The following is a 144179-nucleotide window of genomic DNA, read 5'->3' on the forward strand; positions in this document are numbered from 1 at the left end:
GTTTCTCATCTTCATCTGAGACCACCTCAGCCTGGACTTCATTGTCCATATTACTATCAGCATTTTGGTCAAAACCATTCCACAAGTCTCTGGGACTTTCTAGACTTCCACACATCTTCCTATGTTTTTCAGAGGCTTCCAAACTGTTCCAACCTCTGCGTGTTACCCAGTTCCAAAGCCACTTGCACATTTTCACGTTATCTTTATAAAAATGCCCCACTCTCTGCAGTGTGCATTTCCCGTATTAGTCACTTTCACACTGCTATAAAGAATACCTGAGACTGGGTAATTTATGAAGGAAAGAGGTTTAATTGACTCACAGTTCTGCATGGCTGGCGGGGGGGCCTCAGGAAACTTACAATCATGGTGGGAGGCAAAGGAGAAGCAAGGCACATTTTACATGGTGGCAGGAGAGAGAGAGTGTGTGCAGGGGAAACTGCCAGACACTTATGAAACAACCAGATCTCATGAGTCTCATGAGAACGCCCTCATTATCATGAGAACAGCATGGGGGAAACTGTCCCCATGATCCAATCACCTGCCTCGACACATGGGAATTACAATTGGAGATGAGATTTGGGTAGGGACACAGCCAAACCATGACAGATATATTTCCTTTAATTCTCTTTTTTATGCATATTGTATTAAACATATCTTAAATAAAAATTGACAAGGGACTTATATGTAGTTTTCAGTTCTGCTCTTTTCACCTGATTTTTTTTTTTTTTTTTTTTGATACGGAGTCTCACTCTGTCGCCCAGGATGGAGTGCAGTGGCACAATCTCGGCTCACTGCAACCTCCGTCTCCTGGGTTCAAGTGATTCTTCTGCCTCAGCCTCTTAAGTAGCTGGGATTACAGGCTCCCGCCACCATGGCTGGTAATTTTTGTATTTTTATTAAAGACAGGATTTCACCATGCTGGTGGCGAACTTCTGACCTCAAGTGATCTGCCCACCTCGGCCTTCCAAAGTGCTAGGATTACAGGTGTAAGCCACCATGACTGGCCTCACCTGATGTTTTATCCAGAGCAACAAATACTACTTTTTCATTAATGTCCCAACAATCCCTATAGTCTATTTCTGCTTTATTTTCTATTATGTGGCATTTAATAGCTAATGTTTACTAACACTTATCACCACCTACATGCTGCACTTTTTAAAATCTTTGTTTGTCTATCTCCTCTCCCACTCCTCTGTACACATACAAGAAAATAATATCCATGAAGACAAGAATATATTTTGTTCTCTACTGTATCCCCAGTGCCTAAAATAGTGCAGGGCACATGGCGGGTACTCTATTTGTTGCATGAACAATCTCACAGGGGAAGGTATAATGGCACCATCACAGTAGATACCTTAATTTAAAAGTTGATTAGATAATGTTAAGTCCTACGTTGAATGAATATGAATAATATTCATTACATAGTCAATCATTCTCATGTCTTATATCAAGTACCCATTCCTAGTTATGTAAGCTAACATGTACAGGTAATGAAATGGATAATTCCTCATGAATAATGAATTAGAGGATTGCAGCTTATACATAGTTTTGTTCTTAAAATTCTCTTTTTTCCAGATGTTTCTCTTATCTCATCCTCTTTGTCCTGTCTTTTCCTTGTGCTTCATGTATTCCCTATAATCCTATGTTCCAGTTTCACTGTTTTCTAAAAATTTGCGGTTTGTCATACATATATACTTACTCTTTGAACTTGATTTAACCTTTTTTTCTTCCAGACAGAGTCTCGCTTTGTCACCCAGGCTGGAGTGCAGTGGCACAATCTTGGCTCACTGCAGTCTCCACCTCCTGGGCTTGAGGGATCCTCCTGCCTCAGCCTCTTGAGTAGCTGGGACCACAGGTGTGTGCCACCATGCCTGGCTAATTTTTTTTGTATTTTTGTAGATGTGGGGTTTCACCATGTTGTCCAAGCTGGTCTCGAAGTCCTGAGCTCAAGCAATCTGTTCTCCTTGACCTCCTAAAGTGCTGGGATTACAGGCATGAGCCATTGTGCCTGGCCTAAACTTGATTTCACTTTGATTGATGTTTTGTTCATTTGTTCAGCTACATCTTACAATACATACCTTCAATGAAATTAAGCAATTCCCTACCTTACCTAGATGTTAGGTGATAGGGAATGTACCTATATGAACTCCCATCTTCTATATAATTAAAACCTGGATCATTGGAAATATTTGTATTCAATAATCCTGTCTCTTATCTTTATCAATAATGTTTGTATTTTCCCTATTCATAACAAGATGCATATAAAAGTTACATTTTTAACTCCACTCGATGCTACAAAATTATTTAAATAAGATAATGCATATGAAAGTGCTTGGTTGTGAACCAACTGGTATAGGTCAGGAAAAAGAAACTTAAAAACTAGAAAAATTTAAAAAGAAAGTGCTTGGTAAGCTTTCAAGCACTGTGCATACATTATCCCAATGCAAGCATCTCAAACTAGTATAGTACATCACTTATACACACCATTCCATGTGTGAAAATCCTTCATATGCTAGAAGGCCATCCTCAAATCCTCATTCCAATTTTCAGTCTAAATAAACCTAGTTTGTTTAAAATTTCCTCCTACAGTCTCCTTCTCAATCTCTTTTTTTAATCCCTTAATGATTTTTGTATTTTATGACTTTTCTCTGATCTATTATTTAGCTATCTTTGTTACTAGGATGATCTCACAAGTGACCCTCACTTTATCAAATAAAGCTATGTGGAAATAGAATCTGTATAAATTGTGTCATATTACAAATCCACTAAGAGTGCTACAGTTCCTTTTTTTTTCTTGAGACAGGGTCTCACTCTGTCACCTAGGCTGGAATGCCATGATGTGATCACAGCTCACTGCAGCCTCGACCTCCCCAGCTCAAAGAATTCTCCCACCTTAGTCTCCTGAGTAGCTGAGACCACAGGCATGCACCACCATGCCTGGTTAATTTTTAAATTTTGTTATAGGGACGAGTTCTCCTTATGTTACCCAGGCTTGTCTCAAACACCTGGCTCAAGTGATCCTCCTGCCTCAGCCTCCCAAAGTGCTAGGAGTACAGGTGTGAGCCACTGTGGCCAGTCCCTAGTGTTTCTTAAAGATCCTGTGTAGAGAGGAAAAGGGCATTAGAAAATAACTTATGTTTATGAGTTCGTGCTCTACTGCTGATCTGTAATATGACCTTGTTACTAAGCTTCTAAGCTCTAGTGTCCCATCTGTAAAGTAGAGGCTGTCAACCCCTCCTGCAGTGGCTCCCAATAGTTGGGGTCATGAGGCACACTTAAAAATGTGCAGGAGTGTTTTCAGTCCTCACAATAACTGCGAATGGTTGTTGCTATTTAATGAGGAGACTGAGTGTAAGGGGAGTGAAGGGCAGGGACATAAATACCCTGCAATGCCTGGGGCAGTCCCTCTTAACTAGAAATTGTCCTGCCACAAAATATTGGTAGTGATGTTATTGATAAACAGATAAAGCAATTCCTTGAAAATTTCTCCTGATAAACTAGTGAGCACTAGATAGCAGAATGGGAGCACTTTATGATTTAAAAACCAAAAAAAAGCTGGGCATGGTGGCTCACACTTGTAATTCCAGCACTTTGGAAGGCTGAAATGGGAGGACTGCTTGAACCCAGGTGTTCAAGACCAGCTGTCTCTATAACAAAATGGAAAAAAAATAGCTGGACATGGTGACGTGTGCCTGTATGTACCAGCTACTTGGGAGGCCAAGGCAGGAGGATCGCTTGAGCCCAAGAAGTCAAGGCTGCAGTGAGCTGCTGGGATTGCACAACTGCACTCCAGCCTTGGTGACCCTGTCTAAAAAAAAAAGGAAAAAAAGAAAGAAAGAAAAACAAAAAACCATTCAGAATCCCTGAGACTTTTCTGCCCTGCTAAGATGATAATTTTAAAGTTGTTTCCTGCATGTCTGTCCAAATAAAATCTGAAATTCTCCTGCTATGTAGAAAACATCTTTAAAATCTCTGATCAGCTCACCAGCCAGATAAGGAGACATGTGTTAATTACTTCAGAAGTAGATGAGCTGATTTTCATTTTGTCTGTGTTTCTAAAGTTATTACTTGGCTTTAGTCAAATCAGGTAAGCCATATACCTAGTTGTAAATTGTATCAGATGTTTCTTCGGATGTAGACGTTCTTTGTCTCTTTGAAGGCCTAAGTCAAAAGAACTTTTCTGCTGGCTCTTCCTTACACCTGTCTCCTCCCATCTCAGGGCTTCCTTTGCCTTGCAGCCCCTTCTAGGCACTACTAGGGGCGGGCATCCAGACATGGGCAACCTGGAAGCCCAACAGGTGAACTTATGATCTTAGAGATCACAGCTAATGGATAACATCTTCCTCTTTTCTACTGCCTCCCCCACTAAGTGAGCAGTCCTGAGATACAGTGTATTCTGATTCTTAGGAGCACAGCACTTGGCAGCAACTCACACATGACATCCTCACTTTGACTCTTCCTCCTTCCTTGTTTCACTGTCTTTGTCCTTAACTCTTCATCCTCGGGATTGTACTCCCTAATAAAATAAAAGAACATAAACTCACTGCTTCAGACTCTGCTTTTGGAAGATCTCAGCTAAGACATAAGTGAAGTGGGGAACTGAAGCCATCATTTGGTTATTTCAGACTAATCTCTTGCAGAGATCAATTTGGATTAATTTACAACACAGGATGTTAAGTACACAAGAGCAATCACATTGCAATTGGCAAGTAAAATGAGCTGTCAGCACTGTCCAACCATCATACTACATTTCTCCTATAAGCTCACTTTCCTATTCATTGAGATATCTGTTTCATAGAATTTCTATCTCCATGCCTATTACATTCAACTGACAACCTCTCTTCAAATTAAATTGAGAAAGTAGAAACCATCAGATGGGCACAGTCTCATAATCTTATCATTAGATGTATGAACCCATCTGTATCTGCCCTCACCTCTTCCTTCTCTCCTGTTTCATCTGATGATGTGTTCTTTCTCCTACAGTTGGCCAGTTCTTCAATATAGATCTAATTCCCTTTGCTCTCCTCAGGGGGTTGGTTCCTTGTTGTTTTCCACTTTTTCTTCCACCCTCTCACTTCACTGAATTATTCCCATCTGTATTCAAAATATTCTCTCATTTTTAAAAGACCTCCCTTCATCTCACATTCTCCTCCACCTATTTCTACACTTCTGTATTTCCTATCCTAGTTAAGCTTCTCTGAAGGAAAAGCTGTAATCCATGTTCTCCCCTTCTATTTACTCTTCAACCCACTTTAATTAGGCTTCTGCCTCCATCACTTCACTGAAACTGCCCTTATTGAAGTTACTAATGACATCTCTGTTGCTCAATCTAATGATCATCTTTTATGGCTTCATTTTAACTCAGCCTCAAGCAGCGATCAACACAATGAAGCATTCTTTCCTTTGTATACGCCCTTTCCATGGCTTCCTTTTAACCCCGCTCACGTGCTGTTATTTCTCCATCTCCTTTGTATGCTCCTCCTTTTCTTTCTGTTGCTCCTGTCGTCAGTCCTTGAGGCTTGGTCTAGACCTCTCCTGTCCTCATTGCACACTTAGGCATTCTCATATACACCCATGACTTCAAATTACACCATTTGCTGATGACTCACAAATGTATAGCAACAACTGAGACCTCTCCCCTCAACTTTATTTCCATCTAGTGCTTACCAGCTTATCTTTGAATATCAAATGCATCTCAGTCTCAGCATGTCTAAAAAGCCAGCTCAGCCCAGGCAACATAGGGGGACCCTGTCTCTACAAAAATTTAAAAAATTAGCTGGGTGTGGTGGCACGTGCCTGTAATCCTAGCTACACCAGAGGCTGAGGTGGGAAGATCGCTTGAGCCTGGGAAGTCAGGGCTGCAGTGAGCCGTGATCGCACCACTGCACTCCAGCCTGGGTGACAGAGTGAGACCCTATCTCAAAAGATTTAAAAAAACAAAACAACAAAACATTAAAAAGCCAACTCGGCCAGCCATGGTGGCTCATGCCTATAATCCCGGCACTTTGGGAGGCCAAGGTGGCCACATGACCTGAGGTTAGGAGTTCTAGACCAGCCTAGCCAACATGGTGAAACCCCATCTCTTTTTTTAAATTTTTATTTATTTATTTATTTATTTATTTATCTATTTATTTATTGAAACAGAGTTTTGCTCTTGTTGCCTAGGCTGGAGTGCAATGGCACGTTCTCAGCTCACTGCAACCTCCGCCTCCCGGGTTCAAGTGATTCTCCTGCCTCAGCCTACCAAGTAGCTGGGATTACAGGCATGCACCACTACTCCCGGCTAATTTTGTACTTTTAGTAGAGACAGGGTTTCTCCATGTTGGTCAGGCTGGTCTCGAACTCCTGAACTCAGGTGATCCGCCTGCCTTGGCCTCCCAAAGTGCTGGGATTACAGGCGTGAGCCACCGTGCCCAGCCCGTGAAACCCCATCTCTACTAAAAATACAAAAATTAGCAAGGCATGGTGGTGCACACCTGTAATCCCAACTAATTGGGAGGCTGAGGCAGGAGAATCACTTGAACTTGGGAGGCAGAGGTTGTAGTGAGCCAAGATAGTGCCATTGCACACCAGCCTGGGCAACACAGTGAGACTCCATCTCAGAAAATAAATAAATAAAAATAATAAAAAGCCAACTACTATTTCCACCCCTGCCCCACACCAACTCTGCCCCAACCTGGCTGTCTTTCAGTTTTTCCTGTTTCAGTGATTGGAATCACTGTCCATCAGCTCATATAAGAAAAAATGTGATTAAGGGAAACACTCCCTTAAACAATCCATCACTAGGTTCTATCTATTTTTACATATATTAAATCTATTAAAAATATTTATTCAGTCTTTCGACTTTGCCACAACCACTGCCACCAGAGTATATCAGTATCTCTTGCCCGGACTACTCCAATTTTTGTTCATCCAGCAGCTAGAATGATGTTTCCAGTCCCCAAATCTCATTGTTTCACCCAGTTGCTTAAACTCCTTAAATGGTTTCTATATATTTTAGAATAAAATAAGAAATCCTTAACATAGCCTATAAACCCTGCCTGTTTTGCTACCCACTGATTTTTGCCCTCCAACTGATTTTCTTTTGCTCTTTGTGTTTTCAACACTTTGGCTTTCTTTTATTTCCTTTCCATGCACATTCGTACCACAGTATCTTAGGAAATGCCTTTTCCTCTGCCTAGAATGCCTTTTCTCTGGTTAGTGCCTCTTCAATCTTCCAATTTGTATTATATATTCTTTCCTATGTTTTTTGTTTTGTTTTGTTTTGTTCTGGGTTTTTCTGTTTGTTTTTGAGACAGAGTTTTTCTCCTGTTGCCCAGGCTGGAGTGCAATGGCACAACTTCGGCTCACTGCAAATTCTGCCTCCTGGGTTCAAGCAATTCTCCTGCCTCAACCTCCCAAGTAGCTGGGATTATAGGTATGCACCAGCATGCCCAGCTAATTTGGTATTTTTAGTAGAGATGGGGTTTCACCATGTTGATCAGGCTGGTCTCTAACTCCTGACCTTAAGTGACCCACCTGCGTTGGCCTCCCAAAGCGCTGGGATTACAGGTGTGAGCCACTGTGCCTGGCCTCTCCTATATTCTAAGGTACAAATAATGTGTGTAAGAGCATGTCCAAAGAGTTCACAAGGCTTTGAATTAAAGCAGCGGCTTCAGGGATTAAAAGTCAGAACTCAATTTGAAACATCCCTAGAAGGTAAAAATTATTTTAATTGTATGTCTATTTTGATGTGGCAGGGAATAAGAGGGAGGTTGGTGGTAATCTCCAAATGTTTGAGTTGTTTGACTTAATATCTAGAGGTTCCTTGAAGGAAGATGACAAATTAAAGAGAAGAAATGGGTTTACAAGAATGACTACCAGTTAATATCTAGCAAAATTATACATACACATTTGTTCTTTGACACTTCTAAGGCTCTGATATGGCTTGGCTGTGTCCTCACCAAAATCTCCTCTTGAATTCCCATATGTTGTAAGAGGGACCTGGTGGTAGGTAATTGAATCATAGGGGCAGGTCTTTCCCATGCTGTTCTCATGATAGTGAGTAAGTGTTATAAGATCTGATGGTTCTATAAGGGGGAGTTTCCCTGCCCAAGCTCACTCTTTGCCTGCTGCCATCCATGTAAGATGTGACTTCCTCCTCCTTGCCTTCTGCTGTGATTGTGAGGCTTCCCCAGCCACGTGGAACTGTGAGTTCTCCGTTAAAAGTCTTTCCTTTGTAAATTGCCCAGTGTTGGGTATGACTTTATCAGCAGCACGAAAATGGACTAATATAGTAAATTGGTACCAGTAGAGTGAGGCACTGCTGAAAAGATACTCAAAAATGTGGCAGCAACTTTGGAGCTGGGTAACAGGCAGAGACTGGGACAGTTTGGAGGGCTCAGAAAAAGACAGGAAAATGTGGGACAGTCTGAAACTTTCTATAGAATTATTGAATGGCTTTGACCAAAATGCTGATAATGATATGGACAATAAAGTCCAGGCTGAGGTGGTCTCAGATGGAGATGAGGAACTTGTTGGGAACTGGAGCAAAGGTGACTCTTGTTATGTTTTAGCAGAGACTTGCGGCATTTTGCCTCTGCCCTAGAGATTTGTGGAACTTTGAACTTGAGAGAGATAATTTAGGGTATCTTGCAGAAGAAATTTCTTTTTTAAAATTTTTTGTTATGTTTTAAGTTCTGGGGTACGTGTGCACAACATGCAGGTTTGTTACATATGTATACATGTGCCATGTTGGTTTGCTGCACCCATTAACTCATCATTTACATTAGGTATTTCTCCTAATGCTATCCCTCCCCCATTCTGCCACCCCACCACAGGCCCTGGTGTGCGATGCTCCCCGCCCTGTGTCCAAGTGTTCTCATTGTTCAATTCCCACCTATGAGTGAGAACACGTGGTGTTCGGTTTTCTGTCCTTGCGATAGTTTGCTGAGAACAATGGTTTCCAGCTTCATCCATGTCCTACGAAGGACATGAACTCATCCTTTTTTATGGCTGCATAGTATTCCATGGTGTATATGTGCCACATATTCTTAATCCAGTCTGTCATTGATGGATATTTGGGTTGGTTCCAAGTCTTTGCTATTGTGAGTAGAGCTGCAATAAACATATGTGTGCATGTGTCTTTATAGTAGCGTGATTTATAATACCCAGTAATGGGATCACTGGGTCAAATGGTATTTCTAGTTCTAGATCCCTGAGGAATCGCCACACTGTCTTCCACAATGGTTGAACTAGTTTACACTCCCACCAACAATGTAAAAGCATTCCTATTTCTCCACATCCTCTCCAGCACCTGTTGTTTGTTGACTTTAATGATTGTCCTACTAACTGGTGTGAGATGGTATCTCAATGTGGTTTTGATTTGCATTTCTCTGATGACCAGTGATGATGAGCATTTTTTCATGTGTCTGTTGGCTGCGTAAATGTCTTCTTTTGAAAAGTGTCTGTTCATATCCTTTGCCCACTTTCTGATGAGGTTGTTTGATTTTTTCTTGTTTAAGTTCTTTGTAGATTCTGGATATTACCCTTTGCCAGATGGGCAAATTGCAAAAATTTTCTCCCATTCCATAGGTTGCCTGTTCACTCTTATGGTAGTTTCTTTTGCTGTGCAGAAGCTCTTTAGTTTAATTAGATCCCATTTGTCTATTTTGGCTTCTGTTTCCATTGCTTTTGGTGTTTTAGTCATGAAGTCCTTGCCCATGTCTATGTCCTGAATGGTATTGCCTAGGTTTTCTTCTAGGGTTTTTATAGTTTTAGGTTTAACATTTAAGTCTTTAATCCACCTTGAATTAATTTTGTATAAGGTGTAAGGAAGGGATCCAGTTTCAGCTTTCTACCTATGGCTAGCCAGTTTTCCCAGCACCATTTATTAAATAGGGAATCCTTTCCCCATTTCTTGTTTTTGTCAGGTTTGTCAAAGATCAGATGGTTGTAGATGTGTGTTATTTCTGAGGCCTCTGTTCTGTTCCATTGGTCTATATCTCTGTTTTGGTACAAGTACCATACTGTTTTGGTTACTGTAGCCTTGTAGTATAGTTTGAAGTCAGCTAGTGTGATGCCTCCAGCTTTGTTCTTTTTGGTTAGGATTGTCTTGGCAATGCAGGCTCTTTTTTGCTTCCGTTTGAACATTAAAGTAGTTTTTTCCGATTCTGTGAAGAAAGTCATTGGTAGCTTGATGGGGATAGCATTGAATCTATAAATTACCTTGGGCAGTATGGCCATTTTCAGGATATTGACTCTTCCTATCCATAAGGATGGAATGTTCTTCTATTTGTTTGTGTCCTCTTTTATTTCCTTGAGCAGTGGTTTGTAGTTCTCCTTGAAGCAGTCCTTCACATCTCTTGTAAGTTGGATTCCTAGGTATTTTATTCTCTTTGAAGCAATTGTAAACGGGAGTTTACTCATGATTTGGCTCTCTGTTTGTTTGTTATTGGTGTATAGGAATGCTTGTGATTTTTGCACATTGATTTTGTATCCTGAGACTTTGCTGAAGTTGCTTATCAGCTTAAGGAGATTTTGGGCTGAGACAATGGAGTTTTCTAAATATATAATCATGTCATCTGCAAACAGGGACAATTTGACTTCCTCTTTTCCTAATTGAATACCCTTTATTTCTTTCTCTTGCCTGATAGCCCCAGCCAGAATTTCCAAAACTATGTTGAATAGGAGTGGTGAGAGAGGGCATCCCTGTCTTGTGCCAGTTTTCAAAGGGAATGCTTCCGATTTTTGCTCATTCAGTATGATATTGGCTGTAAGTTTGTCATAAATTATGACAGCTCTTATTATTTTGAAATACGTTCCATCAATACCTAGTTTATTGAGAGTTTTTAGCATGAAGGGCTATTGAATTTTGTTGAATGCCTTTTCTGCATCTATTAATCATGTGGTTTTTGTCTTTGGTTCTGTTTATATGATTATGTTTATTAATTTGCATATGTTGAACCAGCCTTGCATGACAGAGATGAAGCCGACTTGATCTTGGTGGATAAGCTTTTTGATGTGCCGCTGGATTAGGCTTGCCAGTATTTTATGGAGGATTTTCACATTGATGTTCATCAGGGATATTGGTCTAAAATTCTCTTTCTTTGTTGTGTCTCTGCCAGGCTTTGGTGTCAGGATGATGCTGGCCTCATAAAATGAGCTGGGGAGGATTCTCTCTTTTTCTATTGTTTGGAATAGTTTCAGAAGGAATGGTACCAGCTCCTCCTTGTACCTCTGGTAGAATTCGGCTGTGAATCCGTCTGGTCCTGGACTTTTTTTGGTTGGAAGGCTATTAATTATTGCCTCAATTTCACAGCCTGTTATTGGTCTATTCAGGGATTCAACTTCTTCCTGGTTTAGTCTTGGGAGGGTGTATGTGTCCAGGAATTTATCCATTTCTTCTACATTTTCTAGTTTATTTGTGTAGAGGTGTTTATAGTATAGTTTGTATTTCTGTGGGATCAGTGGTGATATCCCCTTTATCATTTTTTATTGTGTCTATTTGATTCTTTTCTCTTTTCTTTTCAGTCCTGCTAGCGGTCTATCAATTTTGTTGATCTTTTCAAAAAACCAGCTCCTGGATTCATTGATTTTTTGAAGGGATTTTTTTGTCTCTATCTCCTTCAGTTCTGCTCTGATCTTAGTTATTTCTTGCCTTCTGCTAGCTTTGAATTTGTTTGCTCTTGCTTCTCCAGTTTTTTTCATTGTGAGGTTAGGTTGTCGATTTTAGATCTTTCCTGCTTTCTCTTGTGGGCATTTAGTGCTATAAATTTCCCTCTACACACTGCTTTAAATGTGTCCCAGAGATTCCGGTACATTGTGTCTTTGTTCTCATTGGTTTCAAAGAACATCTTTGTTCTGCCTTCATTTCGTTATTTACCCAGTAGTCATTCAGGAGCAGGTAGTTCAGCTTCCGTGTAGTTGTGCAGTTTTGAGTGAGTTTCTTAATCCTGGGTTGTAATTTGATTGCACTGTGGTCTGAGAGACAGTTTGTTGTGATTTCTGTTGTTTTACATTTGCTGAGGAGTGCTTTACTTCCAACTATGTGGTCAATTTTGGAGTAAGTGTGAAGTGGTGCTGAGAAGAATGTATATTCTGTTGATTTGGGGTGGAGAGTTCTGTAGATGTCTATTAGGTCTGCTTGGTGCAGAGATATTCAAGTCCTGGATATCTTTATTAACCTTCTGTCTCCCATTGATCTGTCTAATATTGACAGTGGGGTGTTAAATTCTCCCATTATTATTGTGTGGGAGTCTAAGTCTATTTGTAGGTCTCTAAGGACTTGCTTTATGAATCTGGGTGCTCCTGTATTGGGTGCATATATATTTAGGATAGTTAGCTCTTCTTGTTGAATTGATCCCTTTACCATAATGTAATGGCCTTCTTTGTCTCTTTTGATCTTTGTTGGTTTAAAGTCTGTTTTATCTGAGACTAGGATTGCAACCCCTTGCAGAAGAAATTTCTAAGCAGCAAAGCATTCAAGAGGTGACTTCGGTGTTGTTAAAGGCATTCAGTTTTATAAAGAAAGCAGAGCATAAAAGTTCAGAAAATTTGCAGCCTAACAATGCGACAGAAAAGAAAATCCCATTTGCTGAGGAGAAATTCAAGCTGGCTGCATAAATTTGCATAAGTAATCAGGAGCCTAATGTTAATCCCCAAGACAATTGGGAAAATGTCTCTAGAGCACGTCAGAGGTCTTCACGGCAGCCCCTCCCATCACATGCTTGGAAGCCTAGGAGGAAAAAGTGGTTACATGGGCTGGACCTGGGGTCCCCGTGCTGTGTGTAGCCTAGAGACTTCTTGCCCTGCATTCCAGCCCCTCCAGCGTTGGCTGAAAGGAGCCAATATAGAGCTCGGGCTGTAGTTTCAGTGGGCGCAAGCCCCAAGCCTTGGCAGCTCCCATGTGGTGTTGAGACTGCAAATGCACAGAAGTCAAGAATTGGGGTGTGGGAACTTCTGCCTGGATTTTAGAAGTTGTATGGAAATGCCTGGAAGCCCAGGCAGAAGTTTGCTGCAGGGGTGGGGTCCTCATGAAGAACCTCTACTAGGGCAGTGCAGAAGGGAAATGTGGCGTCAGAGCCCCCACACAGAGTCCCTACTGGGACACCGCCTAGTGGAGCTGTGAGAAAAGGGCCACCATCCTCCAGACCCCAGAATGGTAGATCCACTGACAGCTTGCACCATTTGCCTGGAAAAGCTGAAGACACTCAACATCAGCCCATGAAGGTAGCCAGGAGGGAGGCTGTACCCTACAAAGCCACAGCAGTGGAGCCACCCAAGACCATGGGAACCCACCTCTTTCATCAGTGTGACCTCGATGTGAGACATAAAGTCAAAGGAGATCATTTTGGAGCTTTAAGATTTGACTGCCCTGCTGAATTTCAGACTTGCATGGGGCCTGTAGCCCCTTTGTTTTGGCCAATTTCTCCTATTTGGGATGGCTGTATTTACCCAATGCCGGTACCCCCATTGTATGTAGGAAGCAACTAACTTCCTTTTGATTTTACAAGCTCATAGGCAGAAGGGACTTGCCTTATCTTGGATGAGACTTTGGACTGTGAACTTTTGAATTAATGCTGAAATGAGTTAAGACTTTGGGGGACTGTTGGGGAGGTATGACTAGTTTTGAAATGTGAGGACATTAGAGTTGGGTGGAGGCAGGGGTGGAATGACATGGTTTGGTTGTGTCCCCTCTCTCAAAAATGAGCCCATATAGCCAAGACAATCCTAAGCAAAAAGAACAAAGCTAGAGGAATCACACTACCTGACTTCAAACTATACTACAAGGCTACGGTAACTAAAACAGCATGGTACTTGTACCAAAACAGATACATAGACCAATGAACAGAACAGAGGCCTCAGAAATAATGCCACACATCTACAACCATCTAATCTTTGACAAGCCTGACAAAAACAAGCAATAGGGAAAGGATTCCCTATTTAATATGTGGAGTTGAGAAAACTGGCTAGCCATATCCAGAAAACTGAAACTGGACCCCTTCCTTACACCGTATACAAAAATTAACCCAAGATGGATTAAAATCTTAAATATAAGACCTAAAACCATAAAAAACGTAGAAGAAAACTTAGGCAACACCATTCAGTACATAGGCATGGGCAAAGACTTCATGACTAAAACACCAAAAGCAATGGCAACAAAAGCCAAAATTGACAAATGGGATCTAATTAAACTAAAGAGCTTCTGAACAGCAAAAGAAACTATCATCAGAGTGTACAGGCAAAAAAAAAAAAAAAAAAAAAAGAAAGAGAAAAAAAAGAAAAAGGTTTGTATTTCATTCTTCAATAAGAAGTGTTTCAAAACAAAGGTATAGTTATACTTGTTAAAAATTACATATCCCTACAGAATGGAAGAAAATTTTTGCAATCTACCCATCTGACAAAGGACTAATATCCATAATCTACAAAGAACTTAAACAAATTTACAAAAAAAAAAAAAAAAAACAGCCCCACCAAAAGCGGGTGAAGGGTCTGAACAGACAATTCTCAAAAGAAGACATTTATGTGGCCAAAAAACATATGAAAAAAAGCTCATCACCACTGGTCATTAGAGAAATGCAAATCAAAACCACAATGAGATACCATCTTACACCAGTTAGAATGCCGATCATTAAAATGTCAGAAGACAACAGATGCTGGAGAGGATGTGGAGAAATAGAAAAGCTTTTACACTGTTGGTGGGAATGTAAATTAGTTCAACTATTGTGGAAGACAGTGTGACGATTCTTCAAGGATCTAGAACCAGAAATACCATTTGACCCAGCAATCCCATTACTGGGTATATACCCAAAGGATTCAAAATCATTCTACTATAAAGACACATGCACATATATGTTTATTGCAGCACTGTTCACAATAGCAAAGACTTGAAACCAACCCAACTGCCCATCAATGATAGACTGGATACAGAAAATGTGGCACATACACGGCATGGAATACTATGCAGCCATAAAAAAGGATGAGTTCATGTCCTTTGCAGGGACATGGATGAAGCTGGAAACCATCATTCTCAGCAAGCTAACACAGGAACAGAAAACCAAACACCGCATGTTCTCACTCATAAGTGGGAGTTGAACAACAGGAACACATGGACACAGGGAGGGGAACATCAGACACTGGGGCCTGTTGGGGGTTGGGGGGCTAGGGGAGGGATAGCATTAGGAGAAATACCTAATGTAGATGATGGGTTGATGAGTGCAGCAAACCACCATGGCATGCGTATACCTATGTAACAAACCTGCACGTTCTGCACATGTATCCCAGAACTTAAAGTATTGAAAATAATAACAATAAATAAATAAATAATTAAAAAATAAAAAGTGGCCATGGAGAGACAGGCATATATAAACACAAAGTTCTTGTTTCTTTGCCCACTGAGTTAACAGGAGAAGGAAAAGAAGCTGCCTCCTCTGGTAAAATTCCAAAAATGCTGTCACCTTGAGAAAATCAGTTTTCAGTTAAGATAAGTAAAATGAAGAATTTTTAGGGCTGCAGGGCAGGGGGTGAGGCAGAGTGGGTCTTGGCTACTATCTTGCACAACTCCCCATTTTAAAGTTGAAGAGGCCAGGTGCAGTGGCTTACACCTATAATCCCAGCACTTTGGGAGGTCAAGGCAGGTGGAGCACTTGAGATCAGGAGTTCAAGACCAGCCTGGCCAACATGACGAAACCCCTTGTCTACTAAAAACACAAAAATTAGCCAGGCGTGTGGCACATGCCTATAATCCCAGCTACTCAGGAGGCTGAGGCAGGTGAATCGCTTGAACCTGGGAGGTGAAGGCTGCAGTGAGCCGGGATCGCGCCACTGCACTCCAACCTGGGTGACAGAGCGAGACTCTGTCTCAAAAAAAAAAAAAAAAGTTAAAGAGACTAAGGCATAAATAAGTAAAGATACTTGCTCAAGATCACATAATCAATCACAATAGAAAGGGAACTCATACTCACATCTCCAGACCCCACACTGCTCTCATTGAAATATGTAGAATACCATCTGAGGCAAAGAGTTAGGTTACCCTTATTAAATATCTACAATTGGCCAGGCACGGTAGCTCATGCCAGTAGTCCTAGCACTTTGGGAGGCTGAGGCAGGCAGATCACTGGAGGTCAGGAGTTTGAGACCAGCCTGGCCAAAATGGTGAAACCCTGTCTCTACTAAAAACTACAAAAATGTAATCCCAGCTACTTGGGAGGCTGAGGCAGGAGAATCGCTTGAACCTGGGAGGCAGAGGTTGCAGTGAGCCAAGACTGCGCCATTGCACTCCAGCCTGGGTGACAGAGCAAAACTCCATCTCAATAGAAAGAAAGAAAAAAATCAACAGTTATGCCTCAAAATTAAATTAACAACACTGGTTACTTAATGTTACCAGGATGATATCTATTATATATACAAGAGATGTCATATATATATGTAGATCCTTTTGGATCCACTTTCAAAATATATATATGTCTACCTGACATCTTGACACTTAGATATCTAATAGATATTTCAAATGTAATATGTCCAAAACTGAATTTTTTATCTTTCCTCCCCAGACCTGCTTCACTCTCAGTCTTCTTCATTTCTTTTGATGGCAGCTCCTCCATCCTTCTATTTATTCAGGCTAAAACCCTTGTAGTTATCTTTGATGCCTCTCTTTTTATCCTACTGCATACCGATTTTGTCAACAAATCCTGTGGAATCTGTCTTAAGAATATATCCAGGAACTGACCATCCTTACCACCTTCTCTACTGTGGCCACCTTAATTCAATGGACAGTCATCTCTCTCTTGGATTACTGCAACAGCCTCTGAACCAAACTCCTTGCTTCTACCTTTGTCCATATCCAGTTGTTCTCAAAACAGCCAGAATGAGCTTTTTAAAATATTAAGTCAGATCATCAATCCTCTGACTCCCATCTAAAATGGACATTCATTTTGTTTAGAGTAAAAGCTGAAGTCCTTTCAGTGGCAAAAATATTTATAGCAGCATTACTCATAATAGCCAAGAAGTGGAAAAGGCCAAATGAACATATAAACAAAAATGTGTTGTATCCATACAACGGAATAATATTTAGCATTAAAAAAAGTGAAGAACTGATATGTGTTACAATTTGCATGAACCTTGAAAATATTATGAGGCTGGGCACAGTGGCTCACGCCTGTAATCCCAGCACTTTGGGAGGCTGAGGCAGGTGGATCACCTGAGGTCAGGAGTTTGAGACTAGCCTGGCCAAAATGGTGAAACCCCGTCTCTACTAAAAATGCAAAAATTAGCTGGGCTTGGTGGTGGGTGCCTGTAATCCCATCTACTCCGGGGGCTAAGGCAGAAGAATTTCTTGAACCCAGGAGACGGAGGTTGCGGTGAGCTGAGATTGCACAACTGCACTCCAGCCTGGGCAACAGAGTGAGACTCCATCTCAAAAAAAAAAAAAGAAAAGAAAAGAAAAGGTTACATTAAGTGAAAGATGCCAGTCACAAAAGATCACACACTGTATAACTCATTTATATGAAATGATGAAATGTCCAGAATAGGCAAATCCATGGAGACATAAAGTCGATTAGGAACTACCTAGGGCTAGAGGGGTTGGAGGAAACAGGGAGTGACTGCTAATTGGTATAGGGTTTCTTTTAGGGATGATAAAAATGTTCTAAAATGGATTGTGGTGATGATATGGGTCTCTGTGAATGTACTAAAACCATTGCATGGTATACTATAAATGGGTGTATGTTATGGTATGTGAATTACATTTCTACATTACATTGCTATAAATCTGTTTTTTAAAAAAGAGAGTTAGGTAATAGAAAGGAAAGAAAGAACACAATAAAAGGGGCAGTAATAATAATAATAATAATAATAATAATAATAATAATAGTAATAATAAGGCCCCATATTAGGAAGGAACTTAATATATATGAGTTGATAGATATCATGGTACCTATGATATTAGAGAGAAGACCAATATCATTAAGGTGTATGAACAAGTTGGAAAATAAGCTGCAGTTAGATAAGGACCATAGTATGAGGATTTTAAATTTTACCAGAAGCCCCAAAAGAAATATTTGGAGGGATTTATGCAAGCAAATGACATAATCGAATTTCCATTTTAAAAAATCATTCTGTCTGGCTGGCGTGGGGAGAATTAGAAGTGGGGAAGTGTAGAAACTGGGAGAGCAATTAAAAGTTGTTGCAGTGGACTAGGAAGAAAGGATGGTTGAAGTGAAGGCAGATATAAGAGATGGACTTTGGTGTCTATTTTGGAGAGAGAATCAGTGAAAGTTGGCAAACTGAGTGGATGTAGGGCATCAAGGATACGAGTAGATGGAGATCCCACTTACGTAGATTGAGAAACCCTGGGGAAGAGTCATTTTAGGTGTAGTTCTGGATACGCTAAATTTGAGATGTGTTTGAAAATAACCATGTAGACACACACATCGACAGTTTGATATATGGTTTAGATTGGGTTTAAATATTGGCTCTGCCATTTACTAGCTATGTGACATTGAAAACCATTATTATTTTTCCTGATTCCTTCATCTGTAAGATGGAGATAACATAACCTACAGTAGCCAACTAATAATCTACTGGCTTATTACAGCTTGTTGGTTTAAGGCACAGACTCTGAACCTCCAACTGCCTGCATTTGGATCCTGGCTCTGCCATGACTATAGTTGTATGATCTTGGAGAAGTTACTTAATCTCTTTAAGTCTCATTTTCTTAATCCCAAAATGGGGATAATAATAGCACCTATCTCATAGGGTTGTTAAATAAGACATGCATTAGATAATATATGCAAAGTGCTTGGGGCTGGCACATAGTAAGCAGATATAAGTGGTAGTTAATGATATTATCTCACTGGGTTGACATGAAGAGATGAGATAATACATATGAAAGGAACCAGCACGTATTAGATATTCAAAGAATGTTACTAAAGTTTCCTTCCTCATTTTTTCACCTGAATTTTGTCTTAATTAAACTTTCCACTTTTATTTGGACTAGGTTAACCTAGACATTTTCTCAGTATGGTAAAGCCCAGTAAATTGCCCACCAGTTTAAGATGGGAGATAAAGGCCAATGAACATTGCCACAGGAGTGGAAAATGGAGAAAAGAATGTCTAAGTGGGGAGGCACAATCCAGGTTGGGGAGACAGAATGCAATCAGCAAATATGAACAGTGGACCAGACCATATAATTCCTGAGAAAAGTGGGATTGGTTTGGAACATTGGCTGCTATGAGATAAACCCCACAGCTGTGTGTTTTATCTAATAAATAACAAAGAAGCAGGCCTCTTCAAATGAGGACACGACTTCAACAGTATCTAAGAGCATCATGCACTCTGCCTGAGACCTTTGTGTGTGCCATCCTCACTGGTCCCTCATTCATTCATTCACTTGCTCATTTGTTTATTTTCCAGTTTATTCAACCAATATTACTGAGCACAAGGTATCAGGGAGACAGATGCGGGAAAAAGGCGAATGTTCTTAGCTCAATGGAGCGTGAAATATAGTGGGGGAAGACAGGAAAGAAACGACAAGTAGAATATATGGTGTCAGGCCGGGCGTGGTGTCTCACGCCTGAAATCCCAGCACTTTGGGAGGCCCAGACGGGTGGATCACCTGAGATCAGGAATTCAAGACCAGCCTGGCTAACATGGCAAAACCCCGTCTCTACTAAAAAATGCAAAAAAATTAGCCAGGTGTTGCTGTGGGTGCCTGTAATCCCAGCTGCTCCAGAGGCTGAGGCAGGAGAATCGCTTGAACGAGGGAGGCAGAGGTTGCAGTGAGCCGATATCATGCCATTGCACTCCAGCCTGGGTGATAAGAGTGAAACCCTGTCTCAAAAAAAAGAAGAAGAAGAAAGAATATACAGTGTCGGATAAATTCTATGGAGAAAAATAAAGCAATGGCATCAGGGGAGATGCAGACATGGTAGCAAAGTAAAAGTCTGAAGAAGGGGAGCACTCCAACAGAGGGAACATTTCGTGGAAAGGCCCTGCTCATTATGTCTCTGTCATTCTGAATCCCATTTTCCCATCCTTCAAAATTTAAAGAAATAGAAAAGTTTCACTGGGCTGAGGAAGATAATGTTCTTAGTTTCTAGGGCTGCTGTAACAAATTACCACAAGTTGGGTAATTTACAACAAGAGAAATACGTTATCTTACAGTTCTGGAGGCCAGCAGTCCAAAATCCAGCAGGGCCACATTCCTTCAGGCAACTTCTGGAAAGGGCCCATTCCTTGCCAATTTCAGCTTCTGGGGGTTGCATTAGCATTTCTGGCTGCATCTCTCCAATCTCTGCCTCTGTCTTTACATGGCCTTCTCTGTGTGCCCATGTCTTCTCTTCTGTCTCTTATAAGGACACTTATCCTTGGATTTAGGGTCCACCTGAGTAATTCAGGATGATCTCATCTAAAGATCCTTAAACCAGGCGTGGTGGCTCATGCCTATAATCCCAGCACTTTGGGAGGCTGAGTCGGGTGGATCACGAGGTCAGGAGATCAAGACCATCCTGGCTAACATGGTGAAACCCCGTCTCTACTTAAAATACAAAAAATTAGCTGGGTGTGGTGGCACGCACCTGTAGTCCCAGCTACTCGGGAGGCTAAGGCAGGAGAATCGCTTGAACCTGAGAGACAGAAATTGCAGTGAGCCAAGATCACACCGCTGTACTCTGGCCTGGGCGTCAGAGCTAGCCTCCATCTCAAAAAACAAATCCTTAATTTAATTACATCTGCAAAGACTCCTTTCCAAATAAGGTCATAGTCACAGATTCTGGCCATTGGGATATGAACATATCATTTGGGGGGCTACCATTCAATCCACTACACTCAATAAAGGCGTTTCAGTTCTTCTTTGTCCATGTTACAGACTTTCTCACGTTCCTCATCTTTTTTCTCTAAGTTGAAAAGTTGTCTTTGAGAAATGTTTTTTCTTTTCTTTTCTTGTTTCTTTCTCTCTCTCTCTCTCTCTCTCTCCCTCCCTTCCTCCCTCTCTCTCTCTTTCTCTTTCTTGGAGTGTCTATACAGGCGTAAGTGAGGTAGATGACTGAGAATTATCTGAGATAGAGACTTTCATATGGCCATAGCCGTTAATGTGGTTCAAGGGCAAAATCATATTGGCATCTGTTTGGGAATTGCAATGAGTAAGTAGGTTAAAATTTCAGAATAATTAATTATTTCCCTGTTGGCCAAACAGGAAATGGATAAATATAACCAATATTCACAATTTGGAAAATTGAACAAATTCTTCTATTTACCCCTTTTCCCATTCACACCATACATAGCTAAGTTATGTTACCATCCTTATTCATACTTTCATTTACACTTTTTCTACTTTTTGACAGTTTAAATCTTTGTTGCAGTATAACATACGTGCAATAGGTACAAAAGCTTTATGTTCACATATTAATCTCACACTGTTTTTACATATCTGTTTAACCATGTAACCACCATCCAAATCAAACATTCAGAAGGCTTCTTCCCACTTAACAATCCTCTCCCCAAAGGTGGCCACTATTCTATCTAGTTCTATCACCATAGACAAGTTACCTGTTTTTGAACTTCTAAAGTGATATAGTATGCACTCCTGTGTAAATTTCTTTTTTTTTTTGACATATGGCTGAAAGATGCATCCAAGCCCTTTTGTGTAGCTGTGGTTTACTTTTTTCAGTACTGTGTAGTATTTCACTGTGTATCACTGTATGATATATATTTATTCTAATTTGTGTTGTTTCTATTTGTGAGTTATCATGAATAAAGCTGCTATGAACCTTATTGTACAAGTATTTTGGTAGACATATGTCATCATTTTTGATGGGCATATCCCTAGAAGTGGAATTATTGGGCCATCGAATAGACACAGGTTTAGTTTTAGTAGATTTTACCCAAGAGTTTTCCAAAGTAGCTATACCAGTTATCTCTCCAGTTGGTCCATATGCTCACCATTTGATATTGTCAAGCTTCCAAATTTTAACCATTCTGATGGGTATATAGTGGTGTGGAGTGGTGTTTCATTGTGGTTTTAATTTGCATTTCCCTAATGACTAATGATGTTGAGCACTTTGTCATATGTGTATTGGTCACTTGTATATCCTCTTTTGTTAACTGCCTATTCAAGAATTTTGCCCCCCCTTTTTGAAAAAAAAAAAAGACCAGATTTTTGTTTGTCTGTCTTTTTCTTATCAGTTTGTAGGAGTTCTTTATATACTCTGAATATACATCCTTTTAGTGAATATCCTTTTTGGCCATGTATCGTTCCAATCTGTGGCTTACCTTTTCATTTTCTTAATTTTATGTTTTAGGGGTCAAACTTTTTTCGTAAAGAGCCAAATAATAAATATTTTAGGTTTTGTAGGTCACGTGGTCTCTTTTACAACTACTCAGCTATGCCATTTAGTGCTAAAGCAGCTACACACAATACGTTTAATGAATAAGCAAAAACTTTATCATTCTTCTTTTGATTGTTTTTCAGCCATGTAAAAATTTAATAATTATTCTTAGCTCACATATTGTACAAAAACACTTGACAGGATGGATTAAGTTTATAGTCTGATATGGTTGGGCTATGTCCCCACCTAAATCTTATTTTGAATTGTAATTCCCATAACCCCCATGTGTCATGGGAGGTACCAGGTGGAGATAACTGAATCGTGGAAGTGGTTTCCTCCACCCTGTTCTCGTGATAGTGAGTTAGTTCTCACAAGATCTGATAGTTTTATAAGGAGCTTCACCCCGCACTTGCTCTGCACTTCTCCTTGCTGCCACCATGTGAAGACGGATGTGTTTGCTTCACCTTAAGCCGTGATTGTAAGTTTCCTGAGGCCTCCCCAGCCCTGTGGAACTGTGAGTCAGTTAAATCTCTTTCCTTTATAAATTACTCAGTCTTGGGTATATCCTTATAGCAGCGGGAGAACAGACTAATACACAGTCCATAGTTTGGCAGCTCTGGTGTATTTTATAAATACAAATTATGAATTTTAATGAATTTCAGTTTATCAGTTTCTTCTTTTGTCATCAATGCTTTTTTATTACTATTTAAGAAATATTTGCCTATCTAAAAATCATGAATATATTATCCTTCATCTTATTCTAGAAGTTTCATTTTATTATTCATGTTTATGTCTATGATCCATCTGGGATTAAGTTTTACAAATGATGTAAAATACAGGTTTCACACATTTGCTTCTATGTACTTAAGTTATTATACATCTTTTTCAATTTTATTATGCAACTATGACTTATCTGTTCATTGAAGCTTTCCCTGATGCCCTTACCTTGTGCTTGTAACTTTCCTCTAGTCATTCTTTCAACAACTGCTTTTTGAAGCCTTATTATTATGTACCATGTTAGGCACATGGTGTGGTTTGTGTCTGAAGATATGTGTATTTACTTGCTCATTTAATCATTCATCAAATTTCATGAAGAAAATTACAGTTTTTTGAAGAAAACAATTTAAACTTTACAATGAAATATGATAATATTGCAAGTATTTGTTCACATGTTTTTCTTTTTTTTTTTTTGAGATGGAGTCTTGCACTATCCCTGGGCTGGAGTGCAGTGGCGTGATCTCAGCTCGCTGCAGCCTCCACCTCCTGGGTTCAAGCAATTCTCCTGCCTCAGCCTCCCAAGTAGCTGGGATTACAGGCGCCTGCCACCACACCCAACTGATTTTTTGTATTTTTAGTAGAGACAGGGTTTCACCATGTTGGCCAAACTGGTCTCAAACTCCTGACCTCGTGATTTGCCCACCTGCTTTGACCTCCCAAAGTGCTGGGATTATAGGCGTGAGCCACTGCGCCTGGCCCTGTTCACACGTTTTTCTAAAAATTAGTCATTTAAGAAAGAAGCCATAAGCATTAATTTGATTATCTCTAGCACCTAGCATAAATCCTAGCATAGACAAGGTGATCATGAAATTTGATGAATGATTAAGTGAGCAAGTAAATACACATATACATTGAATAAATATACACATATGTATACAATGAGTGTATATATATATATACACATATATTTGAATTCAGTGAATACATAAATGTTTATATATATATGTGCACATCATGCACACAAACAACCTTCTGCTCTTTCCTCCCAGATGCACACAATTAAAGTACCACTTCAGAAACCACTAATCTTTCTCCTGTGTGCCTTAGACCAGAAGTCCCCAAACCCCAGGCCACAGATCAGTAGTGGTGCGTGGCCTGTTAGGAACTGGGCTGCATAGCAGGAGGTGAGCCACCAGCCAGCGAACAAAGCTTCATCTGTATTTACGGCTGCTCCCCATGGCTCACATTACTGCTTGAGCTCTGCCTCCTGTCAGATCATTGATGGCATCAGATCCTCATAAGAGCACAAACCCTACTGTGAACTGTGCTTGCGAGGAGGAGAATCTAATGCCTGATGATCTGTTATTGTCTCCCATCACTCCCAAATAGGACCGTCTAGTCACAGGAAAACAAACTCAGGGCTCTCACTGATTCTACATTATGGTGAGCTGTATAATTATTTCATTATATATTACAATGTAATAATAATAGAAATAAAGTGCACAATATATGTAATGTGCTTGAATTATCCTGAAACCATCCCCCCCACTCCCCTCCCCGGTCCACAGAAAAATTACCTTCCAAAAAACTAGTCCCTGGTGCCAAAAAGGTTGGGGGCTGCTGCCTTACACAGACAAAATTTATTCATTATAGATTAATTATTAACGTCTTAGCCTTTTCACAAGATGGCGCCGAAGATGAAGAAGGAAGCTCCTGCCCCCTCCGAAGCTGATGCCAAAACAAAGGCTTTGGCCACAAAAAAAAAAAGATCCATATGTCACCCTCTTTCTGGTGGCCCAAGGCACTGTGGTTCTGGAAGCAGCCCAAATATCCTTGGATGAGCGCCCCCAGGAGAAACAAGCTTACTCACTCTGCGTCATCAGTTCCACCGACCACTGAGTCTGCTATGAAGAAGATAGAAAACAACATGACAATCGAGATGGATTGATGGATAACAGAATGATAGATACGTGATAAAACAAGTAGAATAAAGTATTAATGGTGGGCCGGGCGCGGTGGCTCACGCTTGTAATCCCAGCACTTTGGGAGGCCGAGGCGGGCGGATCATGAGGTCAGGAGATCGAGACCACGGTGAAACCCCGTCTCTACTAAAAATACAAAAAAATTAGCCGGGCGTGGTGGCGGGCGCCTGTAGTCCCAGCTACTCGGAGAGGCTGAGACAGGAGAATGGCGTGAACCCGAGAGGTGGAGCTTGCAGTGAGCCGAGATTGAGCCACTGCACTCCAGCCTGGGCGACAGAGAGAGACTCCGTCTCCAAAAAAAAAAAAAAAAAAAAAGTATTAATGGTGATTCTAGGGAGTGGGCATATGAATGCTCATGGTAAATTATTTTCAAATTTTCTGTACATTTGAAAGTCTTCATAATAAACTATAAAGGAAGTAATGTGCAAAAACAAAAAAGGAAACAATGATACACTTGGGTTCATTGTGGATATCAAAGCCAACAAACAAGCACCAGATCAAACAGGCTATGAAGGAGCTCTGTGACCCTGATGTGGCCAAGCTCAACACCCTGATCAGGCCCGGTGGAGAGAACACATATGTTCAATTGCCTCCTGATTTACGTTTCGGATGTTGCCAACAAAACTGGGATCGTCTAAGCGGAGTCCAGTCGGCTAATTCTAAATATCCACCAGAAAAAAAACATTTAAAAATAATAGTAATAAAGACTTGATGGCTCCTATCTCAGACTGCCTGGGTTCAAATCCAGGCTCTATCACCTAGCAGTTAAAGTTACTTAACTTTCCTGTGCCCCAGTAGCCTCATCTGTAAAATGAAAAAACCTTCCTTACAGGGGTGCTTGGAATGTTAAAGGAGTTAACACATATCAAATAATTAAAGCCTAAAGGTTCAATGAGGACAGGAATTTTTGTTTTATTCATTGCCATATCCCTAGCTTATAGAAGAGTGTTTGGTACATAGCAGATGCTCAATAAATTTCTATTGAATGAATAACCAATATTTTGATAGTCAAAATCAAATAGCTGTTGGCTATTATTTTATGTATGCTATAAAATTTCTTAATTCCCATTTCAATCATTCCCCATCCCCCAATTACTGCCATTTTCACTTTGGGAGCCATGGCACTTTCCTATAATGACACAAGATGGCAGCATCACTCTCCTTTTAAGTTATCAGCCAAGCTCTAGTTTGACCAGTTTTGGAAATTCTCTGAAGCATCTTTATTTCCAAGTTCCTCCATCCATTCTAGTTTTTTTTTTTTTTTTTAATGAACAACATTAACTGTTTGAATTACCATAAGATTAGCTCTTAACTGCCCTAATTTCTAGCTAAGAAAAAATTACTACATGTAAAAAGGTAAAAATGTTGACATGAATCCAAGACTGCTTTCCAGTACCACTAGGATTTTGTGTTCTTAAAGCTCCCTTTTTGTAACAAAAAAACTGCTTGACAAATTATGAAGCCAAATGTGTTTCAGAGACACATGTTGTTCCCTTCCAAGCCTGTAAGAAATTACAAACAAAATACAACTTCCCCTCTGTCTCTTTACTAAAGACATGAAGCTAATTCTTCAGTCCCTCTAAGTTACTCTGTGAATTCACTGTTGAACAGCAGAAATTTCTGAGCACCTTCGAGTGTAAGACCTTGTGGGATAAAGAAAAAAACCTTAGTTTAGAAATTAAGAGACCTGGATTCTAGTGGCTCTTCAGGAATCTCCTCACCTCCAACTTTAATTAAATCTCCTATCTTTCCAAGATTCAATTTCCTTATTTCTAAAACAAGGATAATAATCTCCGCCTTACCTATTCGGAAACAAGATCAGTGAATGTAAATAGCATTATAAACTGTAAGGGGTATAACTGTATTATAAATATTATAAACTGTAAAGCATTATACACTTCACCCTGCATGAGCTAATGTTAGAATCATTTTCATTTTACCTATGGGGAAAACCAGTTCTATCCAGTTAAGTGAGCTTGCCTCAGTTTTCTCATCTGTAAAATGGGACTAATGATAGCAACTCCACCTACTTCAGTGAGTTGTAAAGATAAAATAAGATAATAGATTCGAAAGTGCTTTTAAAATGAAAGTACTTTCACTTGTACCCTCACAAGATTATTAGCTTAAGCAAATGGCTTTTCTTGGATTTCACAAACAATCCTGAAGAAAACAACATATAAGTAAATCGTTCAAGAAAATAAGTATTTTGAATTATTACTTTCTGAAACCTCAAGAAATTGCATATTTTAAAAAGACAGGAGTTGAGAGGCTGAAGATGTTATTTTATTTAGGGAAGGATGACTACAATTAAATGGTTATATTCAAGGTGGTACTTGATAAATGCTTTTTAAATAGCTGTATTTAAATTAGGTATTTTGTAGAAATAAAGTGTTCATTGAAAATATTAACATTCAACTTGCCAGATGCAGTGGTTCACGCCTATAATCCCAGCACTTTGGGAGGCCAAGGCAGGCAGACCACTTGAGGCCAGGAGTTCAAGACTAGCCTGGCCAACATGGCGAAACTCTGTCTGTACTAAAAATACAAAAATTAGCCAGGCTTGGTGGCCATGCCTGTAATCCCAGCTGTGGCACAAGAATCGCTTGAACTCAGGAGGGCTGCAGTAAGCTGAGATCGCACCACTGCACTCCAGCCCGGGTGACAGAGCAAGACTCTGTCTCAAAGAAAAAACAAAATTAACATTCAACTAATATTTATTGATTGCCTATTGTGTACCAAGCATTTTCAAATGTATCATTTCATTTTATACTTTTAAACCCTCCTCACAACTACAGAAAAATGTCAGCCCCATTTAAAAGTTGAGGAAACTGAGGTTCAGGGAGGTTATTCAGCTTGCCTCAGGTCAAACAGCAGAACCCCTTCTGCTAATCCCCTGCCCCTTCTTGCCTTTTATCAGAAGTGTTACTGTAGATGTTTCCATTCAGTCCTCTGGAAGCATTTGTGATATCAAATCCAACACTTATAGCAGCAAGCTAGCAATTTTTGTTTATTAAAAACCAGAGGTGGAATATAAATATAACAGTTTGGAAGAATCTGGATAAATAGACACTTCTTAGTCAAAACGTCTATGTCTTCTTAATTTCAGTGGCTTAAGAAACTTAGGCTCTTACCTTTTGACCACACAATTTTATATAAAGGGACTCAGCTACTTTCCTCTTCAATATTTCTAGAACCAATTCATACCTTTTCAAAACTAAAAATAATTAATTATTAAATATTAAGAGTCAAAGAGAGAAAGAAAATTATGAAGTAACGAGAGATCTTAGAAATGAAGGCCATTTAAATCTGTTGGGAGGTATCAGTTATGTAAGAATGATGTGCTGTTGTTGTCACACATAATAAGTCAATCTTAAAAAGGTATTTATCCCTGCTGATGTTATAGTTTTTATACAGACCAATTTAATTAACTGGATGTCATTTTAATGTGTGAATTTTGGTACGTTTCTTTGCCAGAAATTCTAATTACTTAATTACCTTGAAATGACACCATTCTAAATTATCAAGTCTGTTTTGTTGCAATTTATTTGCTGGTAAGATTATTCAACCTTAGGGATTAAGGCAAAGAGGCCTTCAAATTTATATGTCTGGTTAGCTGCTTTATTTCCCATTATCTAAAGAAATATATTGACACTATATTTTATTACTTGTTCAAATCAGTTTTATAATAGCAAGTATTTGTAGCAGTCCCTTGAAGAGTTACCCAGATATAATACCTGTTTGCACAGAACTACATACATCAATTAACACTGTGATCTTTTAGTTATGGAAAAATAGCCCACAGAGCCTTATAAATGGAAATATAAAACTCTTATTTAAACATCCATTTATTATCCCTTTTATCTGCTTTTGGAATAACAGACTTTTTGAGACAGAGTCTCCCTCTGTTGCTCAGACTGGAGTGCATTGGCGTGATCTGGGCTCACTGCAACATCTACCTCCCCAGTTCAAGCGATTCTCGTGTCTCAGCCTCAGGGAGTAGCTGGGACTATGGGTCTGTACCACCACACCAGTATTTTTAGTAGAGATGGGGTTTCACCATGTTGGCCAGGCTGATCTTGGAGTCCTGGCCTTAAGCCATCTGCCTGTCTTGGCCTCCCAGAGAGCTACGATTATAGGCATGAGCCACTGCACCCAGCCAGTCTGACTTTTAAAAATATGTGTGTTCTTAAATTAATAAAAGTCATTTCACAGATAAGGAAAAGCAGACAGGAAATATACAGGGAGTTACCTATAAAATTCATGTAGTCACTATTTCTTTCTTTGGCTTAGGATTTCACCATTATTTATTGCAGTATCAAGGTCAAGGCTCTCACCTTATGGAGCTAACAATCTTTGAGGGACAAATTATGACCACTTGCAAGTAAGACAAGCCACTGTATTCCACTGCACATCACCCTGTCTTATTATTTCGCTTTGCAAGTAATTTCATGATTTGCAAAGTGAAGTAATCAGATAGGGCTGTGTCCAGTGGAATACGACCTTGAGTTGTCTACTCAAGGTCTTTTAGAGCTCAAAGGAGGGAAAGATCAGAGAGGCCTGCAGTTTCAAGAAAGCTTGCTTTTAGATTGGAATTCCAAAAGCATGATTTGGTGACTAAGAATTTCAAAGATGACTATAATTACAAAGACAATTGAGTGGGCAAAGACCCTGGAATCCTGAATTCCTCTTAGAATGTCAATAATTATGAACCTGGCCTTGTTTTGTTTCCACTCTTTTAGCATTTCAAGAGAAGGTGTTTCTCAAGAAAAAGCTATCTCAAGAATCTGTCTTCTGAACTACCCTGGCTTTTACCTGTGCTATTTGAAATGAGAGGGCTGTGTCTAATTTGCAGTTGGATGCTTCAGCTCCAAAACTTCTTGGCAGAGTCATATCTTCTTGCTTCCAGAAGATAGCAATGTTGTCTTTCTTTGCAAGCCCCACTTACTAACCGGTCCTAACTTGAGCTTAATTCAGTACACAGCAAATCCTGTGCTAGGTACTAGAGAGATGCCACGGCGCTGATAACCTACACAGTTTGCTAGTCTTTACCATCGGTAACACCAAATCAGGCTGAGATAGGCTCATGCCTGTAATCCTAGCACTTTGGGAGGCCGAGGCAGGCGATCACGAAGTCCGGAATTTGAGACCAGCCTGACCAACATAGTGAAGCCCCATCTCTACTAAAAATACAAAAATTAGCCGTGTGTGGTGGCACGCGCCTGTAAATCTCAGCTACTCAGGAGGCTGAGGCAGGAGAATCCTTTGAATCCGGGAGGCGGAGATTGCAGTGAGCCAAGATTGCGGCACTGCACTCCAGCCTGGGCTACAGAGTGAGACGCCATCTTGGGGAAAAAAAATAGTTATAAGCAAAGAGTTGACAGTGAAGTTAATTCTGTGCAGGAGTGAAGAAAGTACTCAGAGAGGAGGTGACATTTCAGAGGATACTAAAGCAAGAGAAGCATTTCCCTAACTAGAGGAGGAAAGGGTATGCATTATAGGCAGAGCATGTAGGAGAGCAGGGGTGTGGAGTGTGAAAGGATTGTACCAGAAAGGGCATTTGTACCAGAAAGATGGTGGCTGCATATAAACTTATCAAAACCCGAAACAAGTCAGTGTAAGAAAGAACATGATTCATATAATGTATCAAAAAGCTACAGATATTTCCATTTCTGAATGCACACAAAGAGCCACCTGGAAAAAAACATCCATTTACTGTCTGCTGTGCCCAGCTCCATGCTAGGCACGATAGAAGATACAAGGGAAGGCCCTTGCCCTGGAAATGTTTATTCTCTATCTGGAAAAAAGATTAACTCACATAAAATAATTAAAAATAAGATGCCAGCCTCTAAGGAAAAATGTTAGATTGTCTGAAACTCAAACAGGGAGCATTTTGGCTGCCCTGGAATTCCCCATAGTAGTACAATTACTCTTGGGGCCAGGAGAGGGGTTGGATGGCCTGAGACTCCTTCACCCAGAAAAAAGGTAATTGCTAACCCTCATAGAGCACTTCCTATGTACTGGGCACTGTTCTAGGAGCTTACACGGATTAACAAATTAAGTCTTCACAACCACCCTATAAGAAAAGGAACAGTTATCTCTAGTTACATATGGGGAAACTGAGGCACAGAGTCACGGGATTGAAATACAGGAGATGTGGTTCCACAGTCGTGCAGTCTTTTTCATTTTAGTATTCTCAAAATCTAGCACAGTACCCGGTGCTGGATGTTAAGATCTTAAACAAACAAACAACTCGTTTTCCTTAAAAATTTTATTTTCAGGGTAATACAATTCAAGTCACAATAAAGACCTGAAAGCCTCACGTTTGTAGGTGAAGAAAAATGCATTTTAGCTGTACAGCCCTAACTTTTACTTGACCCAAGGCCAGCAAGAAAATGTTTCTTTTTATTTATATATTTTTTTTCTTTGGTGACAATTCGGTGTTTCTGAACGCTAGGGGCTCCCGGTTTCTCTGGTTTGAGAGTAACTTTTCCTTTTAGGGCTTTTTTTTTTTTTTTGAAGGGGGTGGGGAAAAATGTGGCCTTAATTATCCTACGTCTTAGGCAGCTTAAGGAAGGGGCTGTGCTTTCGGAATCCCATCCGAGCCAAGTAAGGAGGTCCCTCTCTCTCTCTCCCCCCACGTCTTCTCTTTTTAAAGGACCTCGTGAAATAACAGTGCAGAAAACAAACCCAGGCGATCACAGCAGCAGCCGCCGCGGCAGCAGCACCAACAGCAGGAGGAGCAGGAGGAGCGGGAGGAGGAGGAGGAGGAGGAGGAGGAGGCAAAGTTGGAGTTGGGGCTGGCGCTCCGGAGTTGCTGGGCTCAGCGCAGCTCCCATTCATTAAGGAACCAGCTGCGGAGGAAAGTGGCCAAGCGCCCGCGCTGCCCACTCGCTCGCTCGCGCACTCAGACGCACGCCAGAACAGCGCGCCCCAAGCTGCGCAGCTCTGCAAAAGTTTCTGCTCGGGATCTGGCTCTCCTCCCTTTGGACTTTCGAACGATTTAGGGTTGAGAGAGCAAAGCAGAGGCGCGCAGGAGGAGCAGAAAACACCACCTTCTGCAGTTGGAGGCAGGCAGCCCCGGCTGCACTCTCGCCGCCGCGCCAGGAGCCGGGGCCGACCCGCCGCCACTCTCCGCAGCAGCCTCGGCCAGGAGGCGACCCGGGCGCCTGGGTGTGTGGGCTGCTGTTGCGGGACGTCTTCGCGAGGCGGGAGGCTCGCGCCGCAGCCAGCGCCATGCAAAACTACAAGTACGACAAAGCGATCGTCCCGGAGAGCAAGAACGGCGGCAGCCCGGCGCTCAACAACAACCCGAGGAGGAGCGGCAGCAAGCGGGTGCTGCTCATCTGCCTCGACCTCTTCTGCCTCTTCATGGGTGAGCCCAGCCCCGCTGTCCCTCGGCCCCTCGGCCCTCGGCGCGCGTCCCAGCCCAGCCCGGGGCCGCGCAGCTCCGCGCCGCGCTGACAGCTCCGGGGGGCCCCCGCAGCCTTCCTAGGGAGCCTTCGCGCCGCCTGGGCCCGAAGCCCCCGCCCTCCCCGATCCCACCGACTTCTTGGCCTGTACTTGAGTGGGTCTGGGCGTGCTTAAGCGTTCGTGGGCAACTGTTAAACCAGCTCAGTAAAAGTCGTCTCCACGTTGGAAGCCCGGGCGGATTCCCGCGGAAGGTGTGGGTTCGTCCTTTTAGCGTAGGGGAAGCTGGTTGAGCCGTGCTCTAGAGCCAGCGTATAGCTAGCTGGTCGCCCTCCATCCGAGTGAAATGGATCGCCCCGAGAGTCGGGCTCCTGCCTGGAGCGGAGCTGCCTTCCCGGTGGCTGTACGTAAACATCCAACCCTTCCGCCTTTGCTGCCCAGGCTCGCCAGACTGGCTAGCCGGCCTTTTCACTTCTCTCCTGTAGGTGCTTTCCCCGGGCTTGATGCTGGGCACGGCTTCAGCAAGCACTTGAGTGCCTACTGTGTGCCAGGTGGTAGGCGGCTTCACGGGCATCAGTTTTAGCTCGCCCACTCTCTGACTCCGTGCAGCAGGGATGATGAGCCCCATTTCCCTGATGGGCACATTGAGGCACTGGGAAAGCAAGCTGCGATCTTGTTTTGGGACCACAAATTTAATTGCACTCCCAGAAAGTTGAGGCGATGGTCCACTTCTGTTTTCCAAAGTCGTTGGAAGCCACAGCTGGAAGAGCGGTGGGAGTTAAAGGAATTGGAGTGGGAGGGTGAGGAGGATTTATGAACTCGGTAGGGGAGGGAGAAAGCGCTTCACACGAATGAACAGGACTTCCAAGGTTGAAGTCAGCCTAGGATTTTTTTTTTTTTTTTTAAAGCGAATCATGGTGTAATGGAAAACGCACAGTACTTGTCATCGGAACACTGCCACTCTTGCCACTTGCTGGGTGTGCCACCTAACTGCCTCATGGGCCTCAGTTTCCTCAGCAGTTGAATGAGTGGGTTGAAGTAGATGCTCTCCAAGGCCCCTTCCTGCATTAAGAACTCGGATTTGGTCCAGAAGCTGTTCTGCCAACTCTGTTAACTGAAGAAACATCTGTGTTCCCAATTCAGTTCCCTTAAAATAGAACTCCTTCACGGAGACTTAAGTCCCCTTTGAAATGGATTTGTCCATGCAGATTTTGCAGACCAGAGACTTCTTAGGCAGGAGTTACACCTCCCTGGTGTTCATGACTCTTTCTGTAGCACTGTCCTTACTGTGCAGTGTCCTCCTGATGGTCCATAGTAAAGAAAGATAGGATTCTTAGAGTTTAAAAACAAGAACGGCCCCTTTCAGGTAAGGACAGACAGCTGAAGGTATAATTTTCCTCTGTGGAAGGGTGGAAGGGTGGAAGGGAAGAAAAGTCACTGTAGTTCAGGTGGCACATCCCATTTCCACATCTCTCAATATTAATTCAACATTAAGATGCTATGTAAAGGAATTGTCACTGGGGGGCCTACCTTCCTGAAGGCAGCTGGCTTATTATCATGCACAGTGGGACAGATTACTACTTAAAGTCTTGTAATCAAGCTGTTGAATTTTTAAAAGACCCTCCCTGGTCCAAGGGGAGTACAAGGAAGCACTAAACACATGGAAGCTGTTTGCTGTAAACTTGCCTGGAACTCCCTGTGTGTACTCAGTGTGTTTTGTTGGTGGCAGGGTAAGCTCTTCTTAGAGTACCTGTGCAGGATACCCTCCTACCTCCTACTTTGTGATTAAGAAAGCAGAGCTAGAACATGCTTGACAGCCTTTGTACAATTTCCTTTCCACCCTTGTGATTTTAGAAGGCAGTCCCAAGAGATGGTGTCTTATGAAAGTGAAAAGGAAAGAGATGTAAAGGAATTTGCAAAAAGACACAACCATCAGCTATAGTTTAGCCAGGGATGTAAAAACCCAAGCTACTCTGTTGTACATTGAAGGTGTAAAAAAGGTGTGTGCACATGCACGTTTCAGTTCCGTCATTTGCCCCACCTATCCCCTGTCACCCCAAAGCTAATATTCCAAACTGTTTATTATATTTATTCACTGTTAGTCTTATTTTGAATAAAATGATTTTATCTCCAAAAAGCAATAAGGTGTCAGGACCATGTATTTTATTGCAGAGGCACATAGCTACTTGTTTTAAAGGGTGCTTTGCCATTAAAACCATGGCAACATTTTCAAAGTGACTTATTGATCAATGTTTCCCCTGAGCACAGGCCAATTACAATATCACTAATTAAATGTCTCTCAAACACCTTTAATAGGAAAAATTCTTTGTAAGAGAAATATTTAGGTGAGATATTTATGCAGGAGAACTCTATCTGGCTTCCAAAAGAAAAATTAATAGCACAATATGTGATTTTAATATTCCGCACACCACAGTCTTAAAAAAATTGTTTCCACTTTTTGCCTAAGACCGTCAGTATTATTTAATTTTTATATAGTTTATTGATCATATGGTCTGGATTACAGGGCACTAATATATTAAGAAGAGAGACAGTTTTCTGTTTATTCTCTCACAGGAATATATACCAAGCTTCATCTAGTATCTGGAAAAAATAAAAGCTGATGTGCTATGTCAGTGTTATGTAAGTGGAAATATGCAAGTAGTTTAACTTGTTTCACATACCTTTTTAGAACGTTAAATTCTTGGTGAAAAAGCAGAAGTCCACTCTTGTTTAAAGCCAAGACAATCTGGTGTCAAATAACACCAGTGGGAGTTTACCTTTCATTGGACAGCTATCTTTACCGATTAATTGCTTTTAAATACAGTTATGAATCTTTGCGTGATAGTTTTTCTGAAATTGATTTTGTTTTCCTTTTAATTAAGTAATATTTATCACCTCCTGGTTTTTGTACATTGTGGTGTATGGGGTTACAGGAGAGCGACAGACAATTCCCAGGTAAGAAGGGAGGAACAATTATTGTCTTTCTAAGCTCTGTTAGTCTCTTTTTTATATAAATTCACATATGCACGCTTTAATGCAACCCCTATGAATAAACTATCTCCCATTTTATAAACCAGAAACCATGTCTCAGAAAAGGGAAGGATAGACTAACACTGAAGTCGATTTGAATTGATCCCCAATTCTCAGTTTAGCATGAGTGGAGTCCTTTCCCCACCTGAAGAATCTTGAAATTCAGGTTCTCATCAGAAAATTCTGAAGCTCAGTTTGCAGAAAGTTCTGCCTCTCCCGATTTCCCAGTTACCCATTTGCACCAAAGCAGAAAAATAAAGTTGGTCCCAGTCTTCCGGTCAGTGATACAGAATTTGGGTGGTCAGCAACCGTGCTATTTAGTTGCTCCACCACGTTTTGGGATGTTTTTTGATTTCCAACTAAATGGTTGAGCTAAAATTCTAGAACTAGTTCTATATATGGGATACATAGAGTCATCATTTATTATTATTTACTTTTAATAATGAGAGAGGGGCAGCATGGTATAGTGAAAAAAAGACACTTAGAGTCAGAAGCTTCAGGTTCCAGGTTGGCCAGTGCCACTGTCGAGTTGCATTGTGTGGATGAGTTGGTTTTCTGTGTGTCTCGGTTTTTTTCTATCTGCAAAATGACTGTGTGGGATTATGTCTATTGCCATTAAACATGCAGTGACCGATTTCTAGTAGAGGCTTGACATTAGAGACTTGACATATGTTGAATGTCTACCTTATGCATCTACTCTGCTGAGCTCTTCATTATATATTAGCTCTGTGAATCATCACGAACTAGATACAGGCATTATAGTCTTGTACAGCCACTGCACTGTACAGCTTTGGAAAAATTCATTTAAATTTTCTGAGTCTCAGTTTCTTTACCATTGAGAAAAAGGGAAGGAACTAGACCATCTTTCAGTGTCCTTCTAGCTCTAACGATTTTATAAGTCTAGGCTGGTAGATATTGTGATGTAGAAACCTACCCACTACCCCTCTTGGACCATTTGTCATTAATTGAATTGTTACATATGTATGACCAAAGAATTAATGTTGAAAATTAGCTTAAGTTGGTGTTAATTCTGGAGGGGAGGTAAGCACTGCTTTTACTAAGGTTAAGGCAATAAGTTGAGAAACTGACTAGATTTTTCTAGGCTGGATGTGTCCTTTCACCTGCTTCCTGAAATTTACATATTGTCCTTAATCAGCTGGTAAACTGCCTAGCCAACCATCCTTCGTAGATTAAAATAAAGAAAAAAGCCTCGCTGGGTGCTGTGGCTTACTCCTGTAATCCCAGCACTTTGGGAGGCAGAGGCAGGAGGATTACTTGAGCTAAGGAGTTTGAGATCAGCTTGGGCAATATAGTGAGACCTTGTCTCTACAAAAAAATCAAAAATTAACCAGGCGTGGTGGTGCAAGCCTGTAGCTGTAGCCCAGCTTCTTAGGAGGCTGAGGTAGGAGGATACCTTGAGACTAGGAGTTGGAGGCTGCAGTGAGCCATGATTGTGTCACTGCACTCCAGCCTAGGATCATTTAGTAGGTAAGCCCTGTTGACTTTTCTAGTATGGTTAAAAACTTTTTCTTCACTGTCCAAAATGGTTAGGGTTTTTTTTGTTTTTTGTTTTTTTGTTTTTTGTTTTTTTTTTTTTGAGACAGTCTTGCTCTGTCACCCAGGCTGGAGTGCAATGGCGTGATCTTGGCTCACTGCAACCTCTGCCTCCCGGGTTTAAGCGATTCTCCTGCCTCAGCCTCCTGAGTAGCTGGGACTACAGGCACGTGCCACCATGCTTAGCTAATTTTTTGTATTTTTAGTAGAGACAGGGTTTCACCATGTTAGCCAAGATGGTCTCAATCTCCTAACTTTGTGACCTGCCCGCTTCAGCCTCCCAAAGTGCTGGGATTACAGGTGTGAGCCACCGTGCCAGGCCCCTTTTCTGCTTTTAACCCTTTTGATTACCTGTCAATTTTAGATTCTTCCTTTATCCTTTCCTGTGCAGTTGTTTGAGCTAGGAAGCCCAGTTGGTCACAGCATGATGCTAACGAGAGCATAGTCAAGGGCTTCTTCCCTGTGTAGGCAGTGATATTTATGGAGAAACCCTGTCCTGTGTGTCAGTTCAATCCAGTACACATTATTTGAGGAGTAATACTTTGTTTTGGGGTTGCCTGTTACACCAGTATTTCATAAACTCACCTAACATGGGGCCTATCTGGTATGAAATACAGATTCTCGGACTCTTCTCCAGGATATTCAGATTCAGCTGGCTTTGAGCCAGGACCTGGGATTCTGTATTTTATAGACGCTGCCGGTGATTCTTATCAGGCCAATTTTAGAATCACTATGTTGTTTAACAGCTGATATCTTAAGGGCAATTTAATTATGTAGTGGGCTTTTTGTCCCTGCACTGAATGTTCTGGCATTTTCTGCATTGTTAGGTTGTCTGTACTTTTTTGTTTGTTTGTTTGTGACCAGTGCACCTGTCTTTTTCAGTAAAGATAATCAAGTTTGCAAGAATTCTTCTGAATGGAAAATTACCCCTGGGTGCAGACCTGAAGGTGTCCTGTGTCTTTCAGTGCAAAGACTTGGTGTTGTTTCTAATGCCGAGGCTAAAATCTTTATGTATTTTCTGCTTGTAAACCGAACTCTATGTAATTGAAGTTGCCGGCCATGTGACCCCTTTGGATAAATGAGGTGTTAATTTTAAATATTTTCTTTTGAGATATTGAAGTTTGTGCATGAGTGCAAGGTGAAGCAGGAATAAATTAGATTCCTAAATAGAGCCTTTAGAAGATAAAATAAGCTTGGCAAAGTAGTGTAGAAACAATACAAGCTTTGGATTTCCCCAGATCTGTGTTTGAATCCTGACATAAAGCTAACAGCCACCTTTTGCCAGCATATAATTTGGGCAAAAATTATTTAACCTCCTCCGGGCTTCAGTTTCCTCATCTGTAAAATAAGCAAACCTGGTAATACTTGTTTGTTATGAAACCCAGGTGAGATAATGAATCTGAAAGCATTTTGAAAAGTTCAAAATCATGTTATCATTATCAGGTAGGAATTAAGTTGCTATTGTTCTTCATAGAGTCGAATTTTCATTTTCTTCCCAGTTTTCTTACTCCTCAATGGTTCTATAATCCTCTTTTATTTCTTGGCAGCAAAGTTGCCTGAACTATATTAAGGAAAAAGATTCTGAGAAGAATCCCAAGAAAACACCAAGCAGGGTGGACACAAATGTTTTCCATTAGCTAAAGAAAAGCAGTGGCAGGTTTCCTGACCCTTTCTGGGAAAGTCAAAGTGCAGGAACCTCAATAGGCTTTGGTGGTTGCATTCTTCCCCTTTGAAAGGGAGAAGGCCATATTATCTTGAGAGAAAGACAGATATGCCTTAGGAAGGCTGGGAGAGAATTCAGACACATGGTCTGTTTTAGGGTCAACTCTCACTTGTGTCATTCATGTCATTCAACAGCCCAGAGGAAAACTGAACTAAAAGAACAGCAAGGCCAGGCATGGTGGCTCACGCCTGTAATCCTAGCACATTGGGAGGCTGAGGCGGGTGGATCACCTGAGGTCAGGATTTCGAGACTAGCCTGGTCAACATGGTGAAACCCCGTCTCTACTAAAAATACAAAAATTAGCCAGGCATGGTGGCGTGTGCCTGTAATATAGAGACGATCCCTTTTATAGATGAGGGAACTGTAGCTCAGAGATGTTAAGTAACTTGCACAAGGGTACCCAGCTAGAAAGCAGTCACCAACTTTTCCAGAGCTCTTGTCAGGTTACCTTGCTGCCCCACTTTTCAATTTGCAATTAATTGATTGCAATTAATGCAATCAAAGCAGTCTTTTTCATTTCTTTCCATTTTATTTCGGTCTTAACTCAAGGATATTATTGGGCAGTGGAGTAGACAGTAATATGTAAATAATTGCAAAACAGCTTAAAGCTTGATGAATAAACTTCTCTGTAGACATAATAAAGAGAATACCATTGGAGCAATTCCTCATTGCCTAGATTCATGGAATCTTTAGAATTTGGAAGTACCTTGGATATTTCATTATCAACGATACCAAGGTCATTTTTTAATGTTAGTTAGAAAAATAGGCCTTTTTGAGCTGGGGAAGGGAGAGAGGTATGAGGGGAATAGCACGGGTTTTGGAGTCAGATTGCAGTTTGCTCACTATTATTAGCCATAGAAGCTTAAGCAAGTTTACTTGATCTCTGTGATGCTTCATAAATCCTCATTTACAAAATGAGATTCTGTGTGCACTGTGACGTGGTGGGGACATGCCTAGTACAGTGCCTGGTGCATAGAGACACTCGAGGTAGTTGCTGCAGTCATTATCGTCACCACGTCCCAGTCAGTGCCCTTGGTTCACAAACGGGAACTAGAGGTCTTGGTTGGTTAGTAATTGTCCAGTGATAGTGAAAGAGCAGGACCTAGAACCAAGGTCTTGCCTTTCTACCATTCTGCTTTTCGGATGTGTACTTGTTGGTTTGAAATTTGATATTATTCACGAGGTAGAGTTCCCCGGAGAGCTCTCTCTCTTACCTGCGTCAGTAGAAAAAGGAACAAGACAAACAGGTTTAACTTTTAATCCATGTCGGTGGATGTTAGCTGAGTGAAGCCAAAGATAGGGCAAACGTGAAGGACTAGGCAGTGTTTTGATATATTACTTTTCTTCAAACTGGTATTTTTTCAGGAAAGTGCTTATTACCAAAATCACTGCTGAATGATTTGAGCTGGAACAGGTGCCACCTTTTTCAAATGATGTATCTCAGAGGAGAAAAAAGAGAATCCATGTTTTCGAAGTTTTTGCTTTTTATGTTATTTATTTATTTATTTATTTATTTTTGCTTTTTAGAAGCCTCTCAACAAACTCTCCTTATTCTCATGTGACTGAGGCTGAAACAGTCTCAGATTAAACAGACTTCTCAAGGTCATGCATTAATTGTCAGTGCCAACATTCAAAAGAAGGCTAGGTCAGGTTCTTGAAAATCCTTGTGAAACTATTCTTCCCTTAAGTCTGGGTTAAAGTATAAATTATGATCTGCATTTAAATTCCCAAATTTAAAACAAACCAAACAAAACAATGCACATCAGACTCTTTTGGAAACCTTTGAAAGGAACTTGATTTCTGTGTGCTTTGAAAGTATATATTGCAATCAGGGTATTGGTGGTAAGTGTGTTTTTGAGGTTTGTCACAAATTAACAAAATTATATGCCTAAAGAGTTTTGCAGAGAAATGCAAATCATTGTAAGCGCCTTGTCATAATAAGTAGTGTGCTTTGGTTCCTGTTTATGTATCCCTAAAACACATAATACACATGATTACACTGACACGAAGGAAGCCATTCTCATTGATGGTTTCTTTATATCTGGCCCCCAATTAGTTTGTGGTATCAATCAGTATAATTTCTAGAGAGCCTATTAAGCCTGTGTTTGTACCTGTCTTTCAGGTATAATAAGCCTTGTCTTCTGCAGATGATTCTTGAGCACCTACTATATGCCAGGCCCCAGGATTTCCATGGCCTTAAGGAATTCCCAGGCTGGTGAAAGGGAAACAGGCTTTTGCCTAATGACAAACACTATGTAAGTGATGACTTTGGAGCCTTAAGGGAGGGCCTACTCTAGCAGCACAGTGAAGAGTGATGAAGCTTGCCTGAGGGTGTGGAGCTGGGTCTTGCAAGATAAATAATAGCTCACAAGCCAGCAAGGGGGAGAAGGTATTGCAGCAGAGTGAAACACAGGTGCTGAGACTTGGAAGCAGGGACCTATTTGGGAAGAGAGAGTAGCTGGAGGCTGGAATGTCAGTATTGTGTGTTTGCACTGTGAGGGGGAAGAAAGGAGGACATTGGAGATGAGGCTGGAGAGATAGGTTAGAGCTAGATTATGAAAGGGCACTGGGTATGGCGGGCAGCTAAGGAATTTGAGCTTTATTTTTGTGAACCAGGAGAGCAAATGGAGTTTTCTTTTTATTTTTATCTTGGAAGATTTCATAGAGAAACCTACTACCTAGGAGTGAAAGTGCTAGGTCCTATGGTAACTCCACATTTACCTTTTTGAGGAAATGCCAAACTTTTTCATAGTGGCCGCACCATTTTAGAAATATCTAAAGGCGGCTGGGGGCAGTGGCTGACACCTGTAATCCCAGCACTTTGGGAGGACGAGGCGGGCAGATCACGAGGTCAGGAGTTTGAGACCAGCCTGGCCAACATAGTGAAACCCCGTCTCTAACAAAAATACAAAAATTAACCAGGTGTGGTGGCAGGCGCCTGTAATCCCAGCTAATCAGGCGGCTGAGGCAGGAGAATCACTTGAACCTGGGAGGCAGAGGTTGCAGTGAGCTGAGAGAGCCATTGCACTCCAGCCCGGGTGACAGTGTGAGACTACATCTCAAAACAAAAACAAAACAAAAAAAAAAACAAAAACTAAAGGCTAGTTACAATATGTAAGAAAAATACAATAGTTTTATAAAAGACCTTTGGAATGAACATATTCATGAAATATTGGAGGAGGGAATTAAGCTAATCTATTTGGGTTTGGGAGAGATGACTGGATTTGAGGGTGGGTAAATGGGAGGCAGAGGAGCAAAAGACCAGTGGGGTGGCAAGTGCAAGCTGAACCGAGGGTACTGTGGTGGGAGCAGAGAGGGCTGGATAAGAAAGACATGACAGTGCCGGGCGCGGTGGCTCACGCTTGTAATCCCAGCACTTTGGGAGGCCGAGTCGGGTGGATCACAAGGTCAGGAGTTCAAGACCAGCCAGGCCAAGATGGTGAAACCCCGTCTCTACTGAAAATACAAAAAAATTAGCCGGAGATTTATGAAGTCTATTAGTAAATGCTTCTTTATGTGTATAGCCTTATTATGAAGACGAGGCTATGACTTATATTCTTTTGTTGTTGTTCTGGACTTTTTAGGTTTCTCAAATGCCCCTTAAAATAAGTGGACTAAAAATCCTCTTAGAGAAAGGGTTTTTCCTGGGTTGCAATGGTATTTTTTTCAAAGAGCTTCATTGAGATATTCACATACTATGCAATTCATTTCTTTAAAGCACACGATTCATTGGTTTTTAGTATCTTTTTTTTTTTTTTTTTGGTTTTTAGTATCTTCACGGTTAGGTAACTATCACCACAACCAATTTTAGAACATTTCATCACTGCAAAAAGAAACGATATCCACTACCAATCACTCCCCATTTTTCCTCCACTTTCCCACATCTTACGGCAACCACGAATCCAATTTCTTTCTCCATAGATTTGCCTGTTCTGAATATTTCATATAAGTATAATCATATAATATGTGGTCTTTCGTGACTGGCTTCTTCCGCTTGGCATACTGTTTTTAAGGTTCATTCATATTGCAGCATGTATCCTTCATTTCTTTTTATTGTCAAATAATATTCCATTATGTAGATATACCACATTTCATTTTTACCTTCACCACTTGATGAACATTTGGGTGATTTCCACTTTTTGGCCATTATGAATAGTGCTGTATAAATATCCATATATAAATGCTTTCAGTTCTCTTGGGACTATATACTTAGGAGTGGAATTCCTGGATCATATAGTAACTCCATGTTTACCTTTTTGAGGAACTGCCAAACTGTTTTCCGTTGCGGCTGCATCATTTTAGAAATACCTTAAGATTGGGCCGGGTGCTGTGGCTCACATCTGTAATCCCAGCGTTTTGGGAGGCCGAGGCGGGTAGATCACGAGGTCAGGAGATTGAGACCATCCTGGCTAACACAGTGAAACCCCGTCTCTACTAAAAATACAAAAAATTAGCCGGGCGTGGTGGCGGGTGCCTGTAGTCCCAGCTACTTTGGAGGCTGAGGCAGGAGAATGGCGTGAACCTGGGAGGCAGAGCTTGCAGTGAGCTGAGATCGTGCCACTGCACTCCAGCCTGGGTGACAAACAAGACTTCGTCTCAAAAAAAGAAAAAGAAATACCTTAAGATTAATACAAATATGTAAGGGAAACAATGCCAGAATTTTCCTGAAGATTTGGAATTAACATATTCATAAAACCACTAAAGCGTCACTGTTTTTAGAGGGATTTTTCACAAAGAAACACGTTTTGAATCAGTTTAGTGGTGCCACTGGGTTTAAGATGAGTGAGCAGAGAACAATAAGCTGACTGGGAAATCGATGCTGGGTGGTCAGCTAGACCCGCTCACCCCACTGAGTGGCACTTCTACAAAGCAGGCTGTGACTGTGACGTACAGACTCTTGTCTCAGCAGAACAACGAATGGATCTTCAGAATACTTTGAAAACAGTTAAACATGCAAATAGTAAAACCTATATATCCCTAGGATCTGCTTTACAATATTTTAAAGGCATGAAATAGAAACCCATCTATTCAGTTCCTGATTAGGCTGATTTTTCACCCCACTCTGGATATATGGCTGTGTATCTATAGTTGTCATCTTAGGAACTAAAATTACCATATATCTTTTAGACTCGTGCTGGATGCCAAGAAATATTAAAGAATATAAGACACAAATACAAATCCTGAATAATGAGTTGAGCTATAAATGCACTAAAAAATCAAGTTGTAAGTATGTGAAAATTAAACCTCAAATATTACAAAAGGGTGAGGAAAAGGGATCCCCATTTATTGTTAGGTGCTTCACATGATATCTCACTTAACCTTTTTAATAACAGAATAAGGGAAATGTTTAAAACCTGGTTTTGCAGCTCAGAGAGGGTAAATGATTTGCCCAAGTTCTTACAGCTGATATCTATCGGGACTGGAATTTGGACTCAGGCTTGACTAAATAATGACCATTGCTGACATTTATTGAGTGCTAGCTAGGTACCCCTCACCAGGTTAAGTAGCGTGTGTACATTCTCTTATTTAACCCTCCCAATGAGCCTATAAAGTACTTGTTACTATTGTCTCCATTTTACAGAACTGAGGTAAGAGAGGTTAAAAATAACTTTACCAAAGATGGTGCAGTGAGTGAGTTTGAGAGGTGGGGTCAGACGTCTGCCTGGTGAGGTCATCCTTAACTACTAGGCCCTACTGCCTACATTCTCCATGTGTTGCTGAATCCCACGCTTTTCTCCACTACTCCATGCTGGCTTTCGCATTGGCAACCCCTGAAGCATCGTCCAAAATGAGTTGGACTAGTGGTTCTCTGGACCTGTGAAGGTCTGTTAGGTCAATCACGGGGCATCCTCTGCTATTTTCAGTACTTCAGAAATATCTAGGCATACTGAACTTTCACCAGTGATTAATTCATCAAGCCTAACTCACAGCATCAGCCTCTGCCTAGACTAGTCAAAGTATCAGCATGCCGTGTTTGTGATGTGAATGACTGCTGTCGGCTCACTCTGGTCTTGTTTATTTCTGCTAATTATGAGATGAGACTGACACTTTTTGTGCTTTGATTAGCAAAAATAAATAAATGATGTGAAATATAGTTTACTTGGTAAGTACAGATATCTTCTAGATGTGTCATAGAGGGGCAAGAATTAACTATGAGGGATTTTTGTTGGTGAAAAGGCTGGACACCCTAGAATGGACCATCAGCTCTGAATTTTGAGGTAAGGAAGACCACTGGGTCCTGGATCCTATAGAAGGCTTTCTAAAGAAAGGAGGGGCTTTAGGCCAGGCGCAGTGGCTCATGCCTGTAATCCCAGCACTTTGGGAGGCTGAGGCGGGTGGATCACCTGAGGTCAGGAGTTCGAGACTAACCTGGCCAACATGGTGAAACCCTGTCTCTAATAAAAATACAAAAACTAGCCAGGTGCGGTTGTGGGTGCCTGTAATCCCAGCTACTCGGGAGGCTGAGGCAGGAGAATCGCTTGAGCCTGGGAGGCAGAGGTTGCAGTGAGCCGAGACTGTGTCACTGCACTCAAGTCTGGGCAACAGAGGGATACTCCGTATCATTTAAAAAAAAGAAAAAAGAAAAGAAAGAAGGGACTTTAGGCCTTTTGTCATTCACATCAGGCAGTAGTAATGGGTCACTCTGTTTGTGACCCTTTTTGTACCTTAGGCTCGAGCTACTGTCCTTGTGGTTTGGTGTAACCTTTAAGTCACATTGAAAGATTTTGAGCTTCTCTGGTTAGTGACTGCGGATGCAGCTCCTTCATTAAATGCAGTACATGGAACTTCTACCAGTAGCCTCTTCCCCACAAATGACCCACATTGTTGTAAAGTTAGCAACCACTGACAGGAAGTGGCAGAATGCATCTCAGCCACACAGCAGATTTCATTAGACACTCTCCCAAAGTAGCTGTTTGGGTCAATTTGGCCTCTGTAGGTTTTTAGAGAAGAATGGCCTAATCCATTATTTCTCATCGTTACATTTGTCTTGCTGTCATCTTAGCCTTAATGGATGTTTTGATTAGAAGCACAGTGTCTTCCTTGGAAGCAAGTGCACATATGATCAGAGAGAGGAACTTCCAGCAAGCTGAGATTTTAAAAATATTTCCAAAGTTGTTACCAACTTACTGGAGAATCTTTTGTTTATTGGGTTTGTCATTTAAATCTGTCTGGAGAGTAGCAGCTCCAGTGACACCGCAGGAGGGATGGTGGGCTGCACTCACCTTTGTGACTGATTGCTTTGAAAGGTCAGCTCTATAGATGTTATATGAAAGCAGAATTCCTAGGGACTGGCTGGGAAATTAAAATATACTTCCTGAGTCAAAGCATTCAAAATACAGGGCTTTCAATTTGAGGGGAATAATAAGCTGCCTTGATTTTAGGTTTAATTTTCCTAAGGCTGTTAATGGATTAGAGGGACCTTTACTTATGATTTTGCCATAAATTTGTTGTTTGCAGTTGTGCTTGCCCTAGCTGTGAAATCCAAGGATTTATTATTAATTACTAGTCCCTTTTACTGAACAATTCTACCAGATGATAACGTTTGCATCTGAGAGTTTGAATTTATATATTCTTTCTTGCCTCAATTAAGTTTTCTCATTGTAGATCTCCAGTTACTTAGCCCCTCAAAGCAAAAAAACATCAGTACCACCACATGCAAAATGTCATTGTTCACATGTCAGTTGGAACAAAGCTGGGAAACTAACCTTTTTGAGCACTGACAGTATAGTCAGACACATCCACGAATCTCATCAAATCATACAAGCCTGAAGGGGAGGTATTCCTCTAACTGATTTTATAGATGAGACAGTCGTTGTGCAGAGAGATTGAGGGGCTTACTCAGGATCTTGGGACTAGAAAATGGTGGAGCTTGTAGGCTATGAACCAACCAACACCTATGCTCTTTCCTCCAAGAATTAAGATTGCAATTTGAATTTTCACTATTAGTTTCAATAATGAGCATACGAAGAAAGCAAGTCAGAAAATTTAAAAATGAAATTATCACGCCTTGTAAAGTGTTCAGATTTGACTTGAAGTTTAAAGTCTTTTGTCCATTTCAGTATTTCCTGTTTCTTTGTAAATCCCTAGAGGATAGAAGTGAACTCCAAACTTTTACACTGGAAGGGAGAGTCATGAACTTTACTGAATACTTAATATGTGGCAGGCAGTGAGCTAGGGGCTTTTCATACATTATTAACTCACTTGGATTTCACAACAACACTATGAAGGTGGAGGTTGAAGTTCATTCCGTTTTTCTCAGAACTTGGTCAGCAATGTCTATAGCAATCCTCATTGATGGGTTGGTGACACACTGTTAATAATTCAGCTAGTCAGTAGCAGAGGTCATTTACTAACATTTCAGGGAAAACGCTCTGCTAGAACCTGCTTTGAGCTGGTCACTTGGGCCATGTATCCACTTTTACTGAAAATATATCAGAAAGAACCTCAGTTCCAGTTCTGTAGAGCCTTAGAAGAAAAGGTCAGGAGCCATGGTAGGAGAATACTTGGCCAATTTTCTACAGAAATGGAATATCTTTTCTGCAGAGAGATAGCAATATCAGATTGTATTGTTAATTCTTCTTATCAGTCTTCTCCAAAGGAGTTAAAAAGCCAGGGAAATGAAACATTTTGAGTGAAGGAGCCTGCACTTCGGAAAATGCTCTGTGTATTTCCCAGGCTATTGTAGGGCCCCTATTCAGTTGGGATTTGAATGGTGGTGTGATTAGCATGAAAGCAAGTGGATAAAGTAGGTCTTTTCTCCCTTTCCTAAAAGAAGTTTTGTGGCATTTCTTTTTCTGACAGAGTTGGCATGAAGCTTTGACAAACACAGACCCATGGAAAAGTTAAATAGGACTTAGAGTAGGTCCATTTTGTACAGATCCTTCACACTTAGAATGCAGAGCAGGAAAGCAGCTGGCAAGAGGCCCCTCAAACCCATAGGAATCATAGCAAGGGCTCTTCCTCCACTGTGGACCAAGGATGAATAGGAAACACCCACAAGACCAATGGGAAAGTATATCCTGGGCTGTTGATCATTTTCTCTATTATCAGAAAATGACAGATAAGCACATGCCTGTGAGTCCACTGCCTATCGTATCTCTCTCCCAGTATTTGTGGAGATAAATACAAAGTGCTGAGGGAAAGTCTAAGAAATATAAGAGGTGGAACCTGCCCTAAGGAAGAAGGTGACAAGATGAGAAGATGGACACACAGATGGAAAAAAACATGGCCAGGTGTCGTGAGCTGATAATTAAATTAAATTTTAAAAATATAGAGTCTAAGAGATAGCTTGATCCTGATCTTGCCTCCAGTCTCAGCTTTGCTGTATTAGCTGAGTGACCTTGGGCAAATGTTTTCTACTTTACAAATGATAAAATAGGGATGATGATTTGTTCCCTGCCTACCTCACAGAGCTTTTGAGACCAAATGGTATAGTATCCCACAGGTATAGAAAAATGTTCTGCAACTGCAAACTCTTGTTTGTACAATGAATATTTTTTTGTTGTTGTTTCTGAATTTGCTCTCTCTTCTCCATTCTTCCTTTTTCGACTCCATTTTAGGCACATGCTATCATTTACCCAGATCTGAAAAAATGTCTTTACAGATTTTATTTCTAGGTTGATAGTCTCTCCTCTCCCATGTATTCTTTATGCAGTGAGTCTACAGGGTCATTTGTTACAACTACAATCCCGATCACATAGGCCTGTCTCTTCAGAACAGGACTTTCTGACCCCATGTTGACTACAGAATCCATTTCTCAGCATATTTGAGACTCTTCAGAATCTAACCCTAACCAAACCTTTCAATTTCTTGCTTCTCATCCCCTCTACCCCACTCTCCCCCCACCCCTTCACACCCTTCTCCCAGACATCTCCACTCTGGGGCCATTCCAGGTCCTTTTCTACCATGCCATTCTTTCTCTTTGCTTGGTATGTGCTACGTACTTCATTTTTTTTGTTTTTTTGGGTTTTGTTTTTTGTTTTTTTTTTGAGACAGAGTCTCGCTCTGTCACCTAGGCTGGAGTACAATGGTACAGTCTTGGCTCACTGCAGCCTCTGCCTCCCAGGTTCAAGTGATTCTCCTGCCTCAGCCTCCCGAGTAGCTGGGATTACAGGCATGAGCCACCACGCCTGGCTAATTTTTTAATTTTTAGTAGGGGCAGGGTTTCACCGTGTTGCCCAGGCTGGTCTTGAACTCCTGACCTCAGGTAATTCACCCACCTCGACCTCCCAGAGTTCTGGGATTACAGGCGTGAGCCACCGTGCTTGGCCAAAAAAGAAGCTACTTACCTCTTGATAGTCACTTCAAATCCTGCCTGCCTCCTCTCTGAAATCTCTTCTAAATAGATTTTGAACTCTTTATACATAATAGGTGCTGAAAAATTTTCATTGAAAAAAAAGTATATGAAGATATTTTAGAAAATATAAACAAGAAGTAAAAAGAAAAATAAAAATTTTGTTGCCTATAATACCACAATCCTGAGGTAGCCACTGGTACAGTTTATCTTTTCTATAAATAGCTGAATTATTATTAAGTATAATTATAAAGGTAAACACTGGGTGGTTAAGGCCTGCTTCCTGTAAGTCAGTGTGATGAAATGGAAAAACCCTTTACTTGCTAGAGTTTGCAACAGTCAATAATAAAGTATTAACTAACCTCAGAGAATTGAGAATATGTAACTAACTTAAGAACAGCTAGGTATTTTACATTCAGTTTTGCATTCATGTAGTATTTTGAACTTGTTTAACAAACAAAATTTGTGCTAACCATGATAGCTTCTATTAAAAAAAAAAATTCTAACCTACCCTAAAAGCTAGGGCTGTATTTAGAAGGTATTACTTTTTTCATCCTCCTCTCTTGCCTTAAAGAGGGTTCTGGGCCGGGTGCAGTGGCTCATGCCTGTAATCCCAGCACTTTGGGAGGCTGAGGTGGGCAGATCACAAGGTCAGGAGATCAAGACCATCCTGGCTAACATGGTGAAACCCCATCTCTACTAAAAATACAAAAAAAAAAAAAAAAATTACCCAGGCATGGCGGCAGGCGCCTGTAATCCCAGCTACTCTGGAGACTGAGGCAGGAGAATGGTGTGAACCCAGGAGGTGGAGCTTGCAGTGGGCCGAGATCAGGCCACTGCACTCCAGCCTGGGCGACAGAGGAGGACTGCGTCTCAAAAAAAAAAAAAAAAAAAAAAGGGCTCTGAATGGGGAGAGGAAACCCCCCTGAAGGGAAAACATAGCCAAAATGGGAGACAAGAAATCTGAGTTTCGATCTTAACTTTGTTACTAAGTGCTATGGTCTGAATGTCTGTGTTCCTCCAAAATTCATATCCTGAAACCTAATTACCAAGGTGATGGAAGGTGGGGGGGCTTTAAGAGGTAATTAGGTCATGAGGGCAGAGTGCTGGTGAATGGGATTAGTGCCCTTGTAAAACAGGCCTGAGGGAGCTTTTTAGCCCCTCTGCCCCTCCATCACGTGAGAACACAGCTAGAAGGGGCCATCTTCGAAATAGAAAGCAAGCCCTCACCAGACACTGAATCTACTGGCACATACTTTCAGTGATGCTGAGTTTATTCCGTGGAGGCACTTCTAATTGTTCGAAAGGTTATGTTGATATAAAATCAACCTTGCCATAATTTTAACCCTGCATCAGCTATGTTTGGTACAGTTTTGGTAATCAGTAGCATTAATAATAATATCTATCAATTTTATAATTAAAAGCACCTGAATAAATGATGGTGATGAGTCATTTCAACAAATATGCATTGAGCACCTTTGATGCCCCAGGTACTTTGCTGGGTGTGGAGGTCTAATGATGAATCGGGAGAGGTTTCAGTCCTTGAATCTTCTGGAGTAGATGTTGGGCGGGTGCAGTTCTAGAAATACAATGTATACTCCGTATAGAGGTAGCCGAGTTGAAGGGATTATTAACACCATGTTTGAGGGGCTCTGGGGGAAGGCTTCTGAAAGTGGTAACATCACAGTTGTTTGGGCAGGCAAATTAGAATGCTTTTGGGCACCACTGTCAAGGAAGGGACTGCACTGAAGAATTCCCTTTAGCAGAATGGTTTCTTTGCCTCAGCTCTGCCCAGTACCAGTGACCATCCTTTAGAATAATCTTAGAATACAGGAGATGAAGGGGCCAAGCATCAAAAGTTCTTCCTTCCTCATCCCCATTTTCCAGATGGGGAAACTAGGCTCAGAGAAATTAACTGTTTTGGAAAATGGGTAAAATATAGAGAAAACAAAAGTCTTACCTTGTGCAGGTTCAAGTTCAAATCCAGTAAATACCATAGTTTAAAGCATCCCTTTACACAATGGATTTGGTTATTTTGCAAATCAGATATTAGCCCCATGTGTCAGTAATCTACAGTCATTTGTAGATTGTACCATAAAACATATAAAATGCCAAAGCACGGTAATATATTCTTAGTGTAAAAAAAAAAAAAAAAAAATTCAAGGCTGGGTGTGGTGGCTCACACCTGTAATCCCAGCATTTTGGGAGGCCGAGGTGGGAGGATTGCTTGAGCTCAGCAGTTCAAGACCAGCCTGGGCAACATAGTGAGACCTAGTCTCTTAAAAAAAAAAATTAACCATATGATTATGTTTAAAAGGAATAGCCCCTTGCTTACTGTTCCTCTAAATTCCACTCCCCAGAGGCATCTACTGTTAACAGTTTTTGGTTCTGCTATCCTTATTTTGAATGTACAGGTATTCTCATTGATAACTACCTTTATCCATATTAGTCTCCTTGCTTCCTGGAAGCAACACACAGAAATCTGTATTCCAGCCTTTGTTTATGCTCTTTCCTCTGCTAACGCACCCACTCCTTCTTCTCTGCCTATACGAAGAGTATCCATTCTTTAAGCTGGGTTCTGCTCACCCTACCCCCTCACTACTCCAACCTGAGGTAATTTCACCTCCTAATCTCAAGCCATTCCAGCTCTGGCACTAGTTAGTAACCTTAAACAAGTCACTTACACTCTCTTGGTTTAAATTTTCTTCCCTAAATAATGAGGCAGTTGAATTAAATGGCCTTTCAGAACTGCAGAGGGCATCAAGTATAAAAGACTCTAGGACAGTGCCTGATCGTTGGAGGTCTTGACTGTGTTGAATTAACCCTGTCACAAGGTGCAAATAGGAGGAAAGATGAAGAGATTCACCACCACGAGTTACCACAATTTTAACCCAGAATCAAAGTTTTGAAGTTTAGGAGACAGTGGAACACAGTGGAAAGAGGATATGTCTTAGGGCCAGACAGTTCTGGGTTCCGATCCTGGCCCCATCACTTGGTAGCTTATAACCTGGGTCAAGTGTTATAGTAAACTTCAGTTTCCTCACCTGTAAAATGGAGACAATAATTTCTGCTTTACAGGTGTCCGGAGAGAAAAAAATACCTCACAGACAGTGGGCTCTTTGACATGAATATACCCTGACCCTAAAGTATTTAGAAACTGTTACCTGTCATAAATAATTGGCAAGCTTTGGAACAAATAAATGCATAAGAGAGTGCTACCTGGATTTATAAAATGTGTAAGTACAAAGTATGGATTAGCCATAGTTTATCTGATCTTTGAAAAGTTACCTTGGAGTCCTGCCAGAGAATCATATGGCAGCTGCACAGATGGAGCTACCTTTCCATTTGTGCTTACTAAAGCATGTGTTTTCCAATTGGGAAGGAAGATGCTGGAAATTTGTCTTTAATGCATTCCAGTGTTGGGAGATGAAACCTACCTGAGAGATTGAGCAGAGCTTATTAACCAATATCATTTCAAGTTGATTAAAACTATCATCTTAATTAAATACCAGAGAACAAGAAGTTCTCAGTCTTCTGGTAGCAATGAAAGACCAAAGAGTCAATTTGAAGTTGTTTTTGCAACTCTTAAAATAATACTCCCTCTCCTCCCTCCCGTGAAAAGAGTTTCTTAGCTATACACATGCCCTCATATTGAGGTTTCTGAAAGCTGTTAAGGACCACAAACCTGCTGGCAAAGCCTTCTGCTGCCAAGGCATCGGAGTTCTCAAAAGCAAGGGGGTTCAAGCTCAGGATACGCTGATTTGGAAAGAGAGCCCAAACAAAGGGCCTTTTGAGGCAGGAAACTGGGCTTTGGCTGCAGCACAGAGCAATATGGGGTTGGAAAGCGCCCCGGGGACTTGCAGAGAAGAAGGACTATGAGATCGATGGAGGAAGTATAAGGTTTCTCCATACAGTGAGGGTTTAGATTTCAAAACCCTGGAAAGTTGGTTTCAGAAGCTATCTTTCCTCTGTCAGCTTCACCAGCATGTCTATAAAATGTGGACTTGACAACGTTATATGTCTTTGAGCAGAAAAGGGAAATGATCCATGGAGGTACATACACATAACCATTCTAGTAAAGATGTCTGACCTGAAAGCCAGTGGTTTTCTTACAAGACCCAAAGCAACTGCATTCATTAGTGCATTCATTCACCCACTTAATTATACATGTATCAATTGCCTACTATATGCCAGGTTGATGTAGCTATGAAGTTAAAAGATACGATTCTGTCAATTCTGATTCAGCTCAAAGAACTCAAAATCTAGTTGATCAAAACTGGAGGATTGAAGTAAAGGAGACAATTTTTCTTTCTCTTCCTTTCCTTTCCTTTTTCTTTTTCTTTTGAGAAGGAGTCTCGCTTTGTCACCAGGCTGGAGTGCAGTGGCGCGACCTTGGCTCACTGCAACCTCTGCCTCCCAGGTTCAAGCGATTCTCCTGCCTCAGCCTCCTGAGTAGCTGGGGTTACAGGTGCCTACCACCACACCCAGCTAATTTTTGTATTTTTAGTAGAGATGGGGTTTCACCGTGTTGGCCAGGATGGTCTTGATATTTTGACCTCGTGATCCACCCGCCTCGGCCTCCCAACGTGTTGGGATTACAGGCATGAGCCACAGCGCCCAGCCTCTTTCTCTCTCTCTCCTTTTCTTTCTTTCTTTCTTCCTTCCTTTCTTTCTTTCTTTCTTTCTCTTTCTTTCTTTCTCTTTCTTCTCTTTCTTTTCTGTCTCTCTTTCTCTCCTGTCTCTCTTTCCCCGTCTCTCTCTCCCTCTCTCTCTCTCTCTCTCCCCCCCCCCCCCCTTTCTCTCTCCCCTCCCCTCCCCTCTTTTTCTTCTCTCACTATGTTGGCCAGTCTGGCCTCAAACTCTTGACCTTAAGCAATCTATCCACCTCAGCCTCCCAAAGTGCTGGGATTACAAGCGTGAGCTACTGCACCTGCCTGCCCAGGGACAGTCTTTCTTGATAAATACTTCACACTACATTCACCTATGCTGACCCTCCCTGAACCACCCAGACCAGTTTTCAAATTCGACCTTTCCTGAAGTGAAACTTTTTTTTTTCTTTTGAGACAGGGTCTCAAAAACCCAAGTCATTTTTGACACTAGCATAAAAATGTTGCTTTTTTTCTAAAAGTAAATTCATTTATCATTATTGATGCTTTAAACTATACCACCTAAGATTTGGAAAAGACAGGGAACATCACTCATAATCTACCACAAATACTATTGCCATTTTGGCATATTTCTTTTTACTCATGTTGATTTTCTTTCAGTTATTAGGTATATATACATATGATCTTCTATGTTCTAATAGTCTTCATAATTAAAATTATTTTATCATTACTTGATCAATGACCCTTTAACATCATTCATAATTAAGTATTCCTGTATCTTTGTGTAATCTCACCTCTATATATATCTCTGTGACCAAATTCCCCCATTTCATAGGGACACGAGTCATATGGGGTTACAGCCCACCCTAATGGCTTCACTTTAACTTGATTACCTCTATAAAGACCCTATCTCCAAATAAGTTCATACTCTAAGGTGCTGGGGGTGACCACTTCAGCATGAATTTGGTGGGAGAGGGCACAATTTACCTTTAAATCTCTTCTCTCTACCCCTCAAATTATGTGTGAGGAAATTGAGGCCCAAGCCAAGTAGTTTGATTTGAATTTAGGCCTGACTCTAAAATGGTACATTTTCATCACATCCTGTTTCCTACTCATGAATAGAAAATACTGTGAACCAGGGAGAAAAAAAAATGTCTTCCTTGATCTGAATTTGATTAGTGTGAGACTGTTTGATGGTTATTAACTGCTAAATTTAACTAAGTTTGGCCAGTTGAAGCCTGCATCATCATGTTATTTAAAAAGCAGGTTAAGCACCCACACTAGACTTACCTAAAACTTTTTATTGAATTTAAAGTATGTGGCTCACACCTGTAATCCCCAGTGATGTGGGAGGCTGAGGCAGGAGGATTGCTTGAGCTTAGGAGTTCAAGATCAGCCTTGGCAACATAGCGAGACCTTGTTTCTACAAAAAGTTAAAAAATTAGTCAAGCATGATGGCCCTTGTTAAGCATGTTTCACAAATTGTTCCATTCAGGGACACAGTGACCTAGAGGCTAACTGGCATGCCAATAATTCCCTGGTAATTGGACCACATTCCATAGTAAGAGTAGCCAGTGTTGGATACTTATCATCGATTTTTCTCTTGTTTCTTCATCTTGGGTTTTTGGGTGTTTTTGTTTGTTTGGTTTTGGTGTTTTTTTTTTTTTTTTTTTTTTTTTTAGTGTTTGGCCTTCCTTCTCCTGCATAATTGATTATGGCAAATTGCACACACACACCCCAACAGGCACTAGGGAAGGCCTGAACCAGTATAACAATAACGAGCTAATGTAACCAGCCAGCGCATGGTCCTTATGATGTGCATGTGCACGGGACAGACAAAAGCTCCCAGGGAAGTCACCAAGCAGGAGGGATTGGATGGGGCCGGTTCAGCTGCTTCCATGATGGAGGAGTGGAAATGGCAACAGCATTGGTTTCAGCCCTAATTGAGTTCAGTCCTCGGAGTCGTGCAGGGCATGGCCACCTCTGTCCCTTTCCACTAAGTATCATTTGGCAAATTACAACTCCTTTTCTTAATTTCCTCACATGAATACAAAACAGCATTTGAACTGTGATCGCCACATATACCCCATTGCTCCTAAGTCTGTACTCTGTTCATTGTAGGTGCTTCATAAATATTTATTGGGAAAAAAATGAATGAAGGGAGAGTGAAAAATACTGTGGAACAGAGATAGGGATTGACTATGAGTGTGAGGTGAACTTGGGAAGTTCCAAGACACATTTTATTTAAACCAATGTGGAGTGCTAAGAAAATCCCCAGTTATTTTCCTTTAGCTGGAAATAATGGAACACTGAAAAGACATTGGTATCTTTAAAACTCTACATAGACTGTTTCCCTTGCCTGCTTTAAAGGGAGGGAAATACTCGCACACAGAGATAAAGAGCTACCCTAGTCATCTTTCTTTATTCTAATGTATTTTATAGAGAAGACCATGAATAATAACAATACTTTCCATGGATTGAGTATACTTTATATATGACACTGTATTTCTTTTTTCTTTTTTTTTTTTTTGAGATGGAGTCTTGCTCTGTCGCCCAAGCTGGAGTGCAGTGGCGTGATCTCAGCTCATTGCAAGCTCCGCCCCCCAGGTTCACGCCATTCTCCTGCCTCAGCCTCCCAAGTAGCTGGGACTACAGGCGCCTGCCACCACGCCCGGCTCATTTTTTGTATTTTTAGTAGAGTCGGGGTTTCACCATGTTAGCCAGGATGGTCTCTATCTCCTGACCTCATAATCCACCCACCTCGGCCTCCCAAAGTGCTGGGATTACAGGCGTCAGCCACTGCGCCCGGCCATGGCACTGTATTTCTAAACTTCACAGTAACCCATCAAGATTGGTTCTAGCCCGTTTTACAGACGCCCTAGAGAGGTTAGCAGCCTGCTTAATGTCACAGGACTAAAAAAAAGGTAGATCTAAGCTTTAAGCTTTAAACACAAATCTATTTGACCCCAAAACCTGTGCTTTTTCTGCTATCCATATTCTCAATCACCCACTCAAGTCTCATGAAAAAAAAGCCAAAGTGGGGGGAAAAAGCCAAAGGCTTGATGACTTTCATAATACATGGTCAGTATGTGAAATAAATAATGGATCTCTTTATGGGCCAAGACAACACTTGTCTCTTTCCTTCTTACAGAAGGCACATCATTCCATATTCATAAGAGTAACATTTACTGAGCATTTTCTGTGTGCCAGGCATTGTATGAACCTTCTTCACACACTCTATTTTATTCCTCCCACATCACTGTGAGAGGTTAGTCGGCTTGTTTTAGGTTAAAATTAGGACCCAAGTGTATCTGACTCCAAAATCCACATACACAGCTGTATACGTGCTACTGTTTGCCATTGTACATCAGTTGCCAGCAGATAGATTGCCCTTCTCTTGCTATTTAGTTCAAATTTAGTCTTAGGTATGGTCCTGAATATAAGTGTTAAGATAACCTGAGGGAGTCTATGTAGGGAAACTCCAGCAATGAGTTTCAGAGAGGTGTTTGAAGGAAAGAGGCAATCAGCCCCAGATGCTCTTGGAGAGCAGGCAGTGTTTATTTGAGCTGTGCTGTCCAGGACCTGGTGTGGTGTCATGGCTGTGAGAGGCCTTAATGCACCTCATTCAGGGTGGATGGGATGTGTCTCAAAGTGCAGAAGGCTTTTCCTTGGGAACGTGGTTGGTCACACCTGGGTTAGCAGGAGCCAGCTAACTAAAGCTCTCATACCCCAGTTTATCTTCAACATGTCTGGCTAGCAGGGTGTACTTTCTAAAACACAGCCTTGCCATGCCACTCCCTTCCCCAGACATAGTCGTATTTTGAGTCCCTGCTGGGATATCCAGGACTGTGGAAAGGATAAATATTAAACATTGGCTCTGCAGCTAGGAAATCAGTCTTGTTTGAAAGCCACACACATGAATCATATTTTTAGGGCTGATTAGAGGTTATTTAGGCCAGCAATTCTTAGAGAATGCTCTGAGGAACCCAAGTTCTTCTGGGTTGCACATCTCCCAGGTGAAACTTAGCAATAAACTCTGATGAAGGCCCTAGGATGAAATGTCCATGTTGAATTTGCTTTGGGACATGACCAGCTAGTCTAGCCTCTTCTCTTTAATACAGGCCCAGCGAAGAAAAGGGACTTTCTTCATTCACAGAAGAATCCAACCTTGAGCTCCTGGACTTGAGCCCAGGACTTTTTCTGCTGCACAGAGAGTCTCTGCATTTTACTCCCCTCTTTCAGTTTTTGTCTTTAGGCAGTCCTGAGGCACATATTTTCTCCTGTATCTTGAATCCATATGTTTCTCAGGCTTTTCTCCTCTTCTAAGATAGGCTGCTGATGTTTAGCATCTGAAATCATCCTGTTTCTTTCTTAAAGTTGTCATGGGAAAGATACTGGAAAGCTAAGTTCCCAACTAGGCTGATGAGAAAGGGAGAGAAGAACTGCAGGTTTGAGTCCTCACAGGGTCCCTGTAGGGGAAAGATCCGTTTTTCTATTAGAACCAGGAGCTCTCTGAGGGCAGAAACCCTGTTTTACTCATCTCAGTATTTCCCACTCCTGGCACACAATAAGGTTCTCAGTAAATATTGTATATTCAGTGTGGCTCAAAATTGTGTTAACTTGGTGTATGCATATGTAAATTGCATGCTATGTAAATTATATGTCAATTTTTTAAGCCCTTTTATTTAAAAATGAAATTTTTAAGTTTTAGAGTAGTGATTCTCAAATCACCTTGGGATAAAATCACTTGGAGGTCTTATTAAAAATTAGAATTCTCATGCCCTTCCCCTGAAATTCTGGTCAAGTAGGTCTGGGCAGGGCCTGGAATCTATCTATCTATCTTTCTTTCTTTCTTTCTTTTTTTTTCATAAGTGCCTCTGATGGTGATGGTGAATGGCTAAATCTGAAAATCACTGTCCGGAGGATAATCCCCAATTTTACATTTAGGAGGCAGACATGAAAATATGCCTTAGCCTTCAGGTCTGGAACCTTAAAACAAACAAACAAAAACCAGTGTGCAATAGGAATATAGAAAGAACATATCCGGAACAGTCAGCCAGTAATACCTTGTGTCAGATGCAAGGGGCTATGGAGAGAAATGATTTGCAAGCCTAATTAGACCTGCTCCCCAGTTCTCAAACCTGCAGCTCTAAGCCTTCTGCTAATTGGCAGTCCCTTAATAGATTAGGACTTGGCATCAGGTTTGCATGTTATTATAAACCACACACAGAAAAACCCAGTGGCTGAGGAACTCCTGCCAAACCCCGGCCTGGGTTTTGTGAGCCTTTTGAAGTGCACTGGTCTTTTCAGTATTTTGTATAGTCAGTGCACTGAAAGGCATCAAACCATTTCTTTGGATGGGATTTGTGAAGGGCAAGTTTGTTGAATAATTAATTCCCCAAGACCCATTCTGTCATCTTGATGGACAAGTAGGAGCTCACATATGCCGTTTGCTCTCAGAAGTACTTGGTGTATGATAGGAGAGATTGTTTCTCACGGATCCTGTCCCATTCCCAGGCATCTTCTCCTTCCCCTTCGTGCTTTGAGTGGGGAGGGGAGGAGGAAATGTGTGTGTGCACCTGTTCTGAGGCGGGCTGCTTACCACGTCATCTCTTCTGCCATCCTCATGTCAGCCCTTCTAGACTGCAGAACCTGTCTTGAAGATGAGCAAACTAAGGTCCTGAGAATTCACTAATCAACTGTCACACTGCCATGACTTGGCAGAGGTGGAAGGGGAGGGACTTGTATCTAGGTCTGCTAATTGCACACCACCACCAAACCAAACCAAACCAAACCCGGAAAGCCATTTTTGATTTCTCTGGTGTTCGCTTGATTAACGTGGGCTGTGAAATGGTTTTCTGCAGTTCACATCATGTGCAAGGATACCTGTGTACATCTGTGGATAATACGTATATACTGTAAGTGCTTCCCTCCCCCTCACATTGTATTATAGAGTTTCCATTCTGAGGTGAGGCTACCCACGACAGAGTACAACATTGTGCAGTAGGACAGGGAGGGAGGGTGGAGAGCGGGCTTTGCCAGAGCGCGCAAAGGCCTATGGGTTCCCAAAGCCACAGTCAAGTATTCCTCAGGCCTTTGAACAATTCCGGGGGCCTTGCTCTCCCCTCTTGTCATTCCAATTAGATTCCAGTTGGGGATTCTCCCACTTCTTTTCAAGGCCACTTCCACATAGGGGGAGCTGTCGTGGAAGCTGATATTTCCATGAAAACCTTCCATTTCTCAGGCAAACATACCAGGCAGCTCTCATGGCAATACCATGGTGAAGGGGAATAATGTTATTTGGCATTTCGCCCTTTAAAAAAGTGTATGTGTAGGGGTGGGTGGGAGGAGGCGGATGGGCAGAGAGAACAGTGGGGGCTTTGTAATTTACTTCAATGGAGGGGTCAGGTGGGCTGGGTTACAAAGGGAGGAGGGGCATAGAGAAGGCCTGAACCCCCCTTGGGCTTCGCAACCCTCTTCCTCCCCTCTATCTGATTCACACGTTTTGAGAGGTTGTAAAGGGGAAGCTGGGGAGTTTTTATGTTTTGATTTGGAAGAGGGACTCTAGACATTCTGTCCCTCTGAGAGAAGCTGGCTCCTTGCTGCTTTGCAAGGATTAAGAGCCTGGCTTCCAGAACCATTGAAGAAACATCCCAGGAACTACCCTTTTCTCTCAACAGCTGAAAAATGCATTACCCAGCAGTGGCTTCCTGGAGAGTTCTGGCAAAAGAGCCTCCCTCTGGAACAATAGGGTTCCTATAGCAAACCACCTAGGAGTTGTTTACTGTAGCCAGTTCTCCCAGTGTATCCGAATGCCTTACATTTTGTTATTCCCATTCTGGTGGGGGAAGGGGCAGCGCTGCAGGAGCAACTGAGGATGGTCCCAGAGTACCTGGATTTCTGACTACAGGAAGCAGCTGCCCAGTTTGTGAGTGGCTGCCCTCCTTAGCTCCAATTAAAAGCACCTAAAGATAGAATATCTGGTGGCTTCACAGTTCCATGGAAAGTCAGCCAGACCCATCGTCCTTTTCTGGCCTACTTCTCTGTGGCCTTATCACTATTCTTCATTTCCAGTCTTTGTAAAATCAAGCTCATACTCCTTACCCGGAAAGGATTATTGGGCAGGATAAGGGAGGTGCAGCAATAAAGTGACCAGGAAAGTGTTTAGCGGTAGCTAATGTTAATTCCCACCTCCCTCCAACCCACCACCCATTTTTGCTGATGCCTACTACTTCAACAGAGCCAAGAGCTGCCAAACATTCGTTCAATTTTTATCTGAAGGCCTGCAGATTTTGGGGTGTTTTCTGGAGCTGTTCTTTATAAATGAGCATCTTTGAAGTCCAGAGGTCTCTGCTCAGCCAGTCTGCCTTCACAAACCTAAAAGAAAGTTTTGTGCTCCTCAGTTACCCCAGCTGGGGTAAAGGTAGGTGGTGAAGCCCCTCTATCATGTAAAGATGCTATGGAAATGAAACCTTGCTTACAAAATACTCTGCACTCCTTGGATAAAGATGAAAACTCTTAAAATTAGAAAGGTCCACAAGACACCTGAGAAAACCACCCCTTTCATTTTGCACATGAAGAAAATGAACCCCAGAGAGCACATGAGGAAGTGTGATCCTGTGATCACACTGGTAGTTGGTGGCACAGCTAAGACTGATGGTAATAATAACATAAAGTTATTACTTAACTCCCAAACTTGCTTGTGCAGTCTTACTGATATCAGACATTTCTTCATTGAACCAATAACTAGTGTTGACTTACTTTCCCTGCGAGGATATTGATGGAGCTGATCCAGCTTGGACCACTTGAGGCTTCCATTACCCAGTAGGCAAAAAGAATGGCCACACAGAGTAGAATGACTCCAGTGGATTTCAATTTATTTCATTTTACAATAATCCTAGTGATGACTAAAGTAGAAACCTTTTTTCCCAAGTAAGAAAATTCTTCTGGATTTAACAACATTAACATCTTTCACTGCCAGTTCGCTTCCTTTTTAGCAAGCATCTTTTCAGCATCTATTGTTTTAGGAACTAGACGGGCTCCCTCAAAGTACTTTTCTAATTTTTTTCCTTAGCATTAAAGGTTGGGAGATAATAAGAGTTGAACAAAGCAGCAGTTTTGTTAACTTCTTGGGAAGAAAATCTTTTTAGTTCTGGATTTTTTTTTGGTGTAGCCTTAAATTGGCTATACCAATTGGCATTCAAATGACATGGCATTCAAATGACAGCAAGGAGTATTTCAAATTCATTTACTGGATTAGTCAGTAAATAGGTATTGCATGCCAGCTGGCTGCCAGGTCATGTGCTGAGGGTGTCCGCAGTGCTCTTACTTTAGTAATGCCCCTGTGGAAGTTCTTGTCACATTGTTGATGGGTGGTTGTTCCCAGAGTATGCATTTTTAGGGGGGCAGAGACCACATCTTGTTAACTTCTGTAGCTCATAATTCTCCCAGTGAGGAGTTTCCCTGTTCAAAGGAGGAATTTTCTCTCTCATTTTCTTGCCACCCATTGCCATTTGGAAAACTCAGTGGGCCATGGAGAAGCCTTAGATCTCTGGGAAAAGAAGTTTGAGTTGTACTTCAATTGGGTATTTTGTAATGCCATTTACTCCCTGGATACTTCTAAAATGAAAACGTAGCCTGTAAGGACAGCACAGAGAGAGGAAATCAACTACAAATTAAAAAGTGATTAGTGAGTGTTTAGGCAGAAGGTCAAAGGGATTAGTTTGGACTTCAAACTTTTCAGCTTTCAAGGTTTGTATTCAGTTACAAAATTACATCCCTGAATTATTTGTGCAGGTGGCAGCTGTCAGATTTGAAGAAAGTTTCTGTGTTTTACAAAAGGAACATTGACAGGACTGGGAATGGGGAGTGTGCTCCCAGGGTGAGGGTTGTCCCATCCACAGCACCCTGGAACGGCTCCAGTCTTGCTCAGTGCAAGTGACAGTCCTTGTCTGAGCTGACACAGCCCTGTCCAGGTTACTCCAACCACCTTGGTGAGGAAACCAGTCAAGCCAGTTGATTGGCATCATGTAAACAGCTTGATAGTAGATTTTCAGGACTGGGAAGGAAGAGAACTAATCTTTGTTAAATACCTGCCTTCTGATATTTCATCCTCACAGCTTTTCAAAGTGGATATTGGCATCCTCTTTTTATAGTTGAGGCTCAGAGAAATTAGGCAACTTGCTGAAGATCACCTGGAGTGTCAGTGGCAAAACTGGTTTTCAAACCCAAGTCTGAGTTGCTTTCTTGAGATGTGTGCTCTTCCTCTTACTTGGAGCTTTCTTTAGGGCAGAAGTTCCCAAGAGGATCCCAGCAAATGGGTTAGGGGTGTGCTGAAATGGATCCCTTAGCCCTTGGGCAGCTGGGCAGGGTGGGGCATGGCAGCTGAATCACTGAGCAGCAGTCTCCTCAGCTTGCCTAGGAGTGCCCTATAGAGTATTTTCTAATAGTATCACTATGTGGAAAAGGCTGGAAACTGAAGATAAGTGTCTTATTCTTAGCCATCCGGCCTAACCACCCATCTGAGACTTGAAGCTGGTTAAGATCCCTGTAAACAATTCCATCAGGAATTGTCTGCTCTTTATTAGGGTATGGGATGTTGTGCTGTTTTGGGGGATTGCATTAAAAAACAGGATTTGGGATGTAGGAGAGATTAGGTTAAAATTTAGAAAGTGGGGAGAAAACGATCCACAAGTCCTAGAGTGTATTTTGTAGGGAGCCAGGTCTTCCAGATTTTGGTTTGTTTCCTATGCATTTATTCAGTACACATTTGTTGAACTCCCACTATGTGCCAGGAGTCCTTCCTTGTATCAGGGACACACAGATAAATAACATGAACCCCTTTCTGAGGATCTTAGCTAGTGCAGCAGATTTATGGGAAAGGAATAATTACAATGTTAGACAGTGGGGGCCCTCAACCTTCCCACCTATTAAATGAAAACAAATGACATTAAGATCTCTTACAGTTCTAAACTTTCATCAGGATATTACTGATATGTGCCTAACTCCATTCTGAGTAAGATTTATGATGCCAACAAATATCTGATAGACTTTAATTTTTAACTCCCTTCTCACCTTGCTTTTATTTTTTATTCTTTAGAATTAGTGGGCTTCTGTCAGAAGATTGTTTTTGTTTTGATTTTAGATAGCTATTGCTTTTAAAAATAGAACTCTCTGATATTCCCATTTAGTATCACCTAGAGAGCTATAAGTTGGGTCCACTGTATTTTCTGAAGCATAACCATGCAATTTATTAAGATAAGCTGTTTACCTGGCCAGTAAGGTAGGTGTTCATTTTGACCTAACCACCAGCCTCATGGAATCAACTTGGTAAGGGCTTTCTAGTTCAGCAAGGCTTTGTTTCAAATCCCTATTCATTTTACTGTGTGACCTTTGGCAAGTTACTTAGCTTCTAAGCCTCAGTTTCCCCATAACTAAAATGCAAAAATGAACTACCTTGCCCTGGTGACTTGACGTGATCTTTAGGTTTATAATTGAAAACATAGATAGGAGGCTCAGTCTTGGGTTAAGATTAAGACATACACATAAATCCATACCCACACATAACAATATACACATATATATACATGTCTAATGTGGCCATTACTTACTATGGGAGACATTATGGAATCAAGAGTTATTTCTATTTTCATAGGTTTATCCAAGAGTCATTAACCAAAGACTCTTACTCTCTACAACAAGGATAAAGTCAAATGTTTACAAAGCCAGGCAGTTAACATAAATGACTAAAGTGGACCAGGTATAAGAAAATTGACAGTGCAAGCTCAATGAGAATGGCAACCCACAGGCAGCCTTCGTGTCAGGGAGATAGTGGGGAGTAGGTGGCTCCTGGAGAATGTGTATGTGCTGCCTGCAGGAAAGCAGCCGCTGTTATTACTGCCTGCATTGCCACACACTTTAGAGCTGGTGTAAGAAGCTGGGAATCTGGATGTTATCTGCCTGTTATTAAATGTTAACAACTAATTTAAAACATTTTAAACCCTGGGTGGGCCAAACATCTCTACAGGCCAGATTTGGCCATGGGCTGCCAGCTTGTGACCTTTGACCTAGATCGGGGGCCATGTAGCTCAGTGGCGTACTTGGAGTGCCCTTGGATTGCTCACCAGGGTGACTTTGTTCTTGCAGGGCCTCCCATGATGCTCACCTCTTCGCTTTTGGCACTGCATCTGGCTCCAGTCTTGCCTTTTGACTATCTCGAACTTTGGCCGTCCCTGGTGTCTGATGTCCTGCCAGTCCACATGTTGTTTATTCTGCCACGTGGACGGGGTGTTTTGTGTACATCTGGGTAGCATGGCTTGGATGGGAGTGCACATGCTGACGAATGAATGTTTAACTGCTGGAAAAATAAAAATAAATGTATTTTTCTCAACCTTATTATAGGCTTGCCTCCCATACAGCGTCATGTGATCTTTTGAGAATATATGGCAGGGTTCCCACTATGATATTTCTTCCCTATGTCCGGGTTCCGGGTCTTGCTAACCACTGTCAAAGCCCCGTTTGTCTGCCCAATCCCAAGAAGTTCCTGGAATCATAGGACTTTATGAGCATGCTTTTCCCTGGAGATTAGATTGCGTATGGGAAGTGGCTGGTGGGCCCATGGCTACTTGCGTGAGCTTTGGACAGAAATCTGGTCGCATCTTACCCCCACATAAAAGCTTTTGGTGGCTCCCTGTCACATATAAGAGCAAGAAATAACTTATTTTATAAACTACATCTTAGTCCTCCTAATCAACTCTATACATTGGGAAAAATGTGCCAACTCTTATTGTACAGTGATAAGAATAAAGTTCAGAGAGTTAAGGTCATACAGCAAGAATGACAGTTGATAGGAGTGGAATATGAAATCTTGTCTGCCTGACTCCAAAGATCATGATTAAAGTGGAAAAAATAAAGAAGCAATTAATCCTGTTAGAGTGGGTTACATGGCTAAGTAAATCCTTTGTTGGAGAGATTTAAGTCTTGAAGGATATTTAAGTCTTGAAGGATAAATAGGAGTTGTTTTAATTCAGATGTTAAAGACATTACTTCATGGAATTGTGAGGAAGATCAAATGTGATGACTTATGTAAGAGCTCAGAAATACTTTGCATGGATGGGACTATTGCTGTGTCTTAACTCTGGGCAGCCATGTTGCAAATGAATGCCTTTGGGTCATGAGGGAGACTTATGAGGCAGAGAGAACGTGGCTGGATCTGTATGGTTCCACCTTAACATCTAAAGAGGAGCCTTGGTTTCTGCCCTTGTCCACTTTCAAGAGTTTCATAGCTGACTTTCTAGGTTGCTAATATGTGCATAGACATAGTTCATGTGTACTTAGCAATAAAGGCTAACTGGTCCCATCTCTGAATGAATTCTAGAGTCAGACAGTTCTATTACATATCTTGTTTATGACTCTTATCCTCAGAATGGATACTGAAACAAATTACAACCTCTCTGACCCTTGGTCTTTTGTCTATATCCTAATAATTAATTTAGAAAATTGTTTTGAGAATTAAATCAATTGATGTATCCAAAGCTCCTGGCACATAGTGGGTGCCCAATAAATGTATACTTACTCTCCCTTATTTAAAGAGGATTCAAAAGGAAGGAGGTCTTGGGAGGTGACTCAGCTTTACCTGGGATGGAAGGATTATGAGTCCTGTTGGCTCTGGTAGTTGTGTTTCACTAGAAATAAAACACCTCATTTGCGAAATATATAATGATGACAAAAGAGGTTTGGAGTTCTTTCAATTAAAGATATGAACCATGTTGGTCAATTTGTTTTATTTGCAGATGAATGTGGCAACCCTTTAAAAATCCAATTGAAAGGGTGGAAACAGCTAGAGCTGAGGATTTTAAGGAGGCTGATGTTAATTATTTTAAAAATAAAATGTTTTCACTGTAAGCACTTTCAAATAAGAAAGGACATCCAAAGTTCTTTTTAACACCCATGGTTAAACTAAAACAGGTTTCTCTTTGTCATGGAAACTGAGACTTTTAGAAGGTAGGTAACTCAAAAGCACTGCAGTATTTTACTCACCTTTGTTTTCCCCAGCACCTAACGTGGTACTCAGTACTTAGGAAAGAGCCATACTTGTTTGTTGAGTTGGACTAAAGACCTTGATTTGGAGTCAGGAAACCCAAGCACTAGGACTAGATCTGCCACTGGTTTCTTCATTTCTACCCCGTAGTTGCTTTTGGTTCCAACAGTCTTCTTTTTGTGGAGAAAGGGCCTGAACTTTCCAGTACTGAAGAAGGAGCAATTGCCAAGGAAGACCTCTAGACCCGGAATATTGCATGTTCACACCAGCCAACAGCAAGTGTTTTTCATGGCAGCCTGTTTCAAAGGTAGAAAAACGCCTTCATAGTAAACTTAGTTTTGTCTCATCTGGATTGTGTCCAGTCTAAAAATCTGGACAAATATCATAAACCAAAGAAAGTTTGCACACTTCTAAAACCAGTAGCAATTAATTACTTTAAATAGAAGCCCTGTCACTTACAAGCAACATAAATATTTGTATTTTGAACCTCTAAGTAATAGTTGTGTTGACCATTCTGGCCTTAAGTGATTTAAAAAAATCAGTGAGTGATATTTTAACAGGGAATATGTTTATAAAGAAAGGGAGGGTCAGGTCATAGAGTAAGAAAATATAAGCCGAAAGACAGACAGATGTGGGTTCAAAACCCAGTGACCAATTTACTCACTTGAGGACGTTGTACCAGTTATAAAACTTCTGGCCTCAGTTTTCTGTTGGGTATACATGAAAATAATAACCCACAACGTTTCATAGCTATCGTGGAGATTAAATTAATTAATTCCTAAACTCTAAACTCCTTCAAGGTCCAGGGTCTTCACTCTATATTTTGAATAGGTGGTCCAAATTGGGACCATTGCTAGCTCTGCATTTTAGGTGAACTGATGAACATTTTTGATCCTCAGTTTTTCCATTTGTAAGATGGGTAGAACAGTACCTACTCATAACTCTATACTGTAGGTAAGATGTATAAACTTTTTATCACAGAGTTCTTTTTTTTTTTTTTTTTTTTCGAGACAAAGTCTGGCTCTGTCACCCAGACTGGAGTGCAGTGGCGCAATCTTGGCTTACTGCAACCTCTGCCTTCTGGGCTCAAGTTATCCTCTCACCTCCTGAGTAGCTGGGACTACAGGCATGCACCACCACACTCGGCTAATTTTTGTATTTTTGGTAGAGACGAAGTTTCATCATGTTGCCAAGGCTGGTCTCAAACTTATGAGCTCAAGCAATGCAACTGCCTCAGCCTCCCAAATGGCTAGGACTACAGAAATGAGCCACCGCAGCTGGCTTTGTCACAGAGTTCTAATAGCTGCCCAATTTGAGTAATTATGCTATACCAGATGCCTACTTTTGTGCAACCAGTATTATTTTGTGGACAGATGTGTAGGCTTTCTGCAGATGTTAGTTTAATTATTATTCTCGCAGATCCTGGACTTCACGTATTTTATAATGACTATAGATTGTTTTGAGTGGAAAATTGAACAACTCTGGAAAAGGACATGAAGGACCTGGTGTGTAGGAGACGTAAAAGTCCCCTCTTGGTGCTCTGATTTTGGTCAAAAAATGCAAAGATTCCTTCTTCACCCTTCCCTTCATTCTCTTCTTAGCCTCACCAAGGGCTTTCTAAAAAGCACTTTGTGAGAAGGAGGCTGTGTTTAATTTTGTGCAAAGGTGAACTGTGGCTGCAGGGAGCAGGGCTTTGGGGCCAGGTCACTTGGGTAACACTTCCCACATGAGTTTATCAATGGGTGGGCCACAAAAGCTTAGTCTGTGTTTTTTACACTCCACCCCCAAACCACCCAATCTGCCTCAGTGTTAGTTTTTCAAAGCCAGAGAAGTTTCAAAGGCCTGAACCCAACACAGGGGCCTTTCTTCATGCTTTGATTTTATGCCCATTAAGTGTTTGTCAGTGAGTTCGTATTTCGCCTCCTCTGCAACCTACACATCCCAAGAAATCCCCAGAGGTATAGGAAGTTAATTGATCCTTGATTAAAGGAAGGAGAAATGCTTGAGTCTGGGTCTCGGTCTGCACTCACTAGATTTTTTTTTTTTATTATTTTATTTTTGCTCATGCTTTGCAAAAATTTTGTAATGTACCTTTTATTATGAATAAATGTAAACTCTGGGCTATTGCCTTAGAGTTTGATGTAATTAGTTACCTAGCACATGTGTGATACACAGTGAAAGTTCAGTGAACTTGAGCCAGTGCCGTTCCCTTGATTGTTCTCAACAGTGCCTTTTTCATCAGAGGCCATGAGGTTTGCTGAGCTTCAGTTAATTTACTAATACTTATAGGTGCTTCCTTCTCTGAAGAGTGACTCACTTAGTTTATAGAAAGCACCCAAAATCAAGAGTCAGACCATTTGAAACCTGTTCAGCTCCATAACTTACTTGCAGAGTGACTGGTAAGTCACTTTAATCTCTTTGAACCTTAGGGCGGCTTAATGTATTAGTTTTTATGACTGTTTATCCTATTAGCCTTTGGGCCACTTGAAGGTTGGAACGTGGCCGCTTTCATTTCAGTGGCCCAGTCAATGCCTAGACCATGGTAGGCAGCCAGGTTTGTCAGTCTACAATAGTTTATGTGGGGACCCTCAAGACAGTTTGGGCACATACTGTTTAGTAAATGTTACCTATTATTTATGCTTTGTGCTATTTTCACCTTTCTTTCCTACATTCCCTTCATCTCCTCTAGCTCTATAGCAAACTTTAAAATTGTATTCATTTAATAGCCATCAGTTCTGTGACTGGCAATATCGAAATCCCTAAACTGCACTGATTTTTTTATGAATGTACTTAGCCCATGGACTCTAGAAACCCCTCCTACTTATATAAGGGTTAACTGAAGTCTCCCACCCTCTGTTGGACACCTTGAAAGACTCTAGTAGAATAGTCTTTGTGTCCTTGGTATACTCTATGCATATGTCAGTCATCACACTAGAAATAATTCAGTGTTCTCGCTTTTTTGACTATCTTACAACACTGTGAACTCCTCCTGGGCAGGTACTATGATGTATTCACTTCCAGGATTCCAGTGTCTAGCACTGGGAAATTTCTCCAAATGAAGTGCTAAAGGACTATAGTAATTGGTAATAAAGATGGTGACGGTATTGGAACTAAAGTTTGTTGGAGAAGAACAGCCTCTTCTCTGTGTCCTGGAAGGGCAAGGCATAGTGTTATATCTCTTAAGGACTAGCTGCCTAGTTGGGGGGATGTTTATGCTTTTCTCATCAACTGAAGGAAATCTGTGGTTACTCTTCCTGGATCAAAATCAAGATTTGACTGGCATCACCCTCAATAATACCACAAGTTTATAGGGGAGACAAGAAAAAGCTGTTGGGTTTTGTAAATGCCATCTGCATGCCTTTCAAGAAAATAAACAGAACATATTCGGCTCCAATTTCTTGTCTGTTTGTGGTCTTCATCCACATAATCAGAACCGGAAACCCTCCCCAAGCCATAGGCAAAGAAAGAGGAAAAAGGATTTGGACTGTTCTCGGTTTAAAAGTGGGCAAAGGACTGACCAGATTTTCTTCCCTTGCCTTCTCTATGAGGCTTTTTTCCCTTCTGTTTTTAACATTCATTGAGTGTCCACAGTGTGCCCCGGCCTCTATGCTGACATTACTCAGTGCTATTTTGCCTTGACTTTCTTCTCAACTGATTTTGATGATATGTGTCTTCCCCTACTGGATTGTAAGCTTCTTGAGGGCAGGGTCTGGGTCATCTTTGTATTCCTTGTAACTTAATATATATAGTTAAGACTCAATAAATATTTGTTGAATGAATGCTTTAATTTTTATATAATCCCAACCATCCTAAAGTTAGATTTCATTCTTCCCATTAAACAGATGAGAAAGGGAGTTTTGGAGATGTGAAATAACTTACTTAAGTAGTAGGGAGCAGAGTCAAGATCATTAACCCAGTTCTGTGTAACTCTAAAACTCTTTTATATGTGTTTTATTGTCCATAGAAACATATGTTTTACAGGCCTATCATGTGAGCACTATTAAAAATAGAAGCTGGAGGCCTAAGAGTGGAGTGCAAATGTAAGGAACTTGGGGTCTGTTCCCTTCCTGAGTTTATTAGCAACACTTTGGCTCCTAGGCACCAGAGCAACTGCAGCTCAACTTTTAAATCTCAATATGTGGAACTTTAAAAGCAGACTATTAATAATATCATACTGCTGGCTTCTCAGCTACTTTTCATAGCCAACTTGGTTGCATTTCAAAATGTTTAGGCAGTGGCATGAAGATGGTTCGGGACCATATGATTTCTCTCCCAGGCCCCTAACCCCTAAAGATCATTTCTAAGCCAGAACGTTTATCCACTGCCTTTCCCTGCCCCCTCTCCTCCATTGCAGAGACAAAGTTTTAAAACCTAATGGCTATTGCCTGTCAGGGCCCCTCTGTGTTTACTTTGAGAAGGTCAGGCACAATACTGTGGTGTGTTGCTGTTCTTTCCTTTCAAAGCACCAGTATGAATTTGATAAAGTAAATTGTTGTTCTAGCAGGAAGCAGTTAGGGGTCACAAAATAAATAGCCATAGAATTCAAATAAATCCAAAGAATAAAACCAAATAAATCCATGTGTGTATGCACAGTGATACATAAATACACTTTTTAGAAAGTGAGCATTTTTATCACTGCCGGTCTGGACCAAAGTAATTGAAAAATTGTGCAGTTCATGGTACCTTTTTTTTAGAGGTGGTCTGGGACTTCAAGCAACATGACGTGAATTTAATTCTTTTTGAAAAACATGAAAAATGGAATTTTATCTTTTAAACAACTGTTTATCTTGGGATTTTTCAGCTAATGAAATTCTCATTTGAATGAAATCAATTTGCAAAGTTAAATTAGGGATTTAAGCATTTGGAGGTGGACTAAGAGACCCTGAATGAGCTCAGTATTCTCTCTTGAGTCTCTGTTCCCTCCGCTTGAAGATGGGTGGTAGTGCTTAAATAATACTTCAATGCAAAAATGGATATAAAGAACCCAACACATCGTGAGTGTGCATTCAATAGTGGCTGTATTAGCCACTGTGTGTGTGTGTGTGTGTGTGTGTGTGTTTTTACAGTCCAGAAGTCTTGTATTTATTTTATTATTTTTTTTAACATCTACTATGCCATGAGTTCATAGGGAATACATTCCAGCAGCAGGCTCCTTCCCATTGGTTCTCACAAAGTTGCGCTTCTCTCAGTAGAGCATGCTGGTGCTTCAGTTGAACTCTTTGGCTTTCTTTTTCTGATCATTTTCCTTCATGTTTTTTAGGAAGCTGTCTCAGCTCTTGGAGCGCTTAATGTGCTCAGTACGCACATTAATTCTCTTGGCAAGAATCTTCCCCTTAACTTTTTTGTTTACAACAATACCAACAGCATGCTGGGGAACACTGCAGACTCTTCCAGTTTAGCCATGGTAACACTTGTGGGGCATACTTTTTAGAACAGTACCCATTCCCTTAGATGTCTACAACATCACCTTTCTCATAGATTCTCATATACATGGCCAAATAAACAACTCCATGTTTTCTAAAAGGCCTGGAGAACATCTATCGGGTGCCTCTTCTCTTTCCCTTTGTGTTCGTCATTTTGGTGAATTACTGGAAGATGGCAGTTCCAGCTGAAAGGCCGCTGTGTTTTTGGTGGTCTTCCCTAGTTCCAAGATTTGTAAAAGAGCTGGTCCTTTTACTTTGCGAAGTGTCATTGGAGCTTGGTATTGCAGTTGGGTAGTTTGGGAGGAAGAGGTATTTTGGTCTAAGAGAATAGCATGAATCCACAGTCTCTGTGTACTGGTTTCTTGGAGGCTTACTGAAGAGGAGCAGCAGAGCATGAAGCTGGAGAGATATCCAGGTCATGGGAACTCCTAAAGTCATACTTAGAGACTTCATTTCACCCTGTGTCACTGGGAGCCATTGAAGAGGCTTTAGCAAGGCCTTGACACGCTCACGGTCCAAGCCCTTCAGGAAACAAACTGATGGCTATCTGTAGAAGGGAATGGGGGCCATGAGCCTGATTAGGAGGCTCTTGTAGCATCCAAACAAGAGTTATCATGGGCCTTTGCTTTTTAAGTCAGGGTTTTGAGGGACTTTTCTTGGCAGATGATGGAATCCATTTGCTATGACCTTTGAGAGAATAGTATCTGAGCTGGCCACTGATAACCAGCAGCAGCTGTAAGAGCCACTTGGTGCTCCTGGGTGCCCTGGGCCCTCTATCCAGGTCTGCAGGCAGCAGGGCCAAGCTCAGTTCTGCTCACTCTTATTGGTAGTTCTTTGAACAGTGAAAGAAAAGCCTGGAAAATGGCATTCATGAAGCAGCTACTATGTGCCAGGCACTGTGCTAGAGATTGTGTGTGCATTGATCTCCTTTAGTCATCACCACAACTCATTTTACTGTGGGAAAAAACTGGGGCTCAGGGAAATGGAGTGGGAACCAGAGGAAGTGGTGGACCTGGGGTTCGCATCCAGATTTTTTTACTCCAAGACCTTCACTACTAAGGCAGCACAGCCTTAGTGAACTTGTCAAAGGGGAAATGGTTAAGAGCTAAGAAATGAATGCCCTTGGAAGCATAAATCATGAGATTTGGGGCTATATTAGTAAATGTTGTGATTTGGGCTTTAATTTTTAGCAGGGTATTGTAGAACAGTGGGAAAACCCCTGCTCTGGCTCTTTCACTGCCTACCTCCGAGCTCTTGGGGAAGAGAAGAGGATAATGCCTCTCTCCTCATAGGGGTGTGGAAAGGAGGAATGGGGATGTGCATAGCGAAAGCTCTCTCTAGGCAGTAGATCTCTACAAATGGAAGGAATGATTATCACTCTCAGTGATATTTGGGATGGTCTTTGCTTGAGGTTCCTCTTTGGCACTGATGTTTTCCCCTTCCTTTTTTTTTTTTTTTTTTTTTCTGGTATATGCCATGGTTCCACCTGGACCAGCGGGCCTCCCCTTCCTCATCATCGAGACAAGCACCATCAAGCCTTACCACCGAGGGTTTTACTGCAATGATGAGAGCATCAAGTACCCACTGAAAACTGGTGAGACAATAAATGACGCTGTGCTCTGCGCCGTGGGGATCGTCATTGCCATCCTCGCGGTAAGTGTCCAGATTCTGCTATGGTGGATCCTGTCTGACTTCTTCCTGTATTGTCATATTATAGAATGTCTGAGCGAACAGAGACTTATACCAAGTAGAAGCCAACTTTCTCTGGCTTGTATTTAGCCAAGAAGGAAGGTAGTTAATCCTAAGAACACTAAATGTGAAGTAAGTGCTATCACCCACCCCCATTATACAGATGGGAGAGTTAAATGACATACTCAAAGTCTACAGCTACAAAAAAATTCAGGTTCAGCCTGTGCCTGGCTGATTTCAAAGCCCCCTTTCTGTCTCGCAGACTCACAGTTCAGGAAGGCTAACCTGTCCAAATGAACTGCTCAAGGGGATAGGCAGTTAGTTTATCTTGCCTACTCTGGATCAAATGTAAGCTGCTGATGTTACATGTACCACATTTCATGTAGTTTTCTTTTGACTTGCCCACTCTGGAGGTTGGTTGTAAACTTTGAGACCCCTCTTTGTATTTTAATAACATCGTAAACCAGGCACACAATCAACAGCTTGAATTTGGGGAGGGGGAAGGGAGGCTAGTAGAATTCTTTCCAACCTTTAAAAGAAAAACAGTCCGTTTGGCAACTGCAGTAGTTTCTTAAAGGTGGACTAAGGATCTTTGTGTTTGAAAACTGAAAAATGAAAGGTCTAGTTTTCCTGTGTGCTCCAAATTGACAGTTGTGGGTTTGAGTTTCTAGGAAGAATGGCTTTCCTTGAAAAAGGTATTTGTCGTGGAAGGCAAATAATTGCACAGTATCATGTACTGAGGTTTGAACAGGTGTTTTTGAAAGTTGGAGGATCAGTTAATTGAACACTTCAAAGGAGCCCACTATACCCAAGAGTGTGGTGAGATAAGAAAAGCATAGGGACAGGAGTGTCACATGCTCATCACTCTCTGTGGCATTATTCCCAGCTTGCCTCGTGGGCTGCTCCCAGACACAGGGCAGTGGAAAGAGACACTCTTCAGAACCTCTCGTAGCTGTGTGAATTAGGTGGATCATTGATCTCTTTAACCCTCAATTTCCTCATCTGTAAAATGAGATTGCTGTTTGGATTCCCTCAAGGGGATCGCTGTAAGAATCAAATGCGCCTGTAGTCCCAGCTACTCGGAGAGGCTGAGGCAGGAGAATGGCGTGAACCCGGGAGGCGGAGCTTGCAGTGAGCCGAGATCGTGCCACTGCACTCCAGCCTGGGCGACAGAGCAAGACTCCGTCTCAAAAAAAAAAAAAAGAATCAAATGAATGCCATAATGCCTGGAATTGCACTTTGCAGCAGTGGGCTCACTGGAACGTTCAGAGTCTTTTAGTTCGGAATGGTTCTGGTTTTCTGACCTGGCCCCAGGATGGGCAAAGGAAAATGCTAAAGTAGCTTCTTCAGAGTTCATGTGTTTCTTCCCATCCTTCCTTCCCCAAGCAGAGCTTCAGGTCAGCAGCTCTTCACTTGCTGCTTGCCAAGGCCAATCCCTTTCTCCTTAAGGGATGTCAGCATTTCTTAGAAAAAATGTGCTATTGAGAGCTTCATTGTGGCTTGCCCCTTTCCTTGTGTTATGTTGATATTTTAATTACAATGCTTCCTGACCTCCCAGGTTTTCTTGAAGCAGTCATGTGCTGTGGCCTCGTTATACAATGAGCAACAGCATTGCTTCCCCAACCCATACAATGGCAGCAAAATGGATTAGATAGTGCTTTCCTATAGTTCCGGAGAAACATAAGCCAAGAAATTACTGCAATAATTGTTATCTCTTGTCCAGTGCTACTGCGTATGCCGTGTATGGGAGATACATGTGTGGATGCATTTCACCCTTGAAGAAACCCCAAGAGCTAGATATTCTTAGGGTTTTCAGTTTAGCACAGGGTTAAAAGCACATGCCCTGGTTCAGACCTGAACCCCTCTGCTGTGGACCATGTGGCAAATTAACCTTATGGCGCCTCCGGAAATACATCTGTTAGATGGAGATACTATGTCTACTTACTAAGGTTTTGAGAATTAAATGAGCTAATATATATAAAGTAACTCAGTGCTTGGCACATATGGTATGCCCAGTAAATGTTAACTATTTTTATTCTAAATGAGTAAACAGAGTCAAAAAATGGTGAAGTGACAGCCAGATGTTATATCTGGCAAAAATATAGTAAGGAAAGGAACCCTAGCCTTAGCTACACCCCCCACTCTTATAGTTATTTAATTAGAACCCAGTTCTCTTGATTCTCACTCCACTTTGCAATAGGACTTTCTTACCTCTTGGTCCAACTGCTGTTGCATTTCTGCTGGAGACACGTGAATTGGGGGCTTCTAATGAAGCCTACTAGCCTGTTTACCTGTCATAACTATCAAGGGTACTCACAGAAAAAGGTAAAAGCAAAGACCTCAGAGACGGAGGGGATAATTCACTTTTGCATTCTCAGTTCTGGAAAAGCTATAGAGTTTAAATTTAACAAAAACAGCAACAATGACGGTGACACATTTCCCACTTTCCCAGCTGGCCCCATCCAGAACCTGGTTCTGATTAGAGGGCAGGAGTGACAGTCGTGGAGGGTGGAGGGGCCCAGAGCTGGAAATCGAACGATCATCCTGCTGCTTGCCATCCTGAGCCTTCTCCTGCTGAATGTCAGGTTTGTTTAAAACAGCAAGAGAGGCCTTGACTGATTTGGATGCCCCTGCTCCCATTTGGATGGTCCCCACAACAAAGGAATAGAATGGCAGTGGAGGAGACCAGTGTGGTTTAGAGATGCAAATCATCAGGCATTATGGAGAAAGCAGACACCTTTCAATGGCAGGAGATGTGGAAAAACCTAGTCATGTTGACCTCTTTTTCAGATGTATCTCAGATTCTGGAATTATAGCATAATAGGAATTCCTTCCAAATCCACAAAGCAATGGTTCCTATCCCTGCCTTGCAAAGGCTTAATGACTCTAGCAAACAGTAAAATATCATCTCCTATCTCAGTTTTGTCTTGCACTGTATTACAAAGAGTATCATGGGCAAAGATTTAAAATGGGAAGCAATGCTGAGTATTCATTTTAAATATACTTGGGCTCAGTGCTTGCCTCGCTCAGAACCTAAAAGGGGTTTATACAGATTCTTAATATCTAGGAATTGATGCATGGTTGAGTCATGGATGAATCCCCTTCTCTCCCTAGCCATAAAAATGCTACCCCACTTGAATCTGACTTCTGTAATAATATTCCTAACTAGAGAAAAAGTCAAACTTACGCATCATCTGACTTAGGTACATGTCCCAACTTGCGTGCTTACTCATTCTGTGACTTGTCCTTCAACCTCGGGAGAGCCATTGGACCCCTTGGAGCTATACTTTGCGTTTCTATAAATTGGTCACAATGGTTCACCAATGCTATAGGCTTGTTTTGGTTGTTAAATCATGTGATATTATGTGTGTGATAAGTGAGAATCATCCTTCATATTTCTGTAGTGTTGTACAGTTTACAGTGTGGCTTTTATATGCACGCTGTTCTTTGCACCTGGTAGTAATCCTGGGAGGTTGATTCTTACAGCTAACTCAACTGGGGCTCAAGGATATTAAGTGACTCTCTCATAACTAAGTAGTGGCATGGCCAGACCAGGAGTCCTCTGATTCCTACTGCTATCTTCTGCAGCCTACCCTCCTTCCACAATTACTTATCAAGTGCCTATGATGTGTCAGGTGTTCACTACACAGTAGTGAACCTCAGCACAACTAGCTACATATTGTCTCTTGTCATGAAACTTAGCAGCTACCCCATCTCAAGCAGGCTAATAACACCTTAATACAAACTGTCATACCCCGGGCGCAGTGGCTCACGCCTGTAATCCCAGCACTCTGGGAGGCCAAGGCAGGTGAATCACTTGAGGTCAGGAGTCCGAGACCAGCCTGGTCAACATGGTGAAAACCCGTCTCTACTAAAAGTATAAAAATTAGCTGGGCTTGGTGGCATGTGCCTGAAATTCCAGCTACTTGGGAGGCTGAGGCAGGAGAATCGCTTGAATCCAGGAGGTGGATGTTGCAGTGAGCCAAGATCATGCCACTGCACTCCAGCCTGGGTGACAGGACGAGACTCCATATCAAAAAAAAAAAAATGCTACATAATAGGTTGCTGGAAGACAGGGGCCAAGTCTTTTCCTCTGGGCACATGGTAGGTACTTAATAAACACCAGGCAGACATTTCTCCAGGAAGCATTCCGTAGCTGTCTCCTCCCCCACCTTCCAAAGGTCACAGAGAACCCTGGGCCCACCTCTGTGGCTGTAGTCACTGTGCTGATTGTCATGTCTGTTTACTTGTATATTTCTTGGCTACCCTGTTAGCTGCACAGGGGAGAGACAGATCTGATATGATTTGGTATTGCTAGTGTGAGACATAGACCTTGGTGCTCAATATATGTTTGTGAAAAATCACTGAAGAGGCCATAAACTGGGGGCAGAAAATCAAAAGCATTAGGTCAAAAGATATCAGAGGATTCACAGAGCAGGGGAAAATGTCCTGTTTTCTTCCTTAAAATCTCAGCTATGCTCCAGGAGGCACACAGGAACACACTCTGTACCACATGCAAATTTCTTGCTGGAGAGACAAGAAGAAGAGCTTAGTACCTGCAAGACTTGTTTATTCAGTATCATACTTCACTTTGCCCACATCTGGACTTCATTAGTTCCTCCCCACCCCTCCATCTCCCTTTATCTACAAGAGCCCTGCCAAGAAAACAAGGTTCCCCAACATTGCCTCCTCATTAAAGGCTAGTCGAGTTTTCAACTCTGAAAAATGTGCAGTTGTGCTGGCCCAGTGGTGCGTTAGTGGGAGACCCAGTCCCCCAGTTTACAATCCACTACATCTGCAATTACCAAGACCACCAACAGAGAGAGGCCACATTAATCCTTCAACTGTGTTGTCCCCTGATCAGATGGCTACAGAGTTCTTCTGAGACCTTCTTATCCCTGGGGGAACAGTGGGAGGGGGCATCTATTTGTGATTTAACAACACAGGCATGGAGATTGCACTAAATTTTCATCTGTTCCCTTTCTCCACCACCCGCACTCACTCTCATGTCCTGGAAGAAGTGAGAACAGCAGCAATTCTTCCTTAGTTAGGTACAGCTCTTAGGGATTCATGACTATTTGAAAAACGTATCAATACGAAGGTGATGATATGCTCCATTTGAAGTCATAATGCTTAGGAGGCTGAGAAATACTTTCTGTGAGGGGCAGTGTGTGTTGGGGATGGGGTGGAGAATCAGATAACATTTATGAGCTATTTCATGGACCAGAAACTCATGTCTTATCTTAAATCCTCTTCAACAGCTATGTGAGGTTGCTATTATTTACCACATTTGACAAATGAGGGAGGACACTGAGGCTTATAAGGGTGAAGTGACTAGTCCGAGGTTACTCTGCTTAGTGAATGGGGGAACACGAATTAAAACCTAGGTCTGTTTGGCTTTCAAGCCTAAGTGCTTTAACAGATGCTAATAAAGGCCCACTCTGGTCGGTGCTATGTAGAGTGCTCTTTATTTAGTTAGCTATAAAAGCTTTTAGTTACTGGGCTTGGAGAGTTAAATGTATGGAGGAAGATAAAACATCTAGACCACTGGGCAGATGACTGCCTAAGATTGACAGTGTGCATCAGTGGTTTGTAGAGATGGTGATCACCTGCTGTGTGTAGGTAGGTGCAGGGTGATACCTCCCTTATAACAAGCAGGCTCTGTGATAGGCACCTTGGCCTATAAGCTGATGTGTAAAATACAAATCTTGCCTTTGGATCTTACAGTTTAAAGGGAATTCAAGACAAGTACAAATCTGACTATAGGATTAGACCCTCAAGGAAAGGAAATAATTAGTCTGAGAATAAGAGGAGAGTCAGGGCAGTGCATGGTGGTGGTTGCTAGGGAGGGGAGAGCTTCAAGGACGAAACATATCAAATGCTGCAGATTGTCTGAGGTCTAAATAAAGTGCTATGGGAGTTCAGAGGAAGAGCACTTAAGGCTAAGGCTTATGCCAAGGCTTCATCATCATCATTATTCACTGAGCACTCGTCCCATATAATTTTCACCACAACCCTGCTTTTGATACTGTCATCATCTTCATTTTCAGAGATGAGGAAACTGAGACTTAGAGAGCTCAGTTGTACAAGACTCGTAAGTCAAAGAGCCAAACTCTAACCCAGGACACTAGTTGGCACTTGAGCTCTACTTTAAGGCATAAGTGGGATTTTCATCACAGAACCTGACCTAGGCAGAAGGAGTTGCTTCAGCAATTTTAGAGACTTCAAAACAATGAAGTGTTTTCAGGGAATGTAGAGCAGACCTGTTTGGGTGAATGAATGGAATATAAGGGAGTAGACAAGGTTACAGTAGAAAAAGAAGATTGTGGCAAGATTGTGAAGACCCTTGAATGCTGAGGAATTTTTACTCCAGCTAATTGGCTAGAGGTTGATGAGAGTATTTTAAGTGAGCTTGGTCAATTTTCTAATCAAGGTAAAGATGAGGCCTGAACCACAGTGGTGGCAATGCAAGGGAAATAGAGAGAAAAACATGGATGCAAGAGACCTTGCAAAAGCCGGATGGACAATGGGATAAGGGAGAGGAAGGAGTCTAAGATTGCACATCTTTGTCAGTCATATGCTTGGTGGCATCTTGAGCAGAAATAGAGGGAAGAGAAGTGAAGTTTGGGACAGGAGTGGGAATGGGTGTGACCTTAGACTTGGTTAATTTGAAATGCTAATAACATCTCCAGTTGGGAGAGTTAGCAGAAGATTGGAATTGGGCCAATTAGGGGAAAGCGGTAGGCTGAAGCTAGAGAGAGACAGAGAGATGCCCTTTTGAAGGTCATCTTCACAGAGGTAACAATTGAAGCTATTGAAGCAGCTGAAATCACAGCAGAAAGCCAAGAACACAATCCTAGGGAAGACCCACATTTATTGGGTAGAAGTCAGATGTGGAACCACTAGAAGAAGCAGACGTACATTTAGAAATAGTAACAAACGCATGGTGATGTGATATTAAGGAAGCCTAGGAAATTCAAGGTAAAAAAAAAAAAAAAAGAGTAAGAGGTTGCAGTAGGCAATGCTGCAGAAGGAACAGCCAGGAGATTCTTGCATGGACTGGCAGAGTTGGGCATTCAGGAGGCCCACGACTCTTGAGTCCCTGACTTTTGGGAAAATAATGATGCTTTATGCCTCAGACTCTCTTCTTCGTGAGACTTGTGGGCACAGGGCAGCCACTGCTAATTTCAATCATAAATAGCTTCCGTAGCCCCTCTCTGGCCTCTTTGCTGTCTTTATTCTAGATATTGGAGTTCTGACTTACCCATAAAGCCCAGAAATTATACTGGTGTCTTTGGACAGATCTGTGTTTTCATTACCTTTCCCAGACGGTGAGGCACTGATCTCCTGAAAAAGGCTGAAGATGATAACCAAGTGACAGAAGAATCAGAGAATAAATTTCCAATCAACTATTTCTGGTTACTAAAGTGCTGCACTTTATTGCAGTAGATGGAGCAATCAGCACCAGAGAAAATACAGTCATACATCTGTCTCCATCCTTAGAAACAGGACCCAGATACATTATATTTTTCCTTTCCTTTGGGACTGAGAACTAAAGTGAGAAATGTGATTCTCCCTTCACGATTCTCCATCATCAACAGTTTGTTAAATTAATCTTTTCTGGGCAAAAGAAGTTCATCAATTCATGTAACCGAGATGTAAAAGAACAACTTGACCCTCTGTGGCTAGCAGGAACTTAGAGGTGCAGGTGCCTTTCAAGACGGCAGGCCCTTAGTGGGCATTCTGTGAACATCTGTCTAGCTGGAGACATACATACTACTGCTGCCTAGTAGGACTTCTAAGGGAAAGCCAGCTCGATGCCATTGGGAACAGCACAGGAATTAGAACGAGGAAGCCCCCGCTTCAGTGATGGTCTTCTTGCTGTCTCATTTTTATCAAGAGTGATTCACTGCCCTCTCTGGCCTTCGTCATACTCAATTATATAAGTGTTGGTAATAATTTAGTAATTCATATGGTGTTGTGAGAAGCAAACAGTATAGTGGATGTGAAAGTGCTTTGAAAGCTGTAAAGTACTAAGTCAATATTATTAAAGCCGATCAGAGTATAGGAAAGTTTGTCCTTCAGACTCAGCGGTGGAAGATGAGTTCTCAGTCTCTGAAAGAGAGATTGTTAGGCTGCTGTGCAAAAATATTACCTTTCTTGGGATAATTTATAAATAGAGTGGAATGTTAAAAATAACACAAAACAGTAGAGTAGGGTTGTCCTTTCTGCTTTGAGTTTAGACTTTGCTTCTGTCTTGATCTGCTGAAAAAGACATACTAGCTAAAATGATCAAAAGCAATGTCATCCATACACACACTTTCTGGTCCTACCCTGGAGGGGCGGTATTTCCAGACTCTTCAGTTAGGTATGGTATCGTCCAAGGAGCTCTTGGAAGAGATATTCTCTACAAAGCATGTTTTTTATTTGTTTGTTTGTTTTCCTCTTCTCCAAGGGAGGGAAGAAAAAAGTTAACTTTTGGAGGGCTCTCCTGCTAGGTGCCAGGCGATTGACATACCACCTTATCTAATTCCCTGGCAATCCTGCCACGTAGATATTATTAACCTTATTTTATAGATGAGGACATCTAAGCCCAGAGGTAGAGTCAGATGCCTAAGGTAATAGACAAGATTCAGACAGGTTTTTCTGGCTACAACGTTGCTGCTTCTTTCACCACCTCTTGCTCTATCTTTTCCCAAAAGTCTATCCTAATTTTTCTTCATATTTCCTCTCCATAACAGTGAAATATTTGTAAATATGTGGGCAGTTGAGCTCTTTTTCACCAGAAAAGACAGGAAGAGGAGCTGTCTTGCAGTTGGAGCCAACTTCTCTCCAAACTGCAGCGCTTCTCAGGCAAGGACTGATCCCTTTCTGTCCCCTTGTAGCTTAATTGCAATGCTTTCCCATTTTATTAGTTTCCAGATTCTGTGCCAAGTGCTTTAAAAGGCAGGTAGGGGAGAATTCTCTGCTTGCCTGGCAGCCTGCCATCACCCCCAGAATCTGTTGCTTGCTGTTTCAGAAAGGGATCAACATTGAAGGCATTTTTCTCAGCAGTGAAATTTACATATCAGAACCTTGCTGACTGAGGCAGAAATGAGGGCTCTAGGGGCAGGAGTCTGGGAGTGGGGACAGAGTCTTTGTAGGGGGAGGGGGAGGGAAGAGCTTATTTTATTACCCAGGAATAAAAACATTGTGAGTAATGAATAAAGTCCGAAAGCAGTAAATCTGGGACTCCAGAGTTAGGTGTGTAACGTGTCGGAGAACAATTTAAGCCTTCGCCTCGCCTGTAGAGGTGAGGTATTCAGGCTGCCTTTCACAGCCCAAATTTCATTAAATAGACTTTTAAGGGTTAGGATTACAAGAAGCCAAGTCCGGCTGGTTCATAATGATGATTTATGGCTGTGTTGTCAACTCCCCGACCCTTCTGTACAAGGGGATAGAGAAAATACATAATTTGTTGCTCATTCACTCTAAAATCTGTCAAGGCTGCCCCAGAAGCCATGTGGCCCTGGAGTCATGTGTCTGCTAAATGGCTTCAGCCTGGCCCTCTCCTTAAAAATCTGCAGTTGCTCTTCTACAGTGGAAATTGGTTTTAATAACAATAGAAATAATAAAATTATCCCAGTGTAGTCTGCTGTGGGTCTTTGAGCTTAAGAGTCAGAATACCTGGGCCCTATTCTTAACTCTGTCACTTACTGGCCTCAAATCCTTCAGAAAAGTCACTGTTTCCCAGAGCCTTAGTATCTCCATCTGTAGAATGGAATATCTTCTTCACAGAAAAGATTAAATGAAACTACAGTACAAAATAAATGTAAGAGATGGCTGCTGTTAACATTGTTATTAAGAATTTGAGGTACTGCAAAATGTTGTTTTCATCTCCTTGTTTTCCCATGAGTGAAGGAAACATTTTACTTTGCAATTTACTATCTTAAGACTGTGGCACTAAAAATGGAAGTTTTAGAGATGGGACATTAGAGCTGAAAAGAATCCCTGAATTGTAATCAAACCCCGTCTCCCTAAAGTAACTGGAGCAGAAAGGTGACTCATCTGAGATTAATCAGTAAATTCATGCAAGAGATGCTAATTTGCATTGGAAACTCACATGTTCTTTCTCAGCATCAAACAGGAAATCATGCTGACTGATCCTCAGGCCACACCTGCTTAGAAACAGTTCCTTAATCTGTAGCAGTGGCTGGTTCAGGGAACCAGAGAGCAATCCGAGGTCAGGGATTTTATCTGAGGCCTTGGTTCTGCTCCCTGTTTCTGGTGTCATCTCTGAGCAAGTAACTTTCCTCTGTCATTGCTTATTACCTGTGCTTGGTTGGCAGGCTAGTGGTGGATGGTGGACGTAGCCCAGGAGAGTTGAGAATAAATGTCATTGCAGTTATGAAGTCATAAATCAGAGTCTAGCACCCTCGTTTTGCAAATGCAGAAACCAATTTATCCCAAATTCACTAAACAAGTAGGGACTTGAACCTTGACTACTTGACTCCTAGTTCAGTGCTCTTCCTCCTGCATAAAAAATCTCATATGACTTATAAATAAGGAAGAATAAAAAAGATTAAGAGATCATGATTGTGGTAATAAACATCTGGATCTTGTTTGCCTGTGAGGTTACATAGGGTAAATGTATAAACAGGTTCACAAGGGGAATTAGATCATGAATGGTAGGAAAGAATGCTGGGCAGGGAGTCAGTGCACCTGGGTTTAATCTTTAGATGGGAGCTAATTTGGACCTAAGTTTCTTCTAAATATAATGGTCCCTTTCATTAATGACTTGCCATGCTTCCTGGCGTTTAATCTCTGCAACGTGTTATCAAAGCGTTCTTGGTAATGTTGAGGGGACACTTCCAATTTTGTAATAAGGCAACTCTGAGGACTACCATCCTGCTCCCTTTCATTCATTTATTCCTTCAACTGATAGTCTTTGAGCATCTATGCAGGGTCCCATACTAGTTTTGCTCTCTCAGGAAATGGCTATGCCAAGATGCTGGCTAGAGTGGCCTTTGCCTATGTTCCTCTAATACAGAATTGTACTCAATACGTTCTGGGAAAACAAAATGTAGCTCTTATATATAAAGCATTTATGAACACAGAGTCACTGTGTCGATGTTGGCAGTGATAGTAGCTGTTCTCACTGCTGCACCTGTTTGTCCCTGGGCCCAGCTGGTGTTTCCTTCCTACATGGTCGTCCTCCCCCAGACTTTGGAGCCTTGAGGACCTTGATCAGACCTCATGCCTTGATGCTTTCCTCCACTGTAAAAGAATATTGGGAGCCTTTGCAAAGGATATGCCAGACTATTGCTTCCCTTGTGGTTGTGCACATGCTCTCTTCCCTCTGAAAGGGCAAGTGTAACTCATCATCCTGCCCTGGGAGGAAGTGTGAAGGGACTTTTGTGGTGAGTGATGAGTTGACCATCACTGTCTCTGGGCTGTGGTTACAAGCAGGAAGTGGCCATGGCTGGGCTGTGGAGTTAAGACAAAGGCAGCAGGGTGTGTGGTTGTGCACATCATCGGCATTTACCTTACAGAACATCAGCTGTCCCCTATCCTTAATGTAAATGATGTCACTATATCTATCTTGAGCATCAGGATTTCATGACATAAAGAATATAACAGCAATGTCTGGTATATAATAGGTAATCAGTAATTGGTAGATTGTTTTCAGTAGTGATAAATCTCCTCTAAGCATCATATCGTAGATACAGTATGAAAATCAAGAAGGATTTGAGAAGGATCTTCAGGCTCAGAGAAGACAGCACAGGCTGACTGGAGGAAATTCACAAACACTGAAGGGCATCGTACTACAAGTTTCTCAGGTGTTAAACTAGCATTCTATTCATCACACTCTGCTTCTAAAAAGTAAAAGCATCACTTTCTATGATCCAGGTCATTTCCCATTCATGTTATCCTATTTGAACCAACAACTGCAAAGGTGAGCAGCCTCCTTTTATGGAGTGGGAGGCCGAAGCTTGGAGGATGTAGATTATTGCTGAAGGATACCAGATTGGTGGCAGAGTCTGAATTCCCCAGGACTTAACCGTGGTGTGTCCACCTCTTCACGCAGAAACTCTCACCTTGGCCAATGTCAGCATGAGGCTGAGGTCCTTACTAGAGTCAGGTCATTGTTGGTGATCCTTTACTCCAAATCTCGGAATCTCGAGATTTGCTCAGACCCTGTGACATCATAGCTACCCTTTACTTTGTCCTTGATTCTTCATTTAGTATTTCTTTTCTATAGTTAAGTTCTTGTCTCTCCCTTAAAAATACACACACACACACACACACACACACACACACACATACATATATACATATAAATATATTTGGTTGTATATTTTTGTTGTTACAAAGGGGCTTAAAACACCCAACTATATTAGCGCTTTGATCTTTTCTTCTGTGCATATTTGTGTCTGTGTATTTCATAAATAGAAAATTAGGACACTCCTTTGCAAATGCTGAATATTCTGCTGTGTTGTTGAATATCCTTTACGGCATCAATGTTGATGATGAATCTTGATACTGCCTAATTCCCCTATTGGATTCCTTTTAGATCATCACGGGGGAATTCTACCGGATCTATTACCTGAAGAAGTCGCGGTCGACGATTCAGAACCCCTACGTGGCAGCACTCTATAAGCAAGTGGGCTGCTTCCTCTTTGGCTGTGCCATCAGCCAGTCTTTCACAGACATTGCCAAAGTGTCCATAGGGCGCCTGCGTCCTCACTTCTTGAGTGTCTGCAACCCTGATTTCAGCCAGATCAACTGCTCTGAAGGCTACATTCAGAACTACAGATGCAGAGGTGATGACAGCAAAGTCCAGGAAGCCAGGTGAGACACCACCTCCCCATGGCCAGAGCCTGGACCCCTTTGATACAGTGCAGTTCAGTGAGCACTTACTAGCTGGGCCCTGGTTTAGATGGGTGAATAAGGCATAGTTCCTATTCTTGAGGAAGTCACAGTCAGATGTTCGAGACAGATATGTAAATCAATACTTCCGATATAGCATTGGTAAGTACATTCATTCATTCATTCTTTTGTTTATTCATGAATTCATGGGTGCCTGCTATGTTCCAGGCATGGGTCCAGAGCACTACCAAGGATGCAAAAATGAACAGGGCATAGTGCCTGCTCTCAAGGTTACAGTCTAGGGAGGGAAGACAGACAGACAAGTGTGTATCAGGGATGTGAATATGGCCCTTTCATGGCCCTCTCTTGCTCTTGCAGGAAGTCCTTCTTCTCTGGCCATGCCTCCTTCTCCATGTACACTATGCTGTATTTGGTGGTAAGTACCCACCCTTTGATTTGAGCAGTGCTCAGTTCTAGCTTTGATCCCTTCTGATATGATAGCACTCAAAATAATTTAGGGGCACGACATCACTGTGAAATCCATGAAAAAGAGGTTAGCTAGAAAAGTTAGGTTTAATTCTGAGCGCTGCCACTGCCTTAGCAGAAGTTATTTTACTTTCTAGTTTTTTCTCCCCGTTTTTCAAATAAAAATAGTATTTGCCATAGCTGCTTGATAAGCATTGTGGACACATTTTGGAATTTTAAAGTGGTAAAGACACTTGTATTAGGTTGGTGCAAGAGTAATTGAGGTTTTTGCCATTACAAAAACCCCTGGACTACATTACTTAAATGGCAAAAACCAATTACTTTTGCACCAGCCTAAATATAACATTTTAGGGTACAAGCCCTGTTTTCTGAAAATCTATGGCGGGAAAAGATTGCTAAGTAAGGCTCAGAGAATTAAAGTGAACTGCCAAAATGTACATAAACAGCAGGACTGTTGCTCAAGCCCAAGCCTTCTGATAAATTTTTTTGCAACGTTCACCATGTCAGTCCTCCGTATTCTATGGATGGAAGGGCTTTAAGGATTATCATTACCTAAGTATTTAGAATAATTTTGAGTTTTGCAAAATACTTCTGCTCCATGAGGATGCATGACTTCATAACAACACTGTGAAGTATAAAATCCATGCCCCATTTCTCAAATCCACAGACCAAGGCCCAGAGAGGATAAGCAACATGTTTGAGTTCCTTCAACCAGTAGTGGAACCATGATTTGATTCCCATGTTGCTCTTCTCATGGCCGTGTCTGCTCTGATTTCCTGGAGATGGTTGGGCAATGCAGGTGAAGTGCCCTGCTTGCCTCCAGCTGCTGGACAGACAGAGGGCTGGTCTGTTTTTCTTTGTCAGTTATATGTCGGTTTCCCTGCCTTTCCTTTCCCCTTGAATGAGGTCCGTGTGTGCCAAGGCACTTCCTGCTTTCAGCCGCTTTGATAGAATTCAGAGCGAGAAGGTGCTGAGAGGTCAGATGTAGCTCAGAGGAGCACAAGCTGTTTGAAAAAAAGAACATTTTGATTTCAGCTTATTGAAAAAGCATAATTAGGAATTGGGAAAAACAGCAGAAAGTTTGTTTTATTTATTTATTTTTCCCCCCAATCCTTTCTAAGTTTAGAGGCCTCTAAACTAAGCCAACATTGGCTTCCCATTACCGAGGATGCAGAGCTGAAAGATGAGCCCCAACCTATGACAACATTAAACATGGATTTTATGTGTTCATGAATAGCAGCACTTCCCTCCATTCTTCATCTTTTTGTTTTTGTTTTGCTCTTAGAAAGGAAAATTTAGCAAAGATATTTAGGTTCCTGCTCCCTGTGTGTATTTTACCCAGGGCTGGAAACAATTTTAAAAATGTAATTTCGGTGTTTTATAAAAGTGCTTAGAGGAACTGGGTATGTGTTCATTTTTTTCATATCCCTTCATTTTATTCCAAAAGAAAAATACTGGATTGTTTTGAAGCCAGCACTGTGCACTGTAGCCTTCACAGCTGCACAGCAGGTGAAGATGCTGACACACTTTGGATGCCTTCTGTGTGCCAGGCACCATATCTACTTACTCAGTGACATTTGCTTCTCAGTGACCTGATGAGGTGCATTTTGATTATCCTATCCAATTTGAATCTAAGAAGTTCAGTAACAAAAGTTCTACCATCAGTAAGAGGCAGAAAAGGTATTTGCAGGCCAGACTCTAGCATTGTTGTATGTTCTTTCATTGTACTGTGCTACAAAACTCAAAACAAACAAAAACCAGACCTCTTCAGGTTGAACTCAAGGAATATTACCTCTTAACCCTAACTTAAATTTTGCCTGAAGGAGACCTGTCTCCTTTTGCTTTGATGGTTGAGATGTCCCCTCCCTCCCATCCCCAACTCCATTTACCTCCTTACCAGCTAGAGATCTCTGTGGGGATGATGGGTGAGAGGTATATTTTGATTGAAGGTTTATTTGCATCCCTCAGAGGGAGGAAAAAGTTGTAGTGCTTCCATATTGCTGGAAGGAAGGAAGAGAAAGAGGGAAGGAGGAGAAAAGGGAGAGAGGAAAGGAAGAGAGAGGGAGGGAGGAGAGCCTCCTTTGGCTGGGCATGGTGGCTTATACCTGTAATCTCAGCACTTTAAGAGGCCCAGATAAGAGGATCCCTTGAGGCCAGCAGTTCAAGACAAGTCTGGACAGCATAGGGAGACCCTGTCTCTTTAAAAAAATAAAAGAAGAAGGACAGCCTCCTTAATCCATCCTCTCCTCAGCATATTATTATATCCCCCACCTCCCATCCCACTGTGCACATATACTCTTCAGAACTCCTGTACAAACACACATTCAACACTCACAACTCACATATACAACATATATATACACAGCTCTATTTTTAGCTCTAAGGTTATCTTGCCCTAAAACAATCTGTGAAGATAAGGGTCAAAAAGTGAGGACAGCACTCTTTGCCAGGACATGTGTTTATGTGATATTACAGAGAAATCCCAGCTCTTGTAACATCTGATCTGCAAAACTTTCTTTGTTCTTCTTCTTCTTCTTCTTCTTCTTTTTTTTTGGGGGGGACAAAGTCTCATTCTGTCACCCAGGATGGAGCACAGTGGCACCGTCTTGGCTCACTGCAACCTCTACCTCCTGGACTCAGGTGATCCTTCCACCTCAGCCACCTGAGTAGCTGGGACCACAGGCACATGCCACCACACCCAGCTAATTTTTGTATTTTTTTGCAGAGACGAGGCTTTGCCATGTTGGCCAGGCTGGTTTTGAACTCCCGGGCTCAAGCGATCCAACCACCTTGGCCTCCCAAAGTGCTGGGACTACAGATGTGAGCCTCCGTGCTAGGCCGATTTGCAAAACTTTCTTTCATTTTTTTTTTTTTTTTTTTTGAGATGGAGTCTCGCTCTGTTGCCCAGGCTGGAGTGCAGTGGTGTAATCTCGGCTCACTACAACCTCCGCCTCCCAGATTCAAGCAATTCTCCTGCCTTAGACTCCCAAGTAGCTGGTATTACAGGCGCGTGGCACCACACCTAGCAAATTTTTGTATTTTTAATAAAGACAGGGTTTCACCATGTTGGCCAGGCTGGTCTTGAACTCGTGACCTCAGGTGATTCACCCACCTCAGCCTCCCAAATTGTTGGGATTACAGGCGTGAGTCACTAGTCTCGGCTGATTTGCAAAACTTTCTAAAGAAAATTGGAAGGACACCATTTCGGCCCACCAGAGGAGGTGGGAAACTCTGCAGTCAGTCTGAGAAGCCCTTAGACCCTCCCCCAGGGCTTTTATGTTGGGCTTCAGGAAGTTCTGGAGTTGGGCAAATAGACTGGCCTCCCCGGTGCACCCAGTGCTGTTTTTTTGTTCATGCAGCCTGTGATTCACAGCTTCCCTGGGGTGTTGGGGAGAATCACATTTGGGTCAACCAGGTTCAGCATTGACAGTTTTGTCTTTAGAATCAAGCAGATGTGGAATCAAATCTGGCTGTATCCATGACCAGCTCTGAAGCCATGAGTGGGTTACATAGCTTTAGAGCCTCAGCATACTCATCTGTAAAGTGGAAGTGATCATGTCTATTTTGCAGAGTTGTTGCCACTTTTCCTCTCTGGACCCCACTTTCCCCATCTGTCAGATGAAAGAGTGGGATGAGATGGCCTGTCTATTTATCTCTCGATCACTATGGCTCTATTTGAAAAAAGTTTGAACTGCCCCAAGTGCTAAAAAGGAAGATGGGGAGCCATCAAGACAAACTTATGCCTACATTACCATCGCGTTCAGAGAACGGCAGACTGGAAGCACCAGCCAGCTCCACTCCAGGCCTTTCAGCAGCAGCCACTTCTAGAGCCTCCATAACTTTAAGGGCACTTCATGTTAGGTCAATGAATAAATTTTGCCAAATGATGAGCTTGGAAAAACCATGTCCCAAACACCAAATTATCCTGCACACAGAAGCTTAAGGGTGAGGTTAAGGCTTGTTAGAGATTAATACAAGTTCTAATTAAAAAAAAAAAAAAAAAAAAAAAACACAAACCCACAGCATATATAAGCATAAAGTATGCTTTATACCTCTGAGCCCTGGCCTGAACCCCGGAGGACCACGTCTGGATTGACCCTGCACCTCCATGGTCGGAGACTGAGGATGACATGCTATCTGGATAAAATGTCAACACCAGGGCAGACACCAATTCATGCAGCACACCTGGTGTCTGCTCTGTTGTGCTGAGCCCTGCCCTTAAGGAACTCACCTGTGCATCCAGCATTCAGCATTTGGTATATGCTTAGTGAGGGACTATGATGCACCAAGCACCAGGCTAGCAGTGGGAATGGGGAGATGGTTACAGCCCTTGCATAATTTAGTCTAGAGAAACAGTACACAATGATAATAGTCTGATATATTGTCCCTCAGGGGCAAGGGGATATGTGGGTTATATTATAGACTCTCAGAATTATGACCCCCAGGCTAACCTGGAGCAGAGAGTGGCAGTAGAGGTAGTTCGTCACATGAAGATAGAGGAGACTGGAAGAACTACATGTGTGAAGGTGAAAAGGAGGAGGTGATTTGGAGAACTGCGGGTATTCAGTTCAGTACAGCTTGGATGGCTGCTAGGAACCAGGGAATGGAGGGCACGCTTGAGAGTGGAAAATACCTTTGGGATCAGTCCCAGCTCCTCATTTTGCAGGTGCATTAAGCAGCTACTTTGTGTCAAGGCCTTTCCTTAGCTGCTGTTCTCCCCACACCCCACCCCAAAATCTACACCTTGCCCCCTCACCTTTTTTAGAAGCCTTTCCTGACTACGCTGTTTAAAATGACAACCACCTCCTCTGATACTGTTCTCCCTATGCACCTTTGCAGCCTTACGTCTCACCATCTGACATACTACATACTTACTTGCTTGTTTGTTTCTTCCAACTAAATTACAAATTCTGGCTGGGTGCAGTGGCTCATGCCTGGAATCACAGCACTTTGGGAGGCCAAGGCAAGAGAATTGCTTGAGCCCAGGAGTTCAGGATCAGCCTGGGCAACATAGTGAGACCCTGTCTATATATATATAAAATGATTTAAAAAGATTATAAATTCCCCGGGGGAGAGATTTTTTGGTTTCTTCGTTCACTACTATATCCCACTTCCCAAAACAATGCCTGATACCTAGTAAGTGTGCAATAAATATTTGATGAATGAACGAATGAATGAATGAATTTCAGGTCTTCTGACTCTCTCGGGCCATCCGCCTTTCCATTCCAATCAGAACTTTTTTTGTCTCCTCATCACGGACTTGATAGATTGCTAAGGGCCTGTGTAATGTAGGGAAAGTCTTTGCTGCCTCTTTGCTGAGCTCTCTCCCTATTGACCCTTTACAGTGCTGTCCCATGAGAACTGTTTGTGTGTCAGAGGGTTTGTTGGGTGCCAAGGAAACGGAAGTGGCTGTGCTCTGACAGCCCTTTCTCTGGGCTGTGCTTGTTAGTCATTGAGGTTTTGTTCAGCATGTATGGCGCCCTGGAGCCTGGGGTCTGGTATGCCCACGAGGTGTACCCACAGATCCTGGGAGTGGCTGTAGAAACTCCTTCGGGGAGCAAGATTGTTGTTTCCAAGGGGAATAAATCACTGTACCAGATGTTTTTCCTCTTTTTTCTCCCTTTATCATTCACTCACCCCACCACACATCCATCTGTTTCTGAGTACCTATTCTGTGACAGACCCTGTGTGAATGCCTGAGGACACCAAAAGAGCTCATAATTTTGTGTGGAAAGCCAGAGAAGTAAATAGTGGCCAAACAGCTGGATGCATTCTCTGCTTAGGGGTGGACTGAGGGGATGGAAGTGGCCCTCACCTCTGCTATGAGGTATAATGAGTCAGCTCTTAGACTCCCTTCAGCTTCAGATCAGGTCAGAGATTATTCCACTGTAACTCTTACAAAAGCTGTACACTTGTGTTTCAAATGTGGAGGTTGATGGAAGTGTGTGCAGGTGAATTAGAGGAGTCAGAAGTTCCAAATGTCCCCTGGAGGTTGTCCTTTGGTGTAGTGCCCTCCAACTGCCTCTTTTCTCCAAAGACAGAGGTCCAGTATAAAAAGACTAAGACTTTATGTGAAGCAGTAAGTCCCTAAGGAAGCCAGGTGGTTCTGTGCTTAGAGCACAGACTCAGAAAGAGACAAATATACTCAATGTACATCATGTCTCTTGGTTACCTTGAGCAAGTACTGTGTGGCCTCTTTTAGCCTTGATTTCTTCATCTGTAGAATGGGCACAGTGGTATCCACCTAACAGGATTATTGTGACAATTGCAGGTAATGTAATTTAAAGCACCTGGCCCAGGGGCTACACCAGTGCTCAGCAAAATGGTAGTTTTCTTTCTTCCCTCTGATAGGGACAGAAGATAAGATTGAATTTTCTTCTAAAGGAAAAGTCAATCGAAAATTCTTTTGTCCTGAAAGTAGTTAAAGAACATTCCAGAGAGATTCTACAATATGTTTGCAAGCTACCCACCAGGCACATGAACCAGAGCCCAGTGAAAGCCATAGAGGAAATTAGAGAAGGGAGAAAGTTTCTCACTGGGTGTCAGTGGTCTGGACTGGCTTCCAGGAAGAGGGTAGGCAGGGACCTAAGGAAGGACAAAAGCCTCCTTTTCACTCTTAGCAGAGCTGTCCCAAGAGCAATGGAAATGAAGTGAGAGGACAGTACAGACCTGTTCCACCAGTATGCAAATCATGTAATGAAACACAAATGACTTAGCAAGAACGAATGTGACTCACCCACTCATCTGACTCTGCTGGTTCAGACCAGAGGAACAGCCTCAAGTTCAGTCGGACCTTTCTAAGGAGGTTTTGTTGGAATTCCACAAGACCCCAGTTCTGAAGGTAGGACAAGGAAGGAGAAGAGAACTCCACTGACAGAGTGAGTTCTACATGCCAGGGCCTTCCATACATCATTTTGGGATATGGGAAACAGACATACACCTTTCTTTTTCTCATATCCACAATCAGCATTTTTTTTTTAGCAATGGAAAGCGAAATCTTAATACAAGAAAAGGCCTTTAAGATTATATACAAGCTGTATGTAGCAGAGAAAAGGTTCCAATCTAGTTGCTGTGGCTGCAAATCTCTTTCTGCAGTGTCATTGTGGTGCTTGGGAAGTAGTTTCAGAGGGCTGATTCTCTAGCCCAGAGGCCTTCATGCAGATGGGGAAGTGAATGCAGATAAGCCAGAATGTCAGCAGTAGACTAGAAGAGGTCAAGATGATTAGGCTTTCAGGTTTTGTCCAGCTCTATTTACCCTTTCAGGGCACCTAGGACTTTACTAAAGCCCCTATGGGTATTCTGATCTGGGAAAGCGTGTTTTGGTCCAGAATAGGGGGATGACATCATCTATCAGCAGGGTTTGACTTCCTTTCTTGAATAACTTGTACCTGTCTCCTGTGGAGTGGAAATAAATGGAGCCTCCAGAGTTACTTGTCCCCAGGCTCCAGAATGTACTCACTGATCCTAGTGAGGCCCAAACCTGTGGCCTGCAGTGGCTCGTGTGAACTGGGTTCTACACTGGCAAAATCCAATCCATTTAGCAGCAGTGAAATTGGAGTGGGATGGAGAAGGTTGTTGTATCCTTTCATCAATCTCAAAGCCTGTTGCTACCAGCTTATTTCTCATATCAGATGTAGCCACTGGATGGAAAGTCATTGTGCAATCTCATTCTCAACTCTTCTTTAATTTTCACCAGAACTTACTTGTTTTGGTGAAATTGCCAGGGTCATTGAGTAAATGTCATTCACCAGGGCAGAAAGGTAACCTGGATTTCTGAAAAGTATCCTGAGTGCCTGTCCTGTGCCAGACAGGCTCCTTTTCATGTCATCTCCTTTGATCCTGGCAACCCAGAGAAGGAGATACTACTGTTCTACCTATTTTACAGATAAGGAGACTGAGGCTTATAGAAGTAAACTGACCACCCACTTAGTAAGTGACAGAGCCAGGACTGGAATCAGGGCTATTGTACCCCAAAATACACTTTACTATTGCACTGCTTTCCCCAAAATCCCCTGCTGCAGACACCAGGATCAGTGCTGACCTTGAGGCCTTCCTCCATAAATGTGTTAGTTACTGATGGATATCAGGGAACAAGCTCTCATCTGCTTACTATGATGTCTGACTGCTTCCCAAAGGCGTTCTTTTCCCTTGACTCCCTACTCCTTTCTCATTCATAAGCACTCCCTTCCTTTCTGGAGCTATTCTGATGACTGGTCTCTTCCTCTCTTCTCAAATTCTTCTGGTGTATTTATTTTTTTCTTGTATTAAGCTCCAACCTTAAGTATCTGAATCAGGGGAAGGGGAGATGTGGGCTTTGTCTGGTTGGGAAACACGCCCTTCCTCTGCCCCACCCTTGGTTTCCAAGGCCTGTGATCTAAGCCTGCATGCAGGGGCAGGGGCAATGGTTGAAGGAGTCGTAACAATCATTTTCCGAGGACCTACAGATTTTTCAGCAAGGGAAGTTAGAAAATCTTGCCGCTCCAAATTAAGAAATGTGATTAAAGAATAAAATCACCTATTTATTGAGTAGTATTTCATGCCATCCTCTTGATCTACATTATCAACCAACCTGGACCACAGCCTCTAAGAGAGTGGTTGCTACACTTATTTTATATGTGAGAAAACGGAGGCTCAGGGAGGTTTTCCTGATTAAAATCTGTGCTCTGTCTGTTATGCACCCCACCCTTGTCCACTGCCAAGAATGGCTGAGGGAAGGCCAAACATAGTGAGTACACTGTAAGTGGCTGATTCCTTGTTCCTTGAATATGCCATTGTCCTGAAGACTTGTGTTGAGTTGGAGCTAGACTAACACCATCTTCATCCCCGTTTCCAAAAGGAAGCATCTTTTCATCCACTGGTAGGTCATTAAGGGAGTAGTCTTTGGCCTATAGCTCCAATTCACTGACTTTGGTATTGCCCATAGTGACCCAGTCTTGCCTAGAGCTCTTGAAAAGCACTAAGAGTGTGGTACTCAGTGCTTTGCATGAAATCATTTAATTTTTCACCATTGCTTACAGTATTATTTTCCAACTGTGATTCAAATAGGTAGATGTTCTCTGGAAACAGTGATTAAAGCTCAAATAAGTATTCTTTCCTACAGGACTTCTTGGAGCCTTTAGTAATCTTATAAGCATGATAATTGACAAAAATAAGGATTTAGTATAGAACATTCACCTATCTTTTTTGAAGAAACCCTTAATATTCAGTGGAATATGGTTTGGGAAAGACCGGCCTCCAAAATAAGATCTGGGTTGCTTAGTTTGACACTGAAAGCCCTTCGTGAACTAGGCCCTCCTTGTCCCTGCAGACCTATTTCTCACCACTGCTCACCCTCCTTCCCCAACACCCTCTTCTCCAGGTATACTGAACTATTTGAAGTTTTGGGGAACTTCTATGGCAGGCCTCTGAGCCACCCCTCTGCCTGGAATATATATCCCCCACTCCTGCCCCCTTAAACCCAGCAAATACTCATTCACCTTTAGGATTCAGGCCAAGTATCCCTTCCAAATAGTAATTGACCCCAGCCTCTAAATGCTTTCATAGCTCCTATAAAACACATTAGTACACTTATTTATTTTCTTGTATCCCTCAACTGTCTGCTGTATATGTCAGGATTTATAAATCCTCATTTTTCTTTGTCTTTAGCACTTTTCATAGTGCCTAGCTTCTTTTTTTTAAATTTAATTTAACATATTTATTTATTTATTTTACCTAGTACCACAGATTTGGTCTTTTAGATTATCTTTAGAATAATTTTTTCTCCAGATCTTTTTAGGATGTCCATGGCAATCTAATAGTATTTACATATCAACTTCACTTCTGAATTTAAAAGTTGAGTGTTCTAAGTAAAATTCTCACTCTCTGTCTCTTCGAATTGTCCTTTACCTCCTTTATTCCATAAAGGCTCTATGCTATCTTCTTTTACATTTTTAACTGGTTATTATTTATATATATGAGAAAACCATTGTTTTTATCCCTTGTTTAGCAGGCAACGGCCTCAGTGCGATCTTTTTTGTCAGTATTCTTATTTTTTCCTCTGAAGTTTTTCCAATAATACATTTATATAATTTCAAAATGATTATAAAGTAGTCTGCTGTCTTCCATGTCTGCTTATTTGAAATAGCGTTCCACGTAGTTGAGGATTCAGTCCTAGACACTTATGGCTAAGAATGATTCTGGGATCTTCCACTCTTCTGTCTCGTCAAGACTGGCCACTGGCTTGCTCTTTTCTTGCCACCGAAGGAAGGTGTCCATCTGTCCCAGGAAGGACAAACTCATGTCTTCAGCACTACCGCAGGTCTATCTTTAGGCCGTCAGCCTCCTCCCCTCCACTCTCTTCCCTTCTCTTGCCGCTCCAAATGCTTTGATTTGTAGTCGGAAGTTCCTCTTGTCCACTTGCCTCTTCCCCCTCCTTTCCCAAGTTCCCACAGGAACCTGGGAATAGGTTGTGCCCAGAGGTTAGAACGGAAACTGCAGCAAGATAACTCTGAGGGGACAATGCCCAGTTGACGTCATTTCAACTACTTTGCTTCAGCTAGAGGTGGTTTTCTTTTTAATCTTCCATTTTTCTTCAGGTTACTCTTCTACTCCACCCTGTCTAGTGTCTGTCAACTTCTTTTTGAAAATTCCCTGGCATTGTCTCGTTGGTTTATTGTTTCCTTATATTCTCATTCAATATCCATAGTTCCAAGTGGTGACTTAGAAATGTGTCCTTGATAGAGTTGCTTTCTTCTGAAGCAGAAGCATCTCATTGGGGATATAATAATTTCCTCTTATCATTGCATATTTAATTTCCATGCTGACACCAGGTAGTGTAGGGATTATATAGTCATAATCCCCAGGGAAATACACAAATGTGTTAAGTAAGTTGTCATCAATTGTAAAAAAAGAAACCTTTACAAGCCCTGGTTACTGCTCTTTAATTATTAGTTTCAGTCAAGAGGAAGATAAAAGGAAACTATCATTTATTACGTTCCTACTATGCGGCAATGTGCTAAGGCCATTTACATATATTACATTGCTCAGCTTTCCCTGGTTTATCTCCCTAAACTCTATTTTTCCTATTTTTTAGTGTGAGAACTAAGACTCAGCATTTGTTTATTTATTTACTTACTTACTTATTTATTTTTTTGAGGCAGAGTTTCACTCTGTTGCCCAGACCGAAGTGCAGTGGTGCGATCTCGGCTCACTGCAACCTCCTCCTCCTGGGTTCAAGTGATTTTCCTGCCTCAGCCTCCTGAGTAGCTGGGACTATAGGCACACGCCACCACACCTGGATAATTTTTGTATTTTCATTACAGATGAGGTTTCACTACGTTGGCCAGACTAGTCTCAAACTCCTGACCTCAGGTGATCTGCCCACCTCAGCCCCACAAAGTGCTGGGATTACAGGCGTGAGCCACCGCGCCTAGCCAGGCTCAGCATTTAAATAACTGGCTTGAGGTCATGTTCAAATTGCTCTATCTACAACATGCCACCCAAGGTCCAGATGGTCCCTGTTCGTAGAAATGTAGTGTATGTCACCTGGGGTTATAGTGCATGTGAGTAGGGAGTCACTTAATGTCTGTTCCTTTTGTCTCCTTTCTCCAGCTATACCTGCAGGCCCGCTTCACTTGGCGAGGAGCCCGCCTGCTCCGGCCCCTCCTGCAGTTCACCTTGATCATGATGGCCTTCTACACGGGACTGTCCCGCGTATCAGACCACAAGCACCATCCCAGTGATGTGCTGGCAGGATTTGCTCAAGGAGCCTTGGTGGCCTGCTGCATAGTAAGTAGCATCTTGTCCTCAGTATGCAAGTGGAGCCCTGGACTGTTGCTTATTAAATGTTTCCAGCTCAGTGACTAAAGCTAGAGAGCCCTCGTTCCTGTTCTCTGCTTGGTGTCTGAAGAGTCACCTGGCCTTAGGCCTTAGGACTCCTTCAATAAAATGAGAATAATTCCTGCTTCTTCCCAGCCTGTGAGTTTTGATCTGATAGGGTCTGTAAATCTTCTCTGTAAATACAGAGGGTTTGGGCTTGTAGAATTTTGCAATTGGAAGGGAGCTGAGATATTGTCCAACTTGCTCATGTTATAGATGAGGAAATTTAGGGAAGAAACTTACCCAAGGTCATGTGTCAGCAGGTCATGCTTAGTGTCATGCTAAGTCTGTTGACCTAGTAGCAAGATCTAAGTCTCCTGACTCGAGTGCTCACATGCTTTTTGGTGGACACAGTACGCAATGGGACTTCTTGGCTTCTTGGAAAATGCCTCCTCTTCCCTCTGTGACCTTGGGAGTGACTCAGACAGACCCTAAACTCAGAGTTCATTGGAGAAGAGGAGGTTATCTGAAGGCTGAGCCCTCTCTCAGCCTGAGGGCCTTGCACATTGAGTCACAGACTTCCTAGGGATAACTGGGGATGGACCACATACTGATTTGCCCCAAATGAACGGGTTACCTTTTCACATACTTCATCTCTGACTCCCGGTGAAGGTGGGAGAAGGCATTGCACTTCTCTGAGCCTCCATCTGTAGGCGCTGCTTTTCCTGCCTGCTAAGAGCTTTGAGGGGCTTATTCAGCAAACATGACTGAGCACTTACTTTGAAATTGTGACTTCCTGGGCCCTACTGAGGGGAGCTCACCCCAGCCCAGCAGGAATCCCAGAATACAATAACGGCTGGATATTGAAGCACCACACATGTAGGTTGTATTGTTGTTAGTATTATCCATGCTCATTCACAGTAAGAATTATGAACAATAGAGAGATCTAAACCAGCTTCTTATCCTTTCCTGGTTTCTGAGCCTGGTTGCAGGCTCATGTCTCCCTATGCAGCCTCTCCCCAGCTCCTCTGTAATAGCACTTAACACTCTGGATTGAAATTGTCGATGGGTGTCTTCCTTTAGGCTGTACGTTCTTGGGGGCAGGGACCATGTGTAACATATATGTTACTCTTCCTGTCTTATCAAGGCCTCTTGGGGATTCTAGCTCAGAATAAGCAAATGTTGTGTGCCTAACAAGCAAAAAGCCAGAATCAATGAGTTGATCTAACCTTTCTTGAGGCCGGGCGCGGTGGCTCACGCTGGTAATCCCAGCACTTTGGGAGGCCGAGGCGGGCGGATCACGAGGTCAGGAGATTGAGACCACGGTGAAACCCCGTCTCTACTAAAAATACAAAAAATTAGCTGGGCGTGGTGGCGGGTGCCTGTAGTCCCAGCTACTCGGAGAAGCTGAGGCAGGAGAATGGCGTGAACCCAGGAGGCAGAGCTTGCAGTGAGCCGAGATTGCGCCACTGCACTCCAGCCTGGGCAACAGAGCGAGACTCCGTCTCAAAAAAAAAAAAAAAAAAAAAAAACCTTTCTTGAGAACACTGTAGGGAGTATTTCTTGAAGGTATAGGAATAAATAAGGCTCAGCCCTCCCAAGGAAATTCCATTATTGCTCCTCTCACAGCCAGGCCAAGCACAGGAGCTCAGTGCCATGGGGGCTGTCATAATTCCATGTATAGGGGGTTTCAGCAGGCAGGGAAGCACCTGACTCCATGTGCAGGGGTCAAGAAGAGGCAGAAGGAGTTGCAGCAATCAGAGTGGGTGCCACAAAGAAAGCAGTGTGTGAACTGCCTGCAGCCTTTGACATGGGAATCCCAGCCTACTGGACTGGCTGTTTTAATGGCTTTCTCCCTTGCTTTATTTTTCTTTTTTCTAAGTAAAGACCAGAAGGGAGAGAAACTGGGGGAGCAAACCGTTAATGAGAGCAGCTGTCACTGACCCGCTTGTTCTCTGGTGCCTGGCCCTTTAATGTGAGGTGACAGTGGGGGATGGGTGTTTGCACTGAAGGGTAACCCTTTGCTGACTGTGCCCTTCTGAGCTTTGCTCTCAGCAGGAGGACAGCCCGCAGGGGTCTGCTGTTGTGGTTCCTTCTTGGCGCCACTGCCCTAATTGGAGTCCCCTGCACCCCCAATTAAAAAAATTAAAAGGTTGGGGGATCCTTACTAGCCTTCCTCTCTTTTATATCCTAAAACATGGGCTATAAGCAATTAGACAGAGTGTTCGGGAGGACTATGGCTTATTTCCAAGAAGTGAAATGAGGGTTCTGACTTGTGTCCTGTTTGGCTCTTGCTGACTGTAGCACAGTATAGGAATTTGATCCTGGCGTTTACAAAGCACCTACTCTCTGCTGGTAGTATCATTCTGATACTTTACCCATTGTCTTCCTTTTTTTTTTTGAGAGTCTCGCTCTGTCACCCAGGCTGGAGTGCAATGGCACGATCTCGGCTCACTGCAACCTCTGCCTCCTAGGTTCTTCCGCCTCAGCCTCCCAAGTAGCTGGGATTACAGGCACCCACCATCATGCCTGGCTAATTTTTGTATTTTTGTAGAGATGGGGTTTCACCGTGTTGGCCAGGCTGGTCTTGAACTCCTGACCTCAGGTGATCTGCCCGCCTCAGCCTCCCAAAGTGCTGGGTTTACAGGTGTGCGCCACTGTGCCCAGCTGCCCACTGTCTTCTTTTAGCCACATTAAGCCATTCTACTACAGCCATTTTACAGAAGTAACTAGGCTCAGAGAGGTAACTTAAGTCATCCAGGGTTAGAGAGCTAATAGACAGCTGCACCGCGATTCTCATGGACTCAAAGCTATGCCCTCTGCACTCTGCAAGGAGAGGGGGTCCCTGAAGCTGAAGGCCCTGCAGTTAACCCGAAACAGAAGCTCCATAATTAGCTGCTTAAAGAGTATCGTTTAATTGTGTCACAGAGTCATTCCTAACCCTTTGGGTGGATCCATTTATTGCTTTGAGTTTGAAAGCCTGATTTACAATGTAAAGATGGTTTGGAAAGGGGTGATAAATCTCTTTCCCTGCCTTTCACTCACTCACCTGTGAACATGCAAGAACCAGGAACTCAATCTTACTTATCATTTTTCTCCAAATGCCTGACACCCAGCCTTGTGCTCAGTGGGACCTCATGGTCCAGAATGGCTTGGAATCGCAGCACTGAGAGATTCATTTCATTGAAGCCATCTGAGAGGCCAGGACAGGGAAGTGCCTGGAAGCTGTGGCTACTCAGAATAAAAGTGTGGAAATGTTCAGCTGGGAGGAAAGAAGGTAGTGTCTTTTCCAGTCGTAAGCTCCCAGGATTCTGTTGTCCTGGGTTTGATTGTGAGGGAGACAGAAGCAAAGCTCAGGACCCTGGATTGAGCAGAGATGGGTAGATCTGTGAGGAGGTGTGGGGAACCGGAGACCATGTGATGAAGACACCAGGTGCCCGGGAGAGGGAACTGTGAGGAGAATGACGGGCATCTGCCTCATGGGTTTTGTAGCTTTATCAGGGTTATGCAATGTAGCTGTCACGTGCCAGGCAGCAGTCTGTGGCCTCTGCTCTGATTGTGCCACATGACAGAACTTTTACCCACGAATCAGGGCCGCTGTCCCAGGGAATCCCAGGAAGGACCAAGTTCTCTTCTTACTCATGACTATGGCTGTATTGAATGGTTTTTGAAACACAGAGACATCACCTGAAGTTAAGAGGATCGATAAAAAAGCACGTATGGCACAAAGGCCACCACTTGAGGTGCCAAGAAACACAGAATCCATTTTCCAGTCTGCCAGATAACCTCCTGAGCCAAGCCTCTGTGGACTCCCTGTTAATTGAGATGTAATCTTCACTGACATTTGCTGAGAGCCCAAGCACTCAGAGAGAAGGTAGCAAAGCTGGAGTTGACCCCAGACAGCCTGACACAGAGCTGGCACTCCAAGACCCAGGCTTTGGCAGCCCTCCTCTCATCTCTCCACCCCTTCACCTCCTGGCATGTCAAACATTTCAATATTTTCCAACACCTGAGTTTCTATATTAGATAGCTGTCCCCTTTGATGGAACACAGTTCCAGTTCCACCTCCTCTCTGATGAAAACTTCTGTATTAGTTGCCTCTTGCTGCTATAACCAATTACCACAAATTTAGTGGCTTAAAAGAATGCAAGTTTATTTTCGTGCGGTTCTGGAAGTTAGGAGTTGGAAAAGGGTCTCACTGAGCTAAAATCAAGGTGGAACACATTCCATCTAGAGGATCTAAGGGGAGATCTGTTTTCTTGCTTTTTCTAGCTTTCTGGAGCTACTTGAGTTCGTTGGCTCATGGCCCCATTCTCCACTTTCAAAGCTAGCGTATAGAATCTTCACTCTCCCTCTCTCTCTCACACACACATACACTTTCTCTGGCCTTTGCATCCATTGTCACACCTTCTTCTGTTACTTTTGTCCTTTTGCCTCCCTCTTTTACAGATGCTGGGACCACCTTGATAACCCAGGATGATCTCTCCTTCTCAAGATCTTAACTTAATCTCATTTTATCATGTAGCATCATTCATTGCTTCTGGGACTTAGGATGTGGGCGTCTTTGGGGGACATTGTTCAGCTTTCCACAACTTCCCCAGTCCTAGAGACAGTATTGTCTCACTTCCTTCCAGTACCCCGTGGCCTTTTGCACTTTCTTCCAGCCATGGCTTTAGGCCTCATCTACTCACGGCCTGCTCATATGTCTGTCTCTTCAGCTAGATTGTGGGTGCCTTAATAGCAGAATCCATGGCTTAACCTTCTGATTATTTATTCTCCGTGCATAGTACAGTAGCTGACACAATAGGTGCTTCATCAGCATTGGGTAAATGGTGAATGATGAATTAGCTTGTGGCTTCAGGCCAGACACTTCCCTTCTGGGCCTAGTTTCCTCACCTGTGAATTGAAGCTGGAGGCCTTGTAGCTCCATGACCTTTGTGCACAGACATTCTGTGGCACAACTGACTTTGTAGTAACTGACTGAGGTACAGTGCATTAACCCTAGAATGCTGGTTCCATAACTGCAGAGCCTTGGGCAACAGGCATGACAGCCGAGAACTTTTACCTGGGTCTGTTGAGGGTAGATCCTGTCACAGCAGGCAGCCTCGTCTAGACAAAAATCACATGTCAAATGGAAGTCTGGTTTCCTCCTCCATTGCTTACTAATTGAATGCTTTCCAGAAAGGGAAGACAATGGAAGCCAGCACAGACAGAAAACCTATACAGTGACATGAACTCAACACAAAGACACAAGCACTTAGGGTCAGATAGGCCTGCCTGCACACCTTCAGAGATCTGGACAGAGATACACAGGACAAAGGAGAGAGCCACAGCCCAGATAGACCATGAGGTGCATGGGCAGACCCAATCGTACTCAGAACCGCAGACACACATAAACAGACAGATGAATAAAAAAAACACAACACAGGCTCATATTGACTCTCCCAGCCCCCTCCTGCTTACACACTCACTAAGTCACCCCTACCAAAGATGTGAACTTTACAGTTGGACTCACCCAGGGACTAGGACGAAAGAACAGACATCAGTTCATTTCCTGTCTGGTGACAACTTGCATATCTGGTCACCTCCTCCCTGACCCTCCAACAGATGGCAAATTAGGGGCCCCTGGGAGGGGTCAGGGGAGGGCCCGGCTGCCATTGCTGTGGGTTCAGCAGAGGAAGCAGCTGCTCATGGATTTCGTAAATACACAGCAGAGTCTTTCCTGGTTTTCCTCTTCCCGGGGGTGTGGCTCCGCTTGCCGTTGCTCTTTTGTGTGCTGCTATCTTCCTCCAGATGTAGGGAAGGGCGAAGGCATTCTTTGTCTCTGCCCCAGTGAGGTGACCTTGGGAAAAGACACCAGCAAGAATGCCGGTGTGAAGAAGAGTTCAGTGATGACAACCCCTGCAAAAGGAAACTGCACTGCAGGGAGAGGCCAGGACACACCCAAGGACACATAGTAGCAGAGTAGGAACCAAATCCCCAGTTTCTTGATTCCATCTAAAGGGCTAAACAGTAAATTCCAAGCATGCTTGGCCATGAATTTGCAAGGCCTCTTCCTTCTCTAACAGGAGAGAGTCCCATCTATTCCCTTCTGATTTACTCCAGTGCTGCCTGGGCACAGGGGAGTGGATGAAATGAGCTCCCAAACCTCTTCTGGCCCTGCAAAAGTCGAGCTCTTTGCCCAGTAATGCGACCTTGAGGTAATGTGATCTTGCCACTGCTGGCCCCCACTCTTAGGCAGGCAGAAACGTGGATGTAGGAGAGAGAAGGAAGCAAAGAAATAAACTTTGGCCGCTAATAGATAATGACACTATCTTTGTAGTGCTCTACAACTGTTCAAAATACAGTTGACCTTGAACAACATGGGGACTAGAGGTTCCGACCTCCAGCACAATAAAAAGTCCAAATAGAACTTTTGACTCCCTCAAAACTTAAAACTACTAACAGCCTACTGTTGACTGGAACCCTTACTGATAACATAAACAGTCAATTAACACATATTTTGTATGTTTTATGTATTATATACAGTATTCTTACAATAAAGTAAGCTAGAGAAAAGAAAATGTTATCAAGAAAATTATAAGGAAGAGGAAATATATTTACTATTCATTAGGTGGAAGTGATCACCATAAAAGTCTTCATGCTGGTTGTTTCCATGTTGAGTAGGCTCACGAGGAAGAAGAGGAGGGGTTGGTCTTGCTGTCTCAGGGTTGGCAGAAGCAGAAGAAAATTTGTGTATAAGTGGACCCATGCAGTTCAAGCTCATGTTATTCAAGAATCAACTGTACTTCTAAAACTTTCTTGTTCCCCTGCTAAGATGGATGAGCTGATGAAGCAGAGGCTCAGAGAGGGAAGTTATATTCCTGCCACTTGCTAGGTAGGCTGTCAGGGCAAGTCACTTCACCTGTCAGCCACCTTTTCCAATCCCGTGAGGTTGAGATGATAATACCTAACATGATTTCTGGATTGAGGATTCAGAGAATTAAAGATGCATCATGCTTGGCACATGCAACATATTGATTGTGAATTGTCATTAAATACTATGCTTTGTTTAAAGATTCAGAGCTAAAAGGAGTTGGTCCTTAAAGAGCTTAACTAGTGCAGTAGCTTTCAAAGACTTGACCACCATCTATAATAAGAAATACACTTTATATCATAACCCAATAGAGGCACCCACACATAACTAAAACAAATATTTCACAAAATAAGGCTTGCCTTTACTGTGTGAGAAATTCTAATATTTTCTATTAACCTTCAAAAATGCTGGTGGTGACCACCTAGTTAGTTGATTTTGTAGCTTGCTAATGGCTTGAGAATTATCTAGTAGGAATAGACATGTAAACAGACAAGTATGATAGAAGGGCACAGCTGCTGGGATGGGATACGCTACTGAGGACAGTGGGGTCACAAGAGAAGGGGTGATTAATTCTTCTTGAGGGTGTTGGAAGACTAGAAAGAATTTTTAGAGTAGGTAATTCTTTAAAAATGAATAGTCATTTGCTGTAAGATACAAAAGATAAGGAAGGGAATTCCATTTAGAAGGAATAGCACAAAGACATGGAGATGGGTGAGAACATGATATGTTTTGTGACCCTAGAAATGCAGAACAATGAAACTTGTGGGATAATGGGGAGAGGTGACCTCAGTGAATAGTAGCCTCCTTCTCCCTTTCAGCTTCAAAATTGGATGGTTTCTAGGAATGGGGTCCCCTGACTTTGTTGAGCCTTGGTCATCTTTGGGTACTATGTTCCCAAGTTCCAGCTCCTACTGCATTTAGCACCCCATAGACAGAGCTGTCAGTCCCCTGGGTACTCCTTACCAGACACCCTCCCTAATAGCCTATGAATATTTTCCTGGAAGGTTCCTATTCTCCATCAGTATTGCCCACAACTTTCTTTAAAGGGCAGGGGCGGGTCTTGCTCTGTTGCCCAGGCTGGCCTTAAACTCTTGGGCTCAAGCCGTCCTCCCACTTCAACTTCCTGACTAGCTGGGACCACAGGCACACAGCAGCATGCTCCGCAAAATTGCTTTCAACTTTCTTTGCTCCTCTAAATGCTCTTTGTTTGTTTTGTGAGACTAATTTCCTTCACATTCCTCAATAGCAGTGATGATTTGAATAGTCCTTCATAAGGCTGGATGCGTAGTGGCTTACACCTGTAATCCCAGCGCTTTAGGAGGCCAAGGTGGGCGGATCACTTGACTTCAGAAGTTCAAGACCAGGCCGGCCAACATCCTGTCTCTACTAAAAAAATACAAAAATTGGCCAGGTGTGGTGGTGCACACCTATAATCCCAGCTACTCGGAGGCTGAGGCACAAGAATGCTTGGACTGGGGAGGTGGAGGCTGCAGTGAGTGGAGATCATGCACTGCACTCCAGCCTGAGCGACAGAGCGAGACTCTGTCTCAAAATAAATGAATGAATGAATGAATGAATGAATGAGTAGTTCTTCATAGCTACAAAGTGTTTTCACATATATTCCATGTAAGCCTTACAGGAACCACAGGTAGGTGGAATTTTTTTTATTTTTATTTATTTATTTATTTTTTGAGATGGAGTTTCACTCTTGTTGCCCAGGCTGGAGTGCAGTGGCACAATCTCAGCTCACCACAACCTCCATCTTCCAGGTTCAAGTGATTCTCCTGCCTCAGCCTCCCAAGTAGCTGGGATTACAGGCGCATGCAATCACGCCCAGCTAATTTTTGTGTTTTTAGTAGAGACGGGGTTTCTCCATGTTGGTCAGGCTGGTCTCGAACTCTCTACCTCAAGTGATCTGCCCACCTCGGCCTCCTGAAGTTCTGGGATTACAGGTGTGAGCCGCCGCGCCCAGCTGGTGGATTTTAAAAATAACATTTGCACACAAATACAGGGCAGACCCATCATCTACAACTATAAAACCTTTTAATCTTGTATAAATTCAAGACAAGTGTGACAGTTTGGATCACACACCAGTAGAAATTTTGGGACTATATTCTGCTGTCTGATTTCCAGTGTCACACTCTTTTCCACCTCATCATTTTCCCTCACAGATATACTAGGAAGTCACTCAACAGAAATGCTCACAAATTCCTAGTGCCCAAAGCCGCTGAAAGCCCTTTATTGAGGTCAAAAAATAATGATTACAGTTAGATAATCCCATCTAGTTAAAAAACAAGGCTGCCAAAGATGGCTTTTCTTTAGATAGCACTTACTGTACTTAGGGCATGAGGGTGAGCCAGGTCCCAAGGCTTTCTCCTCCAAAGAGAGTTATTCCTTCCTTAATCCATGAGATTGTTCAGCGTGGTAGACCAGAAAGCTAAAAGGAAATCCTAGGGCCAAAGCACATGGGAATGCATGCAAAAGGAGCAACAGTCATGGTCTTTACGCTCACACGGTGGAGCTCTATTAAGAGCTACGGTTTTTGAATTCTGAGAACAGGGATGACTCAACACAGTCCATGCCCTTGAGTAGCTCAGTCTAGAAGGGGAAATATGACACAGCATTTAAAGTGTCACGTATCAAAGCCTATGGCCTAACGCTAATATGGAAGGTTATTAAAAGTTCAATATGGGTACTAAAGAGAGAAGAGAAGGGTGGTTCAAGAAAGGTAATGTTGTGCCCAGTGTAGATTGTCTAAGACACACAGCCATGCAGTGGCAGATCTAGGATTTGAGCCCATCTATTCATCTCCACAGATTGTCCACTAGTGGCTCTTTTAACTGTACTCTTAAATGCAGATTCCAAACAACAACATAACAAATAACTGTAGTGTTTGATAAAATGCAGATTCCAGATTCTCAGTAGGTTTTAGATGGGCCCAGGAATCTGCTATTTCAGGAAGCTCCCAGGTGATTCTGAAACAGATGGTTTGAGGACAACACTTTAAGAAATACCAGAATAGACGATGCTCAGTTTTCTTGAGGTTCTAAGATTCTAAAATTCTTTTGCTTTTGTAGTTATCTACCCTTTGCTAGCATTTTAGCTCAATGTGTTATGTAAGGATGGGATTCCTATTTTCAAGGAGTTCACTTACACTCAGGGGCTCTAGGAACATTTAAAGGATAATTTTATTGTCATAATCTGCCCTTAACAAAGTTAACAAAATGACCCTTAAAATTTGCTGATTCAGCCATTCCTAGCCATGAAAGGAGGAACCTGGCTACCTACCAGACTTCTTATTTCTGGTGTACTTGGTTCTTGGTGACCTCTAGGCAGGCAGCACCCCAGCAGGGCTGGACTGTGTGTGCTCCCTGGGAGGTTGACATTTCCGGAGTGTGAATGCTGGCAGTAAGACACTGGAAGCATCTTCCACTTTGAGTGTGCCAACTCTTGGCCAAAGATAGCCCTAGAAATTGTAAGAACTTTGAGAGCAGATTCTGTTTGTCCTATAGAAAACTCCCATCAGCATATTGCCTCTACATCCAGCTAGAATGTGTCAGATTTCATGTGTTCATTCATGGTCTCAACCACTCTTTTTTTTCCCCCTCTCTCTTTTTTTTCTTTTTCTTGTTTTTTTTTTTTTTTTTTTTTTTTAATCTCTTCATCACGGTGAATGGGGTTCTTCCAGCTTAGAGTTGTCTTGTTTGTGTGTACTCTTGCTTTTGAAGGAAGGGGCTACATTGTCCACAGTGCTTGGGTAAATTAGATCATATTCCACCCTAGGATCACAGAACAGTTTACTCCTTTTGACTCAGGAGGAGATCAGAATCACTTCCCCATAGATAAATCCATAGAAACAGAAAGCAGATTGATGGTTACCAGGAGCTGGGGAGAGAAGGGAATGGGACATGACTGCTTAAAGTTTATGGAGTTTTATTTTGAGGTAATGAAATGTCTTGGAATTAGATAAAAGTGATGGTGGTACAGCACTATACAGTACTACATGCCACTGGCGTGGGGGGCAATCACTCCCCCAAGACAATGTCACAGGCAGAGGAAAGCAGAGTTATATACATATTTCTTTCCTAGCATAGTTACTGAAATTTTAAGAGTTTTTATGGGAATAAGTGCAAAGATTTCTAGAGTTGAAAACAGAACTAGAAAGAAAAACATTGCCTCCCTCGCACAGATATCCACCCCAAACATATCACCTCTACCAGCTGCAGTCCTGTCCTCAACATTTCAAAATCCATCTCTTCTTTGTCTTTACTGTATAGGTGTTCTTCAGGACTCATCCTCTCCTAGACTCTGTAATCCCTGCCTCCAGGCTCACTGCATGCTTTTTGACTCCATCTCCATTTTAGTTACCAACATGATTTTTTTTTTTTTTTTTTTTTTTGTCTGAGACAGAGTCTCGCTGTCTTGCCCAGGCTGGAGCACGATGGCACCATCTTGGCTCACTGAAACCTCTGCCTCCCAGGTTCAAGTGATTCTTCCGCCTCAGCCTCCTGAGTAGCTGGGATTATAGGCACCCACCATCATTCCCACCTAATTTTTGTACTTTTGTAGAGAGGGGGTTTCACCATGTTGGCCAGGCTGGTCTCGAACTCCTGACCTCAGATGATCCACCCGCCTTGGCCTCCCAAAGTGCTGGGATTTTAGGCGTGAGCCATTGCATCTGACCTCCAACATGATCTTAATGCAGGTCTTTCCAACTTGTTGCTTCCCCGCTTTCACCTTGACAATGATTCCTAGAGCCAAAAGAATGAGATCTGAACTTTTAACATGTCCCAAGAGGCTTTTCAATATCTAGTCCTCTCCTCTCCAGCCTCTTTGACTGCTCCGCCTTAGATATACTGAGCTTCCTGCAGCTCCCGGATGTGCTGTACTCCCTTTCTCCTATGCCTTTGCACATACTACTCCCTTTGCCTATAACATCCTAGCATTCACTGCCTGGTTAACTCCTCCTTATCCTTCAAAGCAAAGATCAAATAGACAACCTTTAGGAGAAGCCTTCTAAGGCCTGCTTCCCACTCCCCTTCAGTCTGGGTAAAATGCCACATTCTCTGTGCTTCCTCAACACCCTTGCTTCCCTCCATCATAATCCTTAATATGCTGTATTGTGGTCATCTGTTTACCTGGCTCTCTAACTCATTGGCCTATAAACTCCTGGAGGGTAAAAGACTGTCTTATGTATATTCATCTTCATATTTTTGGAGTTTAACACATAGCAGGAATTCAATAAGTATTTATTGATTGCATTCATTCATTTTCCAAAAAAAGAGTAATTTATAAAATTCAAAGAATTGGAGAAACAGAATGTTCTGCACGTTGTAACTTAGATCTCTTCTTGGTGCTTAGGATATAGTTCTTCCTGTTTGCTGGAAGTGTATTTATTGCCCAATGTGTCCTTTCGCACAGCAGAGATCTGTGGAGTAGGATTGTGGGCTGGGAGTGGGTTTATCCCATAGACCTAAGACAGCTACTTAATTTGTATAGACCCTTCCCAGCCTGGGCCCCTGGGTTTTCTTTCTGGGTGGAGATCATCTTCTGTAGGAAATGGAACTTCTCCAAGCCAAGAAGCTTTTACTTTTACTAGATCTTTTTGTGTTCTGCTGTTCACCTATTAGGAAGACTGAACCTTGTTTCAGTCTTGACAGTATTATGTTTCATGATCCCAAAAAAAAGTGTTTGTGTAACCTCAAGTTATGCTGAAAGTGAAATACAGCTTAAAGTGGGATTCTGCTGGACCTGACTCGACTTTTCACATCACCGCTTGGCTCCGTGCAGGCAGTATTCGAGTATGTGGTTCCCCCTCAAGTCTGTAGGAGTTGTATTGTCAATAAAGTCCAAGGCCAGAGTGCTTGCTTTCTAGTAAGTAGAGAGAATTTTTGAAATTCAATGACAAACATTTATTAAGCCCTCGTTGTGTACAGGGCTCAAAGCTAAGTGCTTTGGGTGATTCAGGGTGATTAGGGATAAGATTCCATCTTCAAGAAGCCTCCCATCTAGGAAGGAAGGTCGATAAGAATAGTTTTGGACACATGGGAGAGCATGGCTTTCTCTGGGTCCAGTAATTACTTTGGTATCCAGATCATTAGAGAACGGAACGCCTTCTATTGAACTATGTAACAGTCATCTCAAATTATTATTGCTTTTAGTCTTCATATGATTCCTAACCTGCAGTTAGGAAATGGAAACCCTAAGATGTAGTGACTATGAGCTCAGAAAATTAGATTGGGAGATAAGCCAGTAGATTGAGGTGGTAGATTGTTCAAGATCTTGAAGGGGAAGGTGTTCGAGGGGGACAGGGGAGCTGTCCCCAGCTATATTTGCCCTTGGCAAATGGGATGGATTCTGGGAGAAAGCTCTAAGAAATTAGGCCTGTACGACTTATTTTCATGAATCTAGCTGCTAAGCTGGACCAATTGAAGTTAAAAGTAGTGATGGGCCAGGCACGGTGGCTCACGCCTGTAATCCTAGTTCTTTGGAAGGCTGAGGCAGGCGGATCACAAGGTCCGGAGTTCGAGACCAGCCTGGTCAGCATGGTGAAACCCCGTCTCTACTAAAAATATAAAAATTAGCCAGGCATAGTGGCACGTGCCTGTAATCCCAGCTACTCAGGAGGCTGAGGCAGGAGAATCGCTTGAACCTGGGTGGCAGAGGTTGCAGTGAGCTGAGATCGTGCCACTGCACTCCAGCCTGGGTGACAGAGTGAGACTCTGTTTAAAAAAAAAAAAAAGTAGTGATGGGGAGGCATTGATCAAAACCTTTCCCTTTGAGACAAAGTGAAGGATAAAGGGAGGATAATTTTGAGCTACAGATGAGGACATCGTTGTCTGCACCTCTCAGATGATAACATCATTTTAGTACAAAAAGAAGTAAGGCCACTGGGGGAGATAAGGGAAAATGTGGGGCTGGGGCTGGGGTGGAGAAGAGTTGAAAAGTTTAATTATCTTCACATTGAACTCTAATCGAGTCTGTTTCCTTATACTGGGGACACTTGAAAACAGTTTCCCAAACCAACTACAAAGAATTTTCTGGCAGGGGAGCCTAGAGCCTACTGGCAGGTTGTGCACAGATCTTTTCTTTCCTGATCCTCAAGTTTGACTCTGACTAGGAGACAAATCTTTTGGTACCGTGGTTTTCACTGTTCAAACCTCCTGACAAAAGAAAGGGAGAAAAGACTTAATATTTTCTCTTGCAAAGCGGTACATCCAATAGCACTCAAACTGTGAATGTATTAAGATGTTATACTTCTTGGCTAATATTTCATTTTCTTGTAGTAGCATAGAAATAGCCTAGCTTTATTTTTTTTTAACAACAAAATAATACTTATTATATGTTTTGGTAGGTAATATACATAATGGGTACAAAATTCAAAAGGTACAACAGGTTTTACAGTGACCAGTAAACGTCTGTTTCACCTTTGCCTTCTAGCCACCCAGTTCCCTTCTCTTGAGGTAACCAGCATCACCAATTTCTTGCTGTGATTTTTATAGAACTTTCTTGATTGCTGTGTTGCTACAGAAGGGACATTGTGAAAATGAATTTAACAAATAATTCAAGTCCCTACTGTGGCCAGGCCCTGGATCGCTAGAGCCTTAGTTTTGGTAAAATCTTATTAGGAACTTCATTTTCTTGCCTATAGTGTGGCCAGAGTGAAGCCACAGTGCTGTCATTAGTAGTGAGCACGTTACCATCTGCAGGACAAAGACTCATCAATGCAGAAAGCTGTTGGATATAGGAACTTTGATAGTGTTTTAGTAGCTATTTTGAAACCCAGCCAAGTGTTTCCTATTAAATTACATGACTGATAGCTGCCACTTATGGTTACTTAGTAAAAACTCCTGTTGCTAAAAGGCTCAAATGGATGTCTGTGTGTTTATTTTGCCATCTAATACAAAGCATAAATTTTTCTTACTCCAGTAGCTCATCAAGCCCTTGAATCTTTCATCTCATTTTCAGCTCATTGAGGCAGGAACTATGCCTGTGCCATCCTCACACCTTTGCAAGTGGCATTCAATAAATGTTTCTCAAGTATTGTTCAGACTCAGTGAGGTCACATCCCCAGGAGGAAAAAGGACGCTGGGAATAAGTGATAGGAGATTTGTCATTAACCGTTCCTCCACATTAGTTGCCAACTTTCTCAGCAATGAGAACCTGGTTCCTTGACCCCCATCAAATGGTTGATATCACTAAGTTTTTAGGAAAAAGTAGTCACCACTGCCTGACTTCAGCTCTTGCTGATAGGAGTTCATGTTGGCTGATCTTTTTCGGTTACACCCTGGATTCCTTTGTGAGGAAAGGGAAAGTAGTGTCAATTAATGACTATAACTAATTATGACCTGCTTCCTTTGTTTAGGAACTTATCTTTCATTGCTATTCGTTTGCCTTGAGAAATAAGGAAGTATGGGTTGCAGATATGGGCACTGGACTGAGAGTCCTTAGAAGTGTATTCTACTGAACCAGTGTTGTGCAACCTGGGACATGTCACTGCCTTTTCCCGGGTCTCAGTTTCCCTATCTGTACTATAAGCCTTGACGATATGATCTCTGTTGTCCTTCCCTATTCAAAGAGTTATGATTTGGGGCCCCTTTTCCTGAAGTCTGCGCTCCTCTGACCTTCCTTTTCCCTCTGTACCCAGACCCCCGATGTCAGTTACTGACTTCAATCTCTGATTTGTGCTTCTAGGTTTTCTTCGTGTCTGACCTCTTCAAGACTAAGACGACGCTCTCCCTGCCTGCCCCTGCTATCCGGAAGGAAATCCTTTCACCTGTGGACATTATTGACAGGAACAATCACCACAACATGGTGTAGGTGCCACCCACCTCCTGAGCTGTTTTTGTAAAATGACTGCTGACAGCAAGTTCTTGCTGCTCTCCAATCTCATCAGACAGTAGAATGTAGGGAAAAACTTTTGCCCGACTGATTTTTAAAAAGAAAAAAAAAATGTTTTACTTTGTGGCCTTCCAAAAAATAGGTAGTGTTCGCCTATGTGGAAACAACAGCAAACTAACACCAAGTGCCAGAGTCCTGGATGTGCAATTGGTTTAAGTGTTCATGTTCTAGTGAACACGGCTTGTTCAGGAACAAACACTAAAATGATTTGAGTAGAGGCTGCTGGTCACCTTTTGTGACCTGAGGAATCCCAGGCCTGTGACAAAAGCAAAAATTCACATTGTAGCACACAATGCCAGAAATAGCACTGAATCAAGAAAATAGCCATTGCGGAGCTGCCCTCTTGAGTCTTTCTGTCCATCCCATTCTATTCTGTACTGTGACTTTAGTTCAGGAAGTTTTGTTTTGTGTTTTAAATAGAAGGAAAGAGCAAGTTTGCTCAGTCAAGTGAACAGATCCGGAATCCAGATTCCCAGTCCTAAGGCCTTATCACCTCCCTGCCCATAGGCCAACAACCATAGTTCCTCACATTAGTGGTTAGCAGACTCTTTGTGGATGAGTGAATTTCACAAATAGCACAATTTCAGAAGAAATCGAGGGCACAGGCCCTCACTTTTCTTCTTTTGACGCGTCATCCTGTGATGTTGAAATGTCAATTGCAGGATGCTGATGTTGTGCACGTCAATCACCGGGCACTTGCACACTCTTAGAAACAGTTCGACTTCGGTTACTGTCTTCTCCCTTGAAATCCTTGCTGTGTGCCCACCAGGATTTTCTGTGAGGGCCCAGGGATGAGCAAGGCATGGTCTGCCACCAGCTGATGGAAAGCAGCCTTCTGTACAACAGATGGGAGGGTGAAGGGGGCAGAATGAAAATTGAACCAACCTTTTCGCTGTTGCAAATTAGAAGGAGCCAGAGAAGCAGGCAGTATCATGCCTGAGAGGTTACCCTTCAGGATGACAGAGCTGAGGGTCTTTGTAGGAGTTGCTCTTGCTGTGTAAAGCACTATTGTCTTGGGGTTGACCCCTAGGGCAGTTCTTGGTAGGTTCTGCTGGGCAGAACATATGGGTTAAATCTCGGTAGAGAGTTTTCCTCATCCTCTATCCATAAGTGTCCTTCCATGCAAGGGTCCCACTCTAGGTGATAGACAGGGACCCCTTCTACTGAACCTTTGAGGAAAGGAGGAAGGAAGAAATGCGTTTAGATCTTGGATGCAGACCTTTCAAAGGGTTAAATGTAACCATATGGATCAACCACATGCACATCCTTACTACAGAATCCGTCCTTTCATTTCAACTTATAGCAAGCTATGATTTTTATATATAAATATTATATAAATAATGTATAAAACATTAAAAGTTAACTATGTAAGATATTATTTCTGAAACAATTTTAGCTATATCCACTATGATTATAAACCGTGTCTCGACCTGTGTTATTTACATTAGCTGCTTAAAAAAGCATCGAGTTAATTTTTTTAAATATCAGCTAAAATATCATAGTTCTGTGGTAGACATTGTTTTATAATGAAAGAAATAACTGCAACTAGAGAAAACTGTATAAAAACATTAAATTGTCAGTATTTTTGTAAGGTTCCATTTTGTAAAGAGAATAATATTCAAAGACTTTTGTAGCATACAAAGTGAAAACTTGTATCTGCGAAACTATACTTGTATTAAATGTGCTTTTTAAATAAAAGCTCGTAACACAACTAATTAAGGACTTGCAAGCCTGGAGTGTTTGAGAGATGTTTGTCTCAGGTGTGTGGGTAGGAGAAGGAAGCATCGCGGGCTTCCTTCTTTGAGTGGGCTTGCCTCATCTCGGGGCACCAACTCCTGATTTTTTTCAGTGGGAAATGTGGTGGTCATAGGATAGATACTGACGTCTTCCCTGCTCTTTCATCTCTGAAAGCCTGTTTGCAGAATGAGGCCCTGGCTCTACCCTCATCTCAGGCTCTTCTAAAGAGCTTTTGTATTCTAAAGAGGATTTCTCCATCAGAGAAGTAGGAGCTGTAGGAACCCCAAGGGCAGATAAGCAGCCTTCACTCTAGATAAGGTATGCTGGGGGAGCTTACTGAGGGAATCCTGTACACAGCCCACATCAAAGGAAGGCTGAGAATGGCCTGTGGCTCCTGCTTCCCTTCCTTGTGTTTCTCCAACCTGGAAGAAAAGGGGAAGCTAGAAATTCACATTTATCCAGCACCTGTGTGCCAGGGATTTCTGCCTGTTTGTTCTGTCTGATCTTCACAGCAGTTATTTTGGGAAAGAAGGAATACTAAAGAATGCAAAGATGAAATGATTAGTCTAAGATCCTAGAGCATTAAATTGTAGGACAGGTCTTATATTAATTTGCTGTGGCGGCTGTAACGAATTACCACAAACGTAAAACAACATAGATGTATTGTCTTACAATCTTGGAGGCTCTAGGCAAGAAGCTGTTTCCTTGCCTTTTTCATCTTTAGAGGCCACCCACTTTCCCTGGCTTGTGGCCCTCTTCATGTTCACATGGAGAAGCAACATTGGGTCGAGTCCTCACCCTGCCATCTCTTTGGTTCTCCTCTTCTGCCACCCCTTTCACATGTAAGGGCCCGCCTTGGTGATTACACAGGCCTGCTCATCATCTAGGATAATCACCTCTATTAAAGTCAGTTCACTGGCAAACTTAATTCAATCTGCTGCCGTAATTCCTCTTCGCCTGGAACATATATTCACAGATGCCAGGGATCTAAGACATGGCCATATTTCGGGAACCATTATTCGGAGTACCAGAGTTCACCCTCTGGCCCTCAAAAGATTCACATCCATCCCACATGCAAAACAGATCACCCTATCCCCACATCCCCTAAAGACCTAGGATATGGCAGTATCAAGTCAAAATCCTAAATCTTAAGAACTTAAACACCCCAAATCTCATCATCTAAACTAACCCATTCAAATTAGGTAAAAAAGAGGCTCCATGTTTAATCCACCCTGGAATACATTGCTTTCTATGAACCTGTGAAACTTAAACAAGTTTTCTGCTCCCTAAATTCAGTGGTGGGACAGGCATAGAATAACAGTTATAGACATTCCTATTTAAAAAGGGAGAGAAGCCAGGCGTGGTGTCTCACTCCTGTAATCCCAGCACTTTGGGAGGCTGAGGTGGGCGGACCACGAGGTCAGGAGATTGAGATCATCCTGGCTAACACGGTGAAACCCCATCTCTACTAAAAATACAAAAAAATTAGCCGGGCGTGGTGGCAGGCGCCTGTAGTCCCAGCTACTTGGGAGGCTGACGCAGGAGAATGGCATGAACCTGGGAGGCGGAGCTTGCAGTGAGCCGAGATCGCGCCACTGCACTCCAGCCTGGGTGACAGAGTGAGACTGTCTCAAAAAAAAAAGAGAGAGAAATAGATGGAAGAAAGAAGTCATCAATCCCAAGCAACCTCAAAATCCAGCCACGGACCAGGCATGATGGCTCACTCACGCCTGTAATCCCAGCACTTTGGGAGGCAGAGGCAGGCAGATCACTTGAGGGCAGGAGTTCAAGACCAGCCTGGCCAGCATGGTGAAATCTCGTCTACTAAAAATACAAAAGATTAGCTGGTCGTGGTGACACATGCCTGTAATCCCAGCTACTCTGGAGGCTGAGGCAAGAGAATCACTTGAACCCAGGAGGCAGAGGTTGCAGTGAGCTGAGGTTGTACCACTGCACTCCAGCCTGGACAGTGGAGTGAGACTGTCTAAAAAAAAAAGAAAAGAAAAATCCAGCCAAGGATGCTCCATTTGGCTTCAAGTCCTGGAAATAGACCCAAGTGGCTCGTGTCTCGTTTCTTGCCACCAAGGTCAGCCTGCTCTTTGCTGCTAGACAATGCAGCCCCCTCCAGCCCCTGGAACAGCTCAGCAATTTCACAGCATTTTTCGGTAAGTGGTGATGTCCCTTTGAGCCCCAACATGTAGCTAGGAAGATCCTTAAGGCCAGAGGCCAAAGTTTCACTTCAAATCCGAAGATCCAATGTCCAGAGGGGCAGAACAACTCCTGTTGGTGGGGGTAGGAGAGGGAGGGCACCCAGGGAGTGGAGGGACTGGTGAGACCAGAGCCCAAGCCTCCTGATCCTAGTACCCCAGTCTTTCCTTTTTACCTTCCAACAGTACTTGACAAACCAAACTTGAGAAGTAGCCCCATTTCATGTGGACTTAAGGAAACAATGGAGCTGCATGGTATTGTGAGGAGCAGCATGATGTGGAGAAGGAAACAAGGACCTGGGGACTCAGACCTAGGTTGCAGTCTTGGCTCTGACACTTACTGGCTATGTGATGTGACTTTGGACACGTTTCTTAACCTCTCTGAGCCTTGGGTTATTATTGCTCATTAAAGATGAGATTTACAAGATCTGTTTTTATACCTCTTTGCTCGTGGCATTCTGTGAGCCTTCACTTGCTTCTTTAAAAGTGGTTCACGGACTAACAACATTTGTATCCCTGGGGAGCTTGGTAGAAATATAGACCTAGGAGACCCCTGCCCCACCTCAACCTACAGAATCAGCATCTTCCTTTGGGTAAGATCCCTAGGTGATTCATATGCACAATAAAGTTTGAGAAATACCCCCACTCTTTGCTCATTAAACCTGCAGACGCTGTTCAGGTGTGCTTCCCCCAAGCCACACTCCTCCGGGGCTTGGCTCGGAGCATGCTGGGTGCAGACATCAGTAACCTCTCAGCTTAATGTGCCAAAATTGCATGCATAAAGGTCTGTATCAAGACTGTCAGATTCTCAGGGGCAGAAGCAAGTCTTATCCTCTGCAAATCCTGCATGTCTGCCTGGCACTGAATAGTTCCCGGCAATTTTGAACCAATTAATCATCATCCGGGTCAAAAAGTCACACGATTCTTGGTAACTATCCAATTAAACAGGCCGCAGGGACATAGAGAATTGCAAAACATTGACCCTGTCCTTAGGAATTAATGAGGACTTAAATTTTCTCTGAGGTAGAGATAGAAGGAAAAAAACAAAAAACTTTAACAGCTACAAATCTGCATAAGATTCCTGCCAGTTAGAATAAATTCGTACATTCATTCGTTGATTCCAAAGTATTTCCAAGGAAGTTTATGTGCAAAATCCTGACGCAGGTACTTTCATGCAGTCTGCTTCATTGAAATCTTCAAAAACAGCTGTTAAAGTAGATAGGATTGGGGGAAAATGAAGAGAAGTTGGTGGATAGGTAAAAAAATACAATTGATAAAAGGAGTAAGTTCTAATATTGGATAGTATATTAGAGAAATTGTAGTTAACAATAACTTATTGTACATTTCAAAATAACTAGAAGAGAAGAATTGCAATGCTCCCAACATAAAGAAAAGATAATTGTTTTAGATGATGGATATCCCCATTACCCTGATTTGATCATTGTATATCACATACATGTATCAAAGTATCATGTACTCCAAATGTTTGTACAACTATGACATATCGATAAAAAAATACAAAATAAAAAATGTAGCTATGAATAGTCTCATTTTACTGAGTCAGAAACTGAAGCTGTTAAGAATCTTGTTTTAGTTCACACATCTAATATGGGATAGATCTGGGATTCTGATCTAAATGACTTCAATTATCCATTGACTAATATTTATTAATCACTTCCTGTGTACCAGGCACTGGTAAACACCAGAAGTAAAACAGTAGATAAAATGGGATGCCAGCTTCAAGGAGCTTATAGTCTAAAGGGGAATACAAACAGTCAAGTTACAAATATGTAATTAAGAACCGGGATGAGTGTTCTGAAGAAAGAATGCAGGAGGAGCTATGACAGCTCTCAGCAGGAGGACCTGCTATTGAGGAGGGCTTCCCTGAGACCCACCTAGGGCTAAAGTCTGGTTATGGCACTGACTCAACAAAATGAATGAAAAGAGCCCGGCCTTTCAGGAGCCGAGAGCCTAGAATGTAGGTCTAGTAAATAATGAGTACATAATCCCAGTAGTGTGATGGGGAGGAGGGGCCTTTATGAAGTGCTGTGACATGGAAGGAATCAGAAAGACCTGGATCTGGCCGGGCGCAGTGGCTCACGCCTGTAATCCCAGCACTTTGGGAGGCCCAGGCGGGCGGAACACGAGGTCAGGAGATCGAGACCATCCTGGCTAACACCGTGAAACCCCGTCTCTACTAAAAATACCAAAAATTAGCCGGGCGTGGTGGCGGGCGCCTGTAGTCCCAGCTACTCGGGAGGCTGAGGCAGGAGAATTGCTTGAACCTGGGAGGCGGAGCTTGCAGTGAGCCGAGATTGCGCCACTGCACTCCAGCCTGGGCAACAGAGCAAGATACTGTCTCAAAAAAAAAAAAAAAAAAAAAAGACCTGGATCTGCTCCCTACGCTGTGTAAGCATCCCTTCTAGAACATCTGACTCTGACAAGAAATGTCAGGTGTGTTTGTTTTTACATAAACCCCTCTGATATGGTTTGGCTGTGTCCCCACTGAAATCTCATCTTGAATTCCCACGTGTTGTGGGAGGAAGCCGGTGGGAAGTGATTGCATTATAGGGGCGGGTCTTTCCTGCACTGTTGTCGTGATAGTGAATACGTCTCACGAGATCAGATGGTTTTAAAAAGGGGAGTTTCCCTGTACAAGCCCCCTTCTCTTGTCTGCTGCCATGTGAGATGTTCATTTCACCTTTTGCCATGATTGTGAGGCCTCCCCACACATTTGGAACTGTAAGTCACATAAACCTCTTTCTTTTGTAAATTATCCCGTCTCAGGTAGGTCTTTATCAGCAGCATGAAAATGGGCTAACACAGTAAATTGACACCAGTAGAGTGGGGTGCCGCTGATCCAGGCCTCCTGCTTTTTTATTTTTTTGAGACAGATTCTTGCTCTGTAGCCCCAGCTGGAGTACAGTGGTGCAATCTCATCTCACTGCCACTTCCACCTCCCAGGTTCAAGCAATTCTCCTGCCTCAGCCTCCCTAGTAGCTGGGATTACAGGCAAGCGCCACCACGCCCAGCTAATTTTTTGTATTTTAATACAGACAGGAGTTCACCATGTTGGCCAGGCTGGTCTCGAACTCCTGACCTCAGATGATCCACCCACCTCAGCCTCTCCACGTCTTCTAAAAGAAGATAACAAATGAGTGAATTATCAGAGGTAAATATTAGTATCAGGGAGGCTTTGGTGGTATTCTTTTGTTTTTTTTTGAGACGGAGTCTCGCTCTGTCGCCCAGGCTGGAGTGCAGTGGCGCAATCTCGGCTCACTGCAAGCTCCGCCTCCCGGGTTCACGCCATTCTCTTGCCTCAGCCTCTCCGAGTAGCTGGGACTACAGGCGCCTGCCACCACGCCCGGCTAATTTTTTTGTACTTTTTTAGTAGAGACAGGGTTTCACCGTGGTCTCGATCTCCTGACCTCGTGATCCACCCACCTCGGCCTCCCAAAGTGCTGGGATTACAAGCGTGAGCCACTGCGCCCGGCCGGTGGTATTCTTTTGATTCTCAAACTGTGTAAGTAATAAAAAGAGAGACAACCTATTTTTAAAACTTCATAACAGGATATACAAGTGGGAGATAAACATATAAAAGCATGCTCAACTTTTTAGTCATGGGAAAATGCAAATTAAAATTATAATGAAATATCATTGCATATCTATGATATTCTTGTCTAAAGTCAAAAAACAGAAAACAAAAAAACAGCAAGTAGTACCAAGTGTTGGTGTGGATGTGAAACAACTGGAACTTTCGTTCACTGCTGCGGGGCATGTACACTTGTACTATCGCTTCGGAAAACCTTTCCAATATCTACTAAAGTCAATAATACACATACCCTATTCTCCAGAAATTTCACTCCTAAGATACATATCCAACAGAAGGAAATATGTGTGCACAACAAGACATGTACATGAGTGCTCATGACAACACTGTCCCAAACTGGAACAAACCCAAGTCCCCATTCGCAACTGAGCGCCAATTAAATAATGGAATTAAATATTCACTTGAAGAATACTATTTAGCAATAAAAACCAACAAACTCTTAGACATACAACAATATGAGTGAATTGCACAAAAAGAATATTGAATGAATGAAACCAGGCACAAAACAATACGTGCTATATGGGCTCATTTTTATAAAGTTTAAAACAGGCAAAACTAATCTATGGTGATAGAACTCTGATTTGTGGTTACCTTTGAGGCTGTATATTGACTGGGAGAAGACTCGATCTGGGTGGTGGTCACTGTGTGAAAATGTGTTAAGCTGCATACTTATGATTTATGCACTTGTCTATTTGTAGGTCATACTTCATTGAAAAGGAGAAATGAGGGAAGCTTGTATAAACAAAATTTTTAAACACCAAAAGAAAAAGGAGACTGGTAGTATATTGGCAATATTACCTCTTAAATAGCTTTCAAATCCATCCCTGACCACTAACCTGTGCCAGACCTCATTAACTCTTTCTTAGCCTATTGCAAACAGCCTTCTTACCGGGTCTTCCTGCCTCCATTTACCCTCTGCTAAGACCTCTTCCACTCAGAGGTTGGGGGAGCTTTCCAAAGCACAAATCTAAACCATGTCAGTCACTTGCTTAGGGAATAAAATGCTTACATGGAATTTATTCTTATTTTTAAATTTTGTTTTATTTTGAAAATATACTATAATACAGAGAATAACATGAGACCCCTGTGCCTAGCACTCAGCTATAACAAATTAGCACCGGGCCCTATTTTTCTGGATCAAATGTTGTTGTTAGGAAATAAACCGTGGAGATATCATTTAAGCCCAGTCACTCCATTCCACACAGTCCCTCCCCAAGGTAACCATTATCCTGAATTTTGGTATGTGTCTTTTAAATTCAGGTTTTTTTACTTGCTCCAAAATATGTATGCATCCACCTGCCATATAAAGAACCAGTTGTGAGTTTTAAATGCATATACATGTAAATATTATTAAAGTAGTATGTATTTTTACGATATATTCTGATCATTCCATGTCGTATTTTGCACTGTATACGTGATGGCACACAGACCTGGTGTGGTTCATTTTAGCCACTCTGTGGTGTCATTATATATGAATAAACCATAACTTACTCATTCATTATAATATTGATGGACATTTAAGTTGTTTCCAATTTTTCACTGTTACAAACAAGTAACAGAGACCCTATGTTTTCTCCTTATCCAAGTAAGAGAGAGTTTTAGTCTCAATGGATTTAGCAATGAAATCACTGCATGATAAAGTATATACATCTCGACTTTAATAAATACTGCCAAAGTGCTCTTCAAAACAGTTGTATCAAATTTATACTTTTAGCAGCAGCATCTGAGATTGACGATTGACTTCCATTCTCAACTATTTGAAAGTATGACAAAGTTATTGTTATACTTTTAAATATTACCAGTCTGATAAGGATGAATAAGAAAAATCTTTTTGGGTTTTAATTTTCATTTTCAACACTAAATAGATTGCACTTGTATGGTTTATAATTTTTTATTGTGAGCTTTTCTATAGCAGGGCTTGTGTTTTCTCTGCGAGTCTCATATGGCCCGATCTCTAGAAAGCAGTTTTGTGTTTGTTCCTGTGAGGAAGGAGACACAGGGGTTTTCTTTGGCCCTGGGGTAGGCAAATCTAATCATGCCATTCTCTTTCAAAACTCTTTACAGAAAACTTACAAAAAATATTTCAAACTGCTTAGATAGGTACATAACACTGAATGATTTGGCCTCTACTTCTCTAACTTCAACTTCAGCCTGAAGGTATTACTTAGGTTTTTGTTGTTGTTGCTGTTGTTGTTGTTGTTGTTGTTGTTGTTTTGAGAAAGAGTCTTGATCTGTTGCCCAGGCTGGAGTGCAGTGGTGTGCCCTGGGCTCACTGCAACCTCTGCCTACCAGGTTCATGGATTCTTGTGCCTCAGCCTCCTGAGTAGCTGGGATTACAGGTACGTTCCACCATGACTGGCTGATTTTTGTATTTTTAGTAGAAATGGGGTTTTACCATGTTGGCCAGGCTGGTCTGGAACTCTCAGCCTCAAGAGATCTGCCCCCGAGGCGGGAGTCACTGCACTCGGCCTTACTTTGCTTTTATCCTCCTCTTTTCTTTCTGATGTATGAAACTTCTTTGAATCTGGTCATATGCTAATGGGAAGAGAAAGTCGTTTTTCTATGTTTTTTTTTTTTTTTTTTTTTTTTTTCTGGAGAAGGTAGTTCTGGGTTAGCTAAGTCTGCCATGTTATTAGATTTGGAATTTCAGGTCAGGCGCTGTGGCTCATGCCTATGATCCCAGCACTTTGGGAGGCAGAGGCAGAAGGATCACCGGAGGTCAGGAGTTCAAGACCAGTCTGGCCAATATGGTAAAACCCCATTTGTCCTAAAAGTACAAAAATTAGCCATGTATGGCACATGCCTGTAATCCCAGCTACTCAGGAGGCTGAGGCAGGAGAATCGCTTGAACCCCGGAGGCAGTGGTTGCAGTGAGTGGAGATTGTGTCATGGTACTCCATCCTGGACAACACAGCAAGACTGTCTCAAATAAAAAGATTTGGAATTTCAGCATGAGATTCCTTCCATGATTTAGAACTTGCCTATCTCTCTACCACTATTTCTTTCAAAACATCCTCCTTTCCTTTTGTCCCCTAAAATCCAGCCATTCTGAACTACTTGCAGTTTTCCCAAACTCATACCACTTTGCTTTGGCATCTGTATTTACTTCTTCCTAGTCCTCTTCAAGGATCAGATCCACCTCCATCTTCACCAGGAAAACTGAGCCCTGAGGTTAGATTGGATGGCTTTGCTGGCCTTCTACTTCTTTCTTGCTCTGTAATTGACTATCTATGTATCTATCTATCTATCTTGCTATCTATCTATCTATCTCATCTATTGACTGTGAACTTGAGGGCAATGACAAAGTCTTTTTTTCCCCCCAACTTTTACTTATTTATTTATTTATTTATTTATTTTGAGAGGGAGTCTCAGAATCTCGCTTCATCGCCCAGGTTGGAGTGCAGTGGCACGATCTCGGCTCACTGCAACCTCTGCCTCCCGGGTTTAAGCGATTCTCCTGCCTCAGCCTCCTGCGTAGCTGGGATTACAGGCGCGTGCCACCATGCCCAGCTAATTTTTGTATTTTTAGTAGAGACGGGTTTCACCATGTTGGCCAGGCTGGTCTCGAACTCCTGACCTCGTGATCCGCCCACCTCAGCCTCCCAAAGTGCTGTGATTACAGGAATGAGCCATCACGCCCGGCCTCCTAACTTTTATTTTAAATTCAGGGGGTACCCGTGAAGGTTTGCTACCTGGGTATATTGCATGATGCTGAGGTTTGGGGTGCAAATGATCCCATTGCTCAGGTATAAGCAGAGTACCCAATAGTTTGTTTTTCAAATCTGGCCCTCTTCTGACCCTGCCTGCTCTAGTTGTCCTCAATGTCTATTGTTGCCATCCTTATGTTCACAAGTACTTAATGTTTAGCTCCCACATATAAGTGAGAAGATATGGTATTTAGTTTTCTGTTCGTGCATTAGTAACTTAGGATAATGACCTCCAGCTGCATTCACATTGCTGCAAAGAACACGATTCCATTTTTTTAATGGCTGCATACTATTACATGGTGTATATGTATCACATTTTCTTTATCCAGTTCACCATTGATGGGCATCTGGGTTCATTCCATGTCTTTGCTATTGTGAATAGCAAAGAAAATGAACATGTGAACACATGTGTCTTTTTGGTAGAAAGATTTGTTTTCTTTTGGATATATACTTAGTATTGGGATGGCTGGGTTGAATAGTAGTTCTGTTTTAAGTTCTTTGAAAAACCTTCAGACTGCTTTCCACAGTGGCTGAACTAATTTACATTCCTACCCACAGTGTATAAGTGTTCCCTTTTCTCCACAGCATTGCCAACATCTGTTATTTTTTTTTTTTTACTTTTTAGTAATAGCCATTCTGACTGGTACGAGATGGTTATCTCGTTGTGGTTTTGACTTACATTTCTCTGATGGTTACTGATGTTGAACATTTTCTCATATATTTGTTGGTCACTTGTGTGTCTTCTTTTGAGAAGTGTCTGTTCATGTCTTTTGTCCGTTTTTTAATGGGGTTATTTGTTTTTTTGTTTGTTGAGTTGTTTAAGTTCCTTATAGATTCTGGATATTAGGCCTTTGTCAGATGCATAATTGGTGAATATTTTCTCCTATTCTGTGGATTGTCTGTTTACTCTGTTGATCATTTCTTTTTGTTGTGCAGCAATTCTATAGTTTAATTAGGTCCCACTTGTCAATTTTTGTTTTTGTTACGATTGCTTTTGAAGACTTAGTCATCAGTTCTTTCCCACGGCCAATGTCCAGAAGGCACTTCCTAGATTTTCTTCCACAATTCTTATAGTTTGGATTCTTACGTTTAAGTCTTTAATGCATCTTCAGTGTGGTGAAAGGTAGGGGTCCAGTTTCAATCTTCTACATATGGCTAACCAGCTATCCCAGCACCATTTGTTGAATAAGGAGTCTTTTCTCCATTGCTTATTTTTGTCAACTTTGTTGATCAGATGGCTGTAAGTGTGAGGCTTTATTTCTGGTCAATGACAATGTCTTATCCTTCGTTTTTTCCTTAGGCTAGAACATAGTAGCTGGCACAGGGTAGGTTCTTGTTAAATAGTTTTTGATTGAATAGGTGACTGAAGAGTCTCCCCTTTAGCTTATATACAGAAGTGTATGTGTGTGTTATGTTATTATATGTGCAAATATGTATACGTACTTGTAAATATATTATGATTGGATATCCACGCAACTTTGTGTGTCTGTGTGTGTGTGTGTCTAAGTATACATGTGTATGCATATGTTCACTCTGCTTCTCCTGAGTGGGTGACACAAACTATTAGGTGGCATCTGTGGAGATGCTGCATGCAATGTTTGTGGTGAAAGTGGAGAAGGGAAATAAAGGATAATTGCCACTTTAGTGTCCAAACCGTGGAATATGTGGTCCAAGCAGCTTTCATTCAGAAACTCTTGCTATGAAAGGTGTCTGTTATGGAGGTGGGGGGTCCAGAATTATTTGTATCTATGTAAACACCACACTGCTTTTGGGTTCAGGGTGTTGGGAGGACAGGGTGGAGTGAGTTTTGACACAAATGGACAGCCTTGGTGGACAATGGTTCCCATAGACCTGATCTCTTCAAATCCAATTAAAATTTGTATGCCCAGTTTTCACTTTTCATTTTCTCTTTAATCCTTTGAGGCCAGTTCCTGCTGCACACAGGGGTCTCTTTCTAATCCATTAAGTCTCTGCATTCTACTTCTGTGGGGTTTTTCCTCTCATTCTCTGGCATGTGTGGGCAAACAGAAACTTACTGCTGGTACTCTCTCTTTCAGTTTGATTCATGGGATGCTGTCTGGGGTCCACCTGTATTAGCAGAGGAGTTTCATGACCATGATGTTATGTCTGCTCAGTTGGAAGACCCCAACATGAATCAAGACATCAGAGGAAATGAGTGCTGATCCTCCAAGAAGACAAGCTCATGAAGTCATCATCAGTGACAGCAAAGGAAATTAAGGAAAACCAAGGTCAGAGTTAGTTATAAGAGTACAATCAGTGTTTGTTTATTCATTCATCATTCATTCAATAAAAGTTCACTGGGTCCTACATTAAGAATTAGGCATAGTTCCTTCTCTTAAGAAATTTGCAGTCTAACCAGCAAGATTGACCGATGGACAAAAAGAAAGACAAAGGTAAGCCTAGGATGCTATGAAAAACCCAGATAAGATGAATCTAAAATACAGGAAGATCAGAGAGGAAGCAAATTGCACTGATAAAGTGCATGGGCTTAGAGTGAGATAAACTTGATTTTAAATCTCCTCTCTACCACTTAACTACATAAGCCGCTCACTAACTGAGCATCCATTTCTTCAGTTGGACATTGGACATAATACCTATGCAGAATGGTGGTGATGATTAAATAAAGTGAACTTTTTAGCATAGAAATTAACTCACTGCAAGTATTATAATGGAAGATATTTTATTATATGTTTGATATAGATGGTGCTTAATGTTAAATTTTGAAGCAACAAGTAGAAATTGGCTAGATGAAGAAAATGAAGCATGGTGTTCTAGACAAAGAACACAACATCGTCCAAAGGTCATGTTATGCAGTTTGAGGTGGTTGAGGTAAAGGGCTCATGTGCAGAAGTGGTAGAAGCTGCAGAGTAAATAGAGGACAAATCACGCAGGATATCTGCCTAAGAAGTCTGAATTATTTTCTGAAATCTATATTTAGAGATTTTAAAAAGAGAATAACATGTTTAGATTTGCATTTTTTAATAGTTACTTTGAGGCAACTTGGCAAACTTACCAAGAACCTTTGATCTAATAATTTTACGTCTAGGAATTTATAAGGAAATGATCAGAGATTAAGAAAAAAATTATGTACAAGAATTGAAACGTTTTATAATAACGAAATTGTAAATGATCTACATGTTAAACAATTGGGAAATGATTAAATGAATTATGGTATAGTCAATTGATGTAATATTTTAAAGAGTTCAAATGTATTCAACAACATTTAAGGGTATAGAAAAGCATTCATAATAAAATGTCAACAAAAATTTCAAAGCTTCAATACAATGACCCAGTTTGGGTTTAAAAGAGAGAAAGAAATAAAAAGAAATATCTATATGCATAGCCAAACTATTAGAAGTAGCAGTACAAAAAATTTTTTAAACCTGTAGTTACTTCTGTATAGTGAGATTATTGGTGGTTTCTATTATTTTTTCAAAATTTTCTGCATTTTCCATATTAGAATTAATGTGTAGCTTTTACAAATTAATAAAATATTTTTTTAAGTGATCACCCTGGTAGGTATTATACAGAATAGTTGAAAAATGGTTTACATAGGAGAGACAGAAAGGAATGAACAATTAAATGACTATTGTAATAATTCAGGGGAGAAGCGATGAGATTTTTAGCCAAGGCATACCCAGAAGGTATGGAGAACCAGATATGGATTCTAGAAACATAAAGAGTTAGAATTGAGAAGACTATTGGATACAGGTGGAAAAAGAACAAATCAAACATGTTGCCCATGTTTCTGTCTTGTTTCTCTCCTAGACTTGGTGGAGTTTGTACTGATCTCAGAGAGAGAGGGAAAACAGGGAAAGGGTAATTTGGAGGAGAAGGTGGTAGAGATCATTACTGTTTTGGATATGTTGAACTTGAGGTGTTTGTGGGATCTTAAGGTGGACAAATCTGGTAAAGAGTTGGATAAATAGGTCTGAAGTTCATTATTCATGTATTTATTCAAATATATTTATTGAGCATCTACTATATGCCAGACAAATACAAATTCAGAGTTGAGTTTGGACACACAGCAATGTACAAAAGAGAATAATCTTGCATTCCAGCTTGGAGCTGGAACTTCCAGCTCACAGTAGACATCTGGGATCGGAGATAGGCTTTTAGGAGTCAACAACTCAGAGATGGTAGGGGGAGATAAGCCTTGAGAGGTGAATGAAACAGACGGCCCAGCGTGGGGGGGGGTGTAAAATGAGAAGAATGGGTTTAGTTTGGATCAAGTTCAGACAGGCTATTTCTTTTCTATAGCTCAGAGGATTGAACTGCTTTGTTAAATATATGCTATCCCCTTAACTATGATAACTACTTTCTGATTATACTCAATTCCCAACCTAGCTACCCCTTCTGTGAGAGGTGAACAAATCACTGCCTGTCTCCTAGACTTGGTTGCCACACCTCTAAACTAAGAAAACAATAACTTTTACCTGCCTCAATATGATCTTCCTGCCGCAGGCCCTCTGCACGCTCTGTGTCTTCTGCCTAGCATGCTCTTCCCTGTGACCTGCCCCTCCTTCATTCCTTCTTGTCATTCATATCTCTGCTCAACGAACACTTCTGCGGAGAAGACTTTCCTGATCTTCCCTGTATAAAGCAGGATGAACCCAAGCCCCTATGACTCTAGCACCCTATTCTAATCATTTCTCTTTCTGATATTTCTCTTATTATTTTTACTTATTATTGGTTCTTCTAACTCCCAACTAGAATGTGTGATAAGAGTATGGATCAAGCTTGTTTTGTTTTTTGTTTTAGTTCTGACTCCTGGAACAGGGCCTGACACATAGTAAGCAAGAAATAATTTGGGGATTATTTTAAATTTGAATTTTGAATTATTTGAATAATTTTAAACAAATAAGACCAGCTTTAGGAGTAAACATTGAGAAATTGAGCATTTCTAGGTGCCAAGCACCTTGTTAAAGACTGATGATATAGAACAAAGTCACAGTTGTTTCTTATTTGCAAAGAGCTTTACATCTCATGAGAGATACAGACACATATGCAGCCCTTATAAGGGAGCCCTTAGGAGAGAGTGAGTTGGGATGGGGAAGGATCTCAAGATGTGTTTGTATTCATGGAGTCTGGAACTAGACAGTCTCGGGTTCTAAATTGGAACACTGGGATTTGGGATTAAGGTGCAAACTTGATATTCTGATCCACAGGCTCGAGTGATGAATTAAAAGATGGGACAGGAGAGTGAGTCTTTTAAATCTTTGCTAGATTTTGAGCTTTTTATCTTTCTGGTTCACACTGTCCATCCAGAGATGTATATACACAAACATAGTAGGTACTCAGTAAATATTTGTTGAATAAACAACCTCATTTCAGAGTGAAATAAAATTCAGACTTGGTGTATACATGTAATGGAGTACCATTCAGCCACAAAAAGGATATACATTTTGACACATGTTACTCCATGGATGAACTTTGACGACATTATGTTCAGTAAAGTAAGCCGGTCACCAAAGACAAATACTACATGATTTTCCTTATATGAGATATCCAGAACAGTCGAACTCATATAAACAGAAAGTAGAATGGTTGCTGCCAAGGGCTGGGGAAAAGAGGGAATGGAAAGTTGTCGTTTAATGGGATCAGGGTTTGAATTTTGCAAGATAAAAAATCCCAGAGATTGGTTGCACAACAATGTGACTATGCTTAACACTACCCAACTGTACACTTAAAAATGGTTAAGATGGTAAATTTTTACGTTGTGGGTATTTTACTAAGCTTAATAATAATAATAACAATAATAATAATAACAATAATAATAAAAATAATGAAATTCAGAGTGTGTGGCTGATTATTTAGCTGCACCTGGATCTTATATGTAAATTTATATTGAGCAGTTTTAGATACAACTTACAAATATGTGTTAGAGTACACAATTTTTCTTTTTTATTTTCTTTTTCCCCTGCAAGGCAGAGTCTTGCTCTGTCACCCAGGCAGGAATGCAGTGGCGCAATCTCGGCTCACTGCAGCCTTCGCCTCCCGGGTCCAAGCTATTCTCCTGCCTCGGCCTCCCAAGTAGCTGGGATTACAGGTGCCTGCCACCATGCCTGGATTATTTTTGTATTTTTAGTAGAGATGGGGTTTCGACATGTTGGCCAGGCTAGCCTCGAACTCCTGACCTCGTGATCTGCCCTTCTTGGCCTCCCATAGTGCTGGGATTACAGGCGTGAGCCACCGCGCCCAGCCAGAGTACACAATTTTTCAAATTCTCTTCTGCAGGCAGGTGAACCATACAAGTTTGAAGCCCCTTAGCACAGACAATTTTTGAAGAGCTGGCCTGTAAATGGAAGCTGAAAAATGGGTTAAGCACCTGGAGGAAGACAGGCAGCCAAAAGAGACTCTTGTTTTTGGTTTGCTTTTGTTTTTAAGATGGTAGAAATGTTAGTGTCTGTGCGCTAAGGAGAATGATCCAGACAGAGGAAAAGTGATGGTGCAGAAGAAAAGAGCTCTGGAAGCGTTTTCAGAGCTGTGAAGGGCTTGGGCATTGAATGCAGGTGGAGGTTTGGCCTATGGCAGGGCAAGACTGCTTTCATGCGAAATCACAGGTCGGAGGGCAGAACAGGATGGCCACTGGGCACGTCACGCTACAAATTAGGTGGGTGCCTGGGGAAAGCTTGCAGAAGTTCTGGCCTGATTGCCTCTGTTTCCTCAATAAAATAGCAACAAGGTTAGCAGCAGTGAGGAAGGATGGGGAAGCAGAGCGGGGAGCTGAGAAAAGAGAAAATGTAAAATATTTGTTTAGAAGAGTGGAAGAGAATCCACTGGGAAAATGTGGTTGGGATGTAAGTCAGCATTAACCACCTATTTGGGGTTAGTGTAAAGAATTTATTGGGAATAGTCAGCAAGGTGGTGTGCCTTGCCCAGCAGACGCAGGTGAGGGTGGACAAGAGTTGAATTTAACCCGCTTGGGGTTTAGCAGGTGCGTACACTTATGGGTTCAAGTGGCAAGGGAGTTTAGACCAAATAATTAAAATGACGGAGCACGGACTTTTATGCCGAGGAAGCAGAGAAACCGATGGCATAGGGATGGGTGGGGGCAGTGAAAAGGCGGGTAGGATCAACGGATTGTTATGTCCCTATGGGCTGTTGAATGCTGCGGCTGGAGTGTTGGCTTTTATTTTGTAGATTTCAGCATATATGCATATACACTGAAATTATATATTACATGTTATGTTATTATATGTTATATATTATCTGCATATATACACACATATTCCCAGAGGAAGTTAAACTTAACCTGGTCTCATATATACTACACATATAAAATATGTATATACACATATGTATGTATACACACAGATACGCATGGATATATAAAAATATATACACATATTTTAAATTTCATATATATTTCCTCTCCCCTCCAAGAGCCCATTCTGACCCCTGACCCCCTTCTTTAGCAGCCCCCAAATGGTTTCCGTGGGTGGAAATCTCCCTGCTTTTCTGAGGACATCAGCGCACATAGTTTCTTTCCCGGCCGCCACAGCCCACTTGGTCAGTTTCCTCCTAGTTTTGGCCTGGGGCCCTCCCGGCGGGGCTCTGCCGGGTCTGCGGGGCGGGGCAGTCCTTTCACCCTGGAGGAGAAAAAGCAGAGATAGGAAGCTCCTGCATAGGAAGCTCCTGCGCTCGGGCAGGGCCTGTCTGAAAGGGGCCGGGCGGAGACCAAACTACACCGGTCGCGGTCAAGAGATCTTTATTGGAGGTATCGAGCGGCACCACGCAAGGAGAAGGAAGGGAAGAGAGAGAGGGCTGCTGGTGTGCTGGGTTTTATATCCCTTGGGCCTATGTGGATTGGGCTAGGGGTGGGCCCAAGGGAAGGTGGGAGATGCTTCTTTCTGATTGGCCCTCCTTTGGCGGGTTCAGACAGTGCCCGGTCAAGAAGGGGAGAAGAACCCGGAACTGGCCCCATCTTAAGGTACGGCGCCATTTTAAGGTACCCCATGTTACCTAACATTCCTCCCTTTTTGTTTTCTTAAATGGGGGAAAATGGGCGTCGTGGTTCATCTGGCTGCTTCCTGCTGAGTGGGGGCGCTGTGGGGAGGGGGCACAGGGAGAACTGTCAGGGTTGTGCGTGGGGTAATGTTCCTTGTAGGTATAGATCCTCCAGTGCCGTGAGCCAGTTGAGCGGCAGGGATGGGTTGGCAATAAGCCAGCTGTCGGCGTGGAGATCATTGAGAAATTTGTGGAATTGGTTGGCGGTTATCATGACTGGCTTGAGTTAGCAGGTTGTGAGACCGTCTGTGGAATCTGTCCCGTCTCGCTGGTGGCTAAAAGTTGGTAGTTTCTGAGGAGAAGCTGGTTGAATGTTTGGTTAGATATGGAATGAGGCAGGGGAGTAGTGCGCAGAAAGCGAGGATACCCATTAGGGGGCCTAAAAAGGGAAGGAGCCAAGCTAAGAAGGGGGTTTTGAGGGTTTCCCAAAGGGAGGGAGTAGTGCTAGCATTCATTAGTTTACGTTTTATCTGATGTAGGTTTTAATGCTAGTTTTGATTACTTGGGACTCATTAATGTAATAACAACAGTTCTCCTGTAAGAAGATGCAAGTACCGCCTTTTACAGCTGTGAGTAGGTCGATGGTGCAGCGGTTTTGAAGGGTGACACCAGCTAGAGATGTGATTTGTCGTTGGAGGGCGGCTAGAGACTGAGCCATTTCCTCAATGGCCATCTGCATCTGGGTTTGGAAATCTGAAAATTGGGATACGCTGTATCTTAAAGAGGTGGCTCCTAGTCCTGTACCTATGAGAGAGGTTGTTAGAGAGATTCGATGGGGGGTGGTAGGTGTTGTCTGAGGTTGGCAAGGAGGGGGACATGGGAGATTACAAAGCCGGTGGTCGGGGGGAGGAGCTGCTTGTGTTTATGGAGCTAGATAGTGGAACCACAGCAAGAGGGGGTTTGTTGATGTTTGCGAAGAAACGATCGGAAGTAGGGACCTGAGAGGTGTTTAATAGTAGTAATCTGGGTTGGTGATGTGAATTGCTCGAGATGAGGCATTTTTTGGTGACATAATATATGAATGGGGTCTGTCTGTCTGGTTTTTTTGGTGATTTAACTCATAACACAGCTGGTCCAGGGACACCCATAGTTTTGGGGCCATTCAGTTTTACAGGCACTGCGGGATTGTTGGTGTGGAAAGCAAATGGCAAAGTGGAACATGTGGAAATAAGGGTCCTAACCGCTATTTATTATGGTGAGTTTAGGGAGGGGAAGTTTTACTGAGGATGCATCGATGTAGCATCGGTTGTAACTGATTACATTGGTGTGTGACCTCTGGTTAGCATTGTAGGTTTCTTTGAGGGTGAACAGGTAGTAGGGTTGTGAAGGGGGCCTGTTGGCGGAGGAGGGTCCGTAGAAGAAGATGTAAGAGGCAGAGAGCCAGAAGAGCAGGCTCGGAGCAGGCATGAGGGTGGCAGCTTACGCCTTAGGAATAGGAGGAAGGGAAGGCGTTTTAGAAATGTGAACTTTGAGAGGGTTGTGGGGTAAGGGCGTGCCTGGCTTTAGAGGGGTTTGTGGGTTCGTGTTTAAGGAGAGACAGGCAGGAGGGTGGCGGGATTGAGGGGTGCACGTTTGGAAAGTTACAGTGGAATGGTGCAGGAAGGAAACTAGGAGAGACAGTATGCGGCAAGGGGGAAGGGTTTGTAGGCTTTTGTAGGTCAGGAGTTCCTTGAGTTGATGGGGGGAGGTAATGACAACAGCTGCCCTAAATGTTAATTTCTTTGACTCTTGAAGTAGTAGGTAGGCTGCAGCCAGGGCCCGAAGGCAGGGGGCCCACCCTCGCACGGTGGGGTCTAGTCGTCCGGCAGGGATGCAGAGCCTCCCATGGTGAGAGAGGAAGGGGTATATGTATACGGCGGCTGGCTGAACAGGGTGTCCCCTATTAGCCGATGGCCATGTTGCGAGTCAGAACCTTTGAGCCGGTCATCACCAAAATGAAAGAACTGATGGGCCTCTGTAAGGCCGAGGGCCGTGGGTTACCTGGTACCAGGATTTTTTGAGTGAGAGAAGGGAGGAAACCCAGGCCGGACGAGTGAGGAGGGAAAGGAGAAAACTCAGTTCCCTGTGGGCGGAGTTCGCTCTCAGAATTGTTTGGATAGGTATGCAACTGCCGCAAAGGTGGGTCCATGCATCTGACCTAAGACTCCAAGAGCCAAGCCATTCTGAAAGAGTAGTTGGGGATCCAAGTTCTAAAGTAGCCTGCTAGTCCTAAGAAGGAGAGTATCTCTTGTTTGGGTTTTGGGATGGGAAGACTTCTAATGAAGCACTTTAGGTCTAAGGTGATGGCCTTTGAGTCATGGGCAAGGAGGACTCCTAGATAGGTGACTTGAGTGAGGGAGAGCTGGACCTTTTGGGGGGATATTCGGTAGCCTCGGTCAGCAAGGAAGTTGAAAAGAGAGGTGGTGTCAGTTTGTGATACAGTTAGAGAGGGACTGCATAGGAGGAGGTCATTAACGTATTGTAGGAGGGTGGACTGGGGAAAGTGTAATTTTTGTAGGTCTGAGGCAAGAGTTTGACCAATGATATGGGGGCTATCTCTGAACCCTTGGGGAAGTTCTGTCCACATGAGCTGTTGTGACTGTTTAGTGTCTGGGTCAGTCCAAGTGAAGGCGAACAGGTCTTGTGACTGAAGGGAGAGGGGAATGGTGAAAAAGGCATCTTTAAGATCTATGACTGAGAAATGTGTGGCACTAGGAGGAATAGAGGATAAGAGCTGAGGTCTTGGACGAGGTGGAACGTACTATTGGGTTTTTTTAGGGGTGTTAAATGGAGAATGGGTTGGCCTGAGGAACCCTTTTCTTAAGAGGTCTAAAATAATTGGTTGTAATCCTTTCAGGCTGGAGACAGGGAGAGGATATTGGGGTTGGCTGGGGAAGTGGTGTGGGTTTTTAAGGAATATTTGTACGGGAGGACAGAGTGCTAATGAGGGGGTGGTGGTGTCCCACACTATGGAGTTGATACTGGCTGGGAGCGAAGGCAGAGTAGGAGCAGGAGTTTTATCTATGGAACTCGCCACCAAGGCAATGAATGAGGTGGATTGCGGGAGGGTGATTGGGTTGAAGGTGATGGAGGTTTTAAATTTAGAGAGAATGTCTCTTCTTAACAAAGGGAGTGGGCATTGTGGCATGATTAGGAATTGATGGGAAAAGATGTGGCCGGAGAAAGTGCAGGAGAGGGGAGGAGTGGCTCTTGGACGTATGGTTTGGCCTCCGACCCCGACTATGGGAGATCCAAAGAGGGAAGTGGTGCCCCAAAATTCCCCTAAAACCGAGAAAGTAGCTCTGGTGTCTAGGAGAAAGGTGATGGGACATCCATCCACTGTTAAGGAGACCCTGGGCTCCTGTGTGGTGATGATTTGTGTCGGGAAGGAAGTCCCAAGGCCCCGTCAGTCTTGAATGGCCAATCCTAGAAGATCAGGAGGTGGGATGGTGGCCGGCCCGGCCCCCCTTCGGGAGCCGGGGCAGTCTACGCCCCAATGGCCAGATTGGTGGCATTTAGGACATCGCCAGTTGGGGGGCCTGGGATTTGGGCACTTTCGGACCCAGTGCCCTTCCTTTCCGCATTTGAAACAGGGCCCTGGGGGCTGATGTTGGGATGGATGGGCAGACGACAACTTATGGCCATGTGATCGAGGGGAGGCTTGAAGGGCTTGTGCCAGTAACTGGTACTTTTGCCTCTTTGCCTTCTCATCTCGATTGTGATACACCTTAAATGCCATCGCTGAGATCTCGGTTTGAGGGGTGAGGGGGCCTTTGTCCAGTTTTTTTAGTTTACCTTTGCTATCAGGAAAACTCTGAGCAAAAAAATGGGACATGAGGAGTTGCCTACTGTCTGGGGTTTCGGGATCTATGTTAGTGTATTGTTGGAGTGCCTGTGTAAGGCGGTCTAGAAAAGTGGACGGGTTTTCATTTTTATCCTGTATGACTTCATGAAGTTTGTCAAAGTTAACTGCCTTTTGAGCTGCCCTCCGTAGACTGGCTATGATGCAAGTAGTGAAATGGTCTCTGGCTGATATTCCATTTTGGGTGTTATAATCCCAATTGGGCTCATGCTCAGGTACTGCTTGCGCTCCTAGTGGTAGGGCTGGGGTTGTTTGATGAACCTCATCTGCATAAGTTCGAGCTTGTTCCTAGACTTGCCTACGCTCCTCGGGGAGGAGGGTGTTAGAGAGAATCATATAGATGTCACAGAAGGTAAGGCTATAAGCTTGGATGAGGTATTGGAATTCTTTGATATATAAAGCAGAATTGCAAGTGTAGGAGCCTAGGCGTTTTTCTATTTGTGATAAGTCAGCCATAGAAAAGGGGACGTGGACTTGGACAATACCTTCAGCTCCTGCCACCTCTCTAAGGGGGGCAAGGAAGGGGGGTGTGACTTTGAGCGAGTGGTGGAGGCGCTAAAGGCTGGGGCTGACGGGATAGGCGGTTGAGGGCGTGGGGGGGGGGCAGCGGGAGGTTGGGCGACTTCTGGTTTGGTGGCGGCCAGAGGGTGCGGGGGGGGGGGGGGGGTATGGGGGGGGGGTGTTCATTGGCTGGGTTGAAGTCAGGGGCAGAGGGAGAGGTTGGCAGTTTAAGAGCGGCAAGGAGCTGCTGCGGTTTGCAAGGGAGACAAAGGTTAGGTCTGTCCCATAGGAGAAAGAAGCCGTGGATATATGGGATCTCTACCCATTTTCCTGTTCGCTCGCAATAATTGTAGAGATCCTGGAGAATGTTAGGATCGAGAGACCCGTAAGTGGGCCATTTGCTTTGGTTGTCTAGGGGATATGTGGGCCAGTTTGCTATTTGGGGTCTACAGTGGCCTTAGGGGCTTGAGGCGAGGCACTTCGTGGGGTCTCTTGCCTGCCTAGAGAGGTAGACCCCGGAAGGGAAGACTTACTGAGACGAGGCCGGTGTTGGGCGAACAGCTTGGCGAACAGGAGGATGAGAGAATACCAGCCGGGGTCTGGACTGAGCCCGAAAGGGATCGGGGTCCCACCGAGGGGGGTGGGGAGTCCCGATCCGAGTCACGGCACCAATGAAAGGGGCCGGGCGGAGACCAAACTACACCGGTCCCAGTCAAGAGATCTTTATTGGAGGTATCGAGCGGCACCACGCAAGGAGAAGGAAGGGAAGAGAGAGAGGGCTGCTGGTGTGCTGGGTTTTATATCTCTTGGGCCTACGTGGATTGGGCTAGGGGTGGGCCCAAGGGAAGGCAGGAGATGCTTCTTCCTGATTGGCCCTCCTTTGGCGGGTTCAGACAGTGCCCAGTCAAGGAGGGGAGAAGAACCCGGAACCGGCCCCATCTTAAGGTACGGCGCCATTTTAAGGTACCCCATGTTACCTGACACTGTCCACCGAGCCCGACGAGGCTCGGAGGGCCCCGGAGGTGGGTGCATTCGGCCGTTCCTCTGCGGCTGGGGGCTGCTCCGGACGCCCCGCGTCTCGGGCCTGGGATTCAGCCTGTGAGGTGGGGGCGGCTGGGGCGGCGGCTGCCGGGAGGGGCTCATTGTTCTGCCAGCCGCTTTGACTTCATTTTCTGCTTTTCATCCCAGGCTGGGATGCTTTAGAATGCAAATGCAGGCTGCTTTTGTAGCTGTGCATTTGTCTGGGAGCCGTGCGTTTGTTTGGGGTGAGATCACAGCAAAAGGGTTTTGTTTGGCATTTTAAATTCTTCTGGGGAGAGCAAAAGAAGCTGGAGGAGCGCTGGGCGCAGAAGACCTCCCCGGTGGGAAGGCGAGGCAGGCGTGGGCCCAATGTGAGCAGCCCTCGGCTTCTGCAGGCCTGGTTTGGAAAGGAACCGGGTCAGAAGGGTGTTGAACATTAACTCCTTGTGGCCTGGCAGATGGGGAGTTGGGGGTTTCCAAGCTGCTCACCCCAGAACATGCAGTCCACTAACATTGTATTTCGTGCTGCCTTTGTGCCACACCCTGGGGACATTTCCAAAGAGAAAGGTGACGTCCAGCCCTTTCACGTGACTGCATCTAAGTGTCCTCTGCCAGCAGTGGATATTTGGGCACTTCTTCCTCACGACCCTGTGTTGTAGATATTACTGTCTCCATTTTATAGATGAGGCAGTTGAGAGTTAGAACATCATCCAGATAGTATGGGACAGAGCTTTCTTGAGGCTGGGATCTGCCTTCAAAGCCCAGGCACTTTGTTACTCCAGGCCGACCAGGCCCTCGAGGGGTACCCAGCTTGGTAGGCAGGGAGAGAATGAGGGAAACTAATAATGATAAGTCATATTCAGAAGAGTGGTATCCAGGTAAATGCTCGAAGCACAGGAAGAAGCCAATGGAGTGTGTTTGTTTTTGAGAAGGAGTCTCGCTCAGGCTGGAGTGCAGTGGTGCGATCTTGGCTCACTGCAACCTCCGCCTCCCAGGTTCAAATGATTCTCCTGCCTCAACCTCTTGAGTAGCTAGGATTACAGGCACGTGCCACCATGCCCGGCTAATTTTTATATTTTTAGTAGAGATGGGGTTTCACCATGTTGTCCAGGCTGGTCTTGAACTCCTGACCTCAGGCGATCCACCTGCCTCCCAAAGTGCTAGGATTACAGGCGTGAGCCACCTGCACCAAGCCTGTTTGATTGTTTTGAGATGAAGTCTTGCTCTGTCTTCTACGCTGGAGTGCAGTGGCAAGATCTGGGTTCACTGCAACCTCCACCTTACAGGTTCAAGTGATTTTCCTACCTCAGCCTCCCAAGTAGCTGGGATTACAGGCGTGTGCCACCACAGCCAGCTAATTTTTGTATTTTTAGTATAGACAGGGTTTCACAATGTTGGCAAGCTGGTCTTGAACTCCTGACCTCAGGTGATCCGCCCCCCTCGGCCTCCCAAAGTGCTGAGATTACAGGCGTGAGCCACCGCGCCCAGCCTGCTTGTTTGTTTGCTTGTTTTTGAGTGACTCAGGGAAATATTCCCATAGGAAGTTAAACTTAACCTGGCCAGAGGATGAGAAGGGAGTAGGTTTTCCACAAGCACTGCTAGACATATCAGGTCCAGGGAGCAGCAGGTTCAAAGACGGATTCTGTACCAGAATCTCTGTACGCAATTCTGGTACACAGAATGCAAGAACTAGAAGGCCCTGAGGAAGCTCCCACTCTTTCATTTTACTGAAGACATAAAAGGAGACCCAGAGAGGGTAAGTAATTATTTGAGATCACAAAGCAAGCGAGTGACAAAACTGGAACTGGAACCCAGGTGCTCTACCCTTTAATCTGTGGTATTTCTTAACTTAGTAGTCACACATACAATGTAAGCGAGTTCACACTTGTGTAGCACTTACCAATGGGCCAAGTACTTGATATACTTTCCTCTCTTTTAGTCCTTGTAACAAATTCATGAGGTAGCCACTGTTTTACAAAGGAGAAAACTGAGACACAGAGAAGCAACTGACTCAAGATCACACTGCAAATCATGCCCCAGAACCCATGCCCTTTCCTACCCTGCACAGCGCTGATAAGTAGGTAAGGAAAGAAGGGAGGCCCAGAGAAGGCAGTTAACAATTTTAAGATCATAAAACAGGCAAGTGAGGAGAAACCATTTCAATGTAGAAATTTTGACCCCTGTATTCAGATGAGGAAACGGAGACTCGGAGATGTCCAGTGACTTGCCCAAGAACACAGTGAGAAAGTGGTGGGCCTAGCATTGGAGACTATACCTGAGTTCTTTCTACTGTGTCTAGCTCAGCCCCCACCTTGGATGGAGAAGCAATCAAAGCTCCCCTTCTCTTGGTATCTTTCAAATCTTTTACAGATAGCCCTAGTCCTGGTCCAGTTGCATGTTCAAATCTCCTTCGCCTCCTGGATGAGAAATTACCTGTGTAAATGACTCAGTGTGTGAATAGCTGGGCAGGGATCAGAACCCCGGCCTCCCTGCTGCCAGTGTAGTGATTTTCTATACTCTTCGCTTTTCCGTGTCCAGCATTGCATAAGGGAATCTGGATCACATTATCCCCAAGAGACCAAAATGTGAGTCGCTTTCGGCTCTTGGGGTCTTTTAGAGAAGCCACTTGGTGTAGCAGCATTTTAGGTTTGCAGGATAAGAACTGAAGGGGCAAAGCTGGGTCAGGACAGCCTGCATTGGAGGCATGGGACCTGCTTGAACTTAGTTAGCATGTCTTTTTTGTTGCTGTGGTTGTGGTTTTTTTTTTTTTTTGAGACGTAGTCTTGCATTGTCACCCAGGCTGGAGTGCAATGGCCCGATCTTGGCACACTGCAACCTCGGCCTCCCGGGTTCAAACAATTCTCCTGCCTCAGCATCCCAAGTAGCTGGGATTACAGGTGCCCCCTACCATGCCCAGCTAATTTTTGTATTTTTAGTAAAGACAGGGTTTCACCATGTTGGCCATGCTGGTCTCAAACTCCTGACCTCATGATCCACCCTCCTCGGCCTCCCAAAGTGCTGGGATTACAGGTGTGAGCCACCACTCCCGGCCCAGCATGTCTTAATTCTGGGTGAAGAGTGCCAAGCAAACAGAAATAAGAATTGAGGTAGAAAAATGAGTCTCCCTAAATATTTCTGTATGCCCTCACTGACCCGGCAAATACGATGCATGAGAGTGTTCAAAATTAATTAAGTTTGTCTGACTTGTCTTCACCACTAGTTAAGGTGTCTCTGAGGACTTGACTTCCAGAAGGAATATTTGGAAGGAAGATTTCCACTATGGAAGAAAGCTCTAGACTAGATTTCAGGAGGTTTAGGGGGCTCAAGCCAGCTGTGCCATTTACTGGCTGTTTGACTATGGAAAAGTCAGTTCACCTCTCTAGGCCTCACTCATCGTTCACTCATTTACTCTGTCATTCCATAAACATTTCTTGAACCCCTCCTGTGGGCCTGGCATGGTACTGATACCTGAGAACTTCTAACCAGACAGCCCCTGCCGTGGAAGAACTCACCACCTTGGGAGGGAAACAGACAAGTCCAGAGATCGTGAGTGGACTCCAAACTATTCTGGGGTGTGAACAAAAACCCCCAGAGGAACTTGTCAACAGGACTACAGTTTGCTCTGTTGGAGCCTTTGTGAAAATTTGAAAAGGCACCCCTTTTTGTGGGTGACTGTAGTTCCATGGCAGCATGCCCAGCTTGGCAAGCAGAGCACAAGCGGAGATTTTTCACCCTTAGTTGTCCCCTAGGCTGGTTGCTCTTGCCTGGTGAGGCATCTGTAGCCCAGAATGTCAAGATTGAGACATAAAGGTCCAATAGAGGCTAAGTTGGAGGAGCCCACTTCAGGCTGAGGAAAAAAACACATGCAAAAACTGCAGGCTTGGGGAGGAGTTTCTCACACTTGGGCACCTGGATGCAGTTCAGTGTGATCACAGTCAGTGGCATATGGGAAAAGTGAAGAGAGATGTGATTAGGAAGATTGGCAAGGGCCATTTATTACTCATTCATTAAACAAATAGGTATTGAACATCATTCCAAGTTGAGTGTTGTAAACACTAGGGAAATAGCAGTGAACAAAATAGACAAAATCTTCTGCCCTTGAAAGTTTCGCATTCTGGCGAGATCCTGATGGGCCTCCAGCTATACAAGGGCATATTAATTTCTGCCCAGTGTTCCTTCTAACATTGTATGAGTCCCCAAATGAGACAATGCGTGTAAAAGCCCTCTGAGAACTGGGAACATCTGGATTACTCTTATGAATAATCACTTTTAACTTTAATCTGAGTGACCAACACTAATGCCTAAGAATTTGGAAGCCTGTTCTTGACACCAGGCACCTACCTGACCCTTCCTTCTGGGAAGAAGATACCTTTGGTCATGATGCTACAGGAACTGTCTGGGTCAGCTGAGATGGCTGGCTGGCCCCTGACTTCCCTGGCCTGTTTAGGAATTTACCAGTGCATCCTCAGGGTGTGGTACCTGCAGTGGTTAAAGGCTCTTTCTCTTCTGAGTGAAATACAGATGGAGATAAGACAGTCATTGAAAAATTGTGAGCAAAAGGGAAGCTCTCCCTATGGGGTAAAAGTGGGTTGAGGGACTTCAAGAAGCCTTGTCGGGTTGTTTCCAGGTTAGGCACTGGGTCTGGCTTGATCAGTAGGTCTGATTCAGGTGAAAGGCTGGTTTCTAGGCATGGGGAACTTGGCCTCCCCCTTACTGTGAAACTTCGGGCAAACCACTTCCCCTTTCTGGACTCTAGCTCCTTCCTCTATTAACCAGGAGGTTGGACATATTTGAACTTTAACAACAGAGCCTTTTGAACTCTCCTATAAAACCCTAGTATATAAACTAGATTAAAGCAGTGGTGCTGT

The 144179-nt window shown here is 42.7% G+C and overlaps 1 protein-coding gene across 1 annotated transcript; it reads left to right on the forward strand.

Moving 5' to 3' along the window:
- The first annotated feature begins 31674 nt into the window (after positions 1–31674).
- On the forward strand, positions 31675–116372 carry PLPP3 (phospholipid phosphatase 3). The gene is made up of 6 exons (XM_032137737.2): positions 31675–32375; positions 73576–73733; positions 86323–86600; positions 86997–87054; positions 98694–98870; positions 114451–116372. The coding sequence occupies exons 1-6, from the start codon at positions 32237–32239 to the stop codon at positions 114574–114576; spliced, it is 936 nt and encodes a 311-aa protein (XP_031993628.1). The 5' UTR covers positions 31675–32236; the 3' UTR covers positions 114577–116372.
- Positions 116373–144179: the final 27807 nt, after the last annotated feature.

The sequence above is a fragment of the Hylobates moloch genome, unplaced genomic scaffold, assembly GCF_009828535.3.
Source record: "Hylobates moloch isolate HMO894 unplaced genomic scaffold, HMol_V3 SCAFFOLD_18, whole genome shotgun sequence".
Lineage (NCBI taxonomy): Eukaryota > Metazoa > Chordata > Mammalia > Primates > Hylobatidae > Hylobates > Hylobates moloch.

Coding starts and splice junctions, on each gene's coding strand:
- PLPP3 (XM_032137737.2), top strand. CDS start 32,237: ATGCAAAACTACAAGTACGACAAAGCGATCGTCCCGGAGAGCAAGAAC. Junction 73,734..86,322: donor TCGTCATTGCCATCCTCGCG/GTAAGTGTCCAG, acceptor GATTCCTTTTAG/ATCATCACGGGGGAATTCTA. Junction 98,871..114,450: donor CCTTGGTGGCCTGCTGCATA/GTAAGTAGCATC, acceptor TTGTGCTTCTAG/GTTTTCTTCGTGTCTGACCT.